The sequence below is a fragment of the Mustela erminea genome, chromosome 2 (assembly GCF_009829155.1).
Source record: "Mustela erminea isolate mMusErm1 chromosome 2, mMusErm1.Pri, whole genome shotgun sequence".
Taxonomy (NCBI): Eukaryota; Metazoa; Chordata; class Mammalia; order Carnivora; family Mustelidae; genus Mustela; species Mustela erminea.
This window is the reverse complement of record NC_045615.1, coordinates 108,188,426-108,332,604: the sequence shown is the minus strand read 5'-3', so window position 1 is coordinate 108,332,604 and position 144,179 is coordinate 108,188,426. Positions and strand designations below refer to the sequence as shown.

General features: G+C 37.3%; 1 protein-coding gene and 1 pseudogene across 13 annotated transcripts; one reads left to right on the top strand and one right to left on the bottom strand.

Annotated features, from left to right (window-relative positions):
* Positions 1–33,235: 33,235 nt before the first annotated feature.
* Positions 33,236–104,252, bottom strand: CPEB2 (cytoplasmic polyadenylation element binding protein 2). 13 transcript variants are annotated; one of them, XM_032333867.1, is made up of 13 exons: positions 102,544–104,251; positions 102,303–102,465; positions 99,023–99,304; positions 98,095–98,184; positions 89,924–90,014; positions 72,925–72,975; positions 64,603–64,626; positions 51,141–51,311; positions 49,890–49,979; positions 45,067–45,185; positions 44,674–44,788; positions 41,995–42,176; positions 33,236–37,258 (listed from the first exon to the last, which is right to left on the bottom strand). In XM_032333867.1, exons 1-13 carry the CDS (start codon positions 103,989–103,991, stop codon positions 37,031–37,033), a joined length of 3,054 nt encoding a protein of 1,017 aa, XP_032189758.1. In that variant the 5' UTR covers positions 103,992–104,251; the 3' UTR covers positions 33,236–37,030. The 13 variants fall into 13 exon arrangements, with proteins under 13 accessions (XP_032189758.1, XP_032189755.1, XP_032189763.1 ...); XM_032333864.1 differs by having other exon boundaries at positions 102,303–104,252; XM_032333872.1 differs by lacking the exon at positions 98,095–98,184 and having other exon boundaries at positions 99,014–99,304; positions 102,544–104,252.
* Positions 102,384–124,703, top strand: LOC116584895 (annotated as a pseudogene).
* The last annotated feature ends 19,476 nt before the right edge of the window (positions 124,704–144,179 follow it).

The following is a 144,179-nucleotide window of genomic DNA, read 5'->3' as shown; positions in this document are numbered from 1 at the left end:
GAGGATAGTCTTTTTGGAGCCCTGCCCTTTCACTGGGAGGGTACACACTGCTTCTAGGTGGGTAGGGACAGAGTGCAATTGGACATGAGTTGGTGTCAGAATAGATGGAAGGCATCTTTCCCTGAGCAAATAATTGTGCTTATTTGTGAGTTAAAAAGTCTTACAGTATGATGTCTCATAGCCTTTAATAATAGTCTGCAGTATCTTAACTAAAATCCTTATGGTCAGAGGATTTAGCCTTTTTTTCTTTTCCAGAATTTGGAATTTTTAGAAAACTATGCCCTAAAACTCCTAGCAGAGTCTGGGCACACTGCACAATACCCAATCCCTAATATTTCCCCAAGAGATACATATGAAAATTGATGCTGAGATAACAAGGACTATAAGTAGCCTCACTTGAATTCAACTTAGGTGTTGCTACCATCTGAGTTAAGTGAAGCATTGGTTCAGAGCTTCCTAGATTGCAGAACTGTGGATGAGGAACTGAGGGCCTCTAATATGCTGGAAAGAGATCTGAGAAGCAACTTGAACTCATCTGACCAGAGAACTTTTCTTTTTTTTTTCCCCAGAAGACAAATGTAGTAAAGAAGAAACAAAAGTTGAAATGTGCAAAGCCCGGAAATTAATCTTTGGAAAATTCTTTTAGTCTTGCCATATGAAATCTCTAACAGAGAATTCAGTACTCATTAATGCCTAGGCAAAACAGAAGCTGTTAGGAACACATATATGATAAGGTACTACTATAGTTCTGAAGGGGATGGCACTACGTCATGAGTATATGTCAGAATTATTGATCTCTAAGGCACAAGTATGTAATAAGTAATGTCTCTGTAGGCAGAATTGTAAGATGAGCCCCAAAATATATATTAAAAAAGTTATAACCTGGCCCTAGTCTATATACACCTTCCTCCAATTATTCAGTCAAACTCTAATCTAGGTACTGCCATCATGGAATTTCCAGATGCAATAAAGCTACCCAATCAGTTGACTTTAAACATGGAGATTATTCAGGGAGAAGTGGAAGGGCTAACCTAATAACATGAGTCTTTTGAAAGCATAGATTTTTCCTCTGACTGATTGCAGAAAAGAGTCATAGAGATGCACCCCAGCTAGCTTGGGAGAAAACAAAAACCATATTGTGAAATTCCTACTAGGACCACGTAGCAAGGAGCTGTGAGCAGCATCTTGATACTCGGAGCTCAGTCCTCTAGGTGCAAGAAAATGAATTCTGTCAGTCACCAGTGAAACCAGTGAACTTGGAAGAGGACCCTGAACTCCAAATGAAAATTGCTATTCTGGCTAACACCTCATTTCCTACCTGGTGAGACCCTGAGCAGAGAGCGCAACCACACTGTGCCTGGACTTTGGACCTGGAGAAATCATCAGATAATCCTTTGTGTTGGTTTTAAGCTGTAAGTTGCTCATAGCTTGTTGCACAAGAGTAGAAAGCTACTACAAGTATCAAACAGGGGATACACTGACCCAAGAAGTCACATGTTTGGCATTCCAGCACGGACAGATCTGATGTACAAAAAAGCTGGACACTCTGGGTGAAAGGGCACTCAGAATTGCCACTGATGAGGGGAAGTCCTCTAAAGACACAAATATCTCGGTAACCAAATTTCTATACATGTACACCAATATGTCAGTGTATGTAATATAACATTAATTTGATTGCATACAATTATGGAGCTCAATAAAATGCTTTGGATTACTTTTGTGTTTGACCTAATTTTGTATATTCTTCAGAATTATGGGTTATACCAATTTAAAATTTATTCTAGGTGGGTAGGGAAGATAACTAAAATATACTATTTTGTGATGTTTGCTGTATTTGTGGTAATTTATTAAATTTTAAAAATATATGATTTGCCTATTTTTCTCATTTAAAATAAATATTCTTCCATACCTAATTTTGTATAGGATATTTTTGCCTCCAAAATAGAAGCTTCATAACCAACAAAACCTGGATCCACCCCTGAGCAAGGCTAGACTCTATAATCTATGTTTTCCAAGGTAGAGTTTGAACAAATCTTATGGTGGTAGCCATTGTTACTCTACAGCCAATGCCCTCGCTCCTACCTCTCGCTCTCCCTTATTTTATTTTTACTTTCCCCCTCTTAAGTTCTCATTGAAGTTGGCCCTGACCTAGCCCCCTCACATGACTGATGAGTGGCCAAAACCAATTAGGACAATTCCTTCCATAAGCCACTGACTGAAGAGTGCATGGTCATGTGAGGTCAAGTTGTCCAGTGAAATGTATGGGAAAGTTGGCAGGATCACTCCTGGGAAGGACCTTCCTCCTTAATAAAAGCATGACTCTGGGCTGTGCTAGGATGCCATGGTTCCGTGATCTGGAGCTGTAGCAACTATAGGGCTGACTCACTGAGGAAGGACCACATGGGAAAACACAAAACTTTGGGGACATTGTGGAGCTAATGAGCTAACCCAGAGAAACAAACTGAGGGTTTTGGAGGGGAGAGGGTGGGGGTTTGGGTGAGCCTGGTGGTAAGTATTAAGGAGGGCACAAATTGCATGGAGCACTGGTGTGGTGCATAAACTATGAATCTTGGAACGCTGAAAAAAAAAATAAAATTACAAAAAAAAAAAAAAAAAAAGCTAACCCAGAAAAGCCCCACTTGAGATTTTCCTCTGGTGAGGGGATAAAGTCCCTGCCAGTGATTCAGGCCACTTCATTGTTGGATGTTGTGTCACTTGGAGCAGAAAGCCTCTGGCTGTAGTGGGGAAGCCAGAAAGGGAGACCACGATGCTTGAGACTTCCAGAGGCAAGATCCTCCTCATGTATGCAGCAGTGAAACTTCCTCCTGGGACAGAATTTCCTGAATGTCAATGGGAATATTTCAGTTACTAAAACAAGTCCTGCCACAATGCCAAAAGGATTTTTTCTTTTTTTTAGAAATTTGACAAAATTATCCCCAAATTCATCTAGAAATGTAAACAGAAAAGACAATACAAAGAAGGAGGAAAAAGTATTGACATGACCAGCCCTAAGCATATTAAAACATAGAAAGCCATAATAGGTAATTGATTATATCCCATGCAAGTACAGATGAAAGTTAATAACAATGGAGGGATCGGAAGAGACCCCATTACCCACTAGCAACAGAAGAAATGCAAATTCAAATAATCTGTACTATTTCATTTAATTATAAAACTGAAAAATATCCTAGACTGGTCAGTGTGTGTATAATGGCTACTTTCATATTCTGGTGGGGAGAATATAAATTGGAAGGACTTTTTGAGAAAATTATTTGGAAGTTTATAGCAAGATCCTTAAATAAATCTGTATACTTTGATACAGTTGTCCCACTTTTGACAATCTATCGTAAGAAAATAATTCTAAATATGGAAAATGCTTTATGCAGGCAGATGTTTATTACTGAAATAATGAAAAATGGAAACAAATTAGATTTATAACAAGCAGGGAGAATTTAAGTCAATTATGGCACATATACTCCCCTCTTGTGCAGGTATTAAAAATGATGGCTCTGAAAACTAAATAAACCATGAAAAACGTCTATAATTTAATATAAAAATGATATAAAGTTACATATAGTGTAATTATATCTTGAAAAACAATAATTGCATGTGTAGGAATATACTCAAAAGAAATGAAACAAAATATGAATAACAGCTGTATTTGAACACTGATTATTATCAACTTTTTTTAAACTTTCTAAATTTCTGTAAAACGGTACTTTTATAAGTAATTTAAAAAATCAAAGTAATGGTCTTCAAAAACGTCAAAGGTGTGGTATTTAGTAATGGTTCTCCAGGAAAAGAGAATCAATAGCTAGTGTTTGCGTGTGTGTGTGTGTGTGTGTGTGTGTGTGTGTGTGAGAGAGAGAGAGAGAGAGAGAGAGAGTTATTAAGGGATTGCCTCATGTGACTATGATGGACAAGATGTCCTATGATCTGCCATGTGTAAACTAGAGGCTCATGAAAACTGGCAGTGTAGCTCCAATCTGCGTCAGAAGTCCTGAGAACCAGGAGAGCAGATAGTGTGATTCCCGTCAGAGTGCAGAACACCAACGTCCCAGCTCAAAAACAATCAGGCAGCGAGAGTAAATTTTCTCCCTTACCCCACCTTCTGTTCTATTCAGGCATCCAAAGGATGGGCTAAGGCCCAGCCACACAAGGGAGGGCAATAGACTTTACTCAATCTACTGATTGAAATGTTAATCTCGTCCAGAAACACCCTCACAGACACATCCAGAATAATGTTTGCACTAGTATGTGAGGGTGTCATGGCCCAGTCAGATTGATACAAAAAGTTAATCATCACTGATATTAAATCTTTGACCACAGTAGTATTATAATAATCACTTCACTCAATCATTGAGTACACACACACACACACACACCCCCCAGTGTATTGTTATATCTCTATTCCTACCTACATATGTGGGTGTATGATCTCAATATATGCCAGGCACAGTTGTAAGCCCTAGAGAAACAGCAAGACGAGATCCACACGTTTACGGAGCTTATGTTGTAGGGGGTGAAACAGATTATAACTGGAAAACAAATAAAGACTATAACTTTAGGCAGACTATGGAGAAAAATAAAGGAGAATAAGTTGTCAGGTGAGAGTGCTATTTTCAACAGTGTTGATGGGAAAACCCCCTTTGAAGCGATACCATTTGAGCACACTCCTGAATGAAGTCAAGGAGCAAGTCTCTTGACAAAGACTGCAGAGCGTATCGGACATTACGTGCAGGTCCTGTGAAGGACACACAGACCAAGGTAGCTGGAACTGAGTGCAGGACAGGTGTGATAGGAAGGCACATCACGAGGTGGGCAGGACTGAGATTGTGTGTAGCCTTGAGGGCATGGGGAGTGGTTTGGAATTCCTCCAAGCAGGGTGGGGGCCAGTAAATGGTAGTTAGCTGGAAAGTGACTTGATCTGATTTATATTTAAAATTCTGGCTGGAAAGTTGACCCTGGACCGTAGGACAAGCAAGGATAGAAGCTAGGAGGAAAGTTCAGAGGCTGTTACAGTAGTCCAAGTGAGAGGTGTTCCCCATCACTGAAAGGGGATCCCAGGAATCCTTCAGAATTGACTGAGGCAGGGAATGGATGGAGGCCGAAGGAACTCGGGAGAAATGGGCAGAACTGTTCTTTGTGCTGGGTCCATGGTGATTATAAGGACCACTCACTGTCCAAGAGGAATGTGTTTAGATCAGCTCGTTACACTCCTGCCATGTGGTGGTTGTGGGGGATACCATGCAGAGATAGAGAGAGGATCTCTCCCAATCAATTTCCATAGTAGGAAGTAGGTCCTGGCTCCCGCCAAGACTATACCCATTCCTTAAATGGAATTCCTTAATATAAAGGGATTCCTTAAAATGGAGATTTGGTATTTGTGGAGTGGAAGGATTATTTTGAGGGGAGAGAGGTGTTGTGTTCTGTAACAGGCAAAGAATGACACATTCACTCTCCTAATTAAATAAACACATCTATGTCCCACACGTTGTTCTGGAAAGGTTCTTGTTGATATGCAGCATACTGAATGAACACAATCAGTTCTCCAGAAGTGCTTGTTGAATAAATTCATTAGCTCCTCCCTTAAATTCTAGAAGCATTATTAGGTATATTTAAAATATTAGGAAACTGTCCCTCAGGAGTAAGTGGATTCACTGAGGCCCCTCAGTTTGTAAAAAAAAACACTGATTCAAAGTCTGAAAGGCTTGAGTCAGAATCTCAAATCTGACACTTACCAGCCTTGTAAACTCAGGAACATTACTCCACCTCTCTGTGCCTCAGTTTACACATCTGTGGAATGGGGTTAATACTAGCACCCACCTCAGAGAGGTGCTGTGAGGATTATATTAGATGATGAGCAGAGCTGATGTTATCATTATTAGAGCTGAGGTTCTTTCCCAGGCTTTCTGGCTCCAAGTAAATGTACTGTTCTTGGTACTTATCTGACTTGTTATAAAATTATGCCAGTACACAAAATCAAATCAACAGTCATATGACATTTAATAGGCGCCAACTTCTCACAACTACCTTGCACATGAAAATAGTCTGCTCATAACCAAGATCAGCAAGGAGCTGCTCTTTCTTTTCCAAAGGATCTTTGTTTGGTAGAAGCATCCTGGTATGTGGGGGAACAGCCTTGCTGGATGAAAGAACACACCATCACTGTTTCTCCTGCATGGGCTGGTCCTTCTGCTTCTTCCAAGTCAAGTTTCCCTGAGGGTGTCATATGTCTCCCCAAATGGACCATTACTGGCTTGGGAACAATGTGCCAAATACTGAACAAAGGCTCTGTTTAGGTCCTGCCACTGGAGAGTTGAAACCAAGGGTCACATTCCATTTTGGATTTCTCCATGTTGCATCTCTGTTCACTTTGGCACGTATTTTCAGACTACAAAGCTTTCCCTCCACCCCACCCCCTGACACACAACCACAGCTCTGTTTTGAAACTTCTCTTTTTCTATCACTGCATGGTGGACCTTCCTCCTGATTGAGGAGAACTCTTTATTAGTGGTGCCTGTTTGGAAACACATCCCTTCCAAAAAACTCGAATGTGTCTCAGTAAGCACTGCTCATATCACCCACTGGAGTCATGGAGGGAGGCTGTTTCCATTTTATTAGTAGAAACTTATGTCCTGACTTAAAGTCGGAAGAGTCGTTGAAGACCATCCTATGAATCTCCTTTCTGATGCTTTCTAGTGCTCCATGGTGTTACTGCCGGGTGGTGACCCTGCTCTGACTTCATTCTACCCTGTAAGCTACCTACTACAATTTCAAACAAACCCATTGAAAAGCTGTTTCTACATGAACTGTATATCACTTCTTTATGGTGGTCTTCATATGTTACTGAATTGAGAATCTTTGTGCGACAAGAGCATATCATGTTGACAAAAATTTATTTATTTGGTCCTGAGAGAGAAGCTAATAAACTTTTGGGGCATATTCTTTATCTTTTCCATTTGCCCCTCCAGATCCACTCTTTACTCTTTTCTGCCCTGCTCTATGACTGAAGAAACTGCCTTTTATGGACTGTACCAGTGGGCACCCTTGTCCTCTGACTTCCTACTTGTTTCAGTGAGGTCAGGGCATGTGTTATCCCAAATTCCACCAAAAGCAGAGTCCAAGAATAGGGTTTATGTGCAAGTGGTTTATTTTGATTTAAATTTTTTTTTTAATTTTCTTAAAAAAAATTTTTTTTTATAAACACATAGTGTATTATTAGCCCCAGGGGTACAGGTCTGTGAATCGCCAGGTTTATACACTCCACAGCACTCACCATAACACATATCCTCCCCAGTGTCCATAACCCGACCATCTTCTCTCTACACCCCTCTCCCCATCCCCGCACAGTTTGTTTTGTGAAATTAAGAGTCTCTTTTGGTTTCTCTCCCTCCTGATCCCATCTTGTTTCATTTATTCTTTTCCTAACCCCCTAACTACCCCCCTCACCGTTGCATCTCCACTTCCTCATATCAGGGAGATCGTAGGATATCTGTCTTTCTCTGATTGACTTATTTTGCTAAGCATAATACCCTCTAGTTCCATCTATGTCGTTGCAAATGGCAAGATTTCATTTTTTGATGGCTGCATTTTATATATATATATATATATATATATATATATATATATATATATATATATATATATATATATATAACACTCTTCTTTATCCATTCATCTGTTGAGGGACATATAGGTTCTTTCCATAGTTTGGCTATTGTAAAAATTGTTGCTATAAACGTTCCGGTGCACATGCCCCTTCGGATCACTACGTTTGTATCTTAAGGGTAAATACCCAGTAGTGCAATTGTTGGGTCATAGGGTAGCTCTATTTTCAACTTTTTGAGGAACCTCCATGCTGTTTTGCAGAGTGGTTGCACCAGCTTGCATTCCCACCAACATATCAGGGTTCCCCTTTCTCCGCATCCTTGCCAGCATCTGTCATTTCCTGACTTGTTAATTTTAGCCATTCTGACTGGTGTGAGGTGATATCTCCTTGTGGTTTTGATTTGTATTTCCCTGAGGCCGAGTGATGTGGAGTACTTATTCGTGTGTCTGTTGGCCATCTGGATGTCTTCTTTGCAGAAATGTCTGTTCATGTCTTCTGCCCATTTCTTGATTGGATTATTTGTTCTTTGAGTGTTGAGTTTGCTAAGTTCTTTATAGATTTTGGACACTAGCCCTTTATCTGATATGTTGTTTGCAAATATCTTCTCCCATATGTCAGTTGTCTTTGGTTTTGTTAACTGTTTCCTTTGCAGTGCAAAAGCTTTTGATCTTGATGAAGTCCCAATAGTTCATTTTTGCCCTTGCTTCCCTTGCCTTTGGCAATGTTCCTAGGAAGAAGTTGCTGCAGCTGAGGTCGAAGAGGTTGCTGCCTGTGTTCTCCTCAAGGATTTTGATGGATTCCTTTCTCACATTGAGGTCCTTCATCCATTTTAAGTCTATTTTCGTGTGTAGTGTAAGGAAATTGTCCAATTTCATTTTTCTGCATGCGACTGTCCAATTTTACGAACACCATTTATTGAAGAGGCTGTCTTTTTTCCATTGGTCATTCTTTCCTGCTTTGTCGAAGATTAGTTGACCATAGAGTTGAGGGTCTATTTCTGGGCTCTCTATTCTGTTCCATTGATCTATGTGTCTGTTTTTGTGCCAGTACCATGCTGTCTTGATGATGACAGCTTTGTAATAGAGCTTGAAGTCCGGAATTGTGATGCCACCAACTTTGGCTTTCTTTTTCAATATTCCTTTGACTATTTGAGATCTTTTCTGGTTCCATATAAATTTTAAGATTATTTGTTCCATTTCTTTGAAAAAGATGGATGGTATTTTGATAGGAATTGCATTAAATGTGCAGATTGCTTTAGGTAGCATAGACATTTTCACAAAATTTGTTCTTCCAATCCAGGAGCATGGAACATTTTTCCATTTCTTTGTGTCTTCCTCAATTTCTTTCATGAGTACTTTATAGTTTTCTGAGTATAGATTCTAGCCTCTATGGTTAGGTTTATTCCTAGGTATCTTATAGTTTTGGGTGCAATTGTAAATGGGATTGACTCCTTAATTTCTCTTTCTTCTGTCTTGTTGGTGTAGAGAAATGCAACTGATTTCTGTGCATTGATTTTATATCCTGACACTTTACTGAATTCCTGTACAACTTCTAGCAGTTTTGGAGTGGAGTCTTTTGGGTTTTCCACATATAGTATCTATCATCTGCGAAGAGTGATAGTTTGACTTCTTCTTTGCTGATTTGGATGTCTTTAATTTCCTTTTGTTGTCTGATTGCTGAGGCTAGGACTTCTAGTACTATGTTGAATAGCAGTGGTGATAATGGACATCCCTGCCATGTTCCTGACCTTAGCAGAAAAGCTTTCAGTTTTTCTCCATTGAGAATGATATTTGCAGTGGGTTTTTCATAGATGGTTTTGATAATATTGAGGTATGTGCCCTCTATCCCTACTCTTTGAAGAGTTTGGATCAAGAAGGGATGCTGTACTTTGTCAAATGCTTTTTCAGCATCTATTGAGAGTATCAAATGATGCTTGTTCTTTCTTTTATTAATGTATTGTATCACATTGATTGATTTGCAGATGTTGAACCAACCTTGCAGCCCAAGAATAAATCCCACTTGGTCGTGGTGAATAATCCTTTTAATGTACTGTTGGATCCTTTTGGCGAGTATTTTGATGAGAATTTTCGCATCTGTGTTCATCAAGGATATTGGTCTGTAATTCTCTTTTTTGATGGGGTCCTTGTCTGGTTTTGGGATCAAGGTGATGCTGGCCTCATAAAATGAGTTTGGATGTTTTCCTTCCATTTCTATTTTTTCGGAACAGTTTCAGGAGAATAAGAATTAGTTCTTCTTTAAAATTTTGGTAGAATTCCCCTGGGAAGCCATCTGGCCCAGGGCTTCTGTTTGTTTGGAGATTTTTGATGACTATTTCCATCTCCTTACTGGTTATGGGTCTGTTCAGGTTTTCTATTTCTTCCTGGTTCAGTTTTGGCAGTTATATGTTTCTAAGAATGCATCCAATTGTCCCGGATTGTCAAATTTGTTGGTGTAGAGTTGCTCATAATATGTTCTTATAATTGTTTGTATTTCTTTGGTCTTGGTTGTGATATCTCCTCTTTAATCCATGATTTGATTTATTTGGGTCCTTTATATTTTCTTTTTGATAAGTCTGGGCAGGGGTTTATCAATCTTATTAATTCTTTCAAAGAACCAGCTCCTAGTTTCATTGATTTGTTCTATTGTTTTTTTTTTTTTTTTTCTATTTCATTGATTTCTGCTCTGATCTTTATTATTTTTCTTCTCCTGCTGGGTTTAGGCTTTCTTTGTTGTTCTTTCCCCAGCTTCTTTAGGTGTAGGGTTAGGTTGTGTATTTGAGACCTTTCTTGTTTCTTGAGAAAGGCTTGTACCACTATATATTTTCCTCTCAGGACTGCCTTTGTTGTGTCCCACAGGTTTTGAACCGTTGTATTTTCATTATCATTTGTTTCCATGATTTTTTCAATTCTTCTTTAATTTCCTGGTTGACCCATTCATTCTTTAGAAGGATGCTGTTTAGTCTCCATGTATTTGAGTTCTTTCCAAACTTCCTTTTGTGGTTGAGTTCTAGCTTCAGAGCATTGTGGTCTGAAAATATGCAGGGAATGATCCCAATCTTTTGATACTGGTTGAGATCTGATTTAGGACTGAGGATGTGATCTATTCTGGAGAATGTCCCATGTGCACTAGAGAAGAATGTGTATTCTGTTGCTTTGGGATGGAATGTTCTGAATATATCAGTGATGTCCATCTGGTCCAGTGTATCATTTAAGGCCTTTATTTCCTTGTTAATCTTTTGCTTGGATGATCTGTCCATTTCAGTGAGGGGAGCGTTAAAATCCCCTCCTATTATTGTATTATTGTCGATGTGTTTCTTTGGTTTTGTTATTCATGGGTTTATATAGTTAGCTGCTCCCATGTTAGGGGCATAGGTATTTAAAATTGTTAGATCTTCCTGTTGGACAGACCCTTTGAGTATGTATAGTGTTCTTCCTCTTCTCTCATTATAGTCTTTGGCTTAAAATCTAATTGACCTGATATAAGGATTGCCACCCCAGCTTTCTTCTGATGTCCATTAGCATGGTAAATTGTTTTTCACTTCCTCACTTTAAATCTGGAGGTGTCTTTGGGTCTAAAATGAGTTTCTTGTAGGCAGCATATTAATGTTTTTTTTTTTTTTTTTTTATCCTTTCTGAAACCCTGTGTTTTTTGATTGGGGCACTTAGCCCATTTACATTCAGGGTGACTATTGCGAGATATGATTTCAGTGCCATTGTATTGCCTGTAAGGTGACTGTTACTTTATATTATGTCTGTTCCTTTTTGATCTACTACTTTTAGGGTCTCTCTTTGCTTGGAGGACCCCTTTCAATTTCCTGTAGAGCTGGTTTGGTGTTTGCAAATTCTTTCAGTTTTTGTTTGTCCTGGAAGCTTTTTATCTCTCCTTCTATTTTCAATGATAACCTAGCTGGATATAGTATTCTTGGCTGCATGTTTTTCTCATTTAGTGCTCTGAATTTATCATGCCAGTTCTTTATGGCCTGCCAGGTCTCTGTGGATAAGTCTGCTGCCAATCTAATATTTTTACCATTGTATTTTACAGACTTCTTGTCCCGGGCTGCTTTCAGGATTTTCTCTTTGTCCCTAAGACTCATAAATTTTACTATTAGATGATGGAGTGTGGACCTATTCTTATTGATTTTGGGGGGGCGGTTCTCTGCACCTCCTGGATTTTGATGCTTGCTTCCTTTGCCGTATTAGGGAAATCTCTACAATAATTCTCTCCAATATACCTTCTGCTCCCCTCTCTCTTTCTTCTTCTTCTGGAATCCCAATTATTCTAATGTTGTTTCATCTTATGGTATCACTTATCTCTCGAATTCTCCCCTCATTGTCCAGTAGTTGTTTGTCTCTCTTTTGCTCAGCTTCTTTATTCTCTGTCATTTGGTCTTCTATATCACTAATTCTTTTTTCTGCCTCATTTATCCTAGCAGTAAGAGCCTCCATTTTTTATTGCACCTCATTAATAGTTTTTTTTATTTCAACTTGGTTATTTTCGTTTTTATATTTTTCCAGAAAGGGCTTTTATTTCTTCAGACAGGGTTTCTCTAATATCTTCCATGCTTTTTTCAAGCCTGGCTAGAACCTTGCGAATGTGACATATTACCATATTACCAATGTCTGTATTGATTAGGTCCCTATCCTTCAGTACTGCCTCTTGTTCTTTTTTTTTTTTTTGTGGTGAGTTTTTCCCGCCTTGTCATTTTGTCCAGACAAGAATATATGAAGGAGCAAATGAAATACTAAAAGGTTGGCAAAGACCCCAGGAAATGTGCTTTAGCCTAATCAGAAGAGACCCCAAATTGTGGAGGGGAGTAAGGAGGTAAAAGAATTTCAGGAAAAAAAAAAATTAAAAAGAAAACAAATAAAGAAAAAATATAAAAAAGAAAAAATATATATATATTTGACTGGTGACTAGAACAGGGCCACCCACTTAATTTGGGGAGTATTTTGGTCTCTTAGAAGAAACTACTTCCCACAATTTTAAAGAATTAAAAACATATATAAGGGTAAACACAATGAAAGGATGGAATATGACTATGAATATGAAAAAAATTAATTTCTAACAAAGGAGTTGATAAGGTAAGTTGGTTGGGAGAATAAAGAAAAAGAAAGTGGAGAGAATTTGCTCGGGCTGGGGACTAGATCAAGCCTGGTGCTAGATTTAGGGTGTATTTGATCTATTAGAAGAAGTTGCACCCCAAACTTTTTAGAAGAAAAAACCCTATGTGTATACAAAAAATAAAGTTAGATACAATGAAGGATAAAATATTACTAAAATAATGAAAGGTATTAAGATAAACTAGTTCAAAAACGTTAAAAGAGGAAAGGGTAAACATTAAAATTAGCAGAAGAAAAACAAAATTAAAAAAATTAATTAACTTTGCAAGACTAAAGATTCATGGGGGAGAAAGTCATGAATTCCATGCTTTGCTTTCTCCTCCTCTGGAATTCCACTGTTCTCCTTGGTAAGTGAACTTGGACTTGGCTGTACTTCTTGTTGATCTTCTGGGGGAGGGGCCTGTTGTAGTGATTCTCAAGTGTCTTTGCCCAAGGCGGAATTGCACAGCCGTTACCAGAAGCCAGACTAAGTAATCCACTTGGGTTCGCTTTGGGGAGCTTTTGTTCCCTGAACGCTTTTTGTAGAGTTCCAGAGGCCAGGAATGAAAATGGCAGCCTCCCTATCTCCAGCCTGGAGGAGCCCAGAGCTCGGGGCCCCTCTCTTCAGTGCGCCCTCAGAGAAAAGCGCTCAATCACTCCCGTCTCCCCGGCCTCCAGCTGCACTCTGAGCTTACCCAGCCTGTGGCCAATTGTCTCTGTCTCTGGCACACAGCTGCACCTGGAATCTCCAAACCCCACAGATCCCTGAGCTCTTCCAGGTCGGGATCTCCCTGGATCTTGCGGGGACCTCACTCACAGAGCACTGCTGTGCCACAGATTATGGTTCAAGGTAACCCCAAGTTGAGAGTTCCCTCCTCGGCTCTGTCTCTGTAGCTGGCTTCCCCACTCTAATAACTGCAAGCTCTGCAACACTCATCCTTCTGTGATCCCGCAGGACTGGAGGTCACGCTGTCCCCGGGTGGGCTTCACCCCGGTTTAGCCTCTGGAGCGATGTCCCTCAGTGGAGCAGACTTTTAAAAGTCCCGATTTTGTGCTCTGTTTCTCTGCTGCTTGCTGGGAGCAGGACCCTTCCCCTGTGGTCTATTTTCCCATCACTTTGGATTCACTTCTCTGCCAGTCCTACCTTTCAGAAAGTGGTTGATTTTCTGTTTCTAGAATTTTTGCTCTTCTTCTCTTTGATCTCCTGTTGGATTTGTAGGTGTTCGTAATGGTTTGATAAGCTATCTAGCTGATCTCCTGCTACCTGATGTTGTCTCAGCCTGCTACTTCTCCGCCATCATGACTCCTCCCACCAGATTTCAAGTGGTTTATTTTGGATGTGATAACAGAGAACAGGGGTGAAGGAAGAGGGCGAATAAAGTCAGGTAGGAAACAAAGTCAATATAAAGAGCTCAGAGTTAGTTGCTATGGTGAACAATTCATGTTTAGTCCTACTAGCTCGGTGGTTGTGAGAACAAAACAATATACCTCAGCATTTTCCATCAGAGGGGAGCAAGGAAGAAGCAACTAACCATTGTCTCCCATCTCCATTTCCTGATATTGCCCCATGGGTTATTCATTGCCCACATTTATGGTTTCTCATGGATGAGTGCTGAGAGGGCTGTCATAGGTATTAGAGAAGATCTGGGGCAAAAAACGAGTGAAGATCAGCATGCACATGTGTGCAGGTACTGTCACCCTGAAGCAGCTCAAAACCTGCATGGAATTGTTCACCAGAGCAATGGCAGGGGTTAGAGGTGAGGACAAGAATGTGGGAGTTGGTGTACCAAAGCTCTCATAAACTGTGGATGTATTCCCCTGGCTCCCTCCTTGCTTTTTTGATTCACTCTTTCTAAGATTATAGCTCCTACTGGATGGTGCCCAAGAGTGGGATCTGAGCTAATAACTCCATCTCTGAAAGCTCCATTGAGTAGGAGACCTGAGGTGCCAATATAAAACCTGGTTCTGGACTGGGGAATCTAATATATTGCAAAACCATAAGACCCAGAAGACTGGACATCATAAGTGGGAGAAAAACCACAAGGAACATCTACTCAAGATGAATCTGAAAGCAAAATTATAAAGTATGTGATCCAAAAAATTATGAAGAAGGATTGCTTACAAACTCAATGAACAGAGGAATTAATTCCTAAGAAATTCTAAGTATTAGAGCCGTCTTCTAGTAAGGAGTTTAATGATATAGATTAAATCCTCAAAACAATAAAGGAAGACACCATATTCATAAAGAAAAAAAACCCAAGAAATTATGAAATAAAAACAGAAATGTATGAACCAAGAACAGAAGGATTTTGAGGGGGAGATGTCTTTTCAAAATAAACTTTGGGTTTAAAGAAGAACCCTAGATTTCTATAGAATGATTGGAAATACAGTTTCCCTTATTCCCAATGCCCAATTTCCTTTATTACTAACATATTATAATAATATGGTACACTTATAAAAATTAATAAACCAATAGTAACATACCATCATTAGGTAAAGTTCATACTTACTCAGATAGCCTTGGTTTTTACCTAATGTCCTTTTTCTGTTTCAGAGTCCCACCCAGGATACCATATTATATGTATTAGTCATGTCTCCTTGGTCCCTCTTGTAGGCAGCACAGTGAGGCTGGAGGCTGAGTCAGAGAATATTAAAAATACAGAAAAACAACAGATTCGAGATGTGGCTCTTAGACACTGAAATGGTACAGGTGGAAGTGGAGCTCCAAACCAGGTGGGCCCAGAGGAGGTATTACCTGCCACAAGCCACGAAACAAGAACTATTGAAAGGAGTCTCAGTCATTGAAGCTTGTTTTCAATATCCTTAAAATAGAGTTGACTAGAATTCATCTATATAAAAAAAAATTATACATTGTGACTTAGTGGGGTTCCTTCCAGGGATACAGGGTGGTTCAGTATAGAAAAATCAATCAGTATAATCCCTCATAAAACAGTATAAAGAAAATCACATGATCATGTAAATTGTTGCAGAAAAGGCATTTGACAAAATTCAACAGCCACTAATGATAAAAACTCTCAGAAAAATAGGGAAAGAGAAAACTTGCCCAGTTTGAGAAGAATAGTGCCTAGAAGAATACCTAAATTTTTATTTGACCATGTAAGACTGAATAATTTTCCTTTAACATCAGGAGCAGGTAAAGTATGCCCCCTTTCACCACTCTTATATGACCTAATGCTAGAAGTTTTAGCCAGTGCAATAAGTCAAGAAAAGGAAACAAAGGGTATACATATCAGAAAGAAAGAAATAAAACTGTCCCTAATTGTGGATGACATAACTGTTTGTGTAGAAAATCCCATATTTGCTACAAAAAACCTGGAACCAGTGAGTGAGTTCAACAAGATCACAGGTCACAGGATACACAATAAATACACAAAATCACTTTTATTTCTATGTATTAGCAATTGACACATCAACACCAAAATTAAAAGTACAATTCCAGGGGCACCTGGGTGGCTCAGTTGGTTAAACCTCTCTCAATTTCAGCCCATTCGTGATCTCAGTGTTGTGAGATCATGCCCTGTGTTAGGCTCTGTGCTGGGTGTGGAGCCTGCTTAAGATTCTCTCTCTCCCTCTCCCTCTGCCCCATCTGCTTCTCTGCTTTGTTGGAAAAAAAAAAGTACAATTCCATTTACAATTGCTCATTAAAAAGAGAAATACTTATCTGATAAAACCCATGTAGGACTTATATCCTGAAAACTACCAGATGCTGATGAAAGAAACCAAAGAAGTGATAAGTAAATGGAGAGGCATACTGTGTTTATGGACTATAAGACAACATAGTAAAATGTCAGTTCTCTCAGATTTATATATGTGTATAACAATTCCTTTTAAAATCCCAGCAAGATGTTTTGTAGCTATAGACAAAATTATTCTAAAATTTATATGGAAAAACAAAGGAACTAGATTTACAAATAATTTTGAATAAGAAGAATAAACTAGGAGGAATCTATCTGATTTTAAGACTTAACATGTATCTATAGTAAACAAGACAATGTGGTATAGGCAGAAGGATAGACACACAGATCAGTGGAACAGAATAGAGAGCCCAGAAATGGACCCAAACAAATATGCCTGACTGATTTTTGACAAAAGTGTAAAATTCAGTGGAGGAAGGTTGGTTTATTAATAAATGGTGCTTGAGCAAGTAGACATCTACAGGCAAAAAAAGAAAATAAATCTAGACCTAAGCGTCATACCTCATATAAAAATTAAATAAAAATAGATCAAAGTCTTAAATGTGCAATGTAAAACTGTAAAAATTTTAGAATAAAAACATAAAAAATTCTGGGATCTAGGGCTTGAAAAAGAGTTTTTAGACTAGACACCAAAAGTACAATCCACAATAGAAAAAAAAAAGAAAAATTTGACTTCAGCAAAATTAAAACCTTTCATTCTGAAGGAACCTGCTAAGAGGATAAAAAGACAAGCTACAGAGTGGGAGCAAATATTTGCAAACCACATCGCTTGCAAAGAACTAGTATTCAGAATATACAAACAACTCTCAAAACTCAAGAGTAGAAACCATACAATTTGAGAATGGGCAAATGGCATGAAGATATATTTCATGAAAGAGGATAAGTTATAGCAAAAAGGAATATCAAAATATGTTCACCATTGTTCATAAGGAAGTGTAAATTAAAACCACAATAATATATTTTTGCACAGCTATCAAAATGACCAAAATAAAAAAAAATAGTTACAATGCCAAATGCTGATGAAGACAGGGTGAGTGAAACTGGGTCATTTATATATTGCTTGTGGAAATGTAAAAAGATATAGCTGCTCTGGGAAACAATTTGGCAGTTAAAAATCAAAACAAAACAAAAAACAAAGCATACAACTATCACATAACCCAACAATTATACTCTTGGGCTTTTATCCCAGAAAAAGGAAGACTTACTTTCATACAAAACCCTTAACACAAATCTTGATAGCATCTTTATTTGTAACAGACAAAAATTAAAGCAACCCTTATATATCCCTGAGTGGGTGAATGCTTAAACAAACTACAGTACATCCATATTATGTAATACGACTCAGCAATAAAAAGGAACATACTATTAATGCACATAACAACTTGGATGTATCTTCAAAGGATTATGCTGAGTGAATAAAACCAATCCCCAAAAGTTACACACTGTATGATTCTGTTTATATAACATTCTTGAAATGGCACAATTACAGAAATGGAGAAGAGATTAGTGGTTACCAGGGCTTAAGGAGGAGACAGAGGCAAGAGGGAAGTGGTTTGAGCTATAAAAGGGCAGGGCAAAGAATCTTCATGGTGATGGAAATGTTCTGTATCTTGACTGTGTCAATGTCAGTATCCTGGTTGTGATATTGTTCTCTAGTTTTGCAAGATGTTGCCATTGGTGGAAACTGGGTACATGGGCTCTCTTAACTGCATGTGCATTTTACAGACACACACACACACACACACACACACACACACACACATTTATCTCAAAATAAAAAGTGTAACTTAGAAATAAATAAAAATAGAGTTGAAAGTGTTTCTGCTTGGATAGTAGTCTAGCTAATGTTTTTTTTCCATCCCAATTGCAGTGTATAATTCTACTCCTGCTTAAATTCCAGTTTCTGCTGTCTAAGAGATATTATATATGAAGCAACATAACTCATGTTATATTGAAATAATTTCCCTATTTACAATTGTGTGTGATCAAACCAGAATCTAACTTAAATGTGAGTGTTCAGTAATTGAGTGCATGTGAAAGTACCAATCACCGTCTGGCACAAAGAGAAGTTTCATTATCATCTGTTGACTTAATGTATTCACAGAGAGTTGAAGGAAGCTACAATCAACCATTAAGATCCCCTCATGAATTAATTTATTATGTCAGTCCCTTTGCAAAATGAGCTCTAGCATTTTGTAGCTGTGTGATGTTGTATGAGTTACTTAAACTCCATTTTTTGGTCTCTTCATCCATGAATGGAGATTTTTTTCATAATGAATATAAAGTGCCCAGATTAGTTCCTTTCACAGAGTAATCGTTTCAGTAAGTGCAATTGTTTACTAACATCATCATCATTATCGTGTTTACAGGAAAACCCAGGAGGGGTAGCTCCAGAAGGAAGGTAGAAGAAGGGGAAGAAGATGGAAGAAGGGTGTCATGGGTTGTGTGGTGTTGAGCCTTGGACAGAATGAGGTTGGGAAGGGGAAGACAAGTGGGAGGAAGCCAACAAGGACTAGGATGGGAAGACAAAGAGCTAGAAGATATTGGTGAGAAACTTTATTGCCTTTCTATTACTCTTCAGCCCAGACTGATTTTGTATTTCAAGCCCAGATATTTGAATGGTGTTCCCTTCTCTTCCGCAGCTACTTTGAAGAGAAAATTGCCTGTTTTGAGTTTCCTTTATTTAATCAAATTCACTTACCAAATGTTGAGTACCTACTATGGCCTGGCCTCCTTCTGGGTATTTTATCCCACTGTCATGTAATTTAGAGCTTTGGGAGATGTCTGTTTCAATTTCCACCCTCGACAAAGGGTCTTATTTGTGACAAGAGACCTGAAGTCTAATCCAATGAAATGAAGCCAGGATAAACAGTGTGGCTTCGAACAGGTGCATAAATCCCTAAACACCAGCTTTCTCATCTGTAAAATGGGTAAAAGTACTGTCTTCCCCAGGAGGTTAATGTGCGAGTTAACTCAGCTAATCCTGTAATCTAGCATGATTTCCAACACAATGTTGCTCTTACTTGAACTTACTAGAACTGACTGGACCTAAGCTTCACCTCAAGTCTTGCACACATGCCTGTGACCACCAAATATCTCCCTCTTTCTTCTTTCTGTCTAGTTTTCAGATTGAAATTCAGATATCATTTCCATGTCATAGGGGTTTTGTGGTCTTGTGCCATCTGTTTTATATCTCTGAGGCTGTTTCCTCATCTCGTGGAGAGTATTAATACAGTGTAACAATTAGACGCATGGCCTCTGGAGTCAGGCAGAATTGCACTCAAACCCTACATCCATCATTTATTAGCTGTATGACCTTGAATAGGTAACTCGGTCTCTGTGCCTCGGTATTATCATATGTAAAGTGAGAATAATAATGGTATTTATCTAACCCGATTATTAAAGGAACATAAAATGTAGTGTATGTAAAGCCTTGTGCATAAGCACTCAAAAATTTATTTTCTCCTCCTCCTCCTCCTCCTCCTTCTGGTTCAGTGCCTGGCATTCCACTAAAGGTAGCTGTTATGATTACATCCCTTGTTCCCAAGAGCAACATACTTACAAGTGCTACAAGAATATGAAAATTCTGTAAGTGATTACAGAGAAGAATTTATTTCTGCTGCATTTCCAGACTATGTGAGGTCTGTTGTCCCCCACCTACTCAGTGAGCTTAGAGGAAAATGACAAATCTCTAGTATTTATTTCACTATCCCCAGAGCATTTACCATGGTATCCACAAAAGCACAAAATGGGTTCTATTGGAGAAAGTGTGGATGGCAGAAATATAAAAAACAAGAGAAAACTCTATAGCCCTTTGAATCGCTTCAGACGTGCTCCATTCCCTCCCCACTCCCATTTGACTGAACAAATTAAAAAGGATTAACCTTGCTCAAGAACAGTTCCCCAAAGGGTTTTAGCTAGAGAGCTTGATGCTCTGAGCTGGAGAATGCCAACCTACACACCGCCTCTCATGACACAGATATTGTGCAAAGTGGCATTTGCCGAACTGTGAGGAGACAGGCTCATATCTAGCAAGTCACCTTGTCTTCTGACCATTTCTTAACTGGTATCAGGGAAGTGCAAATGAAAAGGTGAGGTGAAATAAGTCAATCAGATACCACCTCACACTGGTCAGAATAGCTAAAATGAACAACTTAAGCAGCAATAGATGTTGGTAAAGATGCGGAGAAAGGGGAACCCTCCTACACTGTTGGTGAGAATGCAAGCTGGTGCAGCTACTCTGGTAGTGATCCAAAGGGTCACCTACACACCAGTGTTTAGAGCAGCAATGTCCACAATAGCCAAACTATGGAAAGAGCCCAGATATCCATCGACAGATGAATGGTTAAAGAAGATGTGGTATATATATATACAATGGAATGTTACTTGGCCATTAAAAAAAATGAAATCTTGCCATTTGCAACCACATGAATGGAACTGGAGGTATTATGTGAGGTGAAATAAGTCAATCAGAGCAAGACAATTATCATATGATCTCACTCTAATGTGGTATTAAAGAAACAAAACAGAGGAGCATAGGGGAAGAGAGAAAAATAAAACAAGATGAAATCAGAGAGGGAGATAAACCATATGAGATTCTTAATCATAGGAAACAAACTGAGGGTTGCTGGAGGGGAGGGAGGTGGAAGGATGAGGAGTAATTGGATGATGGGCATTAAAGAGGGCATGTGATGTAATGAGCACTGGGTATTATACAAGACTAATGAATCACTGAATGCTACCTCTAAAACTAATAATATATAGCACATTTTAATTAAATTGAGTTTAAATAAAAAATTTTAAAAAAGAAGCACGTCTCCTTGAGCATCCTGATCTCTATTTTCAAGTGACAGCTAAAATCCAGTGAATTTTCTAATTTGTTGTAGAAGAAGGGTGGGTTTTAAAGGGACTTGCTGTGAATTACACTCCATTCTGCAATATGAGTCATTCTTGAATCTCATGTCATCAGAAAGAGCATTATGGAAATAATTACTTCAATAGGAAGAGGAATAATGTACTAAAACATTTCAGACTTGCAATAACAAAGGTGTTTTTTTTTTCCTTGTCAGGAATTTTAATAATAAAAGTGTTTTTGTAGCTAAAAATATATAGCTATAAAACTTAAACATGACTAAACAAATCTGGCATTTGATACCTTGTAGCCTTTACAAAAAATAATCTCTTTTTCCATTACCATCAGTACTTGTTACACGTCCTCATCATCTGCCTTTATTCACTTACCAATTGACAATCACAACTTCTTCTGTGTGCCAGGCGCTGCTCTAAATGTTGGGGCTGTGATGGTGCCCAACATGGACACAAGACTTCTTACTTGAGCTCCCTGGAAACAATCAGATTAATACACCGATTCCGGCATGCAATGTGCTGGGAAGAAACCAGACAGGACACCGAAACGGGGTGTGAAGGAGGGGCTCCTGGCAGAAGGCACTGACACGGGAGGCCCTCAGTGAGCTGAGATCTAAAGACTGAGAAGAGAGTAGAGGGAGAGCATTGCAGGCAGATGGAAGGGCTGATGTCAAGGCCCCTAGAGGATGAGAGCTTGGCACGGTCAAGCTAAGAGACATCCAAACAAGACAGCTGGGCTGCACATGACCTCGTGTTTCGTGTATAGACAGAGCTGCCCTGACCAACAGGGCTTTAAGCTATCACAACTCGGTAATGCAAACTGAATCCCCTCCCCCACGGTACACCATTAGGAAAAGTCACACTGTAGGAGAGATGTCTCAGACACTGGAGTCCTCCTGGCTCTCAGGTCTTCGGACTCAAGACTGAATTATAACATCGGCTTTGCATGTTCTCCTGCTTGAAGGCATAGGCTGTGGGATATCTTAATCTCCATCATTACAGGAGCCAATTCCCATAATAAATCTCATATATCTCTATATATCTTCTTGGCTCTGTCTCTGGAAGATGATTACAGTTGTACTGCTGACAATACGCCTTACTTGGTAAGTTCTCTCTTTAGAGGTGATTGGATAAACAGGTAGGGGCAACATCCAGCTTCACTTTAACTTGAGTAGAAATAGTTTTCAAGGAGCGCCTGGGTGGCTCAGTGAGTTAAGCCACTGCCTTTGGCTCAGGTCATGATCTCAGGGTTCTGGGATCGAGCCCCACATTGGGCTCTCTGCTCAGCAGGGAGACTGCTTCCTCCTCTCTCTGCCTGCCTTTCCGCCTGCTTGTGATTTCTCTCTGTCAAATAAATAAAAAAAAAATAGTTTTCAAATGTACCTTAAAACATGATAAGATGCTCAAAGGTGTATTTTCTAAAATCGCACATGTTCGATTGTTTCTAATTAAAATTTACTTGAAGTTTCAAATCAGACAAACTTGTGTTGTTTTATATATTCATAGAGGTCTAGCTTTAAGCTTCAATTATTACAGCTGTGTCCATAATTGTAGGAATTATAATCTTTTGAATTGTAGTAGAGCTTATTCAGAGATGTCATATTACCTTCTGTACCTTGGTATTTTTACCATATTCCTGCCATTTGGTGTATGATGCCAGGTGCTAAATAATTCCGTTTTTCTTTAATCTCGGGTGAGTAGGGGGGAATGGCAGACCCAAACAGCCAAATAAGAGGGTGGTACTTGGTCTAGAATTCATGTCTCTGAACTATTCTTTCTGATACCTGCATAACTCCTTCCTTAAAACTGTTCTGATAATTTTCTGGAACATAGCAAGTGGCCACCTAGTTATTAAATGGTGGCCTTTCCAACCAGCCCCACATATCATTGTGGTAAGCACGTCTCATCATCCGTCTTGGATGCTGGGGATATAGCTATCATCACTTCCCACGTGGGTCTCAGTAGTGGTGCAGACACAGGCCATAATGTGTCCACTAAACCAAGGCAAACTTGGGAGGACAAGAAGAGGAGAAAATGGCAGATCCCGGCTTGAGTGGATGTAGGGTGGAGAGAAAGCTAATTCATGGGAGGCTTGCTAGAGGAGGTAGCCATGCAGCCAGATCCTGAAAACCTCCATCATCTAGCATCTTCAAGATCCAGTTAAATCTCCAACCTCACTGTCTGTCCTGCCCAGTTTTGTATTTTGCACCCTAGTAAAGCACAAAGCAGTCTGTTTTGAACTCTTAGCTCACTCCCTTCTCTCCCTGAAATGTCCATCTCACCTCTTTTCTCTTGGTTAAGTCCTAGGTATTCTTCAGAACTAATCTAGTTTTGATCTCTTCCATTCTTTCGATCATTAGATTGGGCGGCTTAAAGTGTTCTGCGCTCTTGTGGCCCATTATGTATATATCTCATTTACCATGATATTGAGTTACCAGTCTGTTCCTAGAACTCACCATTAAACACCTTGTCTTCTATCTATAACCTGTCTATCTATTTATCATCTATCTGTTGTTGAAACACAATGTTACTTGGTTTTCAGGTGTACAATACAGTGATCCGACAAGTCTATACATTATGCTCACCACAAGTGTAGCGACTGTTTGTCACTGTCTAACACCATTATGATATCATTGACTATATTCCTTATGCTGTACCTTTCAGTCCTGCAACTAATGTATTCCATAACTGGAAGCCTGTTTCTCCCACCCCTTTTCACCCATTTTGCCAATCCTCCTCTTCTTCTTCCCTCTTGGAAACAAAGAGTTGGTTCGCTTTATTTATAGGTCTGATTCTGCTTTTTCTTTGTTTATTCATTTGTTTCTTTAGATTCCACATGTAAGTGAGTTATATGGTCTTTGTCTTTCTCAGTCCAATTTGTTTCACTGAGCACAAAACTCTCTAGGTCTATCCATAACACTTTTCAGAATGGCTAAAATAAAAAAAAAAAAAAAAAAGGACAAGAAATCACAAGTGTTGGGGCGCCTGGGTGGCTCAGTGGGTTAAAGCCGCTGCCTTCGGCTCGGGTCATGATCCCAGGGTTCTGGGATCGAGCCCCGCATCGGGCTCTCTGCTCAGTGGGATGCCTGCTTCCTCCTCTCTCTCTGCCTGCCTCTCTGCCTGCTTGTGATCTCTGTCTGTCAAATAAATAAATAAAATCTTAAAAAAAAAAAAAAAAGAAATCACAAGTGTTGGTGAGGATGTGGAGAGAAAGGAACCCTCATAACCTGTCAGTGGGGATGCTAACTCGTCCAGCCACTGTGGAAAAAAGTATGGAGTTTCTTCAGAAAATTAAAAATAGAAATACCCTATGATCCAATAATTCCAGTACTGAGTATTCATCTTAAGAAAATACCAATTCAAAAAGATGTATGCACCCTATGTTTATTGAAGCATTATTTATAATAGCCAAGATATGGAGGCTACCTAAGTGTCCATCAATAGATGACGAGTGGTTAAGGAAGATGTGGTGTATGTAATACTTGTCTTATTCATCTTCTCATGCCCCTGTTTATGTGTCTGTCTACCTAACTTCATATCTACTATTAAGTGCTTGATAAATGCTTTCAAATCCAACTGCAGTGTAACTTCATGTCAAAACTCTTCTAAAAATACTGCAAGCTTGATTAATGTGGCCCAGAGTGAAGTTTAACTTTACTCCAGACGTGGTTGGAAAACCCTACCTTGTTAACCTCTGAATATAGTGTCCCACACAGCTCTTGTTTCCTGGGAATGGGCTGCAGCATGTCGTTTTAACAGCTTTTGCTGACGTGGCTATTGCTTCAGTCACTGACATTTCATGTGTCGTGTCCCTTCCTTCCACACTTTCAGATAACACATTCTCTGGCCTGTTCTGTCTTCTGAAAGACTGAAGAGATGAAAGTGTTCAGGTAGATCGAGGGCTACTATAGAATCTAAAGCAGTTAAGTAAGAAGTAGTTTTAGAAGTTGTACTTTTGAAAATGCAAGCTGAACAACAATCGACTGTGTGGTACTGACATGAGGACAGACATATAAATCAATGGATCAGAGTGAAAGTCCAAAAATAGACCCTTTATTTTTTTAATTTATTTTTTATAAACATATATTTTTATCCCCAGGGGTACAGGTCTGTGAATCACCAGGTTTACACACTTCACAGCACTCACCAAAGCACATACCCTCCCCAATGTCCATAACCCCACCCCCCTTCTCCCAACCCCCCTCCCCCCAGCAACCCTGTTTGTTTTGTGAGATTAAGAGTCACTTATGGTTTGTCTCCCTCCTAATCCCATCTTGTTTCATTTATTCTTCTCCTTAAGAATAACTTAAGCCCCTATGTTGCATCACCACTTCCTCATATCAGGGAGATCATATGATAGTTGTCTTTCTCCGCTTGACTTATTTCGCTAAGCATGATACGCTCTAGTTCCATCCATGTTGTCGCAAATGGCAAGATTTCATTTCTTTTGATGGCTGCATAGTATTCCATTGTGTATATATACCACATCTTCTTGATCCATTCATCTGTTGATGGACATCTAGGTTCTTTCCATAGTTTGGCTATTGTGGACATTGCTGCTATAAACATTCGGGTGCATGTGCCCCTTTGGATCACTACATTTGTATCTTTAGGGTAAATACCCAGTAGTACAATTGCTGGGTCATAGGGCAGTTCTATTTTCAACATTTTGAAGAACCTCCATGCTGTTTCCCAGAGTGGTTGCACCAGCTTGCATTCCCACCAACAGTGTAGGAGGGTTCCCCTTTCTCCGCATCCTCGCCAGCATCTGTCATTTCCTGACTTGTTGATTTTAGCCATTCTGACTGGTGTGAGGTGATATCTCATTGTGGTTTTGATTTGTATTTCTCTGATGCCGAGTGATGTGGAACACTTATTCATGTGTCTGTTGGCCATCTGGATGTCTTCTTTGCAGAAATGTCTGTTCATGTCCTCTGCCCATTTCTTTTTCTTTTTTTAAAAAAAAAATTTATTTTTTATAAACATATATTTTTATCCCCAGGGGTACAATAAAAGGAGAATGACATATGCAGTAACATGGATCAATCTCAATAACCTAATTCTAAGTGAAAGAGTCAAGTGCAGACTATTATGTACTGTATGCTTCCAAAGACATGAAATTCTAGCAAAGGAAAAACTGTGGTCAGAGAAAGTAGAACAGTGGTTGCTGGAGGTCAGAGATAAGGCAGAGCGAGTAGGACAAGTATAATGACTTAAAGGAACGTTTTAGAGCAGGGAAAATGTTCTGTGTCATTATTGTAATGGTAATCACAATTATATACAATTATCAAAATTCATCAAGCTGTACTTTGAAAACTTGTGAACTGTATAATACCTTTATAAGAGAGAGAAAAGAGAAAATGATACAAACTAATGCTTACTGGGAAAATTTATCATTAGGGGAAGAGATAAAATATTAATGTACAAAAGATGGGAAGGGAAAGTATAGGCAATCTTGTAACAGAATGTAGCAGTGTGATCTCAAATGTTCTACCTTCCTGGGCTATCTGCAAACCAAACCTGACAACAGCATGGCTCTTGCATGACATCGTGTCTGAAGGAGTGTGTATTTCTCAAGAATAGTAGGTAGTGAATGGTTTGTCATCTGATAGAGGGGGTTAGAAATATTCACAATGCCAAGATTAATACTAACCAGTTGTTTGTTTCATTCAAATAAAAATAATGTTTTATACTGATACTTAACAGGAGATGGCACTTAGTGAAATTCCCTTGTATATAAATACACCTTTCTTTATAAGATTGAGGGTCAAGAAAAGACATACATAGGACCAGTTGGATTTGGTCTTTGGGGATGTGCTGTACATGAAATTTCTCAAGTGCACCAAGAATAATGAGCTTTTCAATACATTTGTTGAATGGTTCCTACCATTGGTTAAATCAAGTATTTCATATGACTGACAATAATAATAAAAGGACTAAAGGAGATATTTTAATCCTTGAAATTCATAAGTGCAGGTAATTCTCAGTGGCAGGTACCTTTGAATGGGCTGGAGATTGGTACTGGATGCTGGTTATAAATGATAAAAATATATGTTGCCCATAGTCTAGAACAGGGATTGGTGCACTGTTTTTGTGAAGGGCTAAATAGTGTGTGGCCATGTGGTCTCTGTTGCAAGTACTCAACTCTACTGTTGTTGCGTGACAGTAGCCATAGACAATATGTGCCTGTATTCCAGCAAAACTTTGTGAAAATAGACAGTGGGCTGGTTTTGGTCCATGAGCTGCAGCTTGCCCATACCTGGTCTTGAGGGGTGATAAGCATTAAATGCATCAATATGTATTAGGCAAATCATCATACAGTGTCCTAAGTGTCATGAGAGAAAAGAAGAGGTCACCATGCTAGAGAAAAATGAGGTACAAGGAAATTAGCTCCTGACCAGGTGGAAGGGGGCCAACAAAATAGCATATGGTACAATATATCTTCTCAACCCCAAAATTGTTAGTAAAGTCTACATTAATCCAGAAATCCTTATGCTAAGGGGATTTCTTATGGAAACCAGTGGCTGAGCTCAGTAGTGCACCCTGGTTGATATGTGTTTGACTTTGAAACAACACAAATGGAGGAAACGGGAAGGAGGCCCCCAGCTGACACTGGGGTTCCATATATGTTTACTTGTGCATAGGATAAAGGTCTAGAAATGTACACATCAAATGTTAGCAGCAATTACCTCTGGGGAATGATTGTTAGGTAGGCAGGGAATAAAAGGGGACTACTTTGTTAGAGATACTCCTATGTTGTAATATCTTATAACAAACATGTATTGTTTCTAAAAACTAAAAAAAAAAAAAGAGCATGACAAATATTGTCTTTTTGAGGCATTTTCAAATGGATTTCCCAGCACTGAGGACAGTGCAAAATCTGTGATAAGGACTCTGAAGACATCTCTAGAGAGACCCCAAATCATTTTAGTTAGCTCACAATGATATCTCACTACACAGGGTTTGTGCACACACAACTCCAGATGTGAAAGGATCAACATATAAAGTTTTTGGAAGACCGTGTAGAAGAATATCAACCTGATTTTAGGGTAAGGGCACATTGAAAACAGTGACCACATTAGACTACATAGAAATTAAGAACATCTATTCATTACAGAGTGAAAAGGTCAACCATGGAAATAAGAGAATATATTCAAGACATTCCACTGACAAAGGGCTCATGTCCAGAATTATGCTCCTACAAATCAGTGGGAAAAAAAAATAGAAAAATAGGTGAGAAACTTAAGAGCACTTCAGAAAAGAAGACATCTGAATGGCCAATAATCACTTAAATAGTAAATGTGTTCAATCCTATCAGTAATCCAGGAAGAGAAAACTACCCCAAGATTGGCAATAAAATAAAAGTCTAGACTTGGATGTGGATAATCAGAGCTTACATAAATTGCTAGTGAGTGTATAAACTGGTATAACCACTTTAGAAAACAGCATTATTTAGTATGTGGAAGCTTGCATACCCTATGACCCAAGAAATCCACTCTTGGGTAATAGTCTCTTGAAATGGGCACACTTGCACCCAAGGAAGTATTGTAGTATTTACAGTAGCACCTTTCACAATATCCAAAACCTTAATCTAAATGCCAGTCAACAATGTTACATATTTATACCATAAAATACTGCCTAACAATGGGGTTGCCTGGATGGCTTACTCAGTTGAGCCTCTTTGACTCAACTTCAGCTCAGGTTATGATCTCAGGGTTGTGAGATGGAGCCCTGTGTTGGGCTCCATGCTGGGAGTGGTGTCTGCTTAAGGTTCTCTCTCTTTCCTCTTCCTCTGACTTTCCCCTCCCTTTCTAAAAATAAAATTAAATAAATTAATAAATAAATGAATAATGATCTGACTGAAAATGGCAGCTACAGACAACACAGGTATATTTTATGCAAAATAATGTAGAGCAAAAGCACATACATAAATACGAAGTTATGATTCCCTTTATTAATAGTTTAAAAACTATACTGTGTTGGCACTCATGCTTGGATGGTAAGACTAAGCAGAAATATGAAAGCTTGGAAAGGGTTTACGTCAGAGAGGATGGGAAGGATGGTTATGCCTGAGAAGACACAGAAGGGTTTCTGGATACTGTCAATTTTCTTTCCTTTATTTTTTTCTTTAATTGTAGTAAAATATACATAACACAAAATGTACCATCTTAACCATTTTTAAGTGTACAGTTCAGTGGCATTAAATAAGTACACACTGCTGTGCAACCATCACCATTATCCATCTGTAGAACTTTCTTCGCTGTTCCCAGCTGACCGTCTGTACTCAATAAACAGTAACTCCCATTTCCCTCTGTCCTTAGTGCCTGGCAATCATTCATTCATTCTACTCCTGTCTCTGTGAATTTGATTACTCTGGATACCTCACCTGATGAAATCATAAAGTCTGTCCTTTGCAAAGGGTTATTTCAATTAGTATACTGCCTTCAAGATTCATTCATGTTGTAGCACATTTAAGAATCTCCTGCCTTTTCAGGCTGAATGATACCCCCCTGTATGTATCTACCACATTTTGTTTACCCATTCATCTAACAGCCGACATTTGGGTTGTTTCTACTCTTTTGCTACTGTGAATAATGCTGTGATGAACAAGAATGTACAAATACCTGAGTCCCTGCTTTCAACAATTTTCTATCTTCCTGACAAAAGTTTTAAAATTATTCATAGTGCCAATTAATGCTTAACTCATTTTCTATGTGTACATTACATTTCATAAGGATTTTTTAAAAAAAAAATCCTATAGATCTGGAATTCAGTTACCATGGAAACTCACTTTCTGTTTTTGCCTTTCTTCCTGTGATCCTCTCTCTCTTGTCCTTTCTATGAAGCAAGCAGTGCTTTCTTGCCTGTTTAAAAATAAACCTTCTAGTGAGGTACGAAACCTACAGAAAATTGTTCAAGTAATAAACATCAATGTGACAAATTATTCACAAAATGAACAGTATGGTTTGAGTGTATGTGTTAGGAACATGAAGAATGTGTGCTTGGAAATAATGTACATTTCAGGACATCAAGAAAGTCATTTATTTATTTATTTATTTATTTTTAATGAACTAATTAATTAACTTATTATCATCTACCTAAGGAGGTCAACAAAGCTTTAAACTGAAAGGTAGCTACTTAGATCTAAGGAGGTAAATAACATAATACTGTAAAGGATTAATACCTGGAGTTTCAAGTGTTTGCCTCTCAGGAGAGTATTGGGGTAAAAAAGTATGGAGGCAATATGTTATTGTTTTCATGATTTATGTATTTGACTTTTTTTTTTTCAAAGATTTTATTTACTTATTTGACAGAGATCACAAGCAGGCAGAGAGGCAGGCAGAGAGAGAGAAGGGGAAGCAGGCTCCCCGCTGAGCAGAGAGCCCGATGTGGGGCTTGATCCCAGGACCCTGAGATCATGACCTGAGCTGAAGGCAAAGGCAGAGACTTAACCCACTGAGCCACCCAGGCACCCCTATATATTTTACTTTTAAAAATATATTTGTATTACCTATTGCCATTTGAGAAATAATTTCCTATTTACAATAAGTTAATCAACATCTATAATCTATCCTCCTCCACTTAAACAAGACCTTTGTCATCATTTCAAATGTTCATCTAGGTTTTTCTGTGTCTTGGTTAAATACCTTAACTTTTAGTATGATCTTGATATCATGTTTTAAAACATGTCTCTACTATTCAGACTTAATTTTGAGTTGTGATAAGCTTTTTGGCCACATTTTATTTCCTAGCTAAAAATTAGACTGGTATCTTTACCCACAACAGCATCTGCTATCCCATGTTACAATTTTGACACCAATTCTACACTTTTCTAACACACCACCAAGCAATTCTCTGACTCCTGAGGGATGTCCTACAGTTTAACCCAATTCAAACACTATCTACTTGGAGATAGCATCAGATGCCAGAGATTAAGGATTGAGCTGGACAAGACTGCCCACCTCCTCTCATTTCAGACATCAAAGTCCAGGCTGTCACCTGTGCTTCTGACTGGCTATAGATAGACTGGAGGTCCAACAACCTCCTCCCTGGGTTTGACTAATTATGGATTTATTATAAAAGGTTATAACCTATAGAGATGGAAGAGATGCATAGGGCAAGATATAGGGAAAGGGTGTAGAGCTGCCATGCCACTTCTGAACTGAGCTACTGTCCCCAAATTAGGGGACGCCACATGGTCACCAACCTGGCAGTTTCCTGAACCCTGTCCTTCTAGGTTTTTATGGAAGTTTCCTACGACTTGGTGTGACTGATTAACTCACTGGCCATTGGTGATCTATTCAATCTCCAGCCCCAGGCTCCTTCCCAGAGGTGGTGGAACAGGTGGAACTGAAAAGTTCTACCCTCCAATCACATGGTTGTTTCCCAACCCTTGGGTGTTTCCCAAAAGTCACCTCCTAAACCAACTCAGGTGTGACTGAAGGGTTTGTTATGAAAATCAAGACCTCTTTATCACTCTTATCACCTAGGAAATTCCAAGGATTTTTAGGAGCTCTGTGCCAGAAATAGAACAAAGACCAAATATATGTTATAAATTACAGTATCAATATGTCTTCCTGTTGCTGGGATATTTTGCTGTTATTTCTTCTTTTTGGTGGAAAAGGTCTTCCAAGTAATTTTCTGAGAAATGGTTTGTGATTGCTCAGGTATGAGTTCTTTTAATTCTTTGTTCATACAAAAATTCCAAGTGCTAACTCTTATGAGAAATTCTTAAGTAAAATCATTTCAAAGACATGAAATTACTTCAGCAGTCTTTCCCCTTGCCCTAGATACATATTTACTATGGTCTACTTTATATTACACTGAATTTGAATTAGCCTGATTTTTCACCTCAAGGGCTACAAAATGGCCTGGCAACCAAAGATCCAGCATTGTTAGTGTACAACACTTGGTAGGCATTCAAATTTTATTCTTTTCTTAAATAACAAGGGGATGAGGTGCACAGGAAGATAAATAATCTTTATGTCAGTGGCTGGGGAGTGAAGACAATGAGAGATTCCTACGTCTTAAAAGATAGGCCAGAATGCAGAAGAGGCTCTTCATTTTTGTTATGGAAGATTTATTGGGCAAAAAGGAAGTGAGTTTCCAAATAGAAAAATGGTAGCATATGTCAAGATGCAGGCATGCGGATATGCATAATTTGCTTGGAGGACATGGGTGACAGTGACAGGCTCTGAGGTGCTACTAATGTCAAGATTAGCCCATTTAAGGAGTTTCTGTGATGACTTATAGAATATGGGGAGATACTAAGTTTTCCCCTCTCTGGGATACCTATGTCTGCAAAGGTAAAGGAGAAAAATTGACTGCAATCAGTGATTTTAAAAATACTTTCTAAAAAAAGGAACACCCCCCCCCCACCACTGCACACAAGTTTAAGAATTCTAGCTTTGTTAAAGTTAAAAGGAGAGCTGTTTTAGCCATCAGTAGGATGAAGAACTTATCCTGTACCTCTTCTCTTTTTTTGTCAATAATGTGGCCATTGAAGAAATGATAGGCTGTGCTGAAAATAAGTAGAAAAATGACAAGTGACTTCCACCAGAGGGTGTCTGAAGAAGCATCCTGGAAACTGCACTTACAGCAAATCGGTAACAGGGTTTCATTGTTTGAATGCAGCATCAGTTTAAATATGATAAACACTGATGGTCGGGGATGATTGCAACACCACACTAGAATTTCTATGGAATATATGTCAGGGATAAGGGTGAAAGTGGGGAGGACAACTGATGCTAGGTATGTTTGGCACCAAAATACTGAGAAACACTGGGCTACTGGTCCCTGCCAGAGTTTCCTCTCAGTCCTGACACTGATCTACAGGGGGCCCTGGTCTGCATGACATATTCATGTCACAATGCTCCCTCAATAAGAGTTTAGAGGCATCAATGAGTATTTCTGTAGATCTGAAGAATAAGATTCCACAACTATGCCAATAACTTAATAGTTTATTAGTCAGTCAACAATATTACAAATATTTAAAAATTACTTAATATAAATAGTTGGCAGCAAACTATTCCATTACAGAGTTAAATTACCAGTACAACAGACAGACTGGAGATTTAGACATCTGGAAGATAACAATAAAATAAACTAAAATATTTTAACGAAAAAATTTAAGCTGAAGGCGTTTACCTAGTGTCCATAAAAGCATGGGTTCTCTTTTTATTTAGAAAAAAATAAAAAAAGGCTTTAACACCCCATTAGGAATATAAAATAAAATCAACTGAAAATATTAATTTGCATATCAAAGAACCATTTATAATTACAATCCAAACACTCCATAAACCACTTGTGCGATTCTATACAGAAACTGGGAATTAGAAACTAGTTGCTTTAATATTACAAAGATTTCAGCTCCAAAAATAATTCAACATAAAATAAACTTTAGCAATTAGTGTCATAAAATTATATATTTCCACATAAAAATACAAAATAATATTAATGACAAGAATATGAAAAATTATTCCAAGTATTTTACTACTATTAAAATAAAATAAAACCCAAAAAAACAAAATAGAAATATGCATGAAAAAAGTCTCTCCTTTTGTTAGCAAAACACTATCCAAAATAACTACAATCATTTACATCAGTACAAAGATTTCTGGATTTAAAAAATAGTTGCAATGACAAAAGGGGTATCTTTTCTGACAGTAAAAAATGACACTGTGGATAAAATCTGCAAAATATGCAATGAAAAAAATAAATTTGCATTAAAAAGGTTTACACTGTTATTTTTTTTTATACAAACATTAGAAACAGTATTGCACATCACAACACAGAATCGAGGTTAGTCAGCCTTCCAAAATGTGTTATATTCAAGTTTTGTAGCATCTTTGAGGAGAGGCTCTGTGCAGCCAGATGCAACAGGGATAAATATCAAGTGTTTTCCATACACAAATATATAAATGCTAAATGTTTCCTTCTTAACAAAAAGTGTGGATTTTTAAAGTTTTTTTTTTTTTCCTCCACAGTCATACTTTTGGGCAGCAATATGAACATTTAGGGAACACAAGTGAAGAAGCTTTGAAAATACAAAAATACAATCAAAATTAATAATTTTCTACAAAAATAGTAAAATAAATATGATCTGTAAATTAAAAAAAAAAAAAACTCCAATACAGTGTTCAACAGTTAGGAAATAAGAATGTAGTACATAAAAGGCCAAAAAAAAAAAAAAAGAAAGAAAGAAAAAGAGGTAGGGGTGAGGTGGGGAGGGAATAAAAGATTAGACTGACAAGCTTTAACTATAACAGAAATGAAGGTAAAGCAAACCATACATTTCTGCCATTTTTACCCGTGGCAAAAAGGGGGTTCTGTTTCATTTCCCTTCATTCCCAATATTTATTTCTGTTTAAGAAGGGAAAGTGATTTTCAACATCTCCAATTATTTTCATCATATAATTTATTTTAGTGTTCATTATTTAATACATGAAAAGGCTCTTCAATTTTAAACATTAAGCAGAAATTATGAAAATAAAGTTAAAAAATCTGCGAAATTAAATATCTAAATAATTAACATTGCAAAACTACTGATTTCTTTTCTAAATTCCAAAAATTGAGGTATAGCAAAGGAGATGTCATCAGTCAAAAAAAGTGTGCCATAAAATAGCTGACTGTTGGAAAAATCTCTCACAGAGATATAAAAATAGTGCATAACAAATGTCAAATGGATCAAGGTTGGCAGGGTTAAGGTTAGAAAAGAATACTCCAAAAATCTGGAGGATCATGGTTAAGTAACAAATAGGGAACATTGACAAATAAATTAGTAAAAAGCTCTTCTGAAAACAGCATCAACTTTAAACATTAAAAACTTGAACCACAACCACAATAAAACAGCAGAGTTAGACATGAACCACATATTTTTACAGTACAAAAAAGCACACCAGAGACAACCAATATTAAGATCAACACTTTGCTCACGTGAAGGATTGTCCCAAGGGGTTGCTATAAGGCAACACCCTTGTAATTTTCTCTCTTTAGAATCAAGAACCTTAGTTCTGCATTTTTAAAAAACATCTACCATTGTTGGGTGCTTTGCTTCGATTGCAGAGTAACTTTTACACTAAAATATAAGGGCTAGTTGCATTAAAAATGCTCTAAAGAGAAAAAATATCACGAATGATATTCTAATAGTGTTCAGTACCAAGAGAAACTCATTAACTATTGCATGTTTCCATGCTACTTTCTCAAAAAAACTGCAAGCAAAGTCATTACCAAAATTCCTTCATCAAAATCTAAAAAAAAAAAAAAAAAAGCAATTCTTAACCGTTAATAACAATGTTCCATGCAACAGTGACCCCAGTTTAGACAGAAGACCCCAATATACATAGGTCAAACACATAAGCAAGTTTAAGCCAGATTTCACCATTGTCTTTAAGGTAAAATTGAATTTTATGCAACTAGCCATCTGTATATTTCCCCATCTCCATTTTGACTTTACTTAGGTTTACTAAAGTTTTGCATTCATATATAAAGTTCGTTTGTTTAAATATGGGTTTCCTGTGGGTCTTACATTTGGTGACTGGTTAGCAGTGTGCTGGCCATCTTTGGTTTATAAAGGATGTCTTAACCGTGAACTATCAAAGGGGCTAAAATCAACCTTCTTTAAAATTCTAGTATTTTTCTTTTACTCAATCTTTTATCTATACTATATCACTGCACATTAATTAGAACCGCACATCACAAAATTGCACAGGGATTACAAATATTACATCCAGTCTGCATAAAATCGAATTCCACTACCGACCAGATCACAAAATGGCTGCACTCTCTAATCTAAAACTAATTTGCATATTGTACACATGTAGGACAAATTTTTTAACTTGAAGTCACAATAATGCATGCAAGTTTGCTTTTTTTAAACAAATTTTATAATTTGTTCATGCTACCTAGATTCAAGAGAGCTTTTTTGAACATTTGCAATACCTCACCTCTTGTTAGTTAATAATTCTAGTGCATGCATAAGGTGTATACAGGTAAGTAAACATGCATTTTTTTTCACATTCTAAAACTATGGCAGTTTAGGCCATATTGTGCTGCCTGCATTTTATCTGCAATGCAGTGTGTCTCTAACGTTTTCAATCCCGTATTAATAGGTGGCATTTACACATAACACCTATATAGCAGCAAAGCTAATACAGCTTGTGATTAAAAATGTTTAAAAATAGCTAATAAATCAGATTATCTTGAGGTATTATTTCTTGCAAGTCAAAATGGAGAGCAAAAAAATCAACCCTAATTTTTAGTTTATGTATACACTGAAAATAGCAACAATAAAAATAAGCATTTGTAGCAGACATATTCCATCTTCACTATTATTTTGCTACCTTTGGTAAATTACTGGGGCAGATCTTGAAGTTAAAAACCCACGTTTAGAAATAAGTGCACGCTTCACCCACTATATAGCAGCAGACTGTTTGCCCCTACGCAAAACATTCTCATATCTAATTTTAACTTTACATATAAAAATAACTTGGAGAAAATACAAAAAAACATTTTATTTTAACATGAAAATATCACAAAAATTAGTAAGCCTGAGATGTAGGGTTTTGGTGAAAAACAAGAGGCTTGTAGTGTTTTGGCTGCTGATAAAGATGCATGTATTGGTAGCTGGGGTGAAAGCAGAAGAATGCACTTATTTCTTCCGCATGTCGCGTCTTCAGACACAGTAAGCCACATGCACCCTTTTCCTTCCTTGTTACACAGAGGCCGGTGTGCTATTCTTAGTTCCAGCGGAAGTGGATCTGACGTGGGCGATCAGCACCTTCCTTTACCAATGGCTTATGGAACTCACGTCCTGCACGAGAGTGGATATTTGCCCAACAAAACTCACAGTAATACTGCAGGCAAGTGACATTGGCACAGAAAAAGGGAGCAAATTTTCCACCACAGCGTGCGCCCTGGCATTCATCACACATCTGGTCATCTAGCACATATGGCTTTACCTCCACCTGGAAAGAGAGAAGAAAAAAGTCTCCCATTAAGTCTGCTTCAGAAATCATTTTAGTAAATTTAAAATGTTCAGGGTGTTCTCGAGGAAAGGACCAGCATTAAACACCAAGAAAGTAGGCAGTTTCCCAGCGAAATAGCTTTACCATGTAGTAGGTTAAAAAACAAAAACAAAAGCAAAAACAAAACCCAACAACAAAGTCATTCTCTTCTGGCACTAATCATCTTTTTCTAAGATGTTTCATATTCATAAGTGATCAGGTGATTAAACGAGCACTTAGTTTTAGTTTGGTAATTTTATTTTATCTTGATATATTTTCTTTCAAGGACTATAAACTGAGCGGTATTTACTGTATTTTTCAACGGCAGAAAATACTTTTAAAAACTATACATCTAACTGATTTGTAAAACATTTTACCTTTACCTTCCGTGAAGTAACATCTTTAAAACACCTGTGTTGTTAATATTTTGGAGGCAGGGTGATTATGAGTAAAAAAAGAGAAGGGCATGGAAGACAAATGGTTTTTACACCTTTTCCCCTTCATTCCAGTAGTACCTGAGAGATGGCCCAACCCCCAACAACCACTGATTATGTACCTGCTTATAACTACTTGGTGCACACATACCAGAATTGTGGATAATCTTATTAAAGGCGTATCTAGACTTCTGTGAATTTATGAGATACAAAGTCAAAGAGGCCCACTGAGAAGGCCTGACTCAGAAGACCTCAGACCACGGTCAGCTTTGAGGGCTAATTTAAACCTCAGTTTCCAGGTTTGTAAATTGAGAAGAATCCTAGAATCGCTTCACAGCGCTGTGAGGATTAGATTATGCAGGTAAAAGTGTTTAAGGCAGTGCTTGGTACACAGCAGAGACTCTAAGCCAGTACTGCCTACTAATAATAACTATGAATGGAGGGCTATTACCTTTGTCTGACTTAATGTGCCAGGCAGCCTAAGACTTCAGGCTTTCCTGAGAAGAGGGAAAACTGAATGTTTAAAGGGTTTGGTTAGAGATAAAGAAGTGTTTGCCAAAGGTAAACAAATAACAAGCCAACAATTTCTATTTTGAATGTATTAACACTTGCATGTGTGCAGAAAATGCACATATAAGGGCATTTTCTGAAGCATTTTTCACAAGAGCAACAACGAATAGGGAAAAACCTAAAAGGTGATGAAAAGGACTATAAAACAAACATCTGATAGAAAGGTAATGAAATTAAGTTGTTGTTTATATTTGCATTTCACTGATTAGGGCTGGAAAAGCATTCTATGTACATTGAACATTTTGCTTTTCTGAATAGTCTGTATCTTTTGAATATTTTCCCAATGAAGGTTTTTTTTTTTTTTTTTTTTTTGAAGTGAATCCTCTTTGCCAGTTAAGGATTTTTAACCTTTTTTCCATTGGCTTTTGATTTTTTTAAAAGATCTTTGACACTCGGTCTAAAATTTTTATGCTCAATCTTTATTTTTTAATTTTTTTCTATTGTGAATCCTATCTTGATTGTCAGTCTATTTCTGATTCATTATCTTCATTATAATATTATGTAACTAAAACTAACTATACACACACACATAGCTATAACTACATAATATTGTTATAATAATATATAATAACTATAATCAAAGAAATTACCAAAGAATATCTCAAAGTGCCATGAGAATTACTGAATTTCATTTTACTAGATGATAATCAAAATGAGCACAGGGAAAGTGTCTGTTCAATACTTACTTAGTAAGAGGATCTAGCAGAATATCTAGCACAAAGTAGAAACTATCTGAATAAATGTGGTACATTTACATATGTTTTCTTGATTATGCCTCTTGTCTCTACTGTAATTAAAGACAGTGTCTGTGTGGTTTACTTCATTTCCATGATACCTCATAAAATACTTGGTGCTTAGGAGTTACTGAATGTAAAACTGCTGAATTAAATTTCAAAATGCAATGATTTCAATTATTTGTATTTCAAACTTCTAGATATTATTTTATGAAGCTAATCTAATTACCTTCAAAATCACAGACTTTAAAGATAGTAAACTGGATTTTAAACTTATGATTTTAGAGTATTCTGATTATTTCTGATTAATAACCTCTAAAAACGAGCTCTTGTATGTGTGAAAAGGTGTTGGGAGTTTCATCAATTCTGTGCCTATTCTTACTTTCCATTATGATGTCCCTCCCTAATTTCACTTCAGAGAACCTATCTGGAATACTCTGCCACCAGGATTCACAACTAATGAAATAACTCATATTTAATTATCCAACTTGAACTTCAACACAACTCCCTTCAGTAAGTACCAGAAGGCACAGTGAGTATTATTACTCATGGAGTAACATACAAAATTACAATGAATTACACTTTTGTGGTGATGGTGTTTCCCAGCTTTTGGGGAGATAGGAATTAAACCTCAAAGAGCTCATGAGCCAAAAGATCAAGTTGAGTGAACAATTTCAATCCTTCCCAAATTTCTGGGTTATCAGTTATAAATTTAAAATTAATCAGTTGTTATGGTTTAATAACTACATTCATACTAGAGACATGAAAGGTATAAAGATCAATTGTGTGTGTGTGTGCGCGTGAGCAAGCTCAAATTCTTTAATTCTTTTTTTTTTAAAGATTTTATTTTTAAGTAATCTCTACACCCAACATGGGGTTCGAACTCATAACCTCAAGATCAAGAGTCGCATTCTCAACTGAACCAGCCAGACAGCTCTCAAATTATTTCAGATATAGTTCAAAATATACCTTAAGCAGCTCATATCTTAAAAATTAAACTTTTCTCTCAGGCACTGTAATGCCTTTCTAAGAAGGCATGCATGTGTTTCTGAATTCACTTGCTGTGCATCTGAATTGCTCCTTAGGAATCCATATTCTGCCCCAAATAACTGGTCCTTTACTATCATTTTGGAAACAAGAATGAGGCAGGACACTGCAAGGATGTTTTTCCTGTGATTCTGCATGCTAAATAACTATAATTATATACAATGTAGGTAATCTCCTCAGTTGACTAGACCACTTCTTTGCAAAAGTCAGGGTTAGACTAGATACATGGTCTCAATCATGGCTGCACATTAGAATCGCCTGGAAGCTTTACAAATTTCGGCTGCCCTTGAACAGTTACAACAAAATCTCTGGGGTCGGAGGATGGGGGAACCCAGCCGTCAAGATTTTTCTAAATTCCCAGGTGACTTTATTCTGCAGCTGAGGGTGAAAACCACTGGATTACAGGAACTCCAGTTCAACAAATTTTCCTGCATGGTGTAATTAAAGCAGACACCTTCCACTTAGATGGTGAGACTGTGTGTGTTGCAAAAGTTTAAGTAACAATGCAAAAAAAATCACTCTGCTTGTATGAACTGAACCTATGCTGTACTTTTTTTTGTTTGTTTTCTATATGGGATGGCTTGGTAATTAAACTAATGACTACTTTTAGAGTCCACAATTAGTCAATCCATACACCTAAACCAGCTCCACTGCCTCCAAAATAGTCTTTTAATATATACAAACAGCCTCAGAGAAGGAACTTCAAGAAACTGTTACACTGAGGAAAAAAAATACTCAAGTTATATCTTTTAATTTGGATATACAAAAAGTTAAATTACCTCTAATTCTTAGCATATCTCATCTGTAATACAATGCAAACATGATTATTTTAAAATATTGCTTAGCTGTATATATGCACTATGAGCAAATTTTAGTATGAAATAGATTTGCAATTGAACAACTGAGTTTGGGTCACTCCTTTTCCCTATTTTCAATGGTAATCAGTAGTAGGAATTATTCAGTGGGGTGGCTTTTAGTTAACGAATATTCATAGGACTTCCTAAAAATTTTTACTGTGATTACCTATACAATGCAACTGAAGAGTAAATGTTTTAAAGTTTAGGATAATTATTTTGTGTGTTTAATTTTTTTTTGTATATTTATCATTTTGTATATTTAGGGAAATATACAGTGTATTTTTATTTTAAATTTAATGATAAAAGATAAAAACACTTAAATAACAGTGCCAAACTTTAAATGCTTCTACATATGAGAATTCATTTAATCCTCAAAATAATTGTGAAAAAGATACTATTATTGCTTTCCATTTGATAAATGGGGAAAAAGAGGCATACTGAGGGTTAATTTCTTGAGGATTACAGAGCACCTGGTGGATATAGCATCCTGGGCATGCTGGCTCCAGGGTACAGGCTCCCGCTGAGCAGGGAGCCTGATGAGGGGCTCAATCCCAGGACCCTGGGATCATGACCTAAGCTAAAGGCAGATACTTAACGGACTGAGCCACCCAGGTATACCCAGGGTACAACTCTTAAAAGAAGCCCTGCTTCTATGGTTAGAAAGGTGTTAAGACTTCATTGGTGGATTTTTAAATAAACAACAACAACCAAAAACTCCACAACCTGATGTGCTTTTACAATGACATTTAAATTTTGTATACTGTATCTGAAGTTCAAAGTATGGGGAACGCCATTGGGCTCTGCTCAGTGGGGAACCTGCCTCTCCCTCTGCCTGCTCCTCTCTCTCTGACAAATAAATAAATAAAATCTTTAAAAAAAAGTTCAAAGTATGTTCAATAATTTTACATTTCAGTGGTATTTTGATATAATACTCTTTAAGATTTAAAGATGTATAAAAAAATAGAGTGAATTATATTGTCAACTTGGTAGGGTAGTAAGCTCTGGATCAGCACCTTATTATAGGATGTTAAATGCTTTCCCAATATGCAACTTACGCGTTTATCAATATCCCCATGCTGAAGCTGAACAAACCGAGCACTGATGGCAGCAATATAGCTCTGCTGATTGGAGAAAGCAACTCGACCAGCACCTTTTGGGTATTTTAGCTCAGGATCTGTATCAATTCCTGCATAACAAACTCCACCATACAGCCGGTCCATGATCATAGCAAGTTCCACTTGAAAAGGAAAAGAAATTCACATCAAATGTGAGAGAACACAGTAAATCAAAAGTTTTTAAAAGTTTAAAAGTTTTTAAATAACTTTTTTAAAAAGGGAAAGTCATTAGGATAAATAGTTTTACGCTGTTTTCTAAATACAATCCTTTCACCTGCATATTGGACCCAATATGCTCTCACTACAGAATTACTTGGCAATTCTCCTCTCTCCTTTATCATCAGTTTTTCCCTCTACAAAGGATCATTCCCAATCTTAAAAAAACAAAACAAAACAAAACACAAAAAACCCAAAACAAAACTCTTGTTTTTCTCCCTCTCAGTGACTGCTTAATTTCTATATTCTTCCTTTACAGCCAAATTGTTAAATTTTTTTTCTTCTACTACCTCATCCTTCTCTTCCCATTCCTTGTTCAACCTTTATAACTAGACTTTCATCCCTTGTTAACTCCATGTTAATTGCTCATGCCACTGTCAAGTACAATGGTCAATCTACCTGGAAGCAGTACGGGAACATACGTTAACGTCTACTTCCTGCATCTGGCTTTCAGGAAACATTTTTCTACTAATTTTCATCCGATTTCACAATTCCTTAGTCTTCCTTGCTGGTTCCTCTTCAACTCCTTGACTTTTCGATGTCAGAGTACTCTAAGTTTCAGTCCTAGATTTCTCTTTACACTTGTGGGCTATGGGTGACTTTATCCCATGTCATGGCTTAAATACCATCTATCTGTCTTCATGTCCTAAATTCCTGTCTCCAGCCTCGGCCTCTTCTCTGGACATCGAAGTCATTGATGCAACCACCAGGAGATGGTCAACTGGAGTTGTTGTCTTGGACAACTCCTACTGACATTTAATAGACCTTCACCACCTAGTTTGAAATGACACTCCTGATCTTCCACCATCCCATTAAATATGCTCCAGTGAGTTTTTGCTAACTCAGCTGGTAAGCAATAGAAAAGATAAAGTTCCTAAGATTCTTGGCTTCAATCCTTTCTATTTTCTGTTTTCCCCACTACACATGCAATCCTATGAACCTGATTTTCTAGACCTATCTAAAATCCAATCTCTTCACCTCCATCAACTAACATCCTGTTCCAAACTCTCATTATTTTTCATCTGGATCGTGGCAATAGCCTTAACTCTTTGTTTCTGATTTACTGTCGAAACAGTAGCAAGGCCCCTCAGAACAGTAGCAAGAGTAATTCTTAGATATCAGATATAAATGGCATAACTAAAATTTCTACTTCGGAGCTCAAAATGGTACCACCAAGTTGCTTTCAAAATCAAGACCACAATTTCTCTTCTCCAGTGTTCTTTATCACAGTAGAAGGTGTGACTATCTATATAGTGGCTAAAGACTGAAAGCTGAGATTCAGCTTTTGAGGTTACCTCATAAATTGTCTGGGACATGTTTTTACTTTGCTCTCTCACCACTGCTACCTCCAATCTAAGCTCATGTTATCTTTCTCCTGCCCTGCAAGAATGGGCTCCTAAAAGAGTCAAATCCTATCTCCTCAACCCAGCTGCCTCCAAAATATGTCATTAGCTACAGTTATCTAAAACTCTTCATTGGTTTCCCCTTGCTCTGAGGATAAATACTGAATTAGCTTATCAGACAGATTTGTATGGTCTGATCCCTATTCACTTTTTCTATGCCTTTTTGTGTCTCTCTCCTCACTTCTTATACCCTTAGTCAGCCACTCTGGATTTCTTTCAGTTCCTCCAATGCCCTCCGCTTCCCTCCACTAAAGATCTTCGAATATGCTCTTCCCTTTGTCTGAAAACACACTCCTCACAACCCTCCTGCCACCTCAACTCTATTCCTTCTGCTGTGTCAGCTCAAATGCAAGGATTTCTAAATATTAGACTACACCACATTCCCGTGATGTTCTTCTACTCTCTGTAGTCTTTCTTTGTAGCAGTTATATTCTGTAAGTATTTATACATGTGAATGGTTCTTTTAACGTATGTCCTATACTGACTGGAAAAGGATGTTCTCAGTGGTGGAAAGCACTAACACACTTCACAGGGCACAGGGAATCATAAAGCATGCTTGTACAGTGGGCATACAGGTTCTGTAATTATGTTCCTGGATAACATTTCTGGTAAATCTCTGGTTTCTTGTTATTGATGAACAGAAGTTTATTACTTATCAAAGCACTATTTAAAAAAACAAAACGTACTTCTTCAAATATCAGAGTCAACCAACATAAAATAAACAGACCCAAAATTCTTTTTAGAAGTCAGAAGTATTTGGATCCTTCTTATAGAGTCTGCTTGAAGTTAATTATTAATATTGATAGATGAGTGTCTACTTCTCCACTTACTTGACAATTTTAAGAATACTTCTCAGAATTCTGTAGGAAACAACTCTTGGAGCATAAAGAATCTGCCCTTTGCCCACCCAACAGTACATAACAGCTCTGAAAAGTTTACTGAATTCATTCATATTTAATTTTTATTTTAAAGAAGCAACATTTGTTAACATTCTACTTACCAGCCCTTAATGGCCTAGGAACACCCCCAACAAAAATTGTTTTTCGAGGATCCAAAGGCTGAGAACCATCCATCACAAAATCACTATCACTTAAGTTCCAAGGACGGATCTGAACCTAGGAAGAAAATCACATCACTGTAATTGGTCTTATTCTCTTGACAGCTAATGCTACTTTGTGCCGGTTAACATAAGTGGTCCTTTTATTTTTCAAAATTTTGTATAGCTGGATTTGAAAATACATTATTTTTTTAAGCTAGATACTATAAGTTATTGGGATTTTTAAAAACTGAGCTCTTAACATGGTATTCTAACTTTTTTATCATTAATTACTTCAAACCAGTTTTTGGAAAACTCGCATTTGTAGCCTTAAGTTCACATACAGTATTTACTTACTGGTTTGTCCTTAATGGTGGGACTGGAAACACACAGATAGAGTTTTCCATCTTCTTCAATACAAGCATCAATTAGTGCTTGAACTGAGCTCTCTTCTTGAAAGAGAAGGAATGCATAGCCTGTAATAACCATTAAAAATGAGGCAATATTGCAAAGGAAGTGACTTCACCCCAAATTTCAATACTATTTAGAAAACACATGCTTTTGCAAAAGAAAAAAAAAATTAACTATCAGAGAGAACCAGAATTATTAGACTTTCTATACGAGAGCACAATATCCTATGGAATACACACAAAAACAGATACTCATTAATTAGCTATCTTATATAGAGTGCTTTCTATCCAGTGCTGTGCTAAAAGCTTTACATAAATTATTTCATTTGATTCCCACAGCAAGTCTCTAAGACAGTATTCCCATTTTATAGAAGAAAAACCTGAGGTATCCAGCAGTTAATGACTTGCCCCAAGTCAGTCACATGAGCAAGCAGTTGGTGGAGTAATTTCAAACCCAGGAGAGCCCCCAAGGTCTCCCAAGATACTGCCTTCTTCAAGAACTTGGCAGGACTAACCCCTCGATTATATTAGAAGGTTTCTAAAGAGGCCCTCAGGGTAAGACATGCTCTGGTGCACAGTTTGGGCTAGAACACACTTGGAAAGGCGCAAGAATTTCCCTAAGGAAGGGGAAATAACTAGAAGTCAGCATGTCAACTTCAAATTTGTACTAAGAAAACTGCCTTAAGGAGGCTGGAGCAAAATGGGTCCTCCAGCATGGGTCAGGACCTTAAAATCAAACTCTCTACTGGGATAAACCGTGGAACACTTCAAGTAGTCTGGAGACTATGTTTGGACTTTGGAACCAAACTCTTGCTTATTAGATGCCTGTACCTTTGGGAGATACGCCCTTCCTCCTCTCTTTGTGATAACAGATTGTCATTCTTCAAGCAGAACAGACTTTAGTATAAAAAGAAGGTATCAAAATTTATACTGGAAGTTCACCATTACATGATTATTCCTAGAAGCTGATAATTAACTGACCCCAAAACACCCCTTTCTTTGATGAGATTTCTATGCAAACAAACCTAGAGAACTGTAATCTGGTTCTAATATGAAGAAGTCATCAAGCAGGCCATGCACATCTATCTATTCCATTAGACAATGGTAAATGTGAGATCATGTTTTACACAAAAATCAAAACATATAGCTTTATTGCCAACAATGGCTGTAATTGCCACAAAGGTCTGATGTGACACAAAAGTGCTTCATTTTAAAATTATAATTCCTGATTGCATAAATAAGCCATCAAATCAAACTATGCAACAGAAACTTTCTAAGGTATGATTATGTAAGATTAAAAAAACACATTGCAGAAACATTTCCAACTGCTAGAAATAATTTAAATATGCTTGAAAAATAAAAAAATGAAAACTTGTTTTAAGTGAAGGCTTTAATTTTGACAAAAGTTAAAGATTTGCGAGTTGTAACTCTTTTGTAATAACAGAGGATATAAGACCAATTTACAAAATATTTTAAATTCAGTAAATTTAATGTTATTTGTGATATTAATTTTTGATATTAATGTTTTAATTTTGGTTAGTTTTAAAGTGATACTTTATATTCAATACTTTTTTTTTTTTAAGATTTTGAGAGAAAGAGAGAGAGAGCGCATGAGGAGGGTGGTGGTGGGAGGGATAAGCAGGCTCCCACTGAGCAGGGAGCCTGACATAGGGCTTGCATCCCAGGATCCTGAGATCATGACCTGAGGCGAAGGCAGACGCTTAACCAATTGAGCCACCCAGGCACCTCTACATTAAATATTCCTACTATTAATGATTTGTGTAATTATTAGGTAAGAAATGTTTGTATCACAAAACTAATTAAGCAACATGGCAGGTAAATTACGATCTAGCTAAGGCAAACCATTAAATATTAAAATACTTTTACCAAAAACATACTGTACAGCAAACTAATACTCACATAGGGTGAACCTCATTCACTGTAAAAGAAACATATGTACACATGTGGCTCCATCTCCAAGGGCTCATGTTGCTGCCTTAATTACAAGGGAGCTTCACTAACTGGATGCTTTGTGCATCAGTGTTTCCAAACCATGGAAGATGAATTACAACAACGTCAAAACTGCTTAAAAGGACAAGGTTTGGAAACACTGGTCTTTGGCAATCACAATTAACTATGATTGTACCCCAAACTACGATTTGCCGGTGCCGCTTTATTCAGGTCTTTTTGCTTTGTTTTCAGTTTGAGAAAATAAACTAACCATCACCACAAAAACCACAATGACAACAACAACAGCAACAAAGATAGCAACTATTCTGTTTGATTAAATTTGTGCCAACACATCTTTCTAGGCTTAGAGTCCATCATCCTGTTACATGAACAAGAGGCTCAGGCAAAAAAATGTGTACCTGTCTCCACACAAACCAATTCTCATTCCTTCCTAAAACTGTATTTCAGTTCCTCCCTGGAACTCTGTTTGACTCCTTTATGTCTATCTGGATTACACAATACCTTCAGATTTCGTTCCGAACTTCTCAGTGAACCTTTCCCATCTACTTCAGGTAAAAGGAGCTTCTATTCTATAGTATTTATAGGTGATTTTTATCATGTGTTAGTCAGTTATTATTCTGTGCATTACCAAGAGTACAAAGATGAGTAAATGCAGAGTATTACAGACTATGGGAAGAACTGGATTTTAGCAAAATCATCACGGATTTATAGAGTTGTAAAAATCTAACATTGTAGCTGTGAAAAGGGCTATGAGAGAATGGAACAGTGCCAGGAGAGCCTACAATAGGAGTATGTGAACCATTAGGGGCATCCTGAAAGTATCCTGTGAGCAACCAATGTTTGAACTCAGACAAATGAGGGTATGTGGATGAAGACACATCAGAAGGGCCTTAGGGCCAGTGAGAATACCATACAATAAGAGCCCTAGGCAGGAGAGAGCAAAGCCGGTTTTTGGAACCAGAAGTGAACAAGAAGTAATAGAGGCAGAAGAAACCAGAGAGGTGGGGAGGTTGGGCAGGGCAAACCCATTTTTACCTTTATTCTAACTGAAAGAAACCACTGAAGGGTTTTAAGCAGATGGTCAAGAGATAGCAGTATCAGATGAGTTTTCAGAGAGATTACTCTGGCTATACTGTGGGAGAAAAACTGGAGAGAGGCAGAGGTATGGACTGACTAGTCACATTCCTGAAGTGGACCAGGATACTGGTAACTTAGGCAGGAATATTAGAAACTAACTGACATTTTTAAAAAATTTTTTATTTTTTATAAACATATATTTTTATCCCCAGGGTACAGGTCTGTGAATCACCAGATTTACACACTTCACAGAACTCACCAAAGCACACACCCTCCCCAATGTCCATTTTTACTGAACATTCAAAAACTTTACAAGAGGCTAAAAGAGTGAAGCAATAGAAAACAGATTAAAACTCAGTTTAAAACTCAGCAACAAATTAAAGCTCAGCAACAGATTAAAACTCAGACAAACAAATGAATGTCTATATCTATATGGAGCTTATTTTCTCTCTAAACTAAGTATCAGGACGTCCAAGACCAGTAAACTCCAAATTTGGGCGAAAATTTAGAGTACATGAAGAAAGGTCCATAGCTTTAATCAGACTTTCATAGAGATCTGGGATTCAGAATCCATGCTCAAAAGATGTTCTTGAGTCCATTAATCTAAGATCTAAAGGTATAAAACAGAAACCACTGGGTTATTCCATTTATCTAAAATCTACATGAACTAGTAATGGAGGTACTAGAATTCTCAGTGACAAATAAGTGAGATATCCCATATAATTCATTACCAGAAATCTTCAATTAGTTTTTGTATACCAATAACTATTCTAACATGTTTCCTTTCCCAGAGCCCAAATCAGACCATTAAATAGATCTACTGGAGTCTTTTTTCCAGGTTTGAAAATTTGCTCAGCCATGAGAATAACAGGGTTTTTGTTTTACTAAAATTTTATTTCAATGATGTTCAAAGAAAAGCTTTAGCTTTTAAACCTCCCCCTTTTTATTCCCTTCAGAGAATCTGCCATTAGCAACCTGACTGGACTCATGTTTAATTCTCTCCACTCACCTCCCCTGCTCATTGTGGGCAAGGGGAACTTACCTTTTCTCCCTACTAATGGTGGCCTTGCTTTTGGTCAGATGAATGATAGTGATTTGTTATTCTTGTGATATGGTGACAAGCCATAGTGGGTATCCTAGCAGTGAGTTACTAGCACAACTAGGTATCTTCTTCACATCTGATCTCTCTATATAAGGGGTTTGGACCAGTCACTTTCTCCTCTAGCTAAAGTAACCCACAAAGTAAATATTGCTCTGCTGTTATCTGTTATTGTTTGGAACACTTATGTAAGTCTGGCAATATTCATACTATTCATGCATTTATATTTTTCTCTCACTTCAAATAGTTCTTAATTTCATTGCATAGAGGGACACTTTTTTTACATGTTGGTACCCAAGTTACTTAGAAGGATGCTTCAAACTGAAAACAAAACCTCAAAACATTCATTGATTTGAGTGTTTGAAATCACTGTCAAACCATTACAGAGAAAGCACAGCTAGTGTCTAATGGCTCCTGACTGGGTTAAAGTGAAACTATGATAGCCCTCAGATCCATTCTTGTCACTTGATGCATGTTACCAGCCTTCACAAATTACTCTCTTAGTTTTTATAGAAAGGTGTGATGATATGCAATTCTAAAAGAAAACACAAAGTAATTGGCATTGTCTTATTTGCTCTCATAAAACTGATTCCCTAGAAAATATTAACAATAAAAATTCTTACCTTTTGGTGGAAAATAGGACTTGCTTTCTGCTTTATGAGGCCAATCTACTACCAAAGGCCCAAATCTTCTGAAGCTAGCAGTTATTTCATCTTAAAAAAGTACAATAATACACATTAGGAATTAGTTTTAATACTTCATTAAAAAACCCCCATATTTTATAAGTTAAAGATTTAATATTTAAAAGTACCAAGTACTCTAAGATAAACATGAAAACCGAAAACACGTCTAATATCCTTACTGACAAAATATATGAAACAGATATTTTAGCCAAAAGAAATTAATAAATTTAAGTAGCACGCTGACCAGAGCAATCAATTTAGTGTGAGTTTTAAAATTTTACCTAACGTTGTGTAGATACTAAGGGACTGATAGTATACCAAATCATAAATATTATTGGCTTGAAAAACATGCAAACATTATTTCAAGTTAAATAAAGAGACGATTACTGCTTGATAAGTAAAATCTCATAGGGAAAGAACAGGTCTGTTAGAACAAGACACCAAGAATTATCTTACTCATTAAGGTCTGACACATAACCAGGTAGCGTCACTGAAACAAATACAGGTCAAATACAATGATATGCTCTAGGTTATTTCCTCGTATGAAAACCTTATTAAACTAACACTTAGGACAGGTTTCTGGATATTTGAATAATTTAAAAATTTCTCAAAGTGCAGCAAAATCCTCTTAGTTGTGAATAAGAGTGGCAGACTTCCCACAACTGTACAGACATTGGACAGTTTCATATTTTTAATCTTTACCTTGAATTATTTTCTTTTGTTATTATTACAAATGGTGAATTTTACATCTGTTCAGCTTTTAGATAACCTGAATTTCCTGTTTATGTTCTGTTTCCATTACCCTTTTGGGCTTTATTACCTCTTTCTTACCTATTTCTAACAGCCTATTTATCCTCAAGGAAATTAAACTTCTGACTGTCATGCACTGCAGGCATTTTATTTTGTGTATTTTGGTAATATGAAAGATTTTAAGTTTTATTAGAAAAACTTTCTGTATGATAATCTTATTTACAAAAAAATACAATAATGATATGCATTTTAACATACAAAAAATTTTTAACTGTTTAATTACCTATTTCATATTTCAACAGGTGACAAAATATTTAGACAGAGATGGATATCTATCCTGACTGAAAATCTCAAGGTAAAAAATTCCATACCCCCATTCACATTTTATTTTAGGGTATTTTTGTTTGTTTGTTTTGTTTGAAGCTCAAATTATCACCCTACCTTCATCAATATCTGGAGGAAGACCACCAACAAAAACTTTTCGAGAGAAGCGTTCTATTCGTTCTCCATTTTGATGAGCTGAGTAACATGTGGGTGAATTTAAAACACCAACTTGATCGTTATGACCATCATCAAGCAGACCATCATCTATTGGAAAGAGGGAAGAACGACCTAAAATATAAGAACAAATACAACTTGAATCTCAGGTATAATGATAAAGTTGGGCATTAAAACAGCAATGACAAATTCAAAGGTTTAAAACATGAAGGTGATACAGGCATAAATAAAATAAGGGAAATTCAGATAGTTTAAGCTTTTAATTACTGGGATTCAAAAGAGAAGCAGTCTGAAGAATGACTTAGAAATAAATGTAGTCATATGACAACAATTATACTGCAAACAAACACTGGATCATTTCAATGTTTTATGGAAAGCACTAAGAATCTGATGTATGAGAACAGTTTAAACTGGATATGTAACAGAAGAAACCTTTGAGAAATTGATGGCAAAAGGGAAATGGAACAGACTAAATAGATAAAAGCACATAATAAAAAGCCACTTGCAGACCACAGTTAAGTAAGGACAAAGGCAACAAATAAGACTTGCATATAAGGCTTTGAATTAATTGATTACACATGCAGATGGGGCGTCTTCAAATGTGTAAAACAGAAAAAGGCATCACCCTCTAGGACTTGAGCTCACCCTTCAAGGGTGCAACCCTTTGTCCATGGCACGTCCTACATAATTCTCTGCAGCAATCCTCATGCTACACTCCATGGGGATCAAAAAAATAAAATGACCTAATAAAATATAGTACCCTGCTCTCAGAGAATGTACATTTAGAAAAGATAAGATCTATACATATAACTATGGCACATATCCCTAAGAAAGCTTTAAAATACTTCAGAGGAATTTTGTTGGAGGAAGGGAGTAGGCTGGCTAATAAACAGGTAATTTCTTAAATTCCCAAGTGAGACTGAATGACAATTGTGGTAAAAAGGGAAAGCTAGTGGCATTTACTCAGTGCATTAGAGAGGGTAAGATATTTCCAAATAGAAATATTTATTAGAACATGGTTTTGAGTACATTTTCCAAGTAGAAGGAGAAACATAAGAGAAAAGAAGAAAATATGAATTTAAGAAATAGGGAGTAGTCAAAATTGACTACTACATGTTGGAAATAAGGAAAGTACAAGTAATAAAACAGCTTTGAGGCTAGTCAAAATACTTAGCTTTGAATGCCAGGCTAAAGGGGATGTTTTATTTAGTGTATGGTTAAAACAAAAAACTGGATTCAGGGAGCAAGATGATTTTACTGGTGCTTTGGGAAGACTTATAGCAAATGGGGTTAAAGTGATAAGAAATGAGCAGATCAGGAAGGATGGACGGCAAGATAACTATAGCAGTAAAGAGTAGATAGATATCTGGGAAACAAAAGAGAAAACTGGAAAGGAAGAACTAAAAGAATTAGAACATGAATGGTAGGAACCATTAACTAAATGTAAGGACAGTAAAGACCAAAAAATAGTATACAAAAGGGTAAATATGGAAGGAAACAATCAACAAAACAAGAAATATAACTCCCATCCCTTTGGAATGGGAGAGGACATTTGCAAATGACACTGACATTCTGATAAAAAGTTAGTATCCAAAATATGTAAAGAACTTATAAAACTGAATACACAAAAAAACAATCCAGTTAAAAAATTGGCAGGACACCCAAACAGACATTTTCCAAAGAAGACATACAGCTGGCTAACAGACACATGAAAAGTTACTTATCATCACTTGTCAGGGAAATGCAAATCAAAACTACAATAGATTATCACCTCACATAGTCAGAAAGGCTAAAATTAACAACTCAAGAAAGGACAGGTGTCAGCAAGGATACAGAAAAGGGGAACCCTCTTACACTGTTGGTGGGAATGCAAAAGGGTGCAGCCACTCTGGAAAACAGTATGGAAGATCCTCAAAAAATTAAAAAAAAAAATTAAAAATAAAACTACCCTATGAGCCAGTAATTACAGTACTGGGTATTTGCCCAAAGGATACAAAAACACTGATTCAAAGGGATACATGCATCCTGATGTTTACAGAATTATCCATAATAGCCAAATCATGGAAAAAACCCGAATGTTCATCAACTGATGAATGGATAAAGATGCTGTATATCTACGTACAATGGAGTATTATTCAGCCATCATGAAGAATGAAATCTTGCCATTTGCAATGATGTGGATCGAGCTAGAGAGTATTATGCTAAATGAAGTTAGTCAGACAAAGACAAATACCATATGACTTCACTCATGTGTGGAATTTAAGAAACAAAACAGATGAAGCAGGGCAGGGCAAGAAGAAAGGCAAACCAGGAAATAGACTCTTTACTATTCAGAACAAAGTGAAAGTTGATGGTGGAGAGGTGGGCAGGGGGATGGTGAAATAAGTGTTGGGGATTAAGGAGGGCACTTGTAGTGATGAGCACCAGGGGTTGTATTTAAGTGATGAATCACTAAATTTTACACCTGAAACCAATCTTATACTGTATGTTAAAAAACTGGAATTTATATAAAAGCTTGAAAGAAAAAAAAAAAAGGAAGGGTAGGTATGTAAAGCTGCATAGGCTGGGAGGATGTTCAGAATTAAATGTAAGGGAGGAGATTGCAAATTGAGTGGAGAAACGTAATAAGCCACATTTCTGAGAGTCAACTTTATAGAAATGGTATTTGAAGGTTCTCTGTAATATCACTGAAGACAACTCCAGAGAGAAATGATGAGGTAGCTCCTTGGTAAACTTACAAGGAAGTAACGGAACATTCAAGGAGCTCAAGAAAGGAGTGGTAAGAAAAGTATAAGAGAAGCCAAAATATTATTGCCAACACAGTGCCAAAGCAAAATGTAATAAAAGAAAAAAAAAAGGAGCCATGCAGTAACAGTGTGAGATGTTAAGGTAATCATTTTAAAAACATGTTCAAGGACACGCACGATCTTTGAAAGTAAGCAATTTTAGGAAAGTTGGATGGGATTCATGCTACATATAATTCATTCATTTATAATTACACCAAAAGATGACTCTTTAGAAGTTTATTAGAAAAGGATGCAGAGAAATTGTTCTTCTTTCAAGATGGAATGAAAGGTGTGTTTTTTTTTGTTTTTTTGTTTTTTTTTTTTTTTTTTATGAGGAGACAAGGCATAGAATCTATAGTATGTGCCTATTCAACATGAAAATGTCAGCAATACATCATCTTAAAAAAATATGACATAATGATACAAGTGATATAAACAAAGACAGCGTGAAATGTGATGGCCTGCAGAAGAAAACTGGGGTTGGGATGTGAAGGAAGGGTGTTATATGCTTGTGAACTGCAGGTAGCTGGACACTGGAAGTAAGTATTTAAAGTTTTTAGCACCAAAAACAGGGAGGAAGATCCAATTTGTATAGGAATAAAGAATTATTACACAGATTCAAATTCAATTTAAATAAGATGTTCACTGCTATCAGAAATAAGGATCAATGTAAAACAAAAGTCAACAGTAGTGTGATTAACTGAAAGAAAGCCCTTCAAAAGTATTTTATCTAACTATTTAACAAAATAAACCTTATCAAGATCCATTACAAATAATATTGTGTATAAGTGGTTCAACTTCTAAAGTTGGACTTTAATAATTCTATATTTTAAAAGGAATAAGATGAGGCAGAAAACATGCATATTAGCTAGTTTTTAACAGAAAAATTACAAATCCAAATTTTATACTTATTTCAGACACGTCAATACATTTGAAATTATTTCACTTTCAAGTGCCCTAACACACATGTGAATTTAGCAATTCCATGAATATAATAAACAGTCTTTCTAACAGACTTTTATCTTGAGCAAAATTATAGATCATAAATATTTAGGGTCTAAACAGAAATACCAAATGCAGTGACAAAGGAAATCATTACCTAAGAGAGGTGACCCAAAAAGGTTTAAACTTTTTGTATTAACTATAGTACTATAAGCATATTCATAATATAACTACATTTTAACAATTCTATATTACTAACTATAACAGTTTTAACTATAATAAATTATAGTTAATAAAATAACTATCGAAAATCTATAATGTATATCTAAAATCTAGTAAGCAAAGCTCAGCCGAACAAAGGATGTGTAATACAAAGTCTAAGAAATAAGAAACATCACACTCTGGACATACTAACAAGAATTTTCATTACTAGGGGCACCTGGGTGGCTCAGTTGGTTAAGCATCTACCTTTGTCTCAGGTCATGATCCCTGAGTCCTGGGATCCAGCCCAGCATCTGGCTCCCTGCTCAGTGGGGAGCCTGCTTCTTCCTCTCCCTCTGACATTCTCCCTGCTTATGCTCTCTACCTCTCTGTCAAATAAATAAATAAATAAAAATCTTAAAGTTTTTGCGGGATGCTTGGGTGGTCACAGTTAAGAATCTGCCTTCAGCTCAGGTCATGATCCCAGGACCCTGGCATTGAGTCCCACATCAGGCTCCTTGCTCAGTGGGGAACCTGCTTCTCCCTCCTCCTGCTTGCCTGTCACTCACCCTTGCTCTCTTGGATAAATAAATAAATAAAATCTTTAAAAATGTTTTTTCATGACCACTTTCGAGAAGCCATATAAACTATGGAATTGAGTAGTATTTAAAAGAGAAGTTAACTGAGTATATATCAACAAAAATATCACTTTTTATCTTGCAAATTATCTTTCCCTATAACCTAAATTAATATGACTATAAAAGGAGAACCACTAAATAATGACATCTTTCATGTGTAGTACAGTTTAAACATGCTTTGTAAGAATGATACACCAAATATTTAGTGCCTGAAAACGACTGGCAATAAAGGTAAAGTTACATACGTGGGGAGAAGTAAAATTTGATTATAAGATTATATGGACTAAACTACAACAGTTTTCAACCAAAATTAAAGTACCTTTCTCTTTTTTTTTTTGCATGGAAACTAAGGATGTATTTTCAGGTTTCTATACTTTCAAAAGACTGAAGCGGAATGATAATGAAAACAGTATAGAATGTGTGGGAGGTAGCAAAAGCTATATACTTAGAGGAAAATTTCCTTACTTAGAGAAAAAGATATAGTTTTAAATGCATATTAGAAAAGAAGAAATGCTTAGATAATCCTCGTTTTTGCCACGAAAAGGTAGGAAAATAGCAAATTAAATACAAAGAGAGTAGGATGAAGGAAATAAAAAACTATAATCAATGACATACAAAATACAGACTAAGATGAAAGCAAATCAACAAAGCCAAAAATGGCTCTTCAAAAACTTATAAAATTGACATAGCTCTAAGCAAAGTTTATCAAGAAAAAAAAAAAAGAAAACTCAATTTACCAATACTAAGTATGGAAAAAGGGACATCAACCAACACAGAGCCTATGTACATGAAAGACTACACTTCCTAACTAGTTTTGCAAGAACATTACAAGAAAAGAATACTATCAACATCCCTTAGGAACATAGGAGGCAGAAATCTTAAAGAAAATCCTGATATATTGAATCTAGAAATACACACAAATGGAAAACACATCATGACTGAATGGAGTTCAACCTCAGGAATTTAAGACTGATTGAGTCAGTAAAGTGTGCCGCTCTTCATCTTGGTGTTGGGAACTCGAGCCCAACGTTCGATGTAGAGCTTACTACAACAAATAAATGAAAAAATATATAATTAAGAATATACTGATAGAAGATTAAAATTCTGCTTTGCTGGTTTGCACTTGATACAAAAATATAAGCAAAAAAAATAAATTACTGTAATTCACATTAAGAAACAGAAACAGAATTATCACACAATCATTTCCACGGATGTCGGAAATGCATCTGATAAAGTTCAACAGCTATTCATGATTAAAAACGTTCAGCATACTAGAAATAGGCAAGAATTTCCACAATCTGATAAAGAGCATTAAAAACCCAGATAGTTTTCAATGATAAACTATCAAAATGCTTTCCCCCTGAGGTTTGGAAGAATGTTCACTATTTCTATTCAAACTATACTGGAGGTAGAACTAGTATAGTAAGATGAGAAAAACAAAGTGTCAAATACTCACAAGGCAAAAATAAAACTGTCTCTGCTAAGAACATGATTTTATATGAAAAATTCAAAAGACTCAAACTACTAGAAATAAGTGCATTTAGCTAGGAGACAAATACAAAGTCTACTAAAAAAAATCGACTTATTTTTAGATGATAGTACTAACTGGGAAAAAGTTTAAAATAATGCCATTCCCTATATCATCAAAACTCATCAAATCCTAGGAATGAATTAAACAAGAGAAATGCAAGATCTTTACACTGAAAACAAAAATTTGCTGAGAAATTCTACAAGACTAAATAGAGAAGAATCAACATGTGAGATGTACATTCTCTCTAAATTAACTATGAATTTAATACAAGTCATTCAAAATCCAAGCACATTTTGTCTTCTAAAAATTTTAAGGAAATTCTGAAATGTGTGATAAATCAAAGGATTCAGTTTCAAAAAATCATATAAAAGAATAAAGTCAGAATTATACAACCAGATTTCTAGACTTATCAGTTAGCTATGATTATTAAGAATGTACCACTGATGTTAAAAATACACAAATACTTAACTGAAACAAAATAAGAGTCCAGGAAGAGACCCACAAATTTACAATCACTTAATGTTTTCCAAGGTTATAAGAGCAGTTCACTGTGGAAAGGGATATTTTTTTCCAGTAAATGGTGATGGCCCAATGGAAATCCAGCTGGAGGGGTGATAAAAAGGAACCTTGATCCCTACTCTCACATTTAAGACTTAAATGTGAAAGATAAAACAACAAAGTTGCTAGAATTTCTTCATGATAGGCAGATAGGCACTAATGAAAAAAGTAAACAACTGGACTTCCATCAGAATTAAATTCTTAGCTGCTTATCAAAAGAGAGTAAAGTGAAAAGCAAGCAACTCCTAGAAAGTAGGACAAAATACATAAAGAACTCTCTTAAATGAAATGGACAAAAGACTTGTACTGAATTAAAAATGGACAGAAGACTTGTACTGAAAGAATATAATGGATGGGGTATAAGCATATGAAAAGGTGCTCAACATCACCCATATTTATCAGGAAGATGAAATTAGAACAATAATGAAATGTCACCTTTATGCCTATCAGGATGGGTAAAATAAAAAAGCTTAACAATACAAAGTCAGTTTTATACTCAACTTGAGTATAAAACTGGCAAACTAGTTGGTAATTTCTAATAAAGTTAAACATGCATTCCATTAACTAGCAATTCCACTCTTAGCTATACATCTAAGAGAAATGACTGCTTATGTACACACACACACACACAGAAAAGAAAAAGGGAATAAAAATGTTTATGGTAGTTTTTATTTATAACAGGTTCCAAATGCAGTCAACTCAAATGTCTGTCCGTCCATATTTGGGAAAGGGACAAACTGTGGTATTATCTATACAATGAATCCATTCACTAATAAAAAATAAATAACTACTGATAGTAATTACCCTTCTATACAATCTTACATCTTACAATTTCCCTTTGAGATTGAAATCTGTTAGTAGTTAAAAACAATTTTTCAAATGTTTTCTTCTTTTAAAAGAAGAACTGGATATGGTTGTTCTGAATTGTTTTTTTTCTCTAGATAAATAATCTTAAAGGTGAGATTTCCATGCTGTTAAAACCAGCAACAATGGATGCTGATTAACAAGCCCTACATTTAAAAAAGAATTTTAAACTATAATTATAGTTGCATTGTTTGAAGGGTTAAGGTTTTTTTCCCCTCCTGTTTTTTGAAATCATCACTTGATCTTGACATCAAACACCTAATTTATATTCTCTGGCTATTGTTAAGAAAATCTTGACTCAAAATTCTTGACCATACTACAGCATAACAAGAATGAACCATTATACAGAAATCCTACTTCAGTTATTCTAACTTAAAATGTATATACATCCATATTTGTTTGCAATATGTATGTGTAAATATACATATATTTATAACACATGCATTATATAAACATGAAAATTAATACAATGTAATACAAGATTAGGTATAACCAAGATGAGAGCAAGATTCTAACTAGGAGTTCTTTAAGAGATTTACAAAGAATGTGATAGTTTTAGATAGAAAAATGTGGAGGAGAAAAAAGAGAGGACACTCTTTATAGGCAGAAAACACCTGCTTAAGCAAAAGTACAGAAACATTCCAAAGGCCATATCAAGGCAAAATATAGAAAACTGGAGACATTCTTTTAACTATGTGCTCAAAAGCCCTACTTACAAATGCAAGTAAAATATCTTATAGTAAGTTAGTCACCTAAAATGCACAATAAAAATTTTAAAGGTAAAATAGTTATAATAAAGCTTATAAAGGGAGTAATAAGAGATGAATGGGAAATGAAGGAGATGAAAAAAAAAAAAAGAATAAATGAAGATTGCTCAATCACTGACAATGAAAGAGTATAAGATGGCTTCCACATTACCAGGGCTCTTTTATCAGGTAACCAAGGAACACAGCCACTACCATACACACAGCTTACCAATATGAGCCTTGTTTGTTATGGACAATTAAGATTCAAGTTACTCATTTCAAAATATTTTAATAAAGTGGATTAGAGAATTGAAACTTTTCTATATTCCCATTAAAAATGTTTACTCCACCCAATAATAAAAGTTACATGATGAGCTTCCTAAACTGAAGATGGGGCAATGAGCAGGCTGCTTGCGTGACAGGATGGTTGGCCCCAACACCTGGTTTCCTGGTGTTGGGCAGTTATGTACTACACACATGCCTGCAGTCGGAGGGGGTTTGTAAGCAATTACTAACTTTACTTTGGTGGCTATGTTAATTGTCCAAATCACAGCTATACTGACTTTTCAGATTTTGACTTTATTTTGGAAGCTCAGACTAAAAAAAATTCTCACACATCCAAAGGAGGAGGCAAGAAAGGAAAACATTTATACAAAGTTAGGCAATTTACAATTTGAATCTAAGCATAGGTCTTTGATCTCAGTATGTTATCCTGTGCTTTCATTTACAAACTGTTATTCTAAAAATAAAAAAAAAACTATATAAATTAAGGATGAATATGAATATTATTCCCATCTTCTAAGATCCTAGCAGTCATTCTATTGGGGTAGAAAAATCTACCAATGTGATGGCATGATTTTTATTTAGTATGAAAGAATCAAAGAAAACCTATTAAAACAATAGAGCCAGATCCAACACTGAACTCTCTTAAGCTCCACCTGTTTAATCAGATAGAATCACTGAGAAGGCACGCTTTTCCCAAAGAACTAAGGAAGAAGCTAGAAGGTACTCTTACCACCTAAAAATATTTTGCCCCAATAATAGGCAGACAGGATGGATAAGACATTTAATTTTAATAATCAATTATAGCCTAGTATGTCTCTGGTAAATTACTTTCCAGATATATTTGACAAGTTCACTGAAATTTTTTTTTTTTTTTAAAGATACTGATATGGCTGGATATAGGTGTAGTGTAGGTAGTTGGCCCCTTCAGGGAGGAGAGGTAAGCAAATTTTTTCTGTAAAGGGACAGACAGTAAATATTTTAGACTTTGTAGGCCACACGGTTGTATATACTGTTGTAACTACTAAACTCTGCCATCACTGTGGCTCCAAAGCAACCAGACAAAAGTGAATGGGCATCTCTGTGTTCTAATAAAACATTGTTTATAGTTTAGAAGTTAGCCTGTAGGCCAGTTTGCTAACCTCTGTCTTCCAGTATTACTCTTTTTTTTTTTTTTTTTCATGCTTTGGAGATTTTACCCATTCTCTGACAGTTATCCAAAGTATTTATCAAAGATAAAGAATTTCAGCCTTGATTTCATCATAAAAGGATTTGATAGTGGTGATACTTAGGGGTCATACCCTTATTCTGACTACTTCACAAGACTTAGAGTCAAACAAATTTGAATCAAATCTAAGCAAATCAGAAAATCCTGGGTCAATTTTAAAGCAATATATGGTGTAATATATTATTAATAATTCCTTGTTTATTACAGTGCATAAATCTGAACCAAACTCTCTAATTGAACTTCCATAATTTCATTCCCTTTAAAATCATTTCTCCTATTTCATTCCCCATACAATCTATTATCTCAAGCTTTGGGATTACCTGCTAGAACAGATTGGATTGTGATGTTTAGCCCTATCAACTAAAATAGGCTCTATTTCTATTACTTAAAATATCCTATATATTTTTATTCCTTTGGGAGCATAGTAGTCCTTGAATCCTTTACTACAGGGATAGATTGCAATGTAAAAATATTTGAAGTGTAGAGATAGAATTTAAATTACATTTCATACCTCCCTTCAAACTCTCACCTTAATCCAACCCCAGATCAGTGTGTTTACTCTTAGAATAGAATGGAAGAAATGTTGGACAAGAAATACAAAAGACAGTTTTCCATATATTAAAGTCAGCTCCCCATATGAGTCTTCCTTCTTCCTAATCCTGGTCCCCAGGCAGCTCTGGAGTAGAACTTTTTATGGCTCCCAGGGTACAGAGATACATAGGACTTGGGGGCAGGTCCCAAATGAAAAACAGAAAGAAATACTTGCTCTTTCTTAATTACTTCCAATATAATTCAATTTTGACTATTCTTAAAGTATATTTTATATATTAATATCTAGAGCCAGGATGATTTAAAGTTGTTCTTGACATTAAGAAAATTAAAATATACAAAGTCATTTTGGTAGTAATTTGGCTTGACTGCAGTCAACTGGGAAATCTTTTAAATGAAAACAGCTCCTCTATGCCCGAGTTTAAAGGTGAGTCAAAGGTGGCAAGTAAGAACAAATAGTTCTTCCTAAACTGCTCTACAAAGTAAATACCTTGTGAAAATAATGCTGTTCACCCACCATTGCACTGGTAAAGAGCAATGTTTTATTTTTGATAAGAATTATATTAACTCATTGTGACACAACCCACATGAGCAGTAGATCTGATATGTATCTGACTTTTTTTTTTTTTTTTTGAAAAGAAAAATGATTAAGTAAAACTAATTAATGCAGTTCCTTTGATGGACCAAATATTAAACACGAAGCCAATACAGGGGGGATCTTGGTAGTTAAAAGGTTATCAGTGTGATAATGATATTGTATCTAGCTTAGAAAGGGGAAAAAATGAGTAGAAAATAGGAAGAGAGCCAGGCTACTTCTAGTCCTTTATGAGTCATTCCTTTGGTATGTGTGTGGGATTCTTTTTTCTTTTCTTTTCTTTTCTCTTTTTCTTTCTTTCCTTCCTCCTTTCTTTCTTTTTAATATTTTATTACTGTGTCAAAGTACTTTAAAGTTCAAATTAAAACCTGTCAATAGGTATTCCTAGTGGGTATACTTTTCATCTGGCCATCAAAATTGAAATTTTAAAAGCAGATTATGATTATTCACAGAGGACCAACTAAAAAATTACTAATGCCATATAATATGAAAGGAAAATTCAGGCATTACCCCTTCTTAAGTCAAGTAAGTGTGATGACTATCAGTTCTATCCTAAAGAAAGCTTCTCCAGAAGCCTTAAACCATGTGAGTCTTCTTTTTTCCAAAGCTGGAGAGGAGATCTGAAGTAGTATATTTCTATCCTCTGCAAGCCATAAAGAATAGTAGTAAGTTCTTATCTGAGAGCAGAAAACTTTGCTTTTTCTTAGTATCATAATCATAATCTATAATTATTGAATTGAGATAAAAGAAGATAAACAACAACATGACTTCTGATACCGTGCTCTTAAGAACTTCCTAGATCATAATATTTATGCTAGAGTATGCCAAATTAAACATAAATTGCTAAGGTTAAAAGATGGTAAGTGTATAGAAGGAAAAGATCCTTAATTAAATTGCTCTAGAGTTTCAAAAATACCTAAAAATCACAGCTTGATAAGTGGGGTTTTTTCCAAAAGAATTGAAGCTCCGTATTAAAATAGCACAGTGAAATAAGACAGTCGTAGATATGAAAATAGGTATTAAAATTCTAAACTTTCCTCCTCTTCTCAGTTGCTAACAACCTTTAGAAGGTAACATAGCTTTAGTTTTCTGAGTTTTGAGTTTCTATATCCTGTAATATTTTAGTTAGAAAACTAAAGAACCAAGAGATTCAGTCAAGCATTTGAAGAAACCAGGTTCCAAAAATGAAGTTAAATTCAGACAACGTGAAATACAAAACTGGACATAGTACTTAAGAATATATAATATGGGCGCCTGGGTGGCTCAGTCCTTAAGCATCTGCCTTTGGCTCTGGTCATGATCCCAGAGTCTTGGGATCCAGCCCACAGTCCGGTTCCCTGCTCAGCGGGGAGCCTGCTTCTCCCTCTCCCACTCCCCCTGCTTCTGTTCCCTCTCTCACTGTCTCTGTGTCATATAAATAAGTAAAATCTTTATATTAAAAAAAAGAACATATAATATTTATTTCTCTCATCAGTGGTAGCAGAAAGTTTTAGCTTGCTTTCACAGTGCACATACTCATGACTACATGAAAAGAAATTGAAGCACTGGCACATATTTATAAAATTTATCAAAAGGCACTACTACTACCGTCTATCCTCCAAGGCTTAAAAGAGATTTTAGGGGTCAAGGAAAATCCTTTTTTACTCACTTTGGTACTTACAACAGCTATTTAAAATATCATGATCATTGCAAAGTTAGAGGAGAATCTAGTAGTATAAAATTACTTTTGCTTCTTCTCATCCCATCTACTTTGCTCCCTCCCAATCTGCACATGAGAAAGAAAATCTAAGTTTAAAACACAGAACATGTCAGCTGCTGTCCGAAGAGGTTTAGTAGTCTATTCTCTCACAGTCATCGTTTTGTCATCAAGATAGCAAGAACCCAGAGTGGAAGAATGGTGCAGGAGAGAGAGAGTGTGTGTGTGTGTGAATGAGTGTGTGACTCTGCCTACATGGTGTAGTGAAAGGGAGAAGGAAAGCATTATGTTCTTAGAAGATACAGAGAAATATTAGCAACATGATTTCTATACAACAGTGTTAACAACAGCCTGTTTGTTTGGTATGTAGTTTTAACTGGGTCAGACATAAAACTAATAAACTAGAGTTATAAATTAAATACCAAAGACAACCAGTTATAGATTTAGAGAACGGAAAAATCATATTGCATTGTCACCTTCACTAGTATTTATTAAAGATATTTCTCAGGCAAACTATAAATAGTAGATTTTAAAAGGTATAAAAATTACTTTAAACAGTTAAAATCTGGGCAGTTTAAAAGGAAGACATTTATTAAATAATCGTATTAGTATGAAAATGTGCTTTTAAAGGTTAAGAGATTTAGGATTCAAAACTGAAAAGTGCGCAAATCAAAATGTAACTTTTCTGTGAGTTTTCAGACAGTGCATAAAAAATCTAGGCTAATTATAGTGTTGATCAGTAAAACCCAATTAAAAACTGTTATACCATAGCAAACAGAAATGAATTACCTCGTCTTCGCCCATAACTCCTTGCTGCATGTAAACAAAGGACAAATTGTAAAATGTCAGAACTAAAAACAAGCCCACCCATACAAATATTTGTGATCTGAAAAGCTAAGTGGGCATCTCGTAATCAGTGCGATTTTGTTTTAAGAGTTAGGACAATGTCACTGTATAATATCTGTATGGTGCTTTATGATTTACAAAGCATATATATATAAAACTGTACAAAAAATAAACAGGAAATAAATCATCTATTTTCATGCTCAAATTCATGAATATTTCTTTCATTTGATCAGGACAGTAATATGTAACACCTTAAGTTAAATGGCATCCCAAATAATGAATGGAAACAACCAGAATTAAATCCTTATTTTCCTAATTATAAAGAATGATATAGCAGATACAGTCCAACAAATAGCTATTCAAACCCAATTCACATTATACCAAACCTGTGTGAAAAAAGTATTGGAAGACACAGAAGAATGAGAAGCTATAACAATGTTAAACTGATACTGTGAAGCTACAGAGCTTAGATAGAACGTAAACAAATCAATACATGTTCAAACTCGCTTAGTTGAAGAAATGACTAATGATACACATAGCTAACAATGCTCTCAATCCTTTTGATACATTTTATAATCACTAAGTGTTTATATCTCTATCCCTGAGGTAAGAGGGATTCAGCCACAAATTATTATTATCATCATCACAGAATAGCACATTTGTTAAATACTGTAAAAATATAAAGCAGAAAGGCATTTCAATCTACATTATTAATTTACATAATTCCTTAGAGAAAAAATACTGCAATTTATTCTCCATAAGAAACTACCAGTTTGATAAAATCCACAACATACTTTTAAATAACTCCTTCCCCCCCAAAATCTGAGTATACAATGAGTATTTTTACCCTGGAATCGGGCTAATCAAAGCAATAAACCAAAATAAAAAATGACTATTAAAATTAAGGTCTTAACCCAAGTTTCATGAATTTTTTAGGCTTGGGAAATTTTCTTTCTGAATAAATCTCAAATCAAAATATATATTGAAAGTCATGAGAAATACAGTTTCCTCCAAAGTATAAAGCAAAGATCAAGAGAAAACACTTCACATTAAATACATTCTATTATAGAACTTATACAAAATATAAGCCTTTAACACAAAGAAGTATGTCCACAGGTGAGAATATAGCATTAATTCCCTTATAGTAACAGTGGGAAAAAAAAACTTGTCAATCCTTAGTCATTTACACTTCAAGAAATAAGTCAAATACAAGGCTTACATTCGTCTTTTGTTAAAAAAAAAAAAAACAAACAACTTCATTTGCATCTCTCTCTCTCTCTCTTGTTTTTATTCAGCTAGAACTACTGTAGATAGAACATTTTTGGGAGCTCCAATTAATTCACAGCCTAAAAGGTGAACTGACCTATACATTAGTTTATATGTAAGCTTACATGTGTGTTTATGTGTAAATACAGCTTACTTACTGTATCATACAAGTAATATATTACTTGTTTATATTATTTATAGCTTATCTAACCTATATATTAGTTTAGGGTAAGGGTAGGGGTGGAAGTAACATTTTTGCTGTGGAAGTCTTCTAAGACTTAAAAAAGCCTTAAAAATATCAGGGTCTCAAAGAGATGCGAGACTGACTGTGGAAAATCTAATAGAAATTTTAAAAGAGGTAACAAGACCAGACCACAGAAGAATCAATTCACTCTCAAGTCTTAAGAGTTGCATTAGGTGTGGAAATGGTCAATAGGCCCCAAACAGTCACAGCACCCGTCTGAGGAGTCAGGCTTTCTATTTATCTCTAGGCATGATGTAAATGGTATTAATCCAGTAAAAACTTGCTTAATGGGATTTCATTCATGGGTATAAAAGGTGGATCATTTATAAAGCAAATAAAACTATTCCCATCAAGTTTAAAGTCAAATTATGAATTGTAATGAAGTCATAATGTGTCAAATAATTCTTGACGTATTGAAAAAATTAAATACCTCATAACCAGTTTATACTCTTAACTGTTATATTCTTTGCTGAGGCTTTTCAATGCTAAAACAGTAAAAAATGTACAAATGTTCATAACATCTTAGGTTTCATCTCATTCCTATGCTTGAAACACATTATTTAGAAAACTTCTCCAACTATCTCATACCTGAGGAATTTTAGAATCCTGTAAAGAGCTATTCTATTTATTTTTTGGACAACTCTCAAATTCCAAATCCCTACATTACCAAAAATAGACTGACTGAAGATGAAGCTAAACCATGTGAAACATTTCTCATCCCCTGTCATGGAAATAACCAATCTGCTACCATTACACTAAACAATGGCATGTATACTCACTTTCCTACCAGTGTTCTTATGGAAATTTCTGGAGTATGTTCCTCTATAACTCTGATTCAGCATTAAGAAAGGTCCCCAGTGGCGCCTGGGTGGCTCAGTCCTTAGGTGTCTACCTTCAGCGCAGGTCATGATCCCAGGGTCCTGGGTTCGAGCCCTGCATTGGGTTCCCTACTCAGCAGGGGGCCTCGTTCTCCCTCTCCCGCTCCCCCTGCTTGCGTTCCCTCTCTCTCTCTCTCTCTCTAATAAATAAATAAAATCTTCAAAAAAAATTAAAAGAAAAAAAAAAGAAAAACCCCCAGTAAGAAAAGAAAATCATTAACTTATGTTTTTATTAAAGAAGACTTATTGTTTTAATATATTTTATTTATTTGACAGAGACAGAGAGAGAGAGAGATCACAAGTAGGCAGAGAGGTATGTAGAGAGAGAAGGGGAAGCAGGCTCCCCACTGAGCAGAGTGCGCAATGCGGCACTCTATCCCAGGACCCTGAGATCATGACCCGAGCTGAAGGTAGAGGCTTAATTAACCCTCTGAGCCACCCAGGCACCCCAAAGAAGACTTCTTTAAACAATATGCCCCTCCAAACTCAATTTAGAATATGACTAAGAAAAAAAAATGAGCAATTTTTGTATAAAAACTGTATTTAGAATATTAAATTTCAGGTACCTAAGTTTTATAAAGCATTTTACAAAAGTACAAGTCACTCAAAAGGAACTGGCTATTAAAGAAACATATGTAAATATATATATGTGTGTGTATACATATATTTGCATGTTAGAGTCTATGTATTTTTCTTCATGGAGATAATAAGAAGGCTGTGAAAAAAGATCTTTTCCATACAAGTGACTTTATAATTAATTTGGTCCTGGGTTATCAATAATCTTATTTAGGTTCTAACCCATAAAAATGAAATAGGATTCTGACATCCTTTTTGGCATCTTTGTGTCCTTATATATTGCCTCTTAGCTACAGCTGTGGTACATGAATTACTGCAGATGGAGGAAGAGATGGGTAAACATACTAAATTAGCTGAAAATACTTAGGTTAAAGTTCTTTTGGTGTGAAACTAAAGAAATTCTTATTTCTTGCCCCGTGAAGCCAAAACCAGGGAGAGAAATACACCCCAAATCATAGTCCTTTTCAAGATCCAAAATAAATCTATTATCTAGTCCACTTACATCCATCAGCATAAAAAAGAACTGATTACATTCTCAAGTTTACTATTATGTGTATGACTTAATATAGTACATTTAGAATATCTGCCCTCAGAAACACAATTTCATTTCTGAGTAAATTTTCTTAGTTAAAAGATAAACAAAACTTCTTTCCTCCCAAAAAGCAAGCAACCTCTTGATTACAAACATGGCTATATGTGGTTAATCACAGCAAATTTAAATTTCAAACTAACTTGCATCACCCCATACTTCTGCTGTTCTTCTTTTGAAAAACTGTATGTTCTAATAAACATATACGCTATTTTTCCTTGGGAGAGGGGTGAGAGGAAACACAACATGATGCAAACAGAAAGAAATACTTGAATGAGACATCATTTTTAATTGGTCCTTACCACTATGAAAAACAGGGTGTTTTTTTTTTTTTCTTTAAATTATTTATTTGAGAGAGAGAGAGAGAACAAGCAGGGGGGAAAGAGGGGGAGGGGCAAGCAGACTCCCCACTGAGCAGGGAGTCCGATATGGGGCTTGATCCCAGGACCCTGGGATCATGACCCCAGCCAAAGGCAAATGCTTAACCGATTGAGCTGCCCAGGTGCCCCAACAGGGTGGTTTTTTTATTTTGTTCTTTCTTATTGATAATAAAATACATGAGATTTATACACTTAGAAATATAAACACTCGGGCTATCATTCTAACTTCAGATAGTATTTAACTTTTGTCTTTTAGACAGTCTACTCATTCCTACACAATGTGACTTCCCTAAAATGCTTCTGGGTGTTAAATTTGGACTCTTTACAATATTATTCAAGAGTGGTGGTCTCCACCAGTCAATTCAACTTGATTTCTAGTTAGACTGAGGAACATGATGTGTTCAGGAGCCTACCTGCAGTTATATTTCTACAGCATTTTTTACTGTTATTTTTTTTTATATCAACTTCATGAGACATACAGACGTGGGTTTATGCGTCTTTTTCTCTAAGTTAACAGAGGCTCAAAAGTTTTACCTGGTCTGACCTACTTCATCACCTTTACCCCATTACCTGTTTATTTCTTAAAGAAATATTTCAAAGTTTAACTGTAATGTCAATTGACCAGGAAGATAGAATCATGAAGCTTTACATTTGCCTTATCTGCATAACAACTGTACTACTATTTATGTATTATTCTTTATTAAATGGACTGAAGCCTAGCACCTAGTAATAGCTTGGTAATGTCACAGATTTCTGCCAGTTCTGTGTTTTCTAAGGAATGATCTTAAATTGCAGTAGTCATGAATTTATTTTAAATATGTATTTGTGTGCCACTAAAGTCATCTTGGGTACCACAAGGGCCATGTGCACCATACTTTAGGAAACACTGCCTAAGAGAGTCATTTTGCTTTTGACACAAATTTTGTTCCTATTATAGCTCCTTCCAAGTTGTTCTGGTTTGGCTTCCTGCAATAATATAAAACAAACCTTCTTTGGTCACTATATATAACTTCCTTCACTTGAAAATATTGGTTACATCTTTTAATTTTATATTCTCCAACACTTTCCTCTGTTCACGGGACATGAATGTATTCTTTCAAAATCGTTTTGTCACCTTTCATCATTACCCACTGCCACCGCTGTTCTAAACACTTTACATGAATGAATTTCTTCACATCTCAAAACAATCCCCCTGATGCAGGAAGCATTTTTATCTACTTCTGACATAAAGAACTGAGTTAAACTGAAGTTAGGCAAACTGTCCAAGGTCACATAGCTAGTAACAGCAAAGCTAGATAATCTAGCTCCAGAGCCTGTAGTAAAAACTATGGTTTTTTCTTTCTCTTTAAGTTTAGTTACCCAACATATAGTACATCTTTAGTTTTTGATGGTGTTCAGTGATTCATTAGTTGTATATAATACCCAGTGCTCATTAGATCATGGGGCCAACTACTGTTAACTATTGCTAAACCACCATAAAAAAAAAATACTGATCTATAATTTATTACCAAATATTGATTTTCAAAGTCAGTAATATTTGCTATGTTTGTTGGTTAAGTAATACAACTTACTTAACCAATTGTTAATAGTGAATTTCAATCTGTAAACATATTAAAAAATAATAATTTAAAAAGTCTATGTAATGAGATGCTATAATATCTGTCATCAATAATATTTGATAATAACAGTACAGGTGAGGGCTTGGTATCGGTATCACTTAATTCCCATTTTTCCTAGGGAGATAATATGTTATGAATATAGTTAAATTATAAGAATTTGTAAAAGCAGCTCAAGGAAAATTTCCCCTTACTATTTATTGCCATTTGCCTATTTCTCTCTTCAATAACTTATATGTCTATCAAAAAATTACTTAAATCCTTAATATTCAAATACCTCCTTACCCTATAAATATACCCAATGTCCTGATTCCTGCTTCCCCCTTAACAATGATCCCAAATGAGCAAAATACTTTTTTTTTTCTCTTGGATCAAACTGTCCTTACTGACCTAAACATATTTTGATGTCCTAATTTCATTATCTTTTCTCTCCCCTAGTCCCTTGCCAGAAAAAGTTCAGAATATCCAGGACAGCTTACTGCATCGAGTATGTAATGTGGCCCCAGAGTGGCAGGCTATGAAGAGTGCTCACATAGTGCAAAAGCAGATTTATCCACAAGATTCAACTCCTGCCTAAAATAAAATATTCTTATGTCTACTATGTGATGAAAGTCTTCTAACCTAACATCTAGGTTGTTTAAGAAGGCTTTTCTCAAGTGATAGAACCAATTAATTTAATAATATTTAGTTTAACCATGGGGCACCTCAGTTAGGTGTCTGACTCTTGGTTTTAGCTCAGGTCATGATCTCAGGGCCCTGGGATGAGCCCTGGATGGTGCTCCTGCTCAGTAGGGGGTCTGCTTGTCCCTCTCCGTCTGCCCTCCTCCCACAGCTCATGCTCTCTCTCTCTCAGAGGTAAATAAATAAAACATTTAAAATAATAATAATAATAATGTTATTATTATTCAGTGTAGCTGAAAGTGTAAGTTGTAAAAATAGTGCAGCTTCTAAGTTCTTTGCTCGAATATAACTGATGTCTTCTATTGTGATTACAATATACTTCTGAATCGCCCTAGTGTACTATGCATAAAGAAATCTCAGAACATCTGTGAATGATCTAACAAACTGTCTCATACAACAGCACCTTCTTAACATGGATCTTAACAGAGTATGGATCTTAACAGAGTATGAGAAATATACATATTCTATTTTTTCCACTGAATTGCCTCTTTTAAAAGTTATAATAGAAATGTGAATGAACTTTATCACATAGACTGTCCCAAAAGAAAATTATTTAAGGAAGTCAGGATAAACATATAGTTTATTGTTACCTAAACCCATCTTTACTTTATGAATCAGGTCATGAAGATAAAAATTACAACCCATTTTCAGTTTGCAAATTCAATTTCAACACTGTAAGTTTTCATAACAGATTTAGAGACCAGCTACTGAAATGGCATGTTTTTTTTAAATTCCACGGTAGAAAGAAGTTGACTGAAGAAGTACTGGAATGCAATTTCTAGTTAAATCTTTCTGGTCAAAGTCTATGTAAGCACTATAATTCGCTGAATTCATGCATGTGGCCTGCTGGACTGTTAAAAGGTCTAGCCCAGACATGGCCTTAGCCTAGAAAGCACAGTCAGACCCCAGAACCCTTAACAATTCAACCTCTAACCATCCTTTAAGATCCTAACATATAACCCAGTGCTTAGACTAAGCTGGCATGTGGTGGGCAATGCAATATGTAACAATCCAATTTTAAATGAACCAATCAATCACATCACCAGACACATTGCTTCTTCAGCTTTTCTCTCATTCCAAAATCCTATCTCCCTTGACAATCTCCCAGGTAGCCTGGACTTTATTCCCACTTTCCTGTCACTATAGTCTTTACTTAGTATTAGTTCACACAGTTGAGCTTTACACTGGCCTTTTTTTTTAGACTTTGTTCCCTAACTTCACTGCCATCTGTTCTCAACAAAGCTCTAGTTAAAACAGAAGAGCCAAGCCATTCTAATTATATAATTATGTACTTTAAAGTACTATCTCTACTCTTCCTTCTTCCTACTTCCCTCTCTTTATCCACCCTCTTATTTAAAAATACCTTTGTGAAGGATATTTTCATCCTCCATGTCTACTCCCACAGTCATGGATATGCTAAGTACTGTGATTCTGAATACAGTGTTTGTCCAACAGAAAGAAAACAAAATTTAATGAAACTTTATTTATCCTGTTTCAGATTCTGGTGAAGTTCATAGTGTAAACTTTCTAGTTAGAATAAATTAAGTCAGTGTGAGCACCATATTTGCAAACAATCACTAGTATATTCACTCCTTGGTTAACATAAGCACCAGTACAATACTAAGTAACAAGTTCTATGTACTTTGCAAACATCATCTCATTCAATTCTCATAATAAACCCTAAGATTGTTATTCCCATTTCATAGAAGGGGAACTAAGGTTCACAGAAGTTACTGAACAAGGTCTCACCATAAACTAGAAAGCCAGTATTCAGACTCAGGACTCTCTCCAAAGTCTGTGATCAACAAATTAAATCACACTGTCACAAATACACTACAATGACTGCTCTGACAGCCAGAAAACATTCAAACTCATAATTATGCTTTCTGCACAGAAACTGTAGCAGTTACAATTTATTTTTATACTTATAAAATAATTAACTTCTGTGTATGGGGAAGGTATAGAGAACCATGTCCTCAACATATTTTTTTATAAGAGTCAAATTGGAAAAATAAAATGTTTTTATAAAACTTACCATTTAACATCAACAGATTATCAGTTCCTGGATGTGGATAGCTCAATCGACCTTTAAAAAGATAAGAAAGGAAAGTTTGAAGATTATGGAGCTATTTGAAAAAGCAAAAAAAGGCAAGAGGGATAGGGAGGAAATTACTGACAATGGTGTATTTCTTAAATTAAAAAAAAAGGAATTTCTTAACTCAAAACATATTAACCCAAATCATCTTTGAAATATGAAACCAAAACACAAAACACCTAACCTTAGTTCCATCATAAGAGCACAATGTGACTTAGGAGCAATGCCTAGAGAATAAAGCCTATTTGTTTTCTGAGAAGTAAAAACAATGTAGGTATCCAAACTTAAAAAAGGATGTAAACATTTTTTAATATTTTCAAAACTGTTTAAAATTCTCTCCAAAGATTTCTTTGTCCAAAAATAAAATCTGAAGAAAAGGAATTTATATTCCTAACCAAAAGACAACCAAAATAATAAAATAAAAAAAATGAGCACCAAAACTCATCACAACTTGCCATTAATTCAGTATGATTTTATATATAGTTGTATTTAAATAAGGATGTTTGTGGGCACCTGGGTGACTCCGTTGGTTAAGCAACTGCCTTCGGCTCAGGTCATGATCTCGGGATTTCGGGATCGAGTCCCACATCAGTCTCCCAGCTCCACAGGGAGTCTGCTTCTCCTTCTGATCTTCCCCCCCCTCATGCTCTCTCTCACTGTCCCTCTCTCAAATAAATAAATAAAAATCTTAAAAAAAAATAAATAAGGATGTTTGATGAAAATGTCTTCAACATACTATTACAAGTGACATTGCAAATTTAACCTGTTCAGTTTATAACTAATTCAAAACAATTTTTTTAAAGATTTTATTTATTTATTTGACAAACAGAGATCACAAGTAGGCAGAGAAGCAGGCAGAGAGAGGAAGGGAAGCAGGCTCCCTGCTGAGCAGAGAGCCCGATGGGGGTTCGATCCCAGGATCCTGGGATCATGACCTGAGCCGAAGGCAGAGGCTTAACCCACTGAGCCACCCAGGCACCCCAATCTAAAACATTTTTTAAAAAGTAAAATATTAAAAAAAATAAATAAATAAAAAATAAAAAGTAAAATATTAAAGCTTAAGAGCACAGTAGCCTAGTCTTTCCTTTGAGCCATTCTTCATTCAAGAGTTTTGCACTCAATACATGCAGAAATGATAGCAGTACTGCAGACTGCTATGGAAAGTAGAAAAGGCAAGTCTGAACATACTATGGGGCTCATTCAGCATTTCTACATCATAGTGCTTGTTTGACTGTATGCCAACATCGAGGATCATCATTATTTTTAGCCCATTAAAATAGAAGACTTTCCTCTAATGCCTGAATCTCTGATGGACTCTTAGAAAGGTCCATTAAAATCTATTGAGAAAACAACTAAAATTAAATGTCTGTGCAATGGCACATCAGTAGCTTTCAGCACAGCCCTTTAACAATTTTTTTTTTAAAGATTTATTTATTTATTTATTTGACAGAGAGAAATCACAAGTAGACGGAGAGGCAGGCAGAGAGAGAGAGAGGGAAGCAGGTTCCCCGCTGAGCAGAGAGCCCGATGCGGGACTCAATCCCAGGACCCTGAGATCATGACCTGACCCGAAGGCAGCGGCTTAACCCACTGAGCCACCCAGGCGCCCCCAGCACAGCTCTTTAAAGACTCTGACAGTTTGGGATGAGATGCTACCAGAATAGTGACCGATAAATATCCGAATGAATCTGACATGATTAATAAGGAGTACAGATTCACCACATCTACCTCGACTACCTCAGCAAGCACTGTAAACTGTAAAGCCCTGTATTACACCCAAACATCCCATACAAAATACAGACTGTCTGTTGGGGTTTTGTTTAAATTATGAAGCTAAAAAATTCAGTCATCTACCAGTGAAGGAGATAATCCAATTCTAACATTAAAATACATAAACAAACCCACACACACACACACACACACACTTCATCTGGGCTCTAATTAAACTGTGGCAGATTCAGACTCAATGTGGTGAAACAAAACAAATGCTACTGTTCTTTAAAAGACAAGTGACCACCTCTTATTTACTCCTGAATTTCATGCAGCATAACCTCAGTTAAATTAATAAAGTCGTCATACTCTTAAAACATGCAAGTAAGTTTATTGTTGTAATACTTTAGTATGCAGTGAGAAAGAAGGCAGCATGTACAAAAGGTACAAGATACAAAGAGGGAGAAAGCAGACTTTTTCTAAACTGGACTTCAACAGCACAGAGCATTACTTTGTCTTAATTATCCAGCTTATTTTGGAAATATGCCTATTTCTAAACATCTTGCTGCAGGTGACCAAATTTAGAGAGCAATTTAAGGACATGAAAAAGTACTGTTATTTTTGACTTGAGATTGAAAATTAATAACCCTATGAAAGTGGTAGCCTGTATTGCTATATCCACTCTACCAAGTTCATTAAGTCTTATATACCTACAGTGTGTAAGATGCTGAGGACACAGCTATGTGTCTGCTTATGATGTGGTACGAAAGACAGGAACAACTTCAACAGAATCTGCCAAGTGTTTAAAGAATCATGTACAGTATGCTATATAAAAAACAAAGGCACATTTAACCAATGAGGGACTAAGGCAAGACCTTCTAGAGAAGTAAACTGAGCAAAGCCTTAAGCCTGGCTCTGTTTCAAAAGACACTCAACTTTCAACTGCCATGTATTTATCCTCCAACAGGTTGAGTGCTTGCTTTACCTATCCCAAGATACAAGTAAGAAGGCATTTTCATTGCTTATAGCCTTTTGACTTCCTGGCTCTGAATGGACTTAAAAGGCATACCTTATGTATAAAATTCACAAGGTAGATACCTTTTTGCAGGATGTATATTTGTATATATGTTCCAAAATATAGTTCTCCAAATAAGAAAATCTTTCAATATAACTAATCAAATACTCCAAAACGAAATAAGCAAACTCAGATTCACTTTTCAATTATCCAATCCCTTTTCCTCTACCATAGCACAGTATCAGTGTATCTTGTAACTTTTACAGTCATTTTACCTGGGACAGTACTAAAATTACTATCACTAAGAACATGATAATTTATAGAAATAACTAAAATTTGAGAGCTTACTCTGTGCCAAGAGCTTTTCTAAGTTCTTTACAACCAATTATTTAACCCTTACAGCAATCGTATGAATTAGGTACTATTATCTTCTATGACATAAAAGGTTACAAAATTCGCTCAAGGTTACACGGTTGGCACACAGCACTGGTAAGACATGACCCCCGGGCAGAGTGGCTCCATGCTCCTAATCACAATCTTGTAATGACTTCCTAGTTGATAAAATAATACAGAGAAAGGTATGTATGGTTGGTCATAGGGCAAACTGTTATCCTAAATCCATTAAAAGTATTCAGAGAGTGACTATGTAGTGTATGATAACTTATCCTTAAACACAGAAAAAAAATCACATTGCTGTAAAATCAGTTTCTCCCTATTATCTAAAAGCCCTGTGGAACAGAGACTGCCAGTTGTACACTAACTGCTGTACATGTCAATAATAGGAACCCCAAATTCTACCGAGGCTCAGGGATGCCCAGAGTTTAAAAACTACATTTTTCAGACTCCCTTGTAGTTAAAGCATGCCATGAGAGTAAGACCTAGCCAATGGGATGTAAAACAAAACTGGTGTATACTGTTTTTAGAAAGTATCCCTAAAAGGGAAGATCTTCCCTTCCCTTTCCTTTTTTTTTCTGCCTGCTGGGATGCAGAAGTGATGGCTAACCTGAATCAGCAATACTCATTATGAAGCTGCAGCTGGGTGGTAAGGACAGCAGAACACAAAGACAGGTGCTTAGATGCAAGAACATCACGCTACTTCTATGGGTGTTACATTTTTGTAAGAGAAAGAGACTATCTTGTTTAAGCTACTTATGTGCTTTCTGTTGTCCCAGAAGAACCTACCCTTCCAAATAAAGCCCTCTAGTCTAAATTTATGAAAACTGAATTTTAGATAACCAAGTTATTATTTATTATTGTGAAAATATGATATAATAATTTCATGATGGTTTTAATATATGTATTAATTAATGGATATATCCTACTCTTAGCACTTCTTCACATTGATACCAAGAAACTTAAAAATAGATACTTTTGGAAAATCTATATTTATTCTTAGGTGTCAGTGAGTAACTACAGGACCTATGCTATCTTAAAATTTGTCTTGTTTGTCTACTATGGTTTTAATTATCTGTATAATATATAAATGAGAGGCAATTCATGTTGGCCATTTAAAATGTATATTCAAGCAACAAAAAAATACAGAAATATGACAACTGCATCCAATTTATCACTTATATAGATGAATTACCATTACTAAAACGTAAAGCAAAGCATTATTTAAAGACCTGCAGTAACTTAAGCCAGCATTAAAGACTATTTCATATATATTTAAGTTCCTTCTCCAAATTACCTACCTACTCTCAATTAAAAATCTTAGAAAATAGAGATGATAAAATAATACACCACTTCTCTTAGGATTTAAACATACTTTCACAACTGGAGAAATGTGAATTAGAAAGGATAAAATGAAGCAATCACTTCTTAAATCGCTTAATGTTTATGTAGGCTCAAGTTGAAAGCCCAGTAACAAGCGAGCTCTAGTACCCTATTTGCTAAAGCATCATATTTCCCTTTCCAGATACCATATACTCTTGGTTTGTTCTCACTAGCTACTCCTGAAATCCTCTTTGCTATGTCTTCCTCCTCAACTTTTAAACACCAAGGGCCAGTATTCACTAATGGGACTTCTCTTTCTACACCACCTCCCTCAGTGATGTTATGTACTACCAAAGCTTCATACATCATTATCTAAGCAGATGACTCCCACAATTATATCTCCAACTGCAACCTTTCACCCCATACTTTTCCAGACTAGCATAGAGCACTGTCTTCCTTCCATATGGATGCTCATCCCCAAACCCTGGGTTACCTCTACACTTCATTCTATGTAATCTGTGTACAAATCCATCAACAAATTCTGATTGCTCTATTATAAACACAGACCTGGATTTTACTGCTCTTCATCAGCTCCTTCTTGGTTTCCCAAGCCCACATCATTCTTCTCTCTTCACAGAGTACTAGAATAACCTGACAGTCTAGTCTCCATTCAGCAGACCCTATGATACCTTTAAAATCTAAATGAGTTCATGTACTTCTATTGCTCAGAATACTCCCATGCTGGCCCCTCATCCTCTACTATTCTAACCACACTGGCCTCTCAGCTATTACTCAAACTCGCCAGGCATATTCCCATTCCAGGATCTATTTCCTCTTCTACTTAAAATGCATTTGCCCAGATATGATGAAAGCTGTACCTCTCCATTCAGGTGTTTTAAAAGATGCCGTCAGAGAACATTTTAGAATAGCAGCTTCTTTCGCTATCCCTTGACACTATATTTTTTTTCTTCGTAGCACTGGCTCTTTTTGTCTCCATCCTTCATTAAAACTGAAGATCCATAAGGAGAGGACTTCATCTTTTTTATTCTCTACTGTATCTCTAACATCTAAAACAAAGTCTAGTACATAACAGGCCCTTAAGTATTTGTTAAATGGTTGAATGAAATATCTCATTGTATTATGTAACCCATGAGCTCAGTCAAAAGCTTAGTATTAAGTATGTGTTTGTAAGTGGGGCATGGAAGGATGTTCTCTCAGTAAATGGAAAAATTATACAATTAAGTTTTTATTAGTTTATTTTTCTAAACTCCTTAAGAATGAGAGGGAGAAAGATAAGTCTTGCTTTTTGCTCCATCAAGATAGACTTCTCCCTTCTCCACAAATAATTTTCTTTAAAGAATACATCTAAAACATGACCTCCAAAGTTCCAATATTCACAGTTAATGATGCCAACTCATTCCTCATCAGTGATGATAAAATTACTAAAGAACAATGTCATGCATTCTGCCAACTCCTTTTAACAACAAAAAAATTAAATCACATATTAGAATCATAAAGATACTAGGGTAGAATTAATATTAAACCAAATAATGAGAGGCAGTATGGTACAAAGGTTAAAGCACAAACTCAAGAGTCCAACCATTTAGTAGCACTGAAACTTGGACAATTACTGTTAGTAAGCCACCAGAGTCACCCAACTGTAAAATAAGAGTAAATATGTACATCTTAGCTGATGTACATATTTAAAGTATAACTGCAAAAGAATGACATATATTAATACCTACATATAGAATCCTCAGGCCAATGTTTGGCATGTATCAAGTATTCAATATGTGATATGCATCATGTTTTACATTATGTGTGTATATGTGTGTGTTTATTATACACATGAACAAGTTATACAAATGAAAATATCAAATATTTCCTTCTTACATGCTTTAAATATAAAGCACTATTTCCACTAGTTTAGTCATCTCTTCTAATATTTCTTCATTTTCTACATTTTACCTGTATTTCCAAATCTAGTTAGAAAGAAAATGGTTCACAAAAGTCTGGTAAAATCCACTTAGAATGTGGTCATTACCAACCTTGAATAACTCCAATCTCTGTTCAGATCCAAGGGGCAGGACAGTCATTCCTGACCTCATTCCCAAATCTCAATGCATGCCTCATAAAAGCCTAAGAATAAGATCATACAAATGCAGAAAAGACCCTTAGATCCAAAGTACCAGATCCCAAGAGAGCAAAAGAATCATTCCTTAATAAAAGCCACCAATCTAAGCGAGTTTTCAGGAAAATTAATCTAGTTAACTCTTAAAGCAGGGTCCCAACATAAATTTTTTTTTCTGAATTATTTACAACTTTTAAAACTTTTATCGAATCAATACTAGAAAACATACTAAGAAACACTAAGGAATACAAAGTATCAAAAACTTGTTTCAAGTAAAGTATAATCGCAAAAGATTGACAACAAAAGCCTAAACTTAAGTCATTAATCATGTGCTAAGATAATGTATCACCATAAAGTTATTATAATAAAACAATTAAGATATATGTAATTAATATTAAAATCAAGTTGAACTAACTAATGGTTGCAAAACTTTAAATTGTGACACTTTCATAAATGAGAATAATATTAAGAATAACAAATGGGCAATCAAGCATTGCCAGTGGCAGTATAAAGTGGCATAAAACTTTAAGTTTTATGTTAAACTTAAAGTTGGCAATATATGTCTCTAGAGCATCAAAAACAAACATATGAAGTATATTTTTGGAAATAAAAACAGAAAAAGCTCACTGATTTTTATTTAAAAATTTGAAATACCTAAATTTCCAACTGTAGGGGAATGGTTACACAAACTACTTTAAATGCATATAAATACTTTTTTAAAAAGTCCTAAATAAATACTGATGAAGAGTAAGAACTACTACAGAAAAATGTTTAATCATTCAACCAATAATTTATTTGGCCCTTTCTATTTTTTTGGCACTATAATTAATGCTGATTCAAGATACAGAAAAAACAGAGGTGTTCATGGCTCCCATGACACAGTATCATGTGAGAGATATGTACACTGAAAAAAAGCGACTGAATCAAGTATGAGCAAGGTACTCCATTTAAAAAGGAGTATGATTAACAATCTTTTACAGAGTAATCCACTAATGATTATAGAGTGTTAGGGAGGCTTCACTAAAGAAATAGGTAGACTAGGGATTATAGAGATTTCCAAAAGAACATGGTGGTCTGAATGCATGTGTGCATCTTTGTTTCTTTCTGAAGCCCCTAAAATGATAGTACAGAAGTTTTAAAGAGGCATAACTTCATCAGGACAAAAAAAATGAGACAGGATCACAGAAGAATTGTCAATAAATTTTTGGAAACTGTGAACATGAATGGTTGAGTGGTCACCTGCCTTTGTAAACCAGAAATCACTGACAACACTGAAACCTCAACTGGTGTGAATATGGGAAAACTACCCAGAAACAAGCTGTTTACTGTAACAGATAGCTGAAAAGATTCAGAAATAAGAAGCTCTAGTTCTCACTGACAGTAAATGTGCAGTAGAGAATCAGAGAAACACACAGGCCCCCTCTTCGGCTTTCCTAAGGCAGCTAGAAATCAGGTCTCTAACTCCTACGCAGAAGAATGGAAGACATATATCCAGTGTTCATGTCCTGAACCCAAAGAAAAGACCTAAATACAGACTTGGTGACAGTATTACCTTGTTGGCTTATAGCAATGCTTACTAGTTTATAAACCCCAGCTACATACACAGAGCTTCCAATCACCATTTTTGTGTCTTATCTTTAAAAATGAACAGACAGGAAAGGATCATAATAAGATATTTGATTAACACTTCCAGCAGGAGTAGAAGAACAAAACCAAACAAAAAGAAAAGAGGAACTCAGAAGTATAAACAATACAAGGAAATGGAAAAATAATCTTCAGAAACTACAATATAGTGTTCAAGGACAAGCATACCAGAGAAAAGTTCTGTGAAAAGTTCTGTGAATTTTTTTAAAGAGGGTCTTAAAAGTTCTTCAGAGAAAAGTTTTGAAATGCAAAACAACAAAAGGGCTGAAGAATAATAAAAGAGGAAATGTCTTCAAAAGCAAAACAAAAGATAAAACAATGAGAAACAGAAAAGCCGAGGAGTATAGGAAGTTTACAGGAAGAGTAATTCCTGAAAGAGAAATACTAAAAATAGAAGGGAAGAAATTATCAAAAATACCAAAAATGTCCAAGTACTGAAAGAAACGAATCTCCAAATTAAAACGATCCAGAGACTGGGGTGCCTGGGTGGCTCAGTGCGTTAAGCTTCTGCCTTTGGCTCAGGTCATGATCTCAGGGTTCTGGGATCCAGTCCCGCATCAGCTCTCTGCTAAGCAGGGAGTCTGCTTCCCGTCCACCCCGACCTGCCTCTCTGTCTCCTTGTGAGTTCTCTGTCAAATAAATAAATAAAATATTTAAAAAGAAAATAAAAAGATCCAATGAGGGGTGCCTGGTGGCTCAGTGGGTTAAGCATCTGCCTTCGCTCAAGTCATGATCCTAGGGTCCTGGATGGAGCCCCAGGTCCATGGGTTTCCTGCTCAGCAGGGAGCTGCTTCTCACTTGTCCTCTGCCCCTCCCAGCCTTGTGTGCCTGCTCTTACTCTCAAATTAAAAAAAAAAAAAAAAAAATCTTAAAAAAGAAAAAAAAAAAAAAGACCCAATGGATGTGCAGTGAAGGAAATAAAAAAATGGAAGGAAGAAAGAAACAAAGGCAGGCAGTCTCCCTCCCCTGTACACTGAACGATCCATATATCATTATTATGAAATTTCAGAACCACAGACATGAAAATATCTTAAAAGCTTCCAGAAAGAAAGACAAAAAATTTAAAAACACAAAATAAGGCAATCAGTCATACTTAAGAATGGTAATACACTTATAGTAACCATGTAAGATAAAAGACAATGAGGTCACATTTTCAATATTCTCGCTCAATTACCAATATATAGCTCCACATCAGCCTATCATCTTACATAGTACAATAAAAATATTTTTATAGATAAGAGATATAAAATGTATGTCCCACCAAAAGGAATACTGTAAAAAAGGCCCAATAAAACAAAAGTATAGAGCATTAAAAAAAGGCTATGGAGATCATGACAGGGATTCCAGAGGAAAAAGGAACTCCTAGTGTTATGAAGTCCCACAGTGACAGTTATGAAAGGCTGCAAGATGGATCTCTTCAATGGCAGGAAAATTAAGAAAATAAAATCAATCTAAGATTATTTGAGGCTTTCAGATATATTGAAAGAAGCTTCAAAGTTCTATTAATAAATTTTGGGATGAATTAGTGACAAGTACTTTGATAACAAAGCAATCAAACCAAAAGAGACAATTATTAATTCCAGGAGAAAGATATAAGGGGGAAAAAGTTACATTATGATCAAAACATATTAGGTTCATCTATGAGTATTTGCACTGTCATCCCAATATACCTCCTAATTTAAACCAAAATGGTCCATAATCATTTTGAGAGGACGGAGCAGGTTAAGTGTTGGGGGATGGGTAAGCCAAAGTACAGAGTCAACAAATAATACCTAAATTGTAGATTTATAAACCTAAGCATATTATTTACAAATAATTACAGGAAGCATCCATTAAAAAAAAAGTTGAAAGTAGCCACCTCTAAGGAATGGGAATCTGTAGCAAATAGAGAAAAGACGATGACTTCTATTTTTCATTATATAAGCCTTATGGTACTACTTGACTTTTTAACCTAGGTACCTGTATTTTTTAAACCAATTTTTAAAAAAATTAACCAGGTTTGAGGACTGATAAGGATTTGATTATTGCAAGTAGTTTAAGTTTATATGTAGAAAACAAAAAGAGTAGAAAAATTATATACCAAAATTATCAAACATGGTTATTTTAGTTTGTGGAAATAACTGATGATTGAAAAATTTTTTTTTCCAGTTTTCCCAGATTTTCTTTAACGAACATGTGTTACTTTTTTGTAATAAGAAAGCGAACATTTAAAAAAGATAAAGTCCTATACTCTGGAGGGAAAACCTTCGCTAGAGAGTCTCAGATGCCCTTCAAATACTATAAGCAATTAAAATCCATAAGCCCAATTATCTCAAGTACTCACTTTTATCATGACAAATTCTATATAAAATATATTTCTTGTATTGTTTCCAATTTAAAAGTAAAGTTATAAGCCCATAATAAAGTCCTAATGAAGATTTGTGGTAAAAACATGCCTTTAGTAAACCCGTATATGCTCTGAATAAATGACTCAAATTTTTAGAAAAATGCACTGTGGTTTCCGATGGGTTTTAGTTTAAAAACAAAAAACAAAACTGCAGCTTGTTGTAACTCAAATTGTTTAAATAGTCAAAACTGCCTGGAAGAAAGAACAACTCAACTGTGTTTTCAAATTTAATAATACTGTTGCTAATTATATATAAATAATATTGTTGCTAATTACCTACTATTGCAACTACCTGAGAAGAAATAATAAAACTTAAAACTCTCTTTTCAGGATGCCATACTTCAAGTAAGTTTTCTAAAACAAGAACTTTTACAAACACATTTTCACAATTTCCTTCTCAATCTGCAGGCATTCTCACTGACTACAAAGATAAAATCTTGAAAATTATACTTTCCATAAGATGAATTAAATCCTGAGTAGCTAGAGGATAAAATATTATGATTATCAGGCATATGACAATAGTGATCATCTTAAAGTCAAAATAATTTAACAAAATGTACACAGTTTCTATATAAATGATTTATTTCAAAGTTGTTAATGACTTTTTTCTTATTTATCAAAGATCTGTGGTCTACAGGAAAACTAAAAAGCACGGGGGGGGGGAAGAATATGTAAATTTGTCTCCTTTTTAGAATAAAAGGAAAGATTTTCTTTAAAGACTGAAAGGACATACAGTAATCCCTCACCTTTTTTTGAATATATTTTGTTATACATGATTTTCATTTATACTTTATAGCACTTATGAAAATTCTGACTACAGGAAACAAAAGTGGGCTGACAAAAAATAAAATTAGATTTTATTTTTGAGAGATGCATTCCTCTCTCTACTAGAGGATCAGTGAGGTCAGTGTATGAGAAACTTAAGAGAACAGACATAACTGCTTGGGCATATATACTACTGGTATAAGTTTTATTTTGCTTTGTTGTATTTTAATATCATTAAAGCTTTTACAACTATTCATAGTCATTGATCTACTTGATCTTATTCCCCTATTCCAGAGTTTCTCCAAGTGTGCTATTTATACAACCTGGAGTGCACAGTCTCTTGGAGTAGGGTCCTGAAACCTGCCTAATAAATACGCTCTTAGAGTTTCAGAATCTCTGCCCAGCTTGAAAGTTAAGTTCTAAAATGTAAATTCTCACACCACAGACTTTTAGAAATATATACAAGTTACTCTGTGACTTTGTACTTCAAATTTACATTAAGGCCAGCTGAAGAAAATCAGAGGGAAATGAACAATAGAAGAAAAGAGGCAAGAATTTATTTGATACTACGGCAACCACTTATTGCCTAATACAGAAGTAATTCCTTATTTTCTCAGAAGTTATCTTCCTTAAAATAGCAGAGATTCTACTTCAGGAGTCTTGGAAAACAAAAGTTTAGCAGTCAAGTAATAAAAAAATGATGCTGAACACACAAAAATACATAGTAAACAAAAAGTTTTAAAGGCATCCACTTTTAAACATGTATTGGCATAAGATCATATTCAATCCATTTACCTGAATTCCTTTAGATTGTTCAGGGAACATTGGTAAAGTCATTGTGACTTGCTAAAACAGATCTTTCTAAGAACTCTTACATCATGGTATTTCTACAGTTTTCAATTTTTTTTTTTTTTAGTTGAAATTAAATTTTTTTGTTTACTCTTACACTTTTGGGGGGTATGGAATTTTTGGTAAAAATGCTTACACAGTAAGACCTTTTTGCAAATTGCTGAGGGCAGGGAGGGAAGAGAGTTTAACAATAATCACTGTCTTGTTCTTTTGCTTAAAGCACAATGAACTGACCCACACATACATAAAAAGATCACAGATCATTTAACATAGGTATTCAAATACAAAACTGCAATATCACAAAGCATGATTTACTTTAACCATAAAAGAATACATATTTGTTCTTCCTTTGAAAGGAAAAATATTTGCCAAGAATGAAGACAGTCATCAGAAAACAGGATGTTAATGGCAAGAAACCACTGCAAAATGAATAAAACTGATCAGTATGATTAATACTAAGGAAAGCATAGACTGGTGTGTTAGTGTTCCTGATCTGGAGCAAAAGACGGCACGTGCTCCCTAAGGCTGGCTGAGCAGTTACATCCCATCAGCATTGGGCAGCCCTCAAGCTATGCCAGGACTTGTCTGCTTTCAGTTCCTCCAAAGTGACAAGCTCTTCCATGATCCCTGGCCCCTCTGTCTAGTTGACACTTTCCCCCAATATTTTTTCATCTTTGTGCTGGCTGTTCAAGCTTCAGGTCTTAGCTTACTTTACTCCACAGATAAATTAAATACTTCCCTCCCCTTACATATTACCTCCCCAAGCACCTTATCATCTCACTCCACAGCATTTCTAACACTCTGTGGTTAGAGGCATGGATTTTACGTATATAGATATTATATATTACATGTATGTATGTATATTATACATATGATAAGGTCCCTCTTTCCCTAGCAGGCTATAAATCCCACAAGAACAGAGACTATGTATGTTTTACACAATTACAGCGCCAAGGTCTTGGACCCTGCCTGGTATAAAAGTGGACACACTTAGTGGAAGAAGTGCATCCAGAACTCCCATCTTTGTCTGCTGTCTCTTCACACCTGTAGAGCCACAATGACATAAGACCCTTCCTACCTGCTATGTTAAACCACAAAACCTTAACATCAAACAACGGAGGTTCCCTACTGACCTGTAAAAATCACTTGAGGGTGGGAAAATGGAAACAAGCTGTAGAGAAGTATTTGGGGCTGCAGTGTGGTTGGGAGGACCCTTTGTTAGTTCTATCAGTCAATTCTCAGGCCAGTAACTTGCCAGACTTCCTTGGGATTCCAGAGAGCTGCTTCATTGCTTTCCTTTCAGCTGACACTAAATCTTACCATGAGTAGTTTTTTCCAATGCAAATTTATAGTTTCTGCCTTTCATCTCTGTGGAAGCCAGCCTCCATGTTGGCCTCAATGACTGATACTTGCCTCCCAGTATTCACATCTCGGGAGTAGCAGAACCCTCCCCAGCTGAGCAGGGATGGCCTATGTAGCTATTAGGATGTCATGGAAATCATGGTATGAAACTTCTGAAGCTAGGTCATAGAAGACATTGGGACATTCACTTTGAGCTTTATCTTTGCTCTGGGGGATCCAGCAAATACACTGTGAGGACACTCCAGAAGTCCCATGGAAGGGTCCACATGGTGAGCAACTGAGTTCTCCTGCCAATGGCCTGGGTTAATTTGCCAGCCACATGAGTGAGCCACCCTGGAAAAGGAACTCCCAGCCCCATTCAAGGCTCCACATGACTGCTACCTCATAAGATGCTCAGCCAGAACCAAGCAACTAATTTAACTCCCAAATTCTAACCTACAGAAATCATGTGAGATAATAAATGTTTATTGTTGTTTTAAGCTGCTAAACTTAGGGGTAACTTGTTATACAAATTATACATAATACATAACAATATAAACTCTCATCACTTAAGTTCCTGTGGAAAATATTCTATATGAAAATTTTCTAGAAACTTTTATAATAGAAAGGGAGAGAAGAAATTTTAAAAATTTACCCTAAACTCCCTTTTTCCTTTCCTTTAGGTCCCATAAGGAAGACAAAGCAAATGGCAGACTCTCTGAAAACATTTAAAAAGGATAAAATAAGATTCATTCCTTTTTTCTTTCTGAAAAAAAGAAAAGAAAAGAAAAGGACTTTTCTTGCATTAAACAGAAGACAGAATTTTCTGAAAAGAATGAAAGATGAGACAGAAGAGATGGGACAGAGGCTGAAGTGCTGTCCTGAAGATGAGGAATGGAGAAAAGCAGAAAGTTCAGAGATTGGCTGCTTCTGTTTTGTCACAACCTCGCTTTAAGCAGAGTTTACTGAGGTCCCTCCCAAAGAAAATAGGCAATGATCAGAATATGAGGAGGAAGATATACAATAGGATACCCTAGAATGCAGTGAAGTCTGTACTAATAAAGAAAAATACGTAGAAGCACTTGGGTTTCAGGATCACTTTAAATAAGTTTATGATGGCAATATGCATAAGTCTTATTTCTATTTCTATGTAGAGAAGATGCCTCAATTTTTAAATTTTTTTTTCTCTTTTAATTCCCTCCCATAATAAGTGTGGAATGTAAGATACTGCAATTAGAAACAGAGATTTGGGGGTGCCTCGGTGGCTCAGTGGGTTAAAGCCTCTGATTTCAGGTAGGGTCATGGTGCCAGGGTCCTGGGATTGAGCCCCTGCTTCAACTCTGTGCTCAGGAGGGAGCCTGCTTCCCTTCCTCTCTCTCTGGCCTATATGCCTACTTTTGATCTCTGTCTGTCAAATAAATAAATAAAATAAAATAAAATAAAAAGAAAGAAAGAAACAGATTTGTTACCATAATTCCAAAAGGTGGTACTGACCACATTTTCTCCCTTCCCATGGCCAAAGATAATTTTCCTAACAAAAGAGTTCTGAATACATTTGAGATTTTTTTTTTAATTATTAAATTCCTCTTAGCCTTAGGCTGCTGCCATTTTCTTTTCAAAGTCTTCTAGGTTTCTCTCCAGTTTTATTATAACACAGGCTTTAGAAAAAAAGAAAACCTGAGATAATTCTCCAGCAGAGAATGTTTTCTCTTAACATCTTCAAAAGACCTTTTTAAAGGACTAGGAGAAATAACAAAGAGAAATGTTTCATTATTCACTGGTAACAGTTAATAATGACTTTATCTTGTAGAAGAATTTCTAAGAGTTTTCTTTCTAGATAGGCCAAAGAAATAAATAGATAAACTTCTTCGTAATCATAAACTGCTGGATTCTATTATTAAACAGAGGATCTAACTAGAACTGTCAGAGCAACACTGAAAGAGAACAAGACCTCAGTATACAGATACTAAAAGATTTGGATTGGGTTTTGATTAGAAGCTCCCCAGATCCCCACAAAAACCCAAAGTATAATAGTCTTTATTAGTTTGGGAGAATTACCATTGCCACACACTGTTAACAATCACTAACCTCTTGAGCTTTTCAAACTCCTTAAAAATAAAGGAATTACAAAAGACAGGAAATGGCTTTATAAACAAAATCCAGAAACACAACAAAATGTTTAGATATCTGATCAGTATTACCAACACAGCCTCAAGAAACCACCTTGCTTTGGCGCACCTGGGTGGCTCAGTGGGTAAAGCCTCTGCCTTCGGCTTGGGTCAAGATCCCAGGATTTGGGATGGAGCCCCACATTGTGCTCTCTGCTCAGCAGGGAGCCTGCTTCCTCCTCTCTCTCCCTCTCTCTCCCTCTCTCTCTGCCTACCTCTCTGTCTACTTGCAATCTCTGTCAAATAAATAAAATCTTAAAAAAAAAAAAAAAGAAGAAGAAGATACCACCTTGCTGCCAACACTTAAGTTCTATAATTTTAGGCTAAATCTTTCAAGGGAATTCTTACTTGGCTTTATAGAACTAAAAATGTGGAAAAAATTACCAAGTAGCCTATGGTTTTGATTCACTGAGAGATGCTGAGCCAGAACCAACCAGTTAAGCTGCTCCTGAGTTCCTGACCCACAGAACTGTGTGAAGTAATAAATGTCTGTTGTTATTTTAAGCTGCTAAATTTTGGGATAATTTATTATGCAGCAATCTCTTATCACCCAAGTAAGTGCACAGTTTGCCACCATGAATATAAAAGGCAACAGGATATATTACACAAAGAAATATAAAATAATTAGTAACATGCAATATACAAATGAAAACATGTATGTTAATGAAATATTGTCAGATACAGTTAACAATAAGACTAATACTGTAAGATCGGTGGAGCTGATTCTTTTTCCTAATCTGCCTCAAGTTTTATGAAACCCTCAGAGAAGCTACTACAAAAGATCCCCCTTTAAAGCCCTATGACAGTGGAAGAAAAATGGGGAAAAGAAGTTAACTCAGAGCAATTACAGGTTGGAATCACTGCAAACTGTAAATTCAAGTATTATAAGGATTTTTTTAAAATTTCTATATTTGATAGAGTTCTAGAAAAGTGACTATACCAAACACTTAGATCCTCCAGAAAACTGTAAAATATCTCTAAATAGTGGCTTTTTCTTAGATAACAAGTCAAGAGACACGGGCTTACATTTCTCTCTGCATAAATCTAAATAAGCTACAAAGGAAAAAGTAGGACATTTCACAAAAGTTTTTATTAACAGACATAATAGAATCTTATAGATGACATAGGTGCTACTTAGTGCTAAAAACATATAAACAAAGGTGAGATAAACACAATTCAGTGCATGATATAAGAAATTAAAAAAAGTCACCTACCCTTAAGAGGATCATGTTCTGCTCTCATAATATCAATAAGGGAATTCTCCAAAGAGTGCATGTTCAAACTGTCATACATTCTACTTCGATCCTAGAAGAGAAAAAAAAAAAAAAAGACTCAATATGATGTATACAGCTATTTTAAAAACTGGTGATAAATATACCATCTAAACCTCCTTACATAAAATAGGACATCTGATTAATATAATATTACTAATCACTTACATTCCAAGATAATACCAGTAACTAAGGATCCCATGAGTTATTCTATCTCTTGTACTGGAGAATATTCCATTTACTATATTCATCTCAAAAAAACACACATCAAGAGTAATCTTATTTCACTGGAAGCATTAATAGAGTAAAATAATTTCTATTGTTACCTCAACTTATAAAGATTGCCGAAATGTTATACACAAAGCATTTTTAGTTGTTATTTAACTTCTAAGCTTTTCTCATATATCTAGGAAGACACCAGCATTTAAAAAATAAATAGTTCAGGGGAAAGGAATTAATCCCATAATGGCACCATACTTTAAATATCTATCAAACAGTGGACATTACTTGACTAGTCAGAATTTCACAATAATACATAAACATCCCATACAGTTAAAATCAAAAGCATGAACTACTATCAGAACAAAGACTAACACCTCAAATACTTATATCCAAATCTTGCTCCCTGAAGTCCTCACATATTGGTCTCTGCATTTCTCAATCTTCTTTTCCTCCACACCCTGCAAAGAAGGCAGGGATGGAGGGAAGAGAGTGGAAAGTAGTCTCATCTCAACAAGTTTCCTAACTCAAGTTCCAGAACAAAGTCTTTTTGTAGATGGAGGTCTTGTTTGCTGTATGTTAAATCTGTCAATCTACTTACCAGAAGGAATTTGATTCTTTAATGCCTATTAATTTATACTGTTTTTCTGCCCAACACATCCTCAATGTACTTGAACAAATATACATGGGGAACTACCACAGCAAGCTCTGGCCCAGGCCCCTTAAATCATCAAAATGTCAGTGATGACTCCCATCCACTTAAATGTGTGTTGGTGCTTGTACAAGTGTTTGTACATGAAAGAGAGGAAGGGCAGGCCATTTCTAACTCTCAAAAAATGTTTGATACTTAAAGAAGAAAATGGAAGAGTAAGAAAAATGGGGGAAAATGGTCTCTACAGAAATCATAATTAGGCACTTCTTAGCCCCAGTCTGTGAACTTCAAGAATGACCATGAAATCTCTGAGATTATATATAATATTCTGTATGTGTGTGTACACATTTTTTTTTCCCTGAAGAAAAGGGCTTCATCAGTTTTCCATAGGAGTCCATAATCCAGAGATGATTCAGAGTCAGTCTTTTAGGAAGCTGAAGAAAAACATAAAAAGTTTTTCCTGAAAATATGTTGATTTATTTGCTCCATCAAGCAGAGTGAATGAATCAGGGCTGTGAGCATTTAAAGCCAGGGGGCCAGAATCAGTGTTGTAGACTAAACAAATTGTTGTTGGAATTTAGAAGTGTGCAAAGTAATACTAAAATGGTAGACTGCTAGACCAGTTGCTCTTACTCCAGCTTTATCACCATACAGCTGTATTGGTACTCCTTACTTTATTTTTACATCACTAACAATGACTTTGCTTGGTGGGGGAGGCACAGAGAATCACTGACCTAGAATAGTGGTTCTCTCACTTGAACATGCTTCAGAATCATCTGGAAGGGTTGCAAAACACACAGATCGCTGGAACCCAGATTTCTGGGACTCTGTTCAGAGTCTGAAATTCAGCAGGCTGAGAGTGGCCCCTGAAAATCTGTATTTACAATAGGTTCCCAGGTGATACTTAAGATATCTAGTCCAGCGATAATACTTTAAGAAGTGCAGAGCCTCTTGATCTTGAGTAAGCTACTAAACCTTTATAGGCTCTGTTTCATCTTCTCGAAAAGAAAAAAAAAAAAAGTTTCAGACTAGACAATGCCTAAATTCCACCTTAAAAATACAGAAAAGCAGAGACGCCTGGGTGGCTCAGTTGGTTAAGCGGCTGCCTTCGGCTCAGGTCATGATCCCAGCATCCTGGGATCGAGTCCCACATTGGGCTCCTTGCTTGGCAGGGAGACTGCTTCTCCCTCTGCCTCTGCCTGCCACTCTGTCTGCCTGTGCTTGCTCTCGCTTCTCTCTATATGACATATAAATAAATAAAATCTTTAAAAAAAAATACAGAAAAGCAAAAGACTCAAAGTACTATGTAATAAATGAAATAAAACTGGAAGAAAAGACAGTATGGCCCTTGGGCAAAAATGACATACAATTTTAGTAATTCAAATATTTCCATTTCAGTGCTTCCACTATATTATGTTCGTAACTAATTTGTTGATTTTCCTGTCTTACCAACTAAACTAAGTTAATTAGAAGTAGGGACCTTCTAATCATGGAATATAGCTAGCTCTCAAATGTTTATTGAATGAGTAGTACTTTATCTCTACTATAAAAACTTTGCAAATTGAAGTTGAGCTCTGTGAGGGCAAAGACAGTTTAGGACCATTATGTCTTCTTAGAATTCTCCATGGAATAGGTACTTAGATGTTAACTGACAAAACTAAGGCAAGATATATTAAAACATATTTAAAATATGATTAAAAAATGTAAGCTATCATGATAAAAATTATATATATAATTAACTAAAAAAACCCTCAGGTACTACAGGTTCTAAGATATATTAGAAATACTTTATATTCTATTTACCTTAAATTCTTGCAAAGAAAACATGTATAGTTCAGGGGTATCTTCTCAGGCTGCTGTTTTTTGAATGGAATCAGACTATACCCCATCACAGTGGACCTATGAACTTAATTAATGGTAAGTATTACCATTATACTTAACATAACGTAACATAACAAATGATGTTATGATGTTTCTCACGCCTTTTTTTTTCCTGTTCACACACTAATTCCATTCAAGTAGTGTGATCTTGCTTTAGAGCAAAATTTAAAGTAAAATTAATGAAGTAACTCCATATTTAAAGCAATATTTAAGCTAAGAAGGGAAATATATAAGCAAGCTATTCAATAAATATTGGTGACCACTAGGTAACCAAGAGACAGTGGTTATTCAAAAAACCTGCATGTATATATAGCTTTAGCTTTAATGTCTACATCCAACTCATAAAGAGTGTGATGCCCACTTCCTAAGGCCCCTTATTTTCCCTTGCATTTCAAGATTCTCATCATGAATCGCACTCCTGCTTTAGCAAAGAAAATAACATTAAGCTATTATAAAACTATAAGCTTACTTATACTTGGGGAGCATCAGCTACATCCCACATGATTTTTAAAGCACTGAACACAAAATAGCCTTAAGCAGGCAAACAGCGCATGACAACTCAAAATCACTTTCTAGATTTAATGAAACCCTACAGGCTCATTTTCAAAAGGTATAGATAATTCCACTGAATAGTATGGGGATTAGAACATAACTTCTGGGGAAAAAACAACAACAAAGCAAATCTGACTACAAAACAAATAAGGCTATTAGAAAAATTTGTCTTCACACAAACTGCCACTGGTTTAAAAACTAAATGTAAATTCTATAACTATTTTAAGGTAAACATAAGCACACCAAACTGATTAGCACACATATAGAAAATCATTGCAATGTAACTTATATCTATTACTACATGACTATTTGAAAACAGCCAAGATGTTTCACAAAAGTAAGAATCTCTGTGAGGTAGTTTACCCCAATCTATTTAAAATATGAAAATTATCTGGCAAAGAATCAACTTAAATGGGTTTTCAGAAACTGAGATTACAGAATCCCACAGCAGTGAGCAGGCAAAATTGAAGAAAACATTTTCAGGAAAACTACAATCTATTATTATATTTTATTACTTTCATAAACCCAGACATTTACCATAAAGACTTAGAGAAGCAACAATACATTCCTAGAAAGACTGAAAATGCAGAAAGAACAAAGTAAACCTAAAGAAGGAACTTAAAAAAAGATTAGACATGCTAAAAAATAAAGAGGTCAAGAATATTAAAATTAGTACAACAAAAAGAACTTGAGCTTAATTAAAATAGGACTTTTCAATGGGATGTTATATTTTTACTTTGATATATTCAAAACCCTGTCTCATTTCAAAAGGAGTGATCAAACAGAACATTTTCCTCTTGAAAATGAAATATCCACCTAAAGAAAAGGGAGATGGATTATAGGATAACCCTATACCCTAAATCATATTTAAAAATATATCAGATGCTTTAACAAATATCCTTCTAAGTAGAAAGATCAGCTTTTGTTGAAGTTTTTTGTTGAGTTTTCCAATTTTTGCTTTAAAATAACAAAGTTGTACAAACTCACTGTATTGTCCTCAATCTTCAGTAAATACTGATTTTACATTCTTGATGACACACTGCTACTGCACTCTACTGAATTAGCAGCAGATGACATGCTACTGTCTTACTGCACAATGTCTTCGGTCTCCTACTCCCTCTTACCAGTCTCTGGTTGTTCCACACAGACACCCCTTCTTCATTCGAATGGACTTGCACCTTCTCAAAGGCAAAGAACAGAATTTCTCTCCATATGTCCCCAGGATAATTAAAACACTACCATATACATAACGAACACACATTTTTTTTTGAAACTTCCTTTATTAATCTGAACCTTGACAAAGTGCTATGACAGTGACTCTGAACAAAAATTTTTAAAAAATTTTTTAAAGGCCTGAAATACCTAAAGCTATACTAGTATCCACAGGATTAAATGGAAAGGCAAGTAGAAAATATGTGGTATAAGAATGTATCAAGTACAGTTAAAGAACTGAATGCAGGATACAACTTAAAAAGCATCCATTAACTAAGCAGGTACAAAAGAACCCATTCTTTCTCATTTTCAGTAAGTGTTAACAGTCTGTTGGCTACCAATGCCCCTTGAGGTACATCTCATTTAAGAACCACAATTTAAGGAGTGCTCTATTAAATGAAAAATTAGATTTGGTCTGCTACTATATATTGTTTTTTGTGTAAAGTGAATAAAGGCACCAAATAATGTATTTTTCTGAGAGACCCTCATTATTATCATCTATCATGTTCTCATATAACAGTCTATATATCAAAGACTGGTGGGATATATCGTCAATTAATTCAAGGTAGTTTATGTGACATGCTCAAGAACTTCCACAGGAACAAAAATCTACAATTGAATATATTGATAATCCCTTAGCTAGAAGACAGGCCAACATCCATCTTATAAGGCTTCACAGCTATATTACACCTTTAAAGGCATTTTGTTGCTTTGTTTACAGAAAACTGATGTACCATACATAAACCTGTAAGTAATAATCTTAGCTACCAGTATATTTATTTTTTGATTTAAAATATTCACTTTTTGATTTAAAATATTCAAGTATTAATGAATATATTAGAATCCCAATATCAAATTGAAAATTCAATTTTAAGGCAATTAGAATTCATATATTGGAGTATGACTTCTTGCATGGGTAACTACCTACCAGCATTTTAAAGAAAAGTACTCCTAGTCTTAAAGAAATTAACATAAATACCTAAAAATTCATTTTAAAGTCAGAAATGTGACTTTAAACTACCTTGAATTACTTTTGTTTTTAAAAGTTTTGAATTTGGAGCTTTTCCATAAGAAGATAATTATTTGAAGTAAGGAAATGCCAATCAACCCTAAAAATTTTACATGTAACTGAGTAAAACCAATCTGCAAAACTATTTCTTTCCTATTTGCTGAATGTTAACTACATGTCCAGTTCTTGGGTATAGGTAAGGCCTCAAGTATCCAAGTATAGGAACTAAGACTCCAGTTCTAGAATTTAATATATTTTTTATGCCTAATCAATTTGAAATTAAAAGAAATAAAAAGTTAAATGTTTTAAAATAATGTATTTATTAACTGAGATATGTATTAAAATGTTCTATATAATGAAAAAAAAAGTCAGAATGAAAATATTGCCCCAGATAATTTTAACTTTGCCAAATAGTGAGGAACTATCGAGTGGTTTGAGACACCAATTGAAGTTTGTAGCTGTTGCTGTATTTTTAAGAACCTCAACTTCAAATACCTCAACCTTTTATAGAAAGATAGAAATACAAAACAAATTTTGTATTGTAGGTACCCTTAAGGTCCTCAAAAGAAAGAAACACATTGATTTTAAGACCATTTGGGAGGTCATACACTATCCCTTGACTGCCTCAATCCAATTCCCTCCCTTTCTCCCCAATAAACCAGAACCTTTGTATTCTAAAAATAAAGTGTGTGTGTATGGGGGGGGGGGTGTGCACAGGGAGGAAAAGAAATGGCCAAAATAGATCAGAGAAAGTATAAAAGCTGGCTAGAAAGACCTTTCATGATCTAGTTCAAGGTTCTCCTTTTATAGATAAGGAAACTATGACCCAAAGACATGAAAGCCCATAGACTGTATCCTCAGATGTCGTAAGGACTGAGAAAAGGGAAGAAGGTTCAGGTTTCAGACCTCTTTCCTCTAGTTCAGTTCACTTCCCACTATCTTTTTCTTCACCACGCTCTTCAACTTCATCAAATCACACCTCTGGTGCAAGGGACCAAAGGGAATGCCAATATCTCAGCAGTTAGCCAAAAAAAAAAAAAATTACCTTTAAACACCTAAATCCTTTTATATAAAATTTACCTAAAACAGGTAAGAACAGAGTGGCTTTGACTGAAATCTAAGTAGGAGCGCTAGAGACCCTCATCTTATAGCAGCCCAGGGCTGACTTCCCTTTCATTATCACCTCTATCTACTCTTTAGCCCTCCACTAACTGAAACCATCTCAATAACCACATTTCTCAACATATGACCCCTCTCCATTGTCCCCTTATGACAGCTAATCTGTCGTCTCTCTTCTCCATAAATACCCCTCATATGTGTCCTCTTGCTTCTTTCTTGCCCATGCTCTTCAAATAATTGTCTTTTCCTCTCTAAAAACACATCCCTTGCCACCTTCAAAATGATTATCATAATTTTCCTCTTCTAAAATACCATCTCCTAGACATTTACGTATTCAATTTGAACAATATAAAAGTGCTACCATAAAAATGTCACTAATATGGCCTAACTAGGCCAGAGTGCAGAAGAGCATAGAAAGAGATGGATAACTAACTTAAATTATTAATAAAACAATAAGTCACAAATTACATGAGATAACTACTTATTTCTATGTGGCAATCCTGGTAGGACCATTTTGGTAAAAAATTAGGGCTTGTCTAAAATAATTGCTAATAACAGATTACTGAAGTTAATGCTAATGCTTCAGGTTTGAAAGCTATTGACAAACATATTATTAATCTATTTATAGAGTCCTTACTTGTAAAATCATCTCATGTTGATAAATTAACTAAGGAAGAGCCTTAGCTAAAGATAACATAGCTCCATTCAGTGGGCTCCCACAATGTCAATTCTATGCTCATTCAAGCTTCAGCTCTGCAGTAAAGAATCCTCATGTAGGACTGAGTTTTCTACTTGTCCTGTAATAATTCTCATCACCGGTACCCAGTATGAATTCAAATTTAGTCTGCAGGAAAAGAGATAGCATTTTGTAACCACAAAGGGCTTGAAGGAAATTTAAGACCGATTCCTAGCTTTTTGATTTAGGGATTTTCTATAGGAAACATTATTTGGAAGAAGATAAGTCTACAACAGTGGTAACAAATTTTAGAATAAAAAAAATATTATTCATTAAGTTTTTCTTAAAGATAAAAAAATTGAAGCCAGGACCTCTTTAGAAATATACCTCAAGACAAATGTAGATTTTGTGACAAAAATTTACTAAAAAATTCTGTAAAACACTGATGAAATGTAAAATTGAATATATGATTTTTGTCTCCAACTGAAAATAATTCTGAAAGATAAAATCTGTTAAGTTTGACTGATGTTTAAAGTCAGGTGCTCTTGGGTATATAATTCCTTTTTCCAAAAACAAATTCTGTTTTGGAAATATAAAATAGTTATGAATTACTTATAAATTTGAAAATGAAGCATTTTATATTAAATAAGTGACCTTTTAAAAATAAATTGCTTTAATGCTCTTTGACATATGCTTAAAAAGGTATAACTGGAAAGTAAATAATAAATCTTACTCATAATATAAACACTAAACTCCTAGTCATAATCCTGAAAAATATACACTGTGCAGCCTACCTGGTCTATTCTGGATGTTCCGGCTGCAGTGCACCAACTATCTTGGAGAGAATCTGAGCCCCAAGCTGGTAACTGCAAACTAGATCTCACCTTCAATAGCATAGAAGTTTTCATCAGAAATAAGCAGTTCTCTTCCCCACACCCACCCACAAAAAAAAAAAAAAAAAAAAAAGGTAAGAAAGAAAACAAAAAACAATCAAGTTCCTTCTATCTTGTATCTTTAGTCCTTTAAAAGTCTTAGGGGGACAAAAACCTCATTTTAAATAATTATAGGGACCTTTATTAGCTAGAATATCTGTAAAACATTAAAAGATCTGAAAAAAAAAAGTCTAATCATCATAACTATTAGGCCACATTTAGAAAAAAAATAGTCACTGAACCAGGGAGGACAAATTTTAAGTTGATGCAAAAAGCCCTAATATTATTTTGCCATAATCCCAGCTGTACTAAGCAAATTCTAATATATATATATATATATATATATATATACATATATATACACACACACACACACACACACACACACACACACAGCTGATGACAGTCAAATCTATGCACAATTACTTAACATTTTAGTTTAGCTATACTGGAGAAGAAATTCATTTTGGTGGCCTATTAAAGATAAATAAGGCATTCTTGAGCTGCCAATTAAAAGCTTCAACATATATTTAAGAAATACAGCAGGTTTTTCTAGATTTTATGAAGCTTCTTTTCTACTGTATGTTTAGAGAATTTTTTTAGTCTTAATTTTCTCTACATAAATACTTTATCCTTTGGCAATTAAATTATATGCTTAAAAATAAAAGCTTTTTAATGTTTTAATCTGTTACTTTTACCACACTACCACCACCACCACCACCACTACCACCCAATTTCTTACTTTGAATGATAAACATTAGAAATAAGACCATTTACATACCATTCTTACCTGTAAGGGTAAGAGTGTATTACTATTGTTGTCTGTTCTGAACACATTATCTTCAATCCAAGATTTTGGAGTCAGTGATGGAGTAGAGCGAGTAAATTTCGGTGGTGCTATGACATTACCAGAAAATGGTTTCTTCAATGGAGATATCTGATTCATAGTTCCTGGAATTCCCATGTTTCCAGTTCTACGATGATCTCTGCCATGCATTGCTCCCCAGGACATGCTTCCAGTGCCCCAGCCACTGCTCTGATGGTTGCTCCAAGGAGATTGTTTCAGAAGAGGCTGAGAAAAACACATCTGTTTAAATTACAGGCATTTAAAGAGTTTATAATTCAAACTCAAATTTAGGCCCACGCTAAGAATATATATAATCTTAAAATAACATCTCTAAAGGCAACAGAATCTATCTTTTTTTTTTTTTTTTATTTCCAGCATAACAGTATTCATTATTTTTGCACCACACCCCGTGAACAGAATCTATCTTAACAGGTTATAAAAGTAGTAGGTTTGAGATCTTGCTATATAAAAACACATTCATTTAATGCGAGGTGAGTTTTCATTCTCTAGCCCACTTTAAATTATAATGAACCAAGCAGATATTTCATGACAATTATTAAAATAGAACCATGCAATTACTTTTCTTCCCTTTCAGAATCATATATGTAAGAAGAAAAAAAAATACTTGAAAATTGAAATTAACTTTGAAGATTCCTAAAGATATAACCTACATTGTGATCTCAAAACAACCATATTCTGCTAGGCATACAACCAAAAATATGGTCCTTAATTAATAAAGGTATGAGTAATGACAAGAGTAAAATATTTAGACTTTATCATTCCAAAACAAATTGCACCACTGCGACAGTAGATAATGGTAACATTTGGTGGTGTTCTCTTGCATGAACTAAAAACGCCTTTTAGTATAGGGACAGTATAGAAAATAGGTCTTCTTTATATTGTTTATTTAACTTTCAATGTATTTTATTCCAACTTTAATGTACTTTCTTTTAAAGTGTTTTTATTGTTTTTTAACTTAATTATCCATGAACAGTTGAGCAATTATCGGATGTCACCCATAGGTGGATCCACTGAGATATACTAAAGATAAACAACTATATGCTTTGATTATTCTGGCAGAGATCTTAACACAAATCTCCATTTGGTTCATTCATTTTCAAAAGTAATTTATACTCCAAACTAGAACCTATGACAAAAAAAAGCTGAGAACCCACCAAGAGGCAATTACTCTAAGTTTTTGAAAAGTATTATTTTCTAGCAATTACGTTATCAATAAGCTTATAGCTAACATTTAGCTAAAGGAATTATGGACTATGCAGTTGCTGTAAGTAAATAAGCTCGTACAAGTATTCTTAAAATGAAACTTCCTTCTTATAAGATGAAAAAAAAAAAGAACTTGATTTATAGAACCTATTTAAAAAATGCCAATACAATCATGAATATACACTGCCCCCTCCATATAGTTCAAAGGTATAGCTCAGGGACCATGAACAAATCACTTTATTCCTGAGGGGCCTTACTTTCCTTATTGATAACAGTGATCAGGTTCTCTTCCAGTGATCTAAAATTCCGTATGACAGCTGTGTGACCTCTTAAACTTCACTGTAAGAACCATCTTTTGACAAAAAGCAGATTATAGTTAAATATGAATCATGGTATACTGTCTTCTAATGTTCCATATCATGGCTCTAAGAATATAAAACTACCTATAAATAATTTTCTGTGGCAAGCTTCCAGTTTAAAAAATGAAGACCCTGACACACAAAGCATAACTAACTGCTCGAGATTATGGAAATCATAGGAAAGTGGAATATTATTTCAAAATTCCGTATTTTTAATCCTCATAGGCCACGTTCTCCTTTCTCGGGGAGACACCAGTGATTTAAAATAAAAACTGTTAACTGTTACTCTGGTTGATTTAAATAAACTCTTAACTGTTACTTTGGTTAGATAGTATTCACCTTTTAAAAGGTTAGCCCTTGAAAACTTTAACTGGTCACAATGGAAAAAGTTATAGGAGTAAGCAGGCACTGGTGAAGGTCCAATTTTGCTCCTCTCTCAAACCTTAATCACGAAAATGACCTTAAACACACTAATCACTACAATAAATGCTGACTCGATCAAAAAAGAACAACAAAATACTCTTTCAGTGTCCATTAACCAGCCCAGCGGTCATTCAAACATTGTATTGAGAAGATAACAAAACAAGAGCTTGAATCAGAAAGGACCCGGATGAATAAAAAAAAAACAAAAAAACCAAAAAAAAACAAAAACAAAAACCAAAAAACCTGCCCGGTGTCATTTGGTAATTGCACTACCCACTTAAAATATACACACCTCAAATTCAAGAAAAGGTAAGGCCACCCCCCCGCAAAAAAGGGGAGTCCTCTCTTCGAGGTATATAACACGAACCCCGGATTCAAGTTTGTGTTATTCCTAACACAAGAAGAGGCGCAGAAACTAACCCAATCTCCCCAATTTCGGAGCGTCTCGGCTGAAACCAAGTCAGCCCCCGCGGGCAGGCTCCTCTCTCCAGTCGTCTGACAGCTCGGGACCGAGCCCGCGGCGCTGCTGCCTGGGCTCTCCCGACCCTCGGCCCTCGGCCGGCGCAGCTGCGCGGCGGGCAGGGCGTCCCGGCCGGTCGTCGCGGCCGGCCACCCCTCTCCAGCCAGACCTTGCGCCGGCCGGTGCAGAATGAAACAGACTTTAAGAAAGCCCTTCCGTCCATCCCCTCATTGGACGACCGGGAAGAGTCACCGGCTCCCCACACGAACCGTCTGCGGTGATCATGTTCCTCCTTCCCAAGTTCGTTTCCCACGGCTGCTCGTCGCAGGCTGCCACCGGAGCCCGCGGGCCCCTCGTCCCCCGCCCGTCCTCGCCTCGTCTCCCGGGCTTGCGGATCGAGGACGGCGGCCCTCTGGGTCAGGGGCGCCCGCTGCGAGGGACCGCCGAGCGGGCGCGCCAGTCCGTCGCCTCCGCCGCCCTCGGTCCGGGCGCCATTCGGCCCCTGCCCCAACCCCCACCGCCGCTCCGGGCGTTCGAGGGGGCGCCCGGCCGGGGCGACTTCCAGCGTGACCCCCTTACCCGAGCCTCGTAGCCCACGGTGGCCACTGCCCGCCCGCCCGCCGGGGACTGGTGTCCGAGTCCTGTCACCCGTCTCCGCCCCCCCCACCCCCGCCACCAGTCCCACTCTCGCATGGGCGAGTAGCCCTCGTCGTCCCCGACCCGGCCCCGCGGCGCAGCGGGCCGCCGTCCGCCGTACCTGGTGGTGGTTGTAGGAGTTCCTCTGCTGCAGGAAGGCGGCAGCCGCCGCCTGGTGCTGCTGCTGGAGCTGCGGGCTGACGGGAGACCTCCGGCTCTGCGGCTGCTGCGGCGCCGCGGGCGGCGGGGGCTGCTGCTGAGGTAAATTCATGGCGGGCGGCGGCGGCGGGGGCACGGCGGCAGCCGAGAAGGGGCCGCCGAACCCGCTGCCGCCGCCGCCGCCGCCGCCGCCGCTCGCCGGCACGCTGAGTCCCGCGCAGCCGTGCGGGGACACGGGCGAGAAGCTCGGGAAGAAGGCCGGGTTCATGGACGACGGCAGCCCGGGGTAGAAGCCGTTCTCTGAATCGGGGCTGGGCGGCGGCATGGCGCTGAGCGAGCCGCCGCCGCCGCCGCCGCCGCCACCCGGGGTGGCGGCCGAAGAGCCGGGCTGCTGCGGCTGCGGCTGCGGCGGCTGCTGGGGCGGAGGCGGCTGCTGCTGCTGGGGCGGCGGCGGCTGTTGGGGTTGGGGCGGCGGCGGCGGCGAAGCGGTCTGCACCGACCAGGGGGTGCCGAAGCCGGGCAGTGGCGGCGGCGACGCGGAGCCGCCTCCCCCTCCGCCTCCGGGGGGCCCCCCGCCCCCGCCGCCGCCCGGGTGCGGAAGGTCCGGGCTCTGCAGGCTGCTGAAGGCGCCCGCGCCGAGCGCCCCGCCGGGCAGGAGGTTACTGGGACTGTTGAGCAGAGGGTGGTTGGGGGACTCCATGGAGCCCGGCGCGGGGTTCACCGGCGGCGTCGAGGGGGCCAAGCCCGCATTGGGGGGCTCGGTGGCGCTGCCCTCGCCCGCGGCCGGGGTCTTGCGAGGGCTGCCCGCGCCTCCGTGGCGGCGCCGCGGGGCTGCGGGCGGCGAGGGCTGGAGCTGCGGGAGCGGGGGCAGATCGGCCGGGAGCTGCCGCTGGGCGAAATCCTGCGGCGGGAGGTGCTGCGGGTGCGGTACGCTGAATTGCTGCTGCTGCTGTGGCTGCTGGCGCTGGGCGAGCTGCGCCGGCTGGAGGAGCGGGCCGGGCGGTGGCGGCGGCGGTGGCGGCGGACTGAACCGGCCGGGGCAGTGGAGCGGCGGCGGCGGCTTCGAGTCCGGAGGGTGGGGAAGGTGGGGAGGGCTGAACTCTTTCCTCTTCTGGCAGCTCAGCTGCTGCTGCTGCCGCTTACTGAAGTCCTGCGGGGAGGAGGTGCGGCAGCAGCAGCAGGAGGAGGCGGAGGAGGAGGAGGGGTGGTGCAGACTCGGTTTGAAGTCCTGGGAGGGGAGGAGGTGGGTCACACCCGCGTTCGTACCGCCGCCGGGGTGGTGGTTGGGGAGTTTCTCCGCGGCCGCCGCCCCCGAGAGCGGCCGCGCCGGCTGCTGTGTCAGCCCCAGCAGCAGCTCATCCTGCATGGTCTGCTGATGCGCCAGGAACGGGGAGGAAGAGGAAGCGGCAGCGGCTGAGCTGCCCGCGCCGCCGCAGCCCAGGATAGGAAAGGGGGAGGCGGCCTCCGAGATGCCGGTGACAGGCAACGGCGGCGGCGAGAGCGGGCCGAAGGGCGTGGCGGAGGACTGCGGGGCGGCGGCCGTGGCGGGCCCCACGGCGTAGGGACTGTACGTCCCGCTGCTGAATAGTGACCCAGGGCTGCTGCTTCGGAGCGGGGCGGTCTGCAACACCCCAAACCCGAAGTCCCTCATTTATCAGCCCGGCGGCAGCGGGAGGAGACGCACCCCGTCCGCTGCCCCGCCTAGGAAGCTGCCGAATCTGGGGCGGCACTGCCGTGGTGGAAAAAGGGGGAGTCAGTGAGAGGGACACCGTGACTGAGCCAGGGGCACCTACTTCGGCCCCTCCAGCCCTCGCGGCAATCACCGCCGCCTCCCGAGACCGGCTCGGGCACTGCCACCGCCGCTGCCGCCGCCGCCGCCCTCCCGGCTTAAGAACTCCGGAACGTGCGTCAGCGCCACCTCACAATCGCACCGCCCCCCGCGGTGCGTCCCGGCACGCGCGGGCGCGAGGCCGCCGCGCCCCCGCTGCCCCGCCCCCGCCCCGCCCCTCATTAATATGCAGACTTGGCCCGGGCGCGCTTGTTCTCCCAGGAGGGAGGGGGAGCGCGGGAGCGAGCGGCGTGTCTCCTCCGGCCCCTTCGGCATCTAGGGAAAAAGAGAGGTCTGTGGCGGCAGCGGGCAGCTGACTCCGGTCTAGGAGCCTGCCGCGCGCGCGCACTACGGCGAGCGCGCGCGGGCGGCGCCGACCGTTCCTGGGCAACGGCCCCTCCCGGCGCGGGTTCTGCGCAAAGGCTGCCCTGGGTCGCACGCGCTCCGTCCCACCCCCGTCGCCCTCGCGGCCCCGCCTCCTTCCTGTCACCCCGATCCCTCCCTCGGTCACATGAGACTTGGCCGCTGGTGCGCGAGCTCGTTGGGGCTGTGGTGCCCCGCGTGGGAAACTGAGGCGGGGAACCCGACTGGGATTGGCTTCCAGTCACCGCGGTCGCGTGAGGCCTACACTTTGCGAGCGCAGCGGGGACAGCGGCCCTTCCCGCCCTTCGGGCTCAGCCCGGTGGTCCTTAGACCAGCTAGGGCCTGTGGGCGCTGCCGGCCTTGCAGACCGCTGAGCGGCTCTCTCCACACCTCGTGCCCCACACGTCCCCTACTTGGAGCTCTCGTCGTCGCCCCAGAAAGCGCCTTCTCGGGCTTGTTTTTAGCTTCTCATGCGGCGTGCTGTTGGGACCTTCTGCAGCCGCTTGAACGTTATTTTCTGCAGGGCAAACATGAAGCCTGGCTGTACACCAAACGTTTTCACTTGGGCAATGAGGAGCAAAGTCCCAGGAACTCAACCGGGCTCCGTGTGGCTGTCTACACACATAAATGCCTATAATAGGTTAGGAGGCGAACTCCCATGGTAACCCTGGGCCAGTTCCAAGTCTTCGTATTTCATAAAAGCATTTCATGTGCCATCATCAGGACTGCTGTGTGTAGGACTTCAGCCCGCCATATTTGCTCGGACTCTCCCGTCTCTGCCTCCCCCCGCTAACCCCCCTAACAGGGAGACTCAAATTTAAGCATTTCCTAAGCTTTATGAGTTTTCAAGGGAGATTTCTCACATCAGGGAAAAAAGGAGGTTCTGACTCAGCAACAGACTTGTTGAGGCTTGCAAAATGGAAGGGGAGGGAGCTTTCCATGGTGGAGCTCCTGTTGGAAGCAATAAAAGAGGAACTAATCCTGTGTATTTCCTTTTCTAAAGAAGCATTTAACATAGAGAAAAAAAATTGTGCGAGGATCTAGATAAAGAATAACAGAATGATCCTGTTTTGCAATTTTAACTTTTTCTTGTCCCTTAGAGAAGTGAAACTATTGAAATAATCCCAGAATAGAGACCAACCCCAAAAGCAATAGATGGGATGTCCAGACTACTTGATTTTTAAAAAAATTTTTAGTTGAGATATAATTGACCTATAACAACATATTGGTTTTAGGTGTTCAACATAATGATTTGATATACCTATATGTTGAGAAGTAATTATCAAAATAAGTCTAGTTAACACCTGGATACCACCACACATAGTTACAATTTTTTTTCTTTTGAGACTCTACTTGATTGTGATCTACAACTGGACTAAGATTAAATAGTGTTCTAGATTATAAATGCACACTCCTACTGATGTAGGCAGAGTGTACATTTTCATGAGTTCTCATTCTCTATTCAATTTCTACTTTTGTTATTTCAGTGTTTCAAATTTACATAAATTGGAATAAGCAAGCTAGAAAGAGCATCATTGCAGAAGGAAAATATGTTTCATGTATTACCTTTATGTCTGATATATGAACTACATTATGTCTGTCTAAAGAACTACATTTGATACTGCCTTTACAATATGAGAAAGTATTCTTAAAAAACTCAAAACAGTTCAGAAATTAGTCAGGTGTATAGAAAACTGGTTTGAGTTAATAATCTCAAAACAATTTTTAATAATCAGGCAAAATATAGAACTGGAGAAGTACTTTTATTATTTTAAATTACAGTGTCTAGAAAATAACTTGAGCTCATTACAATTAAAAATACAAATGGCCATTTCCACAGTACCTATTGACATATTCTTAACTTTTATTCATTAATGTGTTTTACAGGGAAAAACTACTTCACAATTAAAGACTTTAAGATTGTCTTAAAAATGAACACATTTTTTTTTTCCTAAGTGAAGTTATATTTGGAATCATCTGCAGATCCAACAACAAATCTTGAAACAGGAAGAAAATGTAGGCATGAAAATTAGCTCAATCATCCACTAAAATTGCACTTAGTGTAATGTATGGAGGAAAGAGAGCATACATTTACAAGCCAAATGCTGCCACTCTGGGCTAAAGTTTGAATAAAAACAAGATTTCTTGGTGTTCTAAAACTTGTTTGTTTTGGGGGATTTAGAGATCTCCAAAACAGAGAAAAGCATCATGCTTAGTGTTATGTAATAAGGTCAAATTTCATTTTAAGTACACCGAATTCCAAAATCTACCTGTCAGTCCCCTGCTTACCACTTTAACACCTCAGAGGGTTGTGAGGACCTCATTTTTTTTTTTTTTTAAAGATTTTATGTATTCATCCGACAGACAGGCATCACAAGTAGGCAGAGAGGCAGGCAGAGAGAGGAAGGGAAGCAGGCTCCCTGATGAGCAGAGAGCCCAATGCCGGGATCGATCCCAGGACCCTGAGACCATGACCTGAGCCGAAGGCAGAGGCTTTAACCCAGAGCCACCCAGGTGCCCTTTTTTTTTTTTTTAAATAGAGAAGACAGTTACATCCTGAAATCTCTGTCTTTTAATTTGGTGAGCATGCCATCATTGAAAATATTCAAACGGAAAGGTTTCCTATTGTGGAGGTGGAGGTGAGTAAGAGGGGAGGGATTATGGTCCTCTAGCTGCTCCAATGCCAAAATCTTATGCGGCTATACTCTTTGTTGACCATATGATCACTCAGTCCCTGACCTTATTTGTCAGTCTCTTGTTCATTTCCTACCATTCTCCTGGGCCAATGTTTTAAAAAACATTTTCGCTACAACCTAGGACACACACATATACCTGTGCACCTGAAATAAAGCTTTAAGCAATTCTTACTTTTTATACATGCAATAACTCTATTTTTAAATTCTAGGTACTGTGTTAAATTACTAAATTGATCTCAAATCACTAAGTTGATTTTAAGTCCCATGATTAGGCCATGAGCTGAAATTTATTAACACAGTCCTGGAAGACTATTTCACACCTTCTTTTCTATCTCAAAGCCTCCTGACACCATCTCTCCTCCCCTCATTTTCATCTGACCTGGCTTCCTATTTCCCTGAGAAAATAGAAGCTGGTTTAGGAGAGCTTCCACAGGTCCTCAACTGTACCCTTTCCCAGTTTTTTTTTTTTTTTTTTTTTTTTATTTATTTCCAGCATAACAGTATTCATTATTTTTGCACCACACCCCGTGCTCCATGCAATCCGTGCCCTCTATAATACCCACCACCTGGTACCCCAACCTCCCACCCCCCGTCCCTTCAAAACCCTCAGATTGTTTTTCAGAGTCCATAGTCTCTCATGGTTCACCTCCCCTTCCAATTTCCCCCAACTCCCTTCTCCACTCTAAGTCCCCATGTCCTCCATGCTATTTGTTATGCTCCACAAGGAAGTGAAACCATATGATAATTGACTCTCTCTGCTTGACTTATTTCACTCAGCATACTCTCTTCCAGTCCCGTCCATGTTGCTACAAAAGTTGGGTATTCATCCTTTCTGATGGAGGCATAATACTCTATCCCCAGGGGTACAAACAAACTATGGAAAGAACCTAGTTGTCCATCAACAGATGAATGGATCAAGAAGATGTGGTATACTGTGCATTTGTTCTTACACACCTTCTTCCCTCCTTCTACACGGAGGGCCACCTAGACTCCACACTCTCATTTAAGGCTATCCCCTCCACTGATGCACCAGAGCCTTCCCACACCTGCTCAGGACATGGCTTCATAGACATCCCAGTCTCCTAGCTATCCCACATTTAACATGTCTAATATTGAACTCCCCCATCTTGGTAAATGGCACTCCATTGTTACAGTTGCTCAGGCCAAAATAAAAATAATGATAATAATAATAATAAGGTCACCCTTGATTTCTATTTTTCTTACAACATATTCAAACCATTATTGCATGTTAATTGTCCTACCTTTGTATTGTATCCAGAATCCAGCTACATCTCACCACACCCACCACAAGCCAAGCAGACCAGGCCAGGCCGACGTAATCTCTCTCTGGCTTGTTGCTCTCACCACCTAACTAGCTTCCCAGCCTCTGATCTTGTCTACCTACAACCTATTCACACAGCAGCCGAAAGGCTCCTTTCATTTTTTTAAAAATAATATATATATGTGTATATATAAAATTATATATATACATTTATGTTGTGTTAGCATACAGAACTTCATTAGTTTTTGATGTAGTGGTCCATGATTCATTGTTTATGTATATCACCCAGTGCTCCTTTCAATACGTACCCTCCTTAATACCTTTCAAAATGGAAGACAGATCATGTCAACTTCCCTGACTAAATACTTCTTTTCCTAGAATAACAGCCAAGACATTTTCAGTAACCAAATGGTTATTCATGATTGCCTCCTGCCTTTAGTAACCCCTCTTACCATTTCTACTCACAATAGAATCCTTATTTCTTTGACATACCAGGCCAACTCAGCCTCAGTCTTTGTCCTTGTGATTCTCACTGCCTGGAATACTTATCCCCTAAATACCAGCAGAGCTTGCTCTCATATTTTTCGTGTGTCTGTCTCATTTCTGCTCAAGCTCATTTCCCAGTGATATCTTCCCCAAGCACCATTATAAAATAGCAACTCCTTCCTTCACTCCAGCCTCCCTATTACTCGAAAATGGTTTGATCCCCCCCCACCCCAATCTGCCACTCTGTGTACTTACATTGTTTATCTGTCCTCCCTGTTAGATGGCAAATCCCATGAGGAAAGGTACATTGTCTTGTTCACTGCTGCATCTTCCACAGCTAGAACGATCCTGGCACACAATAGGCACCCAAGAGTTGTAAAATTGAATGTGCTGCTCCACAAATGAATAACAGCTTTAGAAAATAATAGCTCTAAGTATACTATAGTAACATGAGGGTCTTTATTTGTTGGCAAGTGTTACCCAAACACCACCCATGCTGCTAGGAATTATAAGCAAGGCAAGATAGTTCCAGGAATTGACAGGGTATGTGTGTGAGGACACACAGATAGGGCAGCTCAGGGGATAGATAAACCTGGACTCCAGGAGGCAAGACTTCTGTTTTAGGAGCCTAGAGGATTCCAGGCTTTAGAGACTGGGATTTTGAGGAAGGAGACTGAAACGCAAGGGTTCATCACAGGAACTTGAGCAAAACAGAATGGCCATGAGGCCTACATGATGCTGAGCTGTCAAGTTGCTGGTTGCCTACTGCTGCTCGGCCTGTAAATGGAAAAGGGTTAGTCTTCATTCGAGGCTCATTGGCCTGGCTTTGAGTTGTGGGAAAGGGTAGAAATTAAGACCCTTACTGACCTTTTCCAACTTCAAGTTGTTTTATTGACACATCCTCCAGAGTACCACTATCTTAATACTTCTGGATCTTTTTCTACTTTTCCACTCTTCCTTCATGCTGTTCTCTATTGCTTTCCTTCTTTTTACATATCCCTTACATGTTGTAGTTCCTTATGCTTATATTCCTGGTCCTCTTCTCTACTTCTGTATACTCTTTCTAGGTGACTTTATCCACTATCATGTTTTCAAATATCAGCTATATGCTAATGTCTAACCAATCTCTGTCTAGCCCATAGGCTGAATTCATATTTCCAGCTGCCTATTAGTCAGCTTAACCTGGATGTCCCTCAAACACATGAATTCAATATGTCCATACCAGAATTTATTTCCCCCCAGACCCACTCCTCTTCTTTTGCTCCTTATCTGGGTTGATTGTGTCATTATACAAGTTGCTCCAGCTGGAGACTTGAGTCATCCTCTTTCTCCTCTCTTACCCTCCAAAAACAATTGGTCACTGTACTCTGTCAGTTCTGTTGTAGAAATACTGCTCAAAAGTTGTCCCCTCAGTCCATTCCTCTACCTGTGCCTTAGCTCTCAATCTTTGCTCTATCCTGCCCTTGTGCAGAGCCTCTTAGCCAGGTTTCCTACCAGTTCCTCTTCTGAATCTCTTCCCTTTAAAGGTGTCAAAAAACAACTATAATCCCATCACACTTCTAGGTCAATAAGCACCTCCCTAGCTTCTACAGTATCACATCCAAACTTGCTAGTGAATAGGACCTTCAAAAGTTATTTGCAACTTGCCCTTTTGCCTTTATTACCTGTCACTCCTCATAGTACCCAATCCTCTGGATCAGACATGTCTTTTCATAGCTCAGTTCCTTTGCACATGATGTGTCTACTTTCTGGAATGCCTCTTACCTCTTTTCATCAAAACAGAGTTCCAGTGCCATAGGCTTTCTTGGCTCTCCCTGGACAGGGACTTAAACCCTCTTCTACATTCTCTGACAACATTGTCATAATTTTTTTTTTTTATTAGAACACTTGTCACATGGACAATGATTATCTATTCTCCTTGGCTATCTGCCCTTTTAGACTCTGAGTTGCTCTAGGTCACAGACTTTTCCTTATATATCTCTGCATACTTTTGCCTGCCATTTTACCTGAAACACAAGAGCTCAGTAAATGTTTGTGGATTAATGAATTGCCCAGTGAATGCTGTAGGAAGGAAAGATGAAAAGGAGAACAGAGAAAGAAGGAAAGAAGGGAAGGAGAGAAGAAAAAAGCAAAGGAGAAAAATGTCTCCAAAGCATACTTATAAGGAGATATACCATTCTCTAGAGATCATAATATTAGTGACTTATGTTTGCTTGAAGAAGAAAAAGAAAACAGATAATAACAACAAACAACAAAATTTCACTCCCCTTCCTATTGTTTTCTTTCTGAAAACACCATTCTGGCTGTTATGCTATCCAAGGATGAGTCTATTGACAAAGGAAAATATCTAGAATCTCCCTGCTGCTGATGTATAGACTCCAAACATAGAAGGTCTTTACGTTTTTTGACACACTTTGTGGCGCCTGAGACATTTGTCATCTAACTACAGTACTCCCACTTGGGAAAGGAGCCATCAAACCTCTGCAGTAAATCCTGCCACATGCTCATTGGCACACAGACTGACTTAATGGTTCTATCAATTCTCGACTTATATTTTTAGGTATAGTCACCTTGACTAGATTATAAATCATTGGAGGCAGTGGCTATACCTTGTATATTCCTTTCTTTTCCTAGTTCTTCTTGATTCATTTATGTACCCAGAAACTATTTATTGAGTGTCTGCTATGTGTCAGACACTGTACTAGACCCTGGGGATACAACCATGAGCAAAATCAAAGACATATGCACTATTCCATGGTATCACGGAGGCTGTTGATACAACTATGATAATTCCTGGCCCTAATTGTCTAGACAGAGTCATAAACAGTGAGATTCTAGGCCGAAACTGACCTACTAAATTGGAGTCCTACATGCTACAACATAGCCTTGCTGGACTGGTCATGGGTGGAGCCCCAGGATGAATATGGAATATTGAGCTAAGGCAAATTCAGCTGGAAGGCAGAAGAAATCACATGCTGAAACACACTGTAATCCTAGTTGGAAAAGATTTTTACTTTTTATCTCCTTACCTTGTCACAGTATACTTGGTGACTAGATAAAGCAAGTAATATTCCTATTTTAGAGTTGGAAAACCAAAGCCCAGAAATAAAGTAATTTGCTTCCTGTAGTTTGCAGAGCCTGGGCTTAAAGCCTCCATCTCCTCATTGCTCAGTTTGCTGCTCCATTAGCTGTCCCTTGGGCTGTCACCTGAGATATGCAACATGTCTGAGCCACAGGGACGGCCCTGAGAACAATGGTTGTTACTTCTACTAAAGGGTAAGTGATGGAAAGTGTAATGCTTTAAAAGTTTTCAGGAACACCTCGCTAAATGAATAACAATTGACAGTAGTGATCTCAGAATGAAAGCATTTTGTTTTCCAAATACATAGCCCACAAAAACTCAGAAATTCTTCTCAAATGTGCATACTAATTTTTCTCCTGTTAGAATAATAAGGCCTGGCAGTATATATTGGATATATTGCATTTGATTCTTTTCTTTCGTTCTGGAAAGCTAACTCCTTCACTTGAGAAATTATTCTCTGCAAAACAAAGTGGAGAAGCATTTTGACTAAATATTGAATATTTAAACTTTATGTAGATGAAGAATATTACATCTATCAAATTTGATCTTAATATTTTTAGAATCTTAGAAAGATTAAAAGTTTAAATTTTTTTGGCAACTCTGAATGTTTGGTAACAAAGAAAAATCATAAAGTTTATTTGGTACCAGGCATTATTACTTCCCTCTTTATACAAAGATTAAGTATAAAGGCAATGTCTAGATAAGATTCAAGGTAGATATTAGCCCAGGTAAGTGCTTCATCCTTACTGTTATCTATTCACTTTTACTCTGCTCCAGGTGGGACTGTAGGAGTTTATGTCATCTTATATCCAAAATTCATGTATACGTATAGGCCATTGTATTGAATTTGCAGAACATAACCCATAGCAAGAAGAAAAGTAGACCTCAATTTTCGATAGAAAATATGAAAATAAAAAATTTTAGAAAGTTTTCCTAAGTACATGAACCATATATATAAATACTAATGTTTTTTAAGCCCACAGTTGATCCATATTTCTCTCACTTCAGAAGACAGGGAAGAGGGATATGCTGGACACATAGGGGCTCTTGAGTCAGAGACCTGGCTTTCAGTCCCAACTCCCTCTGTCACTGTGTAACTTTAGCAGTACAGTTTTGGGGACATTAGTTTTCTCTTCTTTGTGAAAGTGAAGGGAGCAAAAACCATCATCTGCGAAGTGTGGGTTGTAAAGATGATTAGCAGTATTTTAAGCAGAGAGTCTTCTATAATGGTTGGCACAGAATAGTTTTTTTTTTTTTTAACGATTATTTATTTATTTATTTACTTGACAGACAGCGATCACAAGTAGGCAGAGAGGCAGGTAGAGAGAGAGAGAGGAGGAGGCAGGTAGAGAGAGAGGAGGAAGCAGGCTCCCTGCTGAGCAGAGAGCCCGATGCGGGGGCTCAATCCCAGGACCCTGGGATCATGACCTGAGCCAAAAGCAGAGGCTTTACCCACTGAGCCACCCAGGTATCCCCAGAATAGATGTTTAGATAAAGGAACAAAAACTTTTGGCTATTACATGCCATGCAACTTAAAGAAAAGAGTAGACTCAAAGGCCAGATAGAAGAACTCAGTGGTAGTCCTGGGGTGGGGGGTGTAACAAAAGCAAAACCAAAACAAAACAGAACAGTTATCCAAAACATGCACATAAATAATGGTAATGGCTTTATCCCTAAGGAAGACAATGGATGTAAACAGGGCATACTCTAGCTTAAGGACAGAACTGAATTTCAGTATCCACTCTGATACCTACAATTTAGAGTTTATTAACCCGGGCAGGTTAACCATTCTCAGTCTCACTTTTCTCCTCTGGTATGCAATACAGGGAGCTGTGCACCAAAGATACCCAATGCTTCTAAGAGCACTGGTCTTCAAAGATATATCTAGATCATCTTGGTCCCATAGATACATAATATGATCCCCAAATGCAAGCTGTATATGTAATGTGAAATTTTCTAGTAGCCACATCTAAAAAAAGAAAATGAGGCAGGTAAATTTAACTCGAGTAATATATTTTAACTCAACACATGCAAAATGTTATTAGTTCGTCATGTGATTGATATAGAAATAATAATTATTTTTTCTGGATCAATTGAGATGATTGTGGTCTCTGTGTTTTTTTTTTTTTTTCTGTAAATGTAATGTATTACGTTGATCTCCAGATGTTAGACCAATCTTGCATTTCTGAGAAAAATCCCTCTTGCTTATGCTATTAAATATATAAATCTGGATTTGGATTGCTGGTATTTTGTTGAGGACATTTGCATCTATATTCACAGAGGATATTGGTCTGTAGTTTTCTTGTGATGTCTTTGGTTTTAGTATCCAGGTAATATTGATTTCATAGAATTAGTTGCGAAATGTTCCTTCTTCTAATTTTTTGTAAGAGGAATATGTGAAGGATTGGTATTAATTCTTCTTAAAATCTATAGAATTCACCAGTAAAGCCATCCAGGCCCAGACTTCTTTGTGGGAAGTTTTAAAATTGCTAATTCAATCTCTTTGTTATAGGTATATTCAGATTTTTAATTTTTCTTACTTCTGTTTCAGTTGTTTGTGTCTATCTGGAAATGTATCCATTTCATCTAGGTTTAATGTGTTGGCACGCAATTGTCCATAATATTCCCTTACAATCTTTTTTATTTATCTGAGGTTGATTTCCAGATCCTCTCTTTTATTCCTGATTTTAGTAACTTGAGTTCTTTATTTTTTTCTTTGTCAGCCTAGCTAAAGATCACTTTGTTGATTTTTTTCAAAGAGCTAACTTTGGGTTTCATTGGTGTTCATTATTATTTCTATTCCCTGTTTTATTTTCTTGTTCTCTAAATCTTTATTATCTTCTTTCTGCTTGCTTTGGCTTTAGTTTATGCTTCTTTGGCTTACTATTGGATTGGATTACTGATTTGAGATACTTATTTTTTTATAAATACAAGCATTATAGCTCTTCCCTTCTGATTACTGCTTTAGTTGAGTCTCAAATTGTGGGATGTTGTGTTTGTTTTAATTTATCTCAAATTATTTTGTAACTTACCTCATGATTTCTTCTTTGATCTAGTTGCTGTTTAGATGCATTTTGTTTAATTTTTACGTATCTATGAATTCTCAAATTTCCTTTTGTTATTTTGACTTTAATTTCATTCTATTGTGGACAAAGAACATAATTTGTATGATTGCATGCTTTTAAATTTATTGAGATTTGTGTTATGGCTTCCTAACATAAAGTCCATCCTTGAGGATGTTCCACATGTACTTGAGAAAAAGATCTACTTTCATGTTGTTGACTGGAGTCTCCTATAGATATGTGTTATATTTAATTGGTTTATAGTGTTCAAGTTTTCTATTTCTTTGTTGATCTTGAACCAAGTTGTTCTATCCAGTACTGAAAGTGGGTTATTGAAGTTTCCAAATATCATTGTTGAGTTATCTATTTCTCCCTTTAATTTATGTATCTTATTTCATGTTTTGGAGGACTCTGTTGTTAGGTGCATTGTGTTTATAATTGTTTTGTATTCCTCATGGATTCTCTCTCTTATTACTACATTTTTTTTCTTTTTTTGGCTTCTAGGAACAAATTTTGTCTTTATTTTGTCTCTCTTTTGTATACCGGTTGCATGGTATATATTTTTCTTTTTACATCACACTTATTTGTATCTTTGAGTCTAGTGTGTCTCTCAGATAGCATGTAGTTGGATCAAGTTTGCTTTCTTCTACCATTCTCTGCCTTTCAACTGGAGAGAGACACATTCTTATTGGAAAAATGGTGCCATCATTATTTCATAATCTGTACACTCATTGCTCTATTACATATTGGTTAATGAGAACTAGCATATTGATTCATCTTTTACAATTTATGAACATGGATTATTTATATTAGATCTATATTATTTTAATCTTGACTACTTTTCATTACCTTACAGGATTCATTTTGTAATTTATTTCTCAATGTTTTTGTAATATTACAATGCTTATTAGCACATTTATTTGAACTAAAAAGATAAAGGCAGAATTTTTCTGAAAGAAAGTGTAATTTAGCTTATTGGTTTGCCAGTAAGATACATGATGGACAATTTTCATAAAATGAGCTAAATATGCAGCTCCACAGTTTTGATTTCATGTATATGTATAAAATCCAAGGAAAAAGTATAAGGGAAATGTGAGTTCAAAGAGAAAAAGGAAAGGTCTAAAATTTGCAAAAAAAACCTTAAATATATTTTTAATAGCTGGTCATGGGTATTAGCTTATTATAATATTCAAATTTCATTGGCTATATTTAAAATGATATAGTCATTATATTTAAATATATGCTAAAATGACATCCTTTGCAACAATGATAAAAATTGAACTTTGAACTTATGATAAAAATTTTTAGATGACTTGAAATGTACAAGACACTTACAACTATTCAAATATAGAGGATTTTTTAAATGTTCAAACTTTCTCTAGGTGATTCTTGAAAAATGTTCAGACTAGGCACAGAGAGCAAAGGTATTCCAAATTCATCATCTCTGGTTGCCTTATTTACTGCTATATTCCCAGAGCCAATCAGATCCCCATGATTGAATGAATGAGTGAATAAATGAATAAATGAATGAATGAATGAATGAATATCCTGAATAGTAACATTACACATTATATACTTTATGCTTTAAAGAAGGAGAGCCCTGGAGGTAGATTTTTCCTTATCTGGGTTAGGTAATTATTAGTTGGTAGGTAGAGAGAGCAGGGTCCTGATGGAAAATGGGGGAAAAAAATTTCATTCCTAACTTGAGAAAACAGACCTGAGTGACTAGCTTTACCCCTGTCAAGCCTCAGGAACCTGAGAGAAAGACTGAGACCAAGATTTAAGGGAGGCTAACAAAGTATTATGATCCATACATAGCAGTCACCTTGAATTCTTTAAGTATTTTATAAGCATCTACTTCTTGTCTGGCACTCTGCTGGACACTGGGCATGCAATGGTGAAGAAGACAGGGTACATGAGGAATACATTTAAATTAAGAAGTCTAATGAAATGGGATAAATGCTTTAAGAGGAAGAATATATTAAACTACTGCTATTTGACCACTTTTGACTTACCAAAACCTGCTAATTCGTTTGGTTGGATCTACAAGGAAGTATAAATCCTGATGAAAGAATAATAGATCTTGAGGGATTTACTAATCAGGGAAAGTGATAATGCAGTCAGTGGCATTTGGGCCGAACACTGAAGGATGAGAAAGAAGATGAGTGGATGAATGGATGGCAGATAGGACATTCAAAACAGCAGGATCAACAAGGGCAGAAGTGGAGAGGTATAGAGTGTACAGATGCGTTCTGGAAAGGTGCCTTGTATTTTTTTGTGTGTGTTGAGGTCTGAGAAATATGGAAAAAAGTAGAAAGGAGCCTGAGACTTATGTTAAAAGTCCTTTAGGCCTAAGAAGATACTGTTGGATTAGCAATAGGAAGCCACTGAAGATTTCCTAGAGGGATTATTGTGAACAGATACCAGCTTTAGAATAACTCAGGTGGCTGAATGGGGAGAGAGTTGGGGGAGGGGAGGTTGAGACTATAGGCACCAAGATGCTGAGGAAGCTCTGTAATAGTCAAGATGAGTATAGGTGTGTATAGGAGTCGTGAAGTGGGCCATAACATTTCTCTGATAAAATCATCATAGTTTGGTCAATGATGAGGTTGAAGGGTTAGTTGAAATAGGTATAGGGTCAGGTACGGGGGAAAGAAAGTAAGCTACATGGAGGTATCCTGCAGTGAGAGTGGAATTCTGGGCTAGGGGTTTTGACTCTGTTCATGCACTGTTGGTAGGTGAAGCCATGACAGTCAATGTAGTTATCAAGACACTCTGTCTTGGGAGAGTGGGGGGAAACTGAGTAAGAGCAAAAGGACAGAGCAGGGAGTTAGGAGTGAGTCTGTGCCCTAAGCTTTACCCCCCTTTCCTCCATCATAACACTTGTTTACTTGAGTGTCCACCCTTCGCAAGTCTGTGAAACCTCCAAGGTGGCATGTAGATCTTATTCATTCCTCAGCATCCTACAAGCTCACACACAGTCAAGGGGTAGCCACTTAAAAAAAATCCTTTCTGGATCATATCCAAACTTTTATGGAATGCTAAGTTCTAGGCATTGTTCTAAGTGCCATGCTGGTGCCCTTCCATTTCATATTTAACAAATGTGGGAACTTCTTCAAGGTCACAGTGAGTGGGAACCTGGATTTAAACTCAGGTCTAACACAAGAGGTCTAACACAAGAGGCCACCTGCACCTAACTCCCATGATATAGAATGAGTGGAATCAGAGTGACCTTTGTGTGTCACTTTTTAGCTTAGAATTGTCTACACAGCAATGCTTTCTAGAAAATTCTAACATCCTCAGAGTAACAGTTTGTGAGATGGAGGGAAAGCACAATATTTTATTGAGTAAATGATAGCTAAAGTTAACTGAATTCATGAGGAAACACAACAAGGAAATGGCAAAACCAAGCCAAACCCCTGTCTTCTGAGTTATACTTCATGTCCCGTTTCAGTCTTGCTCCTTGTGAGTCCAGTTGTTTCCCCTATCCCTCAAGAATGGAATGCCTCAGCAGATGTCCAGAGGAATCCGAAGAGAGGGGCTGTGGAAAAAAGCAAGAAAACTCTTGCTATTCCCTTGAGGGACTTAGGAACTTGGTTCTGGTAAGACTGTGAGATGTCTATGGGTCTAACTTGCTTGTGAATACTAGCATAGTCTCACTTTTATTAATAATCATGAATGTTCAAATTTAGGCACAACCCACATGTAAAAAAATTTGGTTTGTTGACTTTAAATGTAAATGAAGGATGATCTATTGTTATTTATTCACCCTTCTTGGGGACATAATCTGGAATCTGTCCATGGTGAAACATCAGGCATCCCTTGACAGTCTAAAAGCCCCACCCTCTTTAGAGCCTTCTGTGGTTCATTTATTAAGGAGGGTAAGTATGGCCTCTTAATAAGAGAATGGAAAGGCCTCTTAATAGGATACCAAATTTCTGTAAGCATTTGTTTAACCTAATCCCCTATGACACATCGACTCTTCTCTGATGGCTGGTCTCCTTAGATAGGGAAGACTCACAAAAAGATTTCAGAGGAACTGAAAATGAGATTGATAATAAGCTTTATACTTTTGTTCAGCTTAGTCCAGTTTAGAAAAAAAATGTCCTGGTGCATCTGACAGATATTGCTTTGTTTTTAATTTTATGAATCATAGGCAAGGTTGCTCTGCCATTTCTCTGCCATTATAGAAGATTGGCTAACTTGCCAAGTTTCACCATTGCCAATATAGACTCTGAAGCAACAAATACCTCAGAGGATTCAAAGATGAAAAATCTCCTGTTTTGTAAGTTATGTGTGGACATATTTATACAGAAACTGAAACTGTATCCTCTATGTAGCTAGTATATTTAATCCCATGACTTATAAAATAAGCAATGTTATGATAATTAAAATAGAGGAACCTACATTCTTCCTATTCAAGGAAGGGTGGAATGAAGAAAATGAATTCAGAGTTCTTGTCTATATGTTAACTAACATAATTTAACTGTTAACAACTTATAATATTAAATATTAACATTTACCTAGTATTCTTTTACATGCAAAGTACTATTCTAAACATTTAATCCACTTTACAACTCTATGGTAAAAATTCCATTATTGTCCTCATTTCGCACGTGAAAACTGAGGCAGAGAAGTGTTAAGCAGCTTGCCTCAAACCACAGAACTAATAGTAAAGTCAGAGTCTCAGAACTCCTACTCTTAATCTGCTGGGCTAAAATCGTTGTGAATCCAATGACTTTGTCCCTAGTGAACTGAAAAGACTTCTAAGAAGTGATGGGACTTTAGAAAATCTTTCAAAGATAGGAACAAATTTAGAAAAATGGAAAGCTAGAAAATTTACAGTGTTTGTAAGTAAACCCTCCCTTGTGTAGCTCTGAGGGATTCTTCTACTTACTCAGATAACTGAGTCTCATTGAAATCTGGAGCAAGGTCTCACTTTGCAGCAGAGTCACGATGGTGTCTCAAGTCTATGAGAAGCTGATGGCTTTTGTGCTGGGATAGTTTTCCTGTTGATCTTATTGAAATGGGAGCCATCGATTCCCATGAATGCATTCTTGCTCACTGATGGCACCCCTGAAACACTGTACAAATGGTTGTCATTCCTTCTTTCTTCCCTTCCTCCTTTCCATTCCTCTGAGTCAATGAAATTACTTAAAATAGTCAGGTTCTATGTCAAGGGCCAATAATTAAATAAATACATATGTAAATAGATAAGGCAAGGGCTCATGGCCTTTATGAAGACTCAAACATGGTTTTAAAAATGTCCATCTAAGGGGCACCCGGGTGGCTCAGTGGATCAAGCCTCTGCCTTCAAGTCAGGTCATGATCTCAGGGTAGTGGGATCGAACCCCAAATTGGGCTCTCTGGTCAGCTGGGAACCTGCTTCCCCCTCCCCCTCTGCTTGCCTCTCTGCCTAATTGTGATCTCTCTCTGTCAAATAAATAAATAAAATCTTTTTTAAAATGTCCATCTGGGAAAGAAAAGGGGTGCCTTGGTATCTTAGTCAGTTAAGTGTCTGACTCTTGATTTTGACTCAGATTGTGGTCTTAGGGTTGTGAGATTGAGCTCCACATAAGCTCTTCACTGGGTGCAGCGCCTGCTTAGGATTCTCTCTCACCCTCTGCCCCTCCCCCTCTCCTTTCTTTCTCTCTCTAAAAAAATGGCCATCTGTTCATGGTATGAGCAGGTCCAAAAGCAGAAATGGTTATTTCAAATTGGGACATTGGGAAAGACTTCATAGAAGAGTTTGTACTTGAACTAAGACTTAAAGATATGTAGCTTGGGGGTGGGGTGATCAGAACAGAATGAGAAAAGCACTCCAAGAAGAGGGATCAGCAAGAGCAGCAAAGGACTGAAGGAGTAAAACAGTAGGGCATGTTGGAGAGAAGGTTGCCTAAATGGGGGAAGGGTGTGAGGTGCAGCCGGTAAAACAAGGTTGGAGAAGCAGGCGAAGTTCACACAAGGAGAGACAAAGAGGCATTTCATCACTGAAAATTCGCTTCCAGGACCTAAACACCAACACAGTGCCTGTGCATAGTGATTTAAAAATTACCTGCATGTCATCATATAATATCTGAGCTTCAAGATTTCAGGAATACTGGATGCTTTTATGAACATTGTGATAGCTCCTAACTGGTCTGTCTCCTCAGTTCCACTCCTGCCATCTCATAACCCTTTCTTCTATGGTGTTTGTTGCATCCAGGTGCATCCTTTAGTTGCTTATGATCTTTCAGTGTTTTCCTTGCCTTGGCCAAAAGGTGCTGCATAATCCATGGTGAACTTGTACCACTCTCCCCCTCTCCCACATGCTCATCACCCTGGTCTTTCAGGTTCCCAAATACATCCTGATGTCCCCTGGCCCAGCAAACTCTTCTCCCAACTGCATGGCTGACTTGTCCTCTTTTATGTTTCATCTAAATGTGATTTCCTCATAGAGCTCTTCATGGACCATCTGCCCCAATGTACCTCTCTTCTCAGGCCATCCTTTATTTACTTAATAGCACTTATCACCAATCCATAAAATTAAATTAACTGCTTAATTTTATTATCTGTTTATTTCACAGAATGTAAGATCCATGATAGATTAATGCATGCCTTGTTTTGACTTATCCCTGGCTGGTTCCTTAGCACATAGAACAGAATATACTCTCTAAAGAACAGTTCTGTGTTAAATGAATGTAAAAATTATGAATCTTTGGTATGTAATTTAAAAAAATGATAATGATCTTTTCCTTCTTTTCCTAGAGAAGAGAAAAGGCTAGGGGGACCTGGGTGGCTCAGTTGGTTGAGCATCAGACTCTTGATTTCCGCTCAAGTTGTGATCTCAGGGTCCTGAGATTAAGCCCTGAGTTTGGCTTTGTGCTCAAAACAGAGTCTGCTTGAGATGCTCTTTCTCCCTCTCCCCCTCCTCGGGCTCATGTATGCCCTCCCTCTCTAAATAAATAAATAAAATATTTTAAAAAAGAGAAAAGACTAGATTAGTGGTTCTCCAACTCTATTAAAATTAAATTAAAATTTAAAAAATTTTAAAAAGGAGCCAGATCAGGTTGCCAAGACTTAACTATTAAGTAAGTCTACATATGAACAACATTTAAAAAAAAAAATACACTTTCACCCCTCTCTTCCTAGTTGCTGCCTCTGGAGGTGACAACCATCTCTTACTTGCATCATGGTCACCCTCAGACCTCCAGTGATGAGTAAGATCATTAAACCGAAGGCCAAGAAGTTTATCCAGCACCAGGCAGACTGATGTGTCAAAATTAAGAGCAACTGATGGAAGCCCAGAGGGTGTGCAGAAGATTCAAGGTCCAGATCTTGACGCCTAACACTGGTTACAGGAGCAACAAGAAAACAAAGCACATGCTGCCCAGTGGCTTCCAGAAGTTCCTAGTCCACAATGTAAAGGAGCTTGAAATGCTGCTAATGTGCAACAAATCTCTCTGTGCAGAGGTTGCTTTCAATGTCTCCTCCAGGGACCACAAAACCATTGTGGAAAGAGCAGCCTGGCTGACCATCAAAGTCAGTAATCCCAATGCCAAGCTATTCAGTGAAGAAAATGATTAGACAGCTTATGTACATGTAGTATTTGTGTTAATAAAACCATAAAACTAGCAATAATTGCACACTTGCTACGCCTATCATCATTTTACCAGACAAAGAGGTAGAGAGCTAAGGCATTCCAGTATGAGGGCTTTGAACAAAATCAATAAAATTGTTGGAGGAGAGTAACCAATAAATAATTTGAAGAATTTGGAAGGTTTAGACAATGGAGAGTTTCATGTGCTATGCAAAAAGATTCAGACTTAATAGTACAGGGGATGAGGAGCTCTATGGGATAAAAGAGCTATAAGCAGGCAAGATGCATGGTTCCATCTGTATGTAAAAATTATCATCTGTGGCCCCTGTAGGAAATAGCTTGGAGGGAAATGAGATACAAATCAGGGAATCAACTTAGAAAGTTGTTACAAAAACTCACAAACAAGGTGTTGGATCAGGGATGGCACTGAGGAAGAAAAGAAAGGAATGGGTTTTTGCTATTAACTCTTGGAATGATTTCTCTGAAACTTTAACAAAGTCTTGCTTCCAGTTTTGGCTTGTATCATCTACCTAGGGGCTTTCAAATAAATTTTTATATTATTTATTTGTTGGCCTCTAAGAGACCTTTTTTGATGACTATATATATATTTTTTAAATCACTAAACTATAGAGCTTTCATTGTGAGGATAAAAAGAATAAATGGATGTGAAAGCATTTTGCAAAGTATTACACAAATGGAAACTATTTTTATTCCCAGTAAGTCAATTTAGTTTACAAAGAGAAAAAAAATCACTTCCCTACATGTAAGCTCCCATAAGCAAACTCCCCAGGCAGAATGAATCACTCTTATAACCATAGCACTTTTTTGTACTTCTATCATAACACCTCCATTAATTATAAATTGTTTATGCATTGGTTTTTCCTTGTAGCATATAAATCCTTTAGAGGCAGAGAGAGAGTCTTATGAATCTTTGCAACCTGGTTTGTGGTAGACAGTAAGTGCTCAGTAAATGTTAATTGCATGCATGAATGAATGATTAGTTCCCAGGAAAGGATAAAGGCAGGTTGTAGGCAGCTGATGGGGACTTCAAAAGTAAAATAAATAATAGAGTAAATGTGTTAAAGTGAGAAGATTCAGGGTGATTTGTGATCATATATTTTATTTTAGTCTAGAAGATATACATAGATTTACTAAACTGCCAAAATATGGTATCAACTTGCTCTCAGTAAAGTTAAATATTTTGTAACACTGATAATTAAACATCCTTTTGCAGTATTGTATTCTTTACACATTCATTTAGCAAATTCTTTCCAGTGGCTGATAAGTATAGGACACTGTGCTATGGTTTATAAATAGTCATATTCCTGTCCTCATGAAGTTTGCTATCCAGTGGGGGAAAGAAGGGAAGACAACTGGCTCCAAACCATATTTTATAATAATTACCATTTATCATTTCTTATATTCATTACAACCTTATCAGGTAAGCATTATTATGCTCATTTTCCAAAAAGAACCTTAAGCTAAGAGAACTTTATTAATTTATCTGGGCTCACTGAACTAGGAAGGGACTGAACCATATTGACTGATCACAAGGAAAAGCGTCAAAGGTTATTTTTTCCTTTCAGAATCTAGATTTTCTGGCAGTCACTGAGATTAATTCAACAAATATTAATAGAATGCCAACAAGGACAGATGTTTAAAATGATAAGTTATAATGATAAAGTTCCCATCCTCATGGAGTTTTTGGTTTGGGGGAAGGGTTTAGAAAAATGAACATAATCATAAAGTGGGATTTTAACCAAGACTGACAGATCTTGTGGGGGGGGGGGATATGGTTCTCAGGAGCTAAGGAGTATTGTGGTGTGGTGTGAAAAGTGTCCTGGGCTTGGGGGTTAAAGGCTACTATTTAAGACCCCACTCTAATTCTCCTGCTTGGGGACTGAGGGTGAGACACTTAACATTCTGGGCCTTACTGTCTTTTTATTTTTTTCAAGATTTTTATTTGTTTATTTGACAGAGAGAGATCACAAATAGGCAGAGAGGCAGGCGGTGGGGGGTGGTGGGTGGCAGGGGAAGCAGGGTCCCTGCTGAGCAGAGATCCTGATGAGGGGCTCAATCCCAGGACCTGGGATCATGACCTGAGCCTAAGGCAGAGGCTTTAACCCACTGAGCCACCAAAGCACCCCGACCTTACTGTCTTTGTTTATTAAACATGAGTGAGGTTTCTACCTCATTTCAAGAATTAATGGGTTCAGATAAAGGAAAGCAGTTTCTAAAGTGCAGTACAGATGAATGATAAAGAAAGCCAATTTCCTAGAAGTATCTACTTGGTGTAAGAGCCATCAAATAAGAGAAAGCATAGAGAAGTGATTTATATATTCCTCTCCCTAGTACATAATCTGGTGCCTGTCACATAGTAAGTGCTTAATAAATACTTACTGAGCTTAGCTCCTGAATTGGCTTCAAGAAAACAGAGAGGACCAAATCTTTCTTCCAGCTAGTGGGGAGGACTTACTGTACCCAACTTCATGGCACCTTCTGAAAACACGGAGCAGCTGTCAACAAATACATTAGTTATAATCCAAAGTGCCATTTAAATTGGGTATTTTTGTTTGTTCATTTGGTTGTATTTTTAGAGGTTATATATGTGGCTATGTATGTGTGTCTAAAAGAACTTATTTGGGGGTTTGTGATGACCAGTCTTCATATCTATTTGGTTCTGTTAAGAATCTATTTGCTCCTCTCTAGTGGTAAATTCTCACAGCATGAAGCACTATTGGGGTCTAGAATAGTACCATATATTCTCCATGGATGTCTATATTTCAACAGGTATTATAGACATAAGCTAGGGGATAAAGCTTAAGCCCAGTAATGCTATGCACTAGCCAGAGAAAGGATTTATTTGAGGAAGGTTGGATTACTTAGCAGCATCAAACCACACCCCTAGAGGCAGTTATCTATCTGCTTATGAAGACTAGCTTTTTAGTTTGGATCATTGACCAGACATATACATGCCTTTGCTACAGATATGAACAAATAAGTACCATCTGCAAGTCTTAATCTTGTGTGTGATTACAGTGTTAATATTAATAAAATCATCTAAACTTCTTTTTTCTAGCTTTTGCATTTTATTTAATGTGACTTAAAACTTTTTATAATAAAATTTTAATAAAGATGAATGTTTATAACTTCAACTTCCATGAAGATAGATGATTTTTCTCTCTTCCTCCCACTGAGTACAACTAATAACCCCAGACATCATATATAAAGCAAACACAGAATATCTGTTAGGTGAGAGAAGAGGGCAAACTGTCTAGGGACGTTAGAACCCAAGGAATGAGTTAATGATGTCCTTGGATTTTCTTTTTGCCTTGCATGTACCAAAATTGGAATTGGAGAAATTAGAACACTGGAGAGCTAATTGGTGCAGGGAAAAGAAAGCCCCAACAAAAGCCTGCTCTATGAAATCAAAAGACCAAGAAAAAGGTAGTCTCATATCAGATAATTTCTAGATAGTAGCTGCTCTACTCTAGCCAAACATCACAGGAAAGAGATTGTGGCCGCCCCCACCCCCTAGCCATGTCAGCAAACACCAAGGGTAGCCCAGGGCTGCACCCTAGCTTGGATATTACAAGGCACCCTTCCACTCACTGGATGGCATTTTAGAAGGACTTTCATTCCTGCTAAGTAGTCATGGCCCCCCATTCCAACCCCAGTGTCATGTGTTAAACTTAGACTTGTACCCACATCCTGCAATAATGAGGTTCACCTCCCTCTCCTCAGTTAAAATGTAACTCCAATTCCCCTAGTTGTAGGACTGTGGGAAAGACACTTAGAGGGCTCTTTCAGAGGAGCTAGTGGATAGAGTTTACCAGTGTCTAGTGGTAATGAGGCCATAGAACCTCTGTGGTGACTTTGGAAGGTGTGTGGGGAGTATTCATGAAGCACTCTTACTCTTCCCCCTTGGGGAGAATTGGGGGAGGCCTACTGGGAAGTTGGATTTCCCACTTTTCCCCAGTAGTATCATGGAGTCTCCTGCCCTGTCCTCCTCAAGTGTCAGAGGCCAAGTGAGGACCTAGTCTATCTCAACCTGGCAGTACTGAGGCAACAACCCCGCCTTCCTCTACCAGAACGATACCATAGAAAGCTCACAAAAACAGAAAGCTGAAGTAAAATCTGGAGTTTCTTAACACAATACTAAGAATGTTCAGGTTCCATCTGAAAATAATTTATAGTACCAAGAAACAGGAAAATCTCAACATCAATGAATAAAGACAATGAGTGCTAATACCAAGATGACAGAGATGTTAGAATTTGGGAAGTCTTCATGTATTATTTCTTTCAGCTTTCTTTTCTTTTCTCTCTTCCATATTCTGGTGACACAAATGTTAGAACATTTACCATAGTCACACAGGTCCCTGAGTGTCTGTCTCTTTTCTTCCATTTATTCTCTTGTTGTTCAGATTGGTAAATTTGCATTCTTCTTTCTTCTAGTTCACAAATTCTTTTTTCTGTTTCTTCTGTTCAGTTGATGAAATTTTAAAGCAGCCATCATAAAAATGCTTCAATGTGCAATTATAAACATGTTTGAAACAAATTAAAAAATGAAAGTCTCAGCAAAGAAACAGAAGCTATAAAGAAACCTAAACTTTAGAAATTCAAAATACAGTAACCAAAATAGAAAGCTCAGTGGATGGACTCAACAGCTGAATGGAGGTTTCAGAGGAAAGAATCGGCAAATCCAAAGAAAGAAAATAGAAATTACTCAATCTTGACATAGAAGATAAAGTAAAAGTGATCGGAGTCTCAGGAACCTGTATGACAAAAACGAGGGACCTAATATCTCTGTCACCAGAGCACTGCCAAGAGAGGAGAAAGGGGTTGAGAATGCAAAGTGTTTGAAGAAATAGTGGCTTCCCAAGTTTGGCAAAAGACATAAACCCTAGAGATTCAAGAAGTGGAGTGAACTCCAAACAGGATGAATTAAGAAAAAAATCCACACCAAGACACATTACGGTCATACATCTAAAAGTCGAAGAAAAACTCCTAAAGCAGTGAGAGAAATAACATCGTTAACTATATAAGAAACACCATTCAAAGGACAGCATATTCCTCCTTTGATATCACAGAGGCCAGAAGAAAATGGCATGATATTTTTTTAACTGCTGAAAGAAAAGAACTATTAATCCAGAATTCTTGATCTGTAAGAATATCCTTTAGGAATAAAAGGGAGATATTCTAAGAGAAAGGAATTTGTCACAGGAGAACTCTCTAAAAGAATGGACAAAGATGTTCTTTAAACAAACAAACAAAAAAATCTTGGAACATCAGGGAAGGAAGAAGGAATGTGATAAGCACAGATAGGGGCATCTTTTGAGTTTTAAAATTACATTTGACGTTTGTAACAGAAATAGTAATACTGTCTGATATAGTGCTAACGGTATGAGGAAATATTTAAGGCAATTGTATTTTGAGTATAGTAGGGTAAAGAGACATAAAAGGAGTAAAATTTCGGTACTTCATTCTAACAGGTAAAATGTCGACACCAGTAAATTGTGATAAATTCTGTATCTATCACATAGAGCAGCCACTAAAAAACTGTGCAAAAAGTTATACTCAAAGACACCATAGATAAATAAAAATTGAGATGTGACAGTGTTTCAGTAGACCATAGGAAGGCAAGAAAAGAAAACAGAAACAAGAAACAGAACAAACAAAAGATGAAATTAATTGGCAAACCTAAGTCCCAACATATCACTAATTATTTTAGAGGAAGCAAAACTCATAGAACTGAACAAAGAAATCCAAAAAATCCGCAGTCATACCTGGAGACTTTAACATTCCTCTCTCAACAACTGATATAATGGCTAGACTGAAAATCATCAAGACATAGGAGAACTCTACACCACCAATCATATACGATAACAAACCACACCACCCAACATAGAATACATATTCTTTTCAAGCACATATAAGACGTATACTGAGTTAGTAACCATTTGCTGGGCCATAAAACAAAAACAGCAAATTTATGAGAATGAGAGTTATTCAGAGCATGTTCTCTGACCACATGGAATCAAACTAGGAAACATTAACAGAAACGTAACAAGATCTCCATTTAACAATTAGAGAACACATTTATAAATAACCCATGAATCAAAGACAAATTCTCAAAGGAAATTAAAAAAAAAATACATTGATGGGGCACCTGGCTCAGTTGGTTGAGCATCCAACTCTTGATTTCTTTAGGCTCAGATCATGATCTCAGGGTTGTGAGATGGAACCCTGGATGGGGCTCCACGCTCGGCGGGAAGCCTACTTGAAATTCTCTCCCTCTGACCCTGTCCCTGCTCACACACTTTCTCTTTCTCTCTCTTTCCCTCTAAACAAATAAATCTTTAAAAAACATACTGAACTGAAGCAAAATGAAAGTAAAATATATCCAAATTTGTGAAATAGTGCAGAGAGGAAAATTTAAAACGCTAACTGCTTACATTAGAACATAAGACAAATTCAAATTAATAATCTAAGCTCACACATCAGGAAATTAAAGGATGAGAGAAATAAACTCAGAGTGAACAGATGGAAGAAAACAATAATGATGAAAGCAGAAATTAATAAAATTGAAAACAGAAAAGTAGAGAAAATCAATGAACAAAGAACTGGCTCTTACAAAGGATCAATATAGGGGCACCTGGGTGGCTCAGTAGGTTAAGGCCTCTGCTTTCTGCTTTTGATCCCAGGGTCCTGGGATCAAACCCCACATCTGGCTGTCTGTTCAGTGAGGAACCTGCTTCCCTTCCTCTCTCTCTGCCTGCCTCTCTGCCTACTTGTGATCTCTGTCTGTCAAGTAAATAAATAAAAATCTTAAAAAAACCATCAAACAAAAAAACCAAAGGACCAATATAATTGGCAAGCCACTAACACACCTAACAAAAACAGAAAGGGGATTTAGATTGCCCATGTAAAGGATGAATTAGAGGATATTACTATAGATCCTGCAGGCATTTAAAAGGTTTAAAAGGACTCCATGCAGAAAAATTTGCCAACTTCGATGGAATGTAGCAATTGCTCAAAAAGCACAAACCATCAATTAATTCAGTAAGAGAGGTAATCTGAATAGCCCAACAACACTTAAAGAGATTGCATTGGTAATTTAAAAACTGTCAAAAAAGAAATCTCCAGGCCCAGATGGTCTCACTGGATTATTCTACCAAACAGTTGAATAATTAAAATCCATTCTAGGGATGCCTGGGTGGTGCAGTAGGTTCAGCTTCCCACTATAGGTTTTAGATTGGGTCATGGTCTTGGGGTTGTGAGATCAAGCCCCATGGACTCTGCATGAGATTCTCTCTCCCTCTTTCTCTAAAGTAAATAAATAGTTCTTTAAAAATAAATCTGTTTCACACAATCTCTTCCTGAAAAAAAATTAGAAGGTAACACTTTCTTATTCATTTTCTGAAGTTAATATTAACTCTGAAATGAAAACTCAAAAAAGACAGTAAGAAAAAGAAAACTATGGATGAATATCCCTTATGAACATAAACATAAAAATTAAAAAAATATTAAATCTCTAACAAAATATATTCAACATAATAATAAAAGATACAAAAAATCTTTAATAGAGTGTTTAATGTATATTAAAAATAAATAGAATTAAGCAATATATATGAAAAATTATGCTTCATGATCAAATGATATTTATCAAAGAATGCAAGATGTTCAATATTGAAAAAATCAATCAGTGTAACTCACTATATTGACAGGTAAGGAAGAAAAATTATATGATCTTGTCAACCAATGAAAAAAAAGCATTTGACAAAACTCAATACCTGTTGGTGATTAAATTTTTTTCAGAAAAATAGGTATACCAGAGAACCCTCAACTTGATGAATAGAACCTACAAAGTATCTATAGTTACCATTATATTTAGTGTTGAATGACTGAATGGTTTCCCTTTAAATTGGGAAAATGGATGTTAGCTCTCATCACATTTAATCAGTGTAACACTGAAGTTCCAGATGGTGCAAATAAGACAAGAAAAGAAATAAAAGGCACACAGTTCAGGAAGGAAGAAAGAAAACTCTCATTTGCATACAATTGCCTACATAGAAAATTTTAAGGCATCTACAAAAAGCAAATAATAAAACCCTAAACCTCTATAACCTCTCCTAGAACTTGAAAGTTCAGAAAGGTGATAGGATACAAGATAACCATACAGCAACTAATTGGTTTCCTATTTATTTATTTACTGATATATAATTGACATATAACATTTTATTCATTTCAGGAGTACAACATAATGATCTGATATTTGTATGCATTGTGAAGTGATCATCACAGTAAGTCTTATCCTCTGTCCTCCTACAAAACTATAATTTTTTTCTTGTGATGAGAACTTTCAAGACCTAGTCTTATAAATTCCAAATATGCCATACAATATTGTTTATTATAGCCATTATGCTGTACATTACATCCCTATGACATTTATTTTCTAACTTGAAGTTTGAACCTCTTGTTCCCCTTCATCTGTTTTGTCCACTCCTCCAACCTCTGTTCCCTCTGGCTACCACCAATCTGTCCTCTATATTTATGAGTTTTGTTCATTTGTTTTGATTTTTAGATTCCACATGTAAGTGAAATCATACAGCATTTATCTTTCTCTGTCAGACCTATTTCATTTATCATAATATCCTCAAGTTCTATCATGTTGTCACAAATGGCAATATTTCATTTTTTTATGGCTGAGTAGTATTCCATCGTGTGTGAGTGTGTGTGTGTATTACATTTTCTTTATCTGTTTATCTATCAGTGGGCACTTAGCTTGTTTCCATATCTTGGCTATTGCAAGTAATGCTTCAGTGATTATGGGGGTACATATATCTCTTGAATTAGTGTTTTTATTTTCTTTGGATGAATACCCACAAGTGGAATAGCTGGATCATGTGGTATTAATATATATATATATTTTTTATTGAACCTTCATACTGTTTACCACAGTGGATGCACCAATTTACATTCCTAGTGCACAGGACCCTCTTTCTTCCACATCCTCACCAACACTTGTTATTTCTTGTCCCTTTGATACTGGCAATTCTGACAGGTGTGAGATATGATCTCATTATGGTTTTGATTTGACTGTAAGTGATGTTGAACAGTATGTCTTCTTTGGAAAAATGTCTCTTCAGAGCCTCTGCCCGTTTTGAATTGGGTTATTTTTGTTTTTGAGTTGTGTGATCTTTTGTGGTTACATGTAAATTTTCAATTTGTTCTATTTATGTGAAAAATGTCGTTGGAGTCCACAATAGTCAAAATATAGAAAGAGGGGCGCCTGGGTGGCTCAGTGGGGTAAGCCTCTGCTTTCGGCTCAGGTCATGATCTCAGGGTCCTGGGATCAAGCCCCACATCAGACTCTCTGCTCAGCGGGGAGCCTGCTTCCCCCTCTCTCTCTTCCTGCCTCTCTGCCTACATGTGACCTTTCTTTCTGTCAAATAAATAAATAAAATCTTAAAAAAATATATAGAAAGAGCCTAGATGTCCATCAACAGAAGAATGGATAAAGAAGATGCAGTGTACCACAGAATACTAAGCAGTCATCAAAAACCTGAAATCTTGCCATTTGCAATGACGTGGATGGAACTAGAGGGTGTTGTGCTAAGTGAAATAAGTCAGTCAGAGAAAGACAATTATCATATGATAACTGAAAAATGAAACAAGATGAAACCAGGGAGGGAGACAAACCATAAGAAACTCTTAATCTTAGGAAACAAACAGAGGGTTGCTGGAGGGGAGAGGGTGCCAGGTATGGGGTGGCTGGGTGATGGATATTGGGGAGGGTATGTGCTATGGTGACTGCTGCAAATTGTGTAAGACTGATGAATCACAGACTTGTATCCCTGAAACAAATAATACATTATATGTTAATAAAAAATGCCATTGGAATTTTGATAGGAATTATACAGAATCTATAAATGGTTTTGGGTAACATGAACATTGGAATGATATTGAATTTTCTGAACCTTGAGCCCATAGGAACAGTGCAGAGGAGTGGGGGAGGAGTTGGAAGGTGTGCTGCCCAGGAACAGGGGTCAGGCTCCAGCAGGAGGGGTGGGGACAGGCAAGCTGGTCAATAGGGCTGGCCCGCAGGTAGGTGAGAGTGTGAAGAGGGCTGCCACTCACACTGGTGCTTCAAGCTAGAGGGGGAACACCCAGAATGGTGCCTGCCAGTGCCTCTATCCCCAGAGAGAGTCCTAACAGGCTTCTGCTCCCCCTAGACGCCTTAAGGTTGGCAAGTGAATCTAGTTTAGATGTGATCTAAACGCTGCTTTTGCTCAGGGTCACTGAGTGAATGGGTCTGCACATGAGCCCTCTAAGAGTGGACTCTCCATTCCCTCCAGCCCTGTGTTTCTCCTGAATGCAAGCCCTGTTGGTCTTTGAAGTCAGATGTTTTGGGGGCTCATATTTCCAGTATAGATCCCAGGGGTTAGGTGCCTGATGTATGAGATCTCTGGTGACTCTTCCCAACTGTGGGTTGCCAGTGGCAGGGATGGGATTTTTGGTGATATTGTCTCTGCCTCTCCTACCCCTCTAGATGTGGTCTTTGTAGCCTTTGCTGTGGAGGATCTGTTCAGCTAGTTTTCAGGCTTTTCTCAAAAAGATTTTTTGGGTATGTACCTGTAGATATGTTGTATCTGAGGGAGGGGTTCAGGATCCTCCTAAGCTGCTTTATATCCTCATTGAACTGCCTCATGTTTTTATAAACTAGCAATGGACATACAGACAACACAATTAAAACACAATACCATTTGCAATTGCTTACAAAATTGGTACAGGACTTGAATGTTGAAATATTATAGGACAAAATACTGATGAAAGAAATCAAGTAAGAGCTAAATACATGAAGAGGAATTCCATGTTCATGGATTGGAAGAATCAGTAGAGTAAAAATGTCAATTCTCCCCTAACTGATACAGTGATTTAATGAAATTCCTATCAAAATCTCAATATATTTTGTAGAAAATATTATTCTAAAATAAGAAACTAAGATAGCTAAATTAGAAAGTTTGCTGTGGGAATGACATTATTAAGGGGAGGCAAAGGTGAGATGCAGACTGCGAGAGAATATTTGCAAGCCACTTATCTGACAAAGGACTAATATCTAGACTATATAAAGAATTCTCAAAACTCAACAGCAAAGAAATGACCTGGTTAGAAAATAGGCAAAAGTCATGACACAATAAAAATTAAAAAAAAAAAAAAGAACAAAAATAAATAAATCTTTAAAAAATAAAAGAAAAAGTAATGAATAGACATTTCACCAAAGTGGAAAATAAGCACATGGAAATTGTATAGCATCCTTAGCATTAGGGAAATGCAAATTAAAATCATGAGATATCTCTATACAGGTATCAGAATGGCTCGTATAAAAGAGAGTGACAGAACCAAATGCTGGTAATTGTATAGACACTCTTGAGAACACTGGCAAGTTCTTTATAATGGAAACATGGAACAACCATGTAATCCACTCTGGAGCATTCATCTCGGAAAATGAAAGCTTATGTTCACACAAAAAGCCTATATATGAATGTTCAAAGAAGTTTTATTTGTAATTGGCCTTATTGATAATTGGACACAACTCAGATAGCCCTTAAAAGATGAGTAGAACAGAATAGGTGTACACACTGTGGTACATCCATATACTTAATCAGCAGCTACTTGGTGTCAGGATTAAATGCATCTGTGACTAAAAATCTTGGAAAGTTAATTATTTTTTTAAGAGATTTTATTTCTTCATTTGACAGACAAAGATCACAAGTAGGCAGAGAGGCAGGCAGGGAGAGAGGAGGAAGCAGGTTCCCTCCAAAGCAGAAAGCCTGATGTGGGGCTCGATCCCAGGACCCTGGGACCATGACCTGAGCCGAAAGCAGAGGCTTTAACCCACTGAGCCACCCAGGCACCCTGGAAAGTTAATATTTTGATCATAATTCTGTAGATTGGAAACTTGAGTTTAGGTAAATTAAATGGCTTACTTAAGGTTATCCAGGGCAAAGGCTGGGATTTGCAACCAGGGTGTTTTGATAATCCAAAACCCATTTGTTTTCCACTGTAGAAGGCTGTCATAAAGATTAGGTGAGGGGCTCTGTGTGTTTGTTATTCTTGGTAATCTGGAAGGATGTAACTAATGGTGTTTTATCTTGCTTAAAGATTGGTTCAGTCAGCAGACCTTCAGTACAAGGTTATTGCCTAAGAACAGATTTACCTTTTGTGCACATCTGTTGCTTTTACCCAGGCATCTGCAAAGTCATGTCCTAGCTTCTGGGTCTTACTTCTCTACGAAGGACTGTCGGCTCAAACAAGTTTTCTTCTGTTGACTCACTGTATCATGTAAAAGAATTAATTCTTGTCCTTTGTTGTAAGTCTGCAACTTGTGGGGCCTATCACACTCAGTTGCTCACAGAACCACCTGAAATGACTTTGTTTTGCAATGTGTATTGCTGCCCTTCAGAGTCAACCTAAACACAACCTTTGATGTCCACAATTATTCAGCAGGCGTGGCTGAAAAAGTTGATGCACCATCACATTTCAGAGCCAGAAGGGATCAGCATTCAATTAGAATAATCACCTCATTTCATAGAGAGGTAGTGACTTGTGTAAGTCACACATATACATTTAAAATGAAAACGTGAGTCTTAGATCTCTTGGGAAGCTCAGATCTGACTGTTACCAACATTACTTTCTGTACCCCATACTGTGAGCTCTAGTTGCTATTGGTTCCCAGGTTTTTTTCATATTTTATGAATTGACCATCAAGAAAATACTGATTTCAGAACAAAAAAGCAAAAAACTCCAAAGTTCTTAAACTGAGAAGTAATGGAAGCTACAAAGTATAATGGGAATACATAAAACCTTATGATTAGATGATTCTAGAAATTGCTAACATCATGTGACTGGAGAAATACAAGAATTGGAATTAGCAGTTCTGGGTTAGATGACTTGCTATGTGACCTAAGTGGCTCTGCGTCCTTAGCGGTGCCTCTTAATTTTGATTCCTCCAACAAACTCTTATTTGGTGTCTGCTTTATACTTTGCATTTTGCTTGTCTCTGGAGATTCAGTACTGATCAAAATAATAATAATGCCTGCCTCTATCTAAGTCACAGTGTTGGTTATGAGAGAAATGAGATAGTAATTGTGAAAGCTCTTTGTAAAGTGTACAATTCCATAAAAATTAGACATAACCTGGTACCATTTCCAACTGCAAGTGTATGTGGTATCACAAATGGAGCTTTGAAGATAATGAAAATTCCCTGAGCATAAATTGAAAATACATTTATATTGTGAGATTGTGAAGTCTAGAAATCGAAATTGGACAGAATGCTTAATAATAAACAATTGCAATGTGCCAATCACTTGCTTATCATCTGTGTTCCCCACTCAAATATAAATGCAGAAACTTTTCTCTCTCTTACTACTATTATTTCAGCTCTTTAAACACTGCAGGCACACAATATGCACAACATATCTGTTGAATAAATTAATAATTTAATGAACCTCTTTTTGTGTATAAATGTTAATTTTTTAGGGTAAGTGACAAGAAGTAAACTAGGGGCATGAGCTTATATGCGTTTAGTCTTGATAGATAGTGCTAAATACTTCTGATCAACTACTAATTCATCTTTTAATTGCTTAATTAATTTAAAAAGATATTTTATGCCTGTATGTTTTGACCACTTTTATATCTGGCTAGCATATATGTATATGTGTGTATATATATATATTTCTTTTGGGGGGGTGGGGGGATAGCATTCCCCTCTTTTAGGAATTATGCCTTCTCTTACTCTTCTGGTGGGAGTTGTTAAGTTTATTATATTTATCTTCTGTTGCAATGTGCATTGCATCAGGAGTTGACCCAGACTCAAGCTGGGTCAGTCTGGAATCCTATCTTGCAGATTATCGGTTATTGGTCCAGATTTAGTCTTTGGTTCTAATTAGGGGCAGTGAGTCCCTTTCTTGAACTTGAAACTTGAATTAGTCATTTTCTGTTGGTTGAAGCCATGAGACATAAAATTCAGAATTTGCTGGTTGGCATGTTTTTCACCAAATGGAGAATACCAGTTGACATCAAGAAAGGGAAACCTGAAGCCAACATGGAGAGAGGATCAGAAAGGATGAGTCCAAATGCAGTCAAACTACATGAACAGTTTTGAGATTTGAAATATCACAATTTCTTTTTAATGATTATAATAATAATTTCCTTTTTTGTTTGTTTGTTCAAGTTAGTTCAATCCGGCTTTCCCCCATATTTAGAGCCAAGAGTCATAATAGTGAAGGCTAATGCACAGTATCTTGACTCCTACTATCTCATATGTGGCAACTTATAAAAGTACCCATTTTCCTATTTATCTGTCTATGAGGTGTGTTATCAATATTGGAGATTTCTTGTCAATATGGTTGGTAAAAACAATGATACCACCTCATTATTTAAGTCTATGTTCCCTAAAAACTAGCTAAGTTGGGAATGTTGTCACATCTTGATTGGTTATTTGTAATTCTTCTGTGAATTGTTCGTGTATAATGACCAATGTAGTTGGTCATTTTTCTGTGGGATTGTATTTTTCTTATTAATTTGAAGGAATTCACTAAGTACTATAGCTATTGATCTTTGTTAGTTATGTACATTGCAATTATATTTTCTTAGTCTGTTATAGGTTTTTCAAGAATTTTTTTCATGTATATGTTATCATATAGAGGTTAATAATCGGTATGTATTCAAATCTATTATACTTTTCCTTTATGATTTCTTATTTTTTTTTGACTTTTAGGAGGTTTGTCCTACCTCCAGATTATTTTTAAAAATCAAAATTCTTTGGATGCCTGGGTGGCTCGGTCGGTTAAATGTCTGCCTTTGGCTCAGGTCATGATCTCGGGGTCTTGGGAATGAGCTCCTCATCGGGCTCCTTGCTCAGTGAGGAACCTGCTTCTCCCTCTCCTGTTGCTCGCCCTGCTTGTGCCTGCTCTCTCTCTCTCTGACAAATAAATAAAATCTTGAAAAAAAAATCCCCCTTTTTTTTTTTTTGCAGGTCTGTACATTTATTTTCTACATTTTATTTTACTCTAATCAAATCACTATACTTTGCCTTTTGCAAAAATAACACGTTGCAAGATAGCTGTTGCTATCTCTGCTTTTCATATTAGAGGGCAAATGAGGTTCAGAAGGTTGTCCGGGTCATCCACAGTAAATGCTGAGATTCTGACACCAAGGTCATGCTCTTTCAACCTTGTGATGCCATCTCTGCAAACCATAGCTGAGAAAACTGGTCATTTATAATTACTGGAATTTATCTTCTTTATCTTTTCATTCATTCTCAAAGTGATTTGAGTGGCTAACATTGCAAATTAATATAACAGTACAGATATATATTGTGTAAGGGAATTGATGTGAGCACAAACTATGATCTAAATGGATTCTGTGCCTAATTATGTCCTTGATTAAAGATGGATGGATGGATGGATGGGTGAATGAATGATAGCATCACTTAGGGACTGAGGGTGGCAAGGATCACACTGACCCCATCTGTGCTGGGAGAACCAAAGTTAAGCAAAAGCCAAGATTTGGATTAAGATGAGGAAAAAGCTGGCTGTCAGCTATGTGCAGCAGCCTGTCAAGGCAGAGCTGGCTGTCTAGAGGTCTCAGCTAATCACTACTGTTCCCATAATCATGGCTCACTTTTCTGAATTCCCAAAGCACCTCCAAAGACCTCTCATAGCTCTTTCTCCTTGTCTGTTTGCCCAATAGTCTACGTCCTCCGAAGTTTGGCACTGAGCTTCTGTGTTCCATGCCCCTTTGCCCTTGCAGAGCAAGGTATTTAGAACAGAGCTGTGGTCAGCCCACAGGCTGAGGGCCAGCTGGGGTTGCTGACCTTTAGGATGTGGTTTGTGAGCTCATTTCAAGAGGAAAAAATTAGAAAATCACCATATTATTGATGCTTTTCAAAGAAGTCTCAATATTATAATTTTGGTGGCTAAAACCAATGCTACATTTCTTAGTGAAAACCTTCTATTCAATAAAGGGGTAGGTAATTGAAGTTTCAAGAGTATTTTTGTTGTTGTTGTTTTGTTTTGTTTTTGGTGAAAATTAATATAGCTATTTTTCTTTTGATTGGAAGAAACATGGCCTCTAAGTAATACCCACACACACACACACACACACACACCCCATACACACATACCCATATGCACACACACACACACACACACACACACATTATGCCTAAAGTTGCCTTCACACAAAAGGACGTTGTTCACCACTGGAGTCCAAGCTCAGCAAATGCCTAATCTAGTAAGGATTCAATGCATTATTTTCCAGACACATTCAACCAGCAGTATACCAAATTTTCCTATTGATGGATCCCACCAGAGGGCCAACACTGGCCTCAGTTGCTTCCTCCTCGCTGGTCCCTCAGGAGCTGAAATGCATGCAGTAATGCCTGCCATCTGCCCAGTACAGTGTCAACTTCTCAGCAGTGTTCTTTAAATGATGGCCTAACCAAAAATTGCTCAGCAGACATTGCTTCCCCATGTGTATTTTGTTCATATAAATGCAGTCACAGGGACTGTGGTGGCTGTGACCTGGATCTCTCTTCAAGCGAACCTGCTGTGGGGAGCTCAGATGAGAGCAGCGGGTTGCGCTGTTCCCATCTTAATGGTGCTAAGGCCATGTTTGACTTATATTCCTCCTAGCCAACATCTGAGCATGGCTGGGGCACCAGAGCCAGGCCTTTCCTGCCTGACATGGGATTCCTTCAACAGGCAGTATTTGCTTGTAGACTCCCCGACTGCCCTGGCTGAGACTTTCTGAGAATCGGACAGTGGTCTGAGGCTCTTACCAGTCAATCCTCCTTCCTTACCTCTCTCCGACAGGTGTTTTACATGTGTCATAGTCTGAATGCTGTCCCTGTTCACCTCTGCTCCTTTCTCCTTTATCCAATAGGTGTTTCTCCCAATAACCTCTTGTGTCTACTCTTGGTGGCTGTCTCTAAGAGAGCCTGAACTGATACACTAGCTCATCAAAGAAAAACAAAAGGAATTTTTGTTCAATAAATATGTTCAATAAATATTTAGTAGCATTTATGTCATGCCAGGCATAGTTCCAAGCATTTTACACATACCCAATTGTTTAGTCCTCCCATCAGCCTTGTAGTGAATTATTATTTCGATTTTGCAGGTGAGAACACTGAGGCACAGAGAGATTATGTAAACGTGTCCAATGTCACAGAATGATTATAGCAGGGCTGGGATTTATTCCCACTGCACTATGTTCTCTTACGTTAGGAGTCCTTTGCTGTGCTGAGATTGCAATATTTAAAGATAAGGGTTTTTTTTTTTTTAAGTTTTCATTTAAATACCAGTTAGTTAACATGCAGTGTGATATTAGTTTCAGGTGTACAATATAGTGATTCAACACTTCCATAAAGCTGGTGCTCATCACAGGTGTACTCTTAATCCCATTACCTATTTAACCCATTATCCCACCTGCCTCCCCTCTGGTTTGTTCTTTTTTTTTTCTTTCTTTCTTTTTTAAAGATTTTATTTATTCACTTGACAGAAACATAGCAAGAGAGGGGACACAAGCAGGGGGAGCAGGAGGCTTCTCATGGAGCAGGATGCCTAATGTGGGGCTCCATCCCAGGACCCTGGGATCATGAGCTGAACAGACACTTAATGACTGAGCCACCCAGGCGCCCCCTCTGGTTTGTTCTCATAGTTAAGAGTTTGTTTCTTGGCAAGCATCTCTCTTCTTTCTCTCTTCAATATATCCTCTAAATTTTGGTCCATTACCTTGGATTAGCAGCTAAAGAAATAAGACATTTCCCCCAATACTAAAAGTAAACTGTCTGCACTCAATTTGCTGAGAAAGAAAGTCTTCAGTGTGGCAATTTCCTATTTCCAAGAAGATTTTCCAGAATTTTGACTAATTTTCTAACATTTGAACATACCCCTACTCTCTTACCCTGCGACTTAACTGAAAAACTTAGCCTGAATGAAGCAAAGTCTGTGAATTGTCATTCTAAACAGCTAACTTCTTCACACTACTGGGGGTTAATTAGCAAGAAAATGCTCTTCTCTAGAAAATGTGCTAGGTAATGTGCATACTTCTAATAATTTAAACCTCTGGGCCACCTGTCAAATTGCTGCCCATTTTAGAAAAAAAAAAAAAAACTGAACTGGACATGTTGAATAAATTGCCCAAAATCAGAACTAGAAAGTAGCTGAGTCATATGGAAACCAACACTTATTAATTAACTTATGGTTTTTCTTTATTTGTATTTGTTCACATCTTTTTAAACTTTACCAGCTGACTAGAATCTATCTTTCTTGAGTCCCAAACTGTAAATCAGAAATAGCCTTGCCTTGCTGGACTGTCTTCACTATGGCAGTCATACCAAGTTTAACCTTTTCATGATGTCACAGGGACACCTTTATGAATCATAATTACTTTAATGTTGACATTTATGAAGTTATTTATGATTTTAGATGAGCACATCTGTTATTCAGTTTTTTCATTCAGCAAGTATTTGTGGAATACCCTCTGTAGTAGGCAGATTTCTAAAATGGGCACCAAAATTCCCTGCCTCTGGTGTAAATGTTTCAAATAATCTCCAGGACTATAAATATGATAGATTTTGCTCCTGTAATTGGATTATATTATTTGGCAAGTTAACCTTAAGATCTGGAGGTTATCCAGGTAGGCCTCACTGAATCACGTGACTCCTTTGAAACAGAGTTTTCCAGCTGGCTAGAGAAGAGGAAGTCAGATATTCAAAGCACAGGAAGGATTTAACATGCAGTTGTTGCTTAGAGATGGAGGAGACTACATGGTAAGGAATGTGGTTAGCCTCTAGGAGCTAAGAATGGGCCCTGTTGACAGTCAGCAGGGGAATGAAGACCTCAATCTTACAGCATCATGGAGGTGGAATTAAGAAAAGGAAGAGAAAAATGAAGGGGGAGAAATCAGAGTGGAAGATAAGCCATGAGAGACTATGGACTCTGGAAAACAAACCGAGGGTTTTAGAGGGGGAGGGGCGAGGGGGATGGGTGAACCTGGTGATGGGTATTAAGGAGGGCATGTATTGCATGGAACACTGGGTGTTATACACAAACAATGGATCATGGAACACTAAATCAAAAACTAATGATATGGGGTGCCTGGGTGGCTCAGAGGGTAAAGCCTCTACCTTCAGCTCAGGTCATGGTCTCAGGGTCCTGGGATCAAGCCCCATATCCTGCTCTCTGCTCAGCAGGGAGCCTGCTTCCCCCTCTCTCTCTGCCTGCCTCTCTGCCTACTTGTGATCTCTCTCTCTGTCAAATAAATAAGTAAAATCTTAACCCCCTCCCAAAACCAAAAAAACTAATGATGTACTATATGGTGACTAACATAACAATAACAAGAAAGAATGTTTGGGTTGTTCCTTCAGATCACTTTGGTCAAGGGAAGTCTCTTTGAGGCTACCATATCTGGAAAGGCTTGTATGACAAGATTCTGGGGGAAAAAGTTGCCCACATGTAGAAAGGACCATGGCAAGGGGCTTCAAGTGGAAAAGAACATGTGGTTGGCAGAGAAAAGGGAAGCATGGCTGGGACTTGGATAATCAGACTGCCAGCAGAGGAGGTTGGAGAGATGTTTAGAGGCCAGCTAAGGCAGGACTTTGTGGGTCTTGGGAAGGAATTTGAATTTGATTCTAAAATGTGTTGGTAAGCCATTGCAGGACTTTAAACAGGTTATGACATGATTTACATTTTCAAGATATTGTACTGTGTGGAGGCAAGTAGAAACATTCCAATTAAAATCAGAAATAGAGCAGGACTTTTTTTTTTCATGAAACTGCAATATTTTGCTAGCTGTTTATGCATAAAATATATTTAAATTTTTAATGCACTTTTGGGCTCAGGGATATTTTCCTTTTAACTTATCGTTCTTTATCCTCCCTTGTATGTGTTTATGCTCTTTTTATTGAGAACATTAGAAAAAATTTACAGAGAACAATATCCAAATATCCAACTATAAATTCACATTTTAACATACTGTTCATTCAACATAGTGTTCATTTCATGTTTCTTGCCAAAATAAAGAAATAGTATGTGTTAAAGTAAAGCCCATTTTGTCCTTCATTCCTATCCTATTTTCTTTCTAAGAAGCTAAATGCATTATAGATGTTGTGTGTATCCTTATAGGCCTTTGTTCAGTTTTAATTTTTTTATATACACATGTATTTTTTTTTAATTCTATATTATATGCATTGTTTATGTGTCATACATTTATATAAAAGTTAAAATAAATGTAAAAAAAAAGATTGCAGAAGGCATTTGGTAAACTGGGCAACTATTTCAGAATTGACTATAGACATTCAGATGAGTAAAGATGGTGGTTTGGACCAGGACAGTGGTGGTGGAAGTAGAAATAAATGTACAGACATGAGGTATATTTCAGAGATAGTGTTGCTAGATCTTGCTGATGGACTCGATGTGAGAGAAGAGAAAGTGTAGACTCAAGGTATCTCCTTTAGTGTGAGCAATTGAGTGGATAACACTGACTAAAATAGGGAGGATCAGGGGTGCCCGGGTGGCTCAGTCAGTTAAGGTCTTTGGATCAAGCACCAGATCAAGCTCTCTGCTCAGTGGGGAGTCTGCTTCTTCTCCCTCTGTGCGCGCGCTCTCTCTCTCTCTCTCTTTCTCCCCCTCCCTCCCTCTTGCTCTTCTCTTTCTCTCTCAAGTAAATAAATAAAATCTTTTAAAAAACAGGGAGGACTGGGTTGGATGATGGAGAATCAATAGTTCTATTTTGGCCATATGAAGTTTGAAATACCTATTAGACATCAAGTGGAGATGTCAAGATAGTTGGGTTCATAAGTCTGGCGTTCAGAAAGGAAGTTAGGACTGGAAATATAAATGTGGAGATAACCAGCAAAATGAATCATGCTTAAAGCTTTGAGATTACCTAGGGAGAGAGTGCAGATAGAAAATTGAAAAAGAACGAGGACTGGCCTCTAGGGTACTCCAACATTTAGAGATCAGAAAGAGGAACCAGCATGCGAGGCTGAGCAGGACAGGCCAACAAGTGAGAAGACAACAGGACCGTCTGGGGTCCTGGAAGCTGAGAAGAGAAAGGACAGGTCAAGGTGTGAAATCATGTCAGTGACCCCATCCAGCTCTGTTACTTTTGATCTCCACCACAAGCCCGCGCAGTAAGCAGTGACAGAATCACTGTTTTCGTTTTAGAGATAAAGAACAGCTTTGAGAGAATAAACTACTGTTCTCAAGAGACCTGTCTAATCAGGGGTCCTTCAGAGTCTGTGGTTCCTGACACTGGCCCTTCAAGGAAACTCTGCAGCTGCCCTATTTTTTTCCCATTGGGTTGTATTGGAGTAATGTCCTGAGCCTCTGGTACATTTAACCCTCTGTGCCTCTACAAAAAACAGATGACAGGTTTTTATAGGCTTATAA

Bases quoted from the DNA above. Each gene is read 5' to 3' on its own strand.
- CPEB2 (XM_032333864.1), bottom strand. From the start codon at position 103,991: ATGAGGGACTTCGGGTTTGGGGTGTTGCAGACCGCCCCGCTCCGAAGC. The intron at 49,980-51,140 runs GTAGGGTGATAA...TACTTTTTTAAG, and splicing joins TCCTCCAGATATTGATGAAG to ATGAAATAACTGCTAGCTTC. The intron at 37,259-41,994 runs GTAAGTTGCATA...CTCTCTTTCCAG, and splicing joins ATGGGGATATTGATAAACGC to GTGGAGGTAAAGCCATATGT.